This window comes from Drosophila subobscura, chromosome A, assembly GCF_008121235.1.
Source record: "Drosophila subobscura isolate 14011-0131.10 chromosome A, UCBerk_Dsub_1.0, whole genome shotgun sequence".
Lineage (NCBI taxonomy): Eukaryota > Metazoa > Arthropoda > Insecta > Diptera > Drosophilidae > Drosophila > Drosophila subobscura.
The window spans coordinates 3523691-3662386 of NC_048530.1; the positions used below are offsets into that span (position 1 = coordinate 3523691).

Sequence of the window (138696 nt, forward strand, 5' to 3'; positions counted from 1 at the left end):
GTCCGGCCCGGTCCGCAATTATATAATTAATTATTAACAGCAGAATGTGGCAGTAGATGGAGAAAATTGTCTGTGGCATGCAAGCTTGATTCGATGTGGCATGGCCACTCTGCCTCAGAAATGTGTCTGCATATCCATCTGTTCCCCAGACAGCAGGAGACACTGGCAATTGATTGTTTCGACTTGAATGAAATTTGGGGCAACAACGACAAAAAGGTTTTTAGAGTCATTTCTAAACATGTTTGGCCAGACACCAGTCAGAAATAGCCCACAAAAAAGCTAGCGCACTTTCATTGCATTAAATAAGAGGCTTAGAGGCCTTGGATACATATGTATTTTCGAGTATTTTAATATTTAGCTCAACCTTTTTTCTAAGAAAATATGGTTCAAACATTTTCGGACAAGATTATATTGCAGATTTGTGTACAACAATCCCGTTGCTTCTTCGAAATTCTTATCGATATTTTTGGACATTTTTGAAGCTCTCCAAATAATTCACTTTGTTGCCAGCCAAACTCACTGCCAGTGCGCTTGGTATCGAAAATGTACAAAAATTATAAATTATATTTGCAGTTTTAAATACTGCAAAACAGGTGCAAAAATGCCCCAAAAGTGTAGCCAATGAAACTACTTGAATTTCCTTAGACTTAAGCATTCATTTTGATGTTTTTGCACTCCGTTTGGGATGTTGTTTAATTCTTGATTATATTTTCTGCCGCTGCTTGTTTTCGGTGCGAGAAGTTAAGAGAAAACTTTTGCAGATCGTAAATTATTTTCACCAGAAAGGGATGATGTCAGGGCGTGGAGGGGTGAAGGCAAAACAACGCACTTTGCCTGTTGGAACAAAAAACTCGTAAATTTTCATAATTGCATTGGACACAACATCTCTCTGACCCCCGAGGGGGGAGGCCACTACCCCACTACTCCACCACCGACCCTCCGCCGGTGTACATTTTCGTGGTGTAGAGTGGGAGGGGGGGGGCTGCGGGAGGTTTTGGGGGAGTCTCTTGGCTTAAGACTAAACACGATTTCCGGCTGCTCCTCCCCACCGCCGCTGTGGAAGTGGCACAAAGCACCGTGTCGTATGAGCAATGTCTCAGTGCTAAACTTGTGGCGGATGTGTAATCATTTTATCATATTACCCGTGTAACCCCCCCCTCGTATGTACATATGTGGTATACCTGCTGCAGTACTCTCTCTCTCTCTCTCTCTCTCTGCCTGTACGTAACCCTAACCGTCACCGTAGATGAGGTCTTCTCCACTTGGCCAACATTTTGTTGCTTTTTCTTGTGTTGGTCGGTGCCACGTTTCCCTCGTTAAGTTCCGACATCGTCGTCGTTGGTCGTTGGTCGTTGGTCGTTGATGGCGGCGCAAATTCAATTAAATTAAATACATGGCAACAGCCATAGAAAGAGAGGCAACATGATAAGCACAAGAAGGGAAGTTTCGTGTATGAAGATTTTTCGCACAGCAGCCCCCAGCCCACAGCCCACAGCTCTGAGCCAGAGCCAGCACCAAATGAGCAGCGACCGGACCGAACCGGACCGCTTGTCTTTGCATTTAAATTTCCGCTGAATTGCGTTCGTTTGTCGGCCTCCGCTTATAAATCTTAATTAATTAAAGTACACACAACAATAAGCAGGCAAAAGACAAAACACAACATGCAAAAAAAAGCGAAAAACAAAAGAACAAGCGGGAAATTTCACTCGTCTTCGACAAGATGGAAAGTTCTTCATACTCTTGGGAGGCTGCCACTGTACGAAACACAGCTAAACATGCCTCAAGTGCTCAGCAGAACAGATTCCTGGCAAGCCCCCGCACAACCACCTTCCCCTCTTGGCGCCACAAGTGAATGAATTCGAATTTGGCAGAATTTAGTTTGGTTTAAACAAATGTGTGCAATAAATGTATTCGCAGCTGGCAGATGGCAACATTTTGCTTTGGTTTTGGCCTTTCCTGCAATTAAATTTATTTATTCAAAAGTTAACAATTCAAAGGAAATAAATAGAAGATTGCAGAAAAACAAAACAAAGCGTAGAATTGTTCGATTTATAAAAATTGCAAGGCGAAAATTGTACCAAAAATTGGTACGAAAAAAAAGGAAATTATTTATAAACTAGAACTAACCCAAAAATGGTAATTATTTATTTGCACTCATTAATTATTATTATAATTATTTATTAATTCTTGTTTTTCGAAAATCTGGGATTTTGATGCCTTATTATTAAGACATCAAATGCCAAAAGAATTGCTGCAAAGACTGCATAAAAATGCAATAATTTTTGAGGAGATAATTACTGTTCTTTTTTTGATTTTCTTTTATATACGAATCTGAAAAGCTTCCCATCTGTGGCCATATTTATTACAGGAACTACTTAAGTTGTGCTGCCTAATAAAGTGATGCCTCAAAAGTTAACAGCAATTACGGGGCACAGCTACAGCACTTAATACACTTCCTCTACACACACACTTGCACACACACACAGCACAACCTCCGTTCCATTCAACAACTGTGGGCATCTGTCAACGCTGTGGGTTGCGAGTATTTTCCCGTGGTCATCCATCGGCTCATCATCAAAAGCTTCAGAGAACAGTTAGCCCGCGAGACGGCAGCTTCTTCATCATCTTCCAGCCTTTGCCTTTATCTTTTGTTTTTTCTTCGTTGGTTTTTATGTGCCCTGCGAAGGTGGGTATAATGAGTAAGACTAGAAGAAAGAGTTTGAGGCAGTATGCAGAAGTTATCAATTTTATAGCTACCAAAAATAATTGTACAACTAAAATTGTTTAACCAGCAACTGTTTTGACTTGCAAACATTCAGCACAGGGTATCAATGGCTGCGACCCAAGCAGCTAAACTTCCTTTTCTTGCTTCTCTTCTCTCTTTTCTGTTCTAATCGAAATGATTTTGCTTAATTCATCTTAATTAGAAGCGCCTGACCCGAGAGAGGAAAACAGCAGAAGACACCGACACAGTAAAAGTTTACTGACCGTCAGAGGCAGATCGCAGGCTGGGGGGCAGATGGCAGATGGAAAGTGAATATAAAAGAAGAAGCGAAAAAGTATATTTGAGAGGGCTCATCTTTTGCCATTGCCATTTATTTTGATTTTAATTTGCGCTGCCAACTGACAAAACAAGAAATCTAAATCTCCCAACCCAAAGCTCCAACTGCCGTTAGTTCTCACCGTGAACGGCTTCAACGCCAGCTCTTCAGCTCCTGAGTTCTGGCGAAAAGCGCAAAGTCAGTGGAGAAGGAGTGGCAGGCAGTCGCAGAAGAAGTAAACACAACAAATAATAATCATAAAGATGAGCTTTTGGGTCGCTCTGACATCGAATGAAAGTTTCTTTGCCCAACTTCGCTGAGAGAGGGATCCAATGGTGGGGCAAAATGCGTATATAAAAACGGAAGTTTCTGCTTAAAATGAAACTAAATTAACTTGATTCGGTCGACATTTGGTTTACTTTACGCTGGCGGCTTAATTCTTTTCCACGAATTCAAATGTCTCAAACGTTTCGGGCGTTGGGATGGTCTGAGAATCCAACTCATTTGGCATGAAACTCCACAATAAATAAAATGTGTCGAGTTTCCCTGTCCCATATTTAATCATATAGTCCTAACGTCAATGATCTCCATTGTCCGCTATTTGCACTGCTCACTGTACATGCATAAGCACAGTTTTAGCATCTGCTTTCGCGCTGAAGCGGCCGTTCTTTCGTCTATCTCCCCCACCTTCTTCCCGCATCGCATGCACTGTTCTCGCGCTCTCCTCGCTTACGTGAGTGCAGCAGCCGCTACCTGCTCCAACGCTCTCTTTGGATCTCCAAACCATGGCTAGATTATTTAATTATTTGTCTCTTAAAGGAAATATATGATCGAGCCGACCCACAACTTGCGCTTTGGGACACTCGTAATAATTGCCGGAAAGCAGCAATTCGTAAGAGTCAATTATCATTTGCTGAATTTTTAGATTTTTAATTCTGTTGTCCTTCACAGTCAATAATAGAGACGATTCTTGGTAATAATGGTCACAGTTCCGTTAAGTTATTTAACTATCGTTATCAAACCAAGTAAATTGCAATAAACCAAATTTAATAAAATCGTGTTACCCAGCCCAATGTTACCCAACCAATTCTTTGCATTCTAATTGTTGGCTATCCGCGGTACTCACTGTATACAAGCACAGTTTTAGCATTCGCTTTCGCGCTGCAGCGACTGTTTTTTCGTCTATCTCTCCCACCTTCTTCCCGCATGCACTGTTCTCGCGCTCCCCCAGCTTGCGTGAGTGCACAGCTCTGCAGCAGCCGCTACCTGCTCCAACGCTCTCTTTCGATCGCTTTCTCTCGCTCGCTACCATAAGCTTTTGCACAGTGAACGAGCAGTGCGGCCCGTCGGCCCTGCAGGTAGTCAATCTGAGATCAATCTCTTGTACGTGTGAATGCAGAATCAATAGATTAGCTTTATGTGTAATTTATGTCTTGCACAGTTCACGAGTGCAACCGCACAATGTCTGCACATAAAATATGTCTTATCTAAGCAAAAGTGAACTAAATCTAGTCGTCAGCTGTCTTCTCGTCGTCTGCGTTGTGCCATCAGGCCAAAGTGGTTCAACTTCAAGTTAGCCCCCGGGACAAAGTCTAACCACTTGAGGTAGTCGAAAATGCAGTGCCAACGAAATATTTTGAGATACGCAACTGCCAGACGTTCGGTTCCCCCCCCTCTCAAACTGTCCAACTGACAGCCATAAACTGGCGCCAAATCATTTGCAACTCTCAATGACACCTGCGAATTGTCGTGTAACACTTTGGTTTTATTTCTGCTTGTGCTTTTTTTTTCACCCATAGATATACATAAATATTTATATGTACATATGTATGTACATATGTACATGTGTTCCTACTTATGTATTCGTGTGTACACACGAGTAGCTGCTGCTACTTTTGATTTTCTGTTTTTTTTTATATTTATTTATTTATGTGCCAGCAAGACCACGCGACAGAAAAACAAAACAAAAATAATATGAATAAATAGCGAGTTGAGACAAGACTGGCTCGAGCTCGAGACTCGAGACTCGACGGTTGGGTAGCCCGGAGACATGGAAAAAATGTTGGTCGCGTGGGCGTCGCGTCTTCGGCGCCGGCGACACAAGCAAAACAAAACAAAACAAAACAAAAGGTACAACAAAATCACATGAAATAAAATGAAAATCAAAATCGAAAACGAAAACCTGCCCCACAACTCTTGGTCATAACTTTGCATTCGATTTTATTCGACAAAACATCAAATGACAGAGAAAAATGTTAATATCAAAACAAGTTTGCGTGTCGCCCCTCCACACACACACACACACACACACAACAGAATATTGCAATAGGGTTAAGACGACTGAGCCAACGGCTTCGAGTACCCTCGATTTAGATACCTATCAAAACTGAATCTTTCGGGCATCATTTGGCAGTGTATTCCAACGTCGAGTTGCTGCTGCTTCGCCCCAGAATTATTATCGAGTAGTGCGCCGCTGTTTGGTCGAACTTTGAAGTCATTTCTGGCCAGAGCATTGTTCAAAATGCTTAATATTAATCTCAAAATTATAAACACATTTTATTGTGTTACCCTCGAATCAAGTCAAGCTTCATCTATGCTTTTCGGTCTCACTTTTGTTCGCTTGCTTACTGTTTCCATTTATTGTTTATTGTTCATTGCTTATTCTTTTTGCGCATTTAAGTCGTGGCTCTGCTCGGCTGCCACTTAGCTGCCTGATTTTTATTGCACTTTTGGCATGATTTGGCTCGAGCCAAACACATTTTTGCTGCCGTTTTTGGTCAGTGGTCGATCGTCTGACATTGAATTTCAATGGCCAGCAAATTGAAAATTCTAATAAATAATTTTTGGCTGTGTAGTTTTGAGGAGGAGGCAGACATCACACAATTTGTTTGCTTAAATCAATTATACAAATTGTTAGCGAATGTGAAGGCGTTACAGCAGATTCATCTTGAGTAAAAATATTTATTGATTTTTGGAAATAAACTCAATTTGTTGCCCTAGGAATGATCTCTATAAAAAACCTCCAACCTCCGACCAGCGCTCGTCTTTCGTCTTTCGTCTTTCGATATTCGCTTCATTTGCTTATCTTTGGGAAATCAATCTTCTGTCAGCAAAATCTTCATGTAAGTTGATTAAAAATTAGTTTGGAAATTTTTTCTAATTTGCATGCAAATACTCGACAACAAAAATCAGAGTGGATTTCTGTCTCTGCCGATAAGAAGGGATACAAAAAATGTTAACACAATTTATTAATCAGAGCCGCACACTAAAGTCGGCCTCCCAACAATTTGTTATACTTCTCGAGGCCCAAGATCAAAGGCTGAAGAAGGAGGGGGGCGGGCAGCCGTGCCAAATGGAATTTGTCAATGTTTGAATTTGGCAAACGGATCGTAAATCATTCCCCAGACCCCCAGACACTGCCTCAGATTCCGGAATGCAAATTTTGTTGTTCGGTTTCATGATTCAGATTTCGTCATAATCATCGTCACCCATCTCTATCATAATGATCTTCGTTTCTGGGGCAATATATTAATGGCAGGGGAATGGGGAATGGGGAATACGGAATGGAGGGGGCCTTAAGCTGATATTAAAGACATATTTTATATGGCAACTTAAGATGACTTTAAGATATATTTTACTGAGCCATTTAAAGTAGCACAGCGATTTGTTACATCTCACCATCTCGCCATGCCATGCCGCGACTTGTGTGGGAATCACTGACGGAACTCGAAAAGTTATTATTTTGATTATATCAAGGGGCTGCGGCTCATTCTCAGCGGGCGGTCTGTGCATTTTGCAATGTGTTTGAAGCCAAGGTCGCTTGGAAAACCATTTGAATAATTTTCAGCAGCGAGAACTTCAGTTTGGGCAGTGTGAAGCTGATGAAAAGTTTTTAAAAAAGGAAATAACATTCTGTCCAATATTTTGAGTTATTCCCGCACTGCTTGCCTGTCCATTCCACATGCTCCACACCCAAAAGTTACCTTCGCTTCATGTCCATTTTCAGATAATTTGTTAAATCTTATCAGAAGACAGGCCCCCGCCAGAAAACCCAGAAAATAACAAACAGCAAACTGAAACTGAAACCGAAGCTGAAAACGCGCCAAATTTCGAGGGAACGGGCCAACCCAGCCCAGAAACCCGCTCTTATCAGCGTCTGAGGCTGAGGCACTGGCGGCCCGTAAGCGTAACCAAAGCGAAGCTGCAGCCCCGAGTCCAGTGCCCCTCCTGAGAGACATCCAACTGGTGGCCCCCATTGTCTCTCGGCTTTGGAGTCTCTCGCTCACATTTAACCTTTTTTCTCTGTGTGTTTTTGTTTTCGGTGGCGGTGGCTCGAAATTGAAAGTGTTTTTGGCTAGCTGGCGGTGCTGAAACTGGTTTGCAAACTGCAACTGCGCACAGTGGTGCAGAGTGGGCCAAAAGTGAGGGAATTATTTGAATTTTTTGCATTTTCATTGCTTAAGTAGCATTTTTTGCTGCTCCCAGCTTAAGCCATCGAATGGCCCATTTTGGCTCACTTTTTGCTGCGTGTTTGAAGCACAGTGCCGCGGACGCGTCGCGACATCGCGTTGCATTCATGGGCCCAACCTCAATTTTCCAACATTTTGCGATCTTTTCGGCCGACTTGAGAGGATGACAGTTACGATTGGACGTAAGGAGCGGACTTTGGCTTTATTTGTTGTGGTTTCGATTTCGTTTTCAGCTTCTCTCTTTGCGGTTGTGCCTTGGCTGGTGGCTGCTGCTTGGCGGACACTTTCTGCTGCTTGCTGGCGCTGCTTGGCGCTGCTTGACGCTGCTTGCTGGCTGCTGCTTCTGCTGCTGCTTGGTGGCTGCTGCTGCCCTGCCACAACTAATTTGTGTGCACCTCTCCTGTCAAAGGCGATGGCGGCCAGCAACGGCGACGTGTAATTGCCATGGCAGTTGGCCGTCGAGGGCGTGTTGCCACTCCCAATTACCCAGTTTCACTCTTTACGAGTGCCGGGCCGGGCCGGGCCGTGCCTGCCGCCCCCGTCTGGGTCTGGGTCTGGTTTTGGGTGCCTCCTTGGGGGCTTCAGCTTCTGCTCCAATGCACGTTTGATATTTGGAGGCTCAGGTTGTTTGGGCAACTTTTTCGACCCAAAAAAGTCGACAAACCCGAAATTATTTACAACTTTTTGGTGGGTCGGCTGCCTGCCTGCCTGCCTGTCCGTTTGCTTGTTGCCTGTTTCTGGTTGTTGCCTGCTTCTGGTTGTTGCGCACACTTTGGCCTTTACACAACAATGATGACGCATGCACCTGCCAGACAACTTGGTACGGTCCAGTTAAATCCAGTTCCCCTGCCTGCTGCCTCCTGCCTCCTGCCTCCTGGTTGCATCCTTCAAGATTTCTATTTGGGTTTTCCGTTTTTTTGGCCAAAAGTTTTTTGATATTTTTGTTGTCTGTTTTTTGCTGTTGTTTGTTTTGACAACAGAAGAGGTTTCGCCTCAAAGTCTGGTGCACAATATTTGCAACATTCTTTGGATTTGCGTTTGCCTCAGCCAGGTCCTTCCTCGTCCCGCCTGCCGCTACGTGCACTTCTTCTAACAGAATCAAAGAACTTGCCGAGTGAGTCCGGGAGGAGCGGCAGGCTGGCAGAGCGGCAGAGCGGCAGAAGCTGCTGTGAGGTGCTATAAATAATTACAAACAACTGGCAAAAGTTTACCCTCAGAACTATGAACCCAGAACTGTACCCTCTCCATCTCTCCCCCCCCCTCTCTCTCTCACAGGAGTGGATTCTGCCAAAGAAGAGCTCAAGGCAGCTGGTCAAATGTTTGCGGTCAACATCTGGGCTGAAAATTTGTCTCTGGTTTTCGTTTCAACTTAACTGGGAAATTGGCAGAAAGAAGTTTTCACCCGTACAGCACGAAATTAATTGAGGTTGGGCTTTGGCCCTAAGTGAGGTTAGACACGATTGGGTTTGAGCAGTGCTAGGGGGTGGGGGGTGGGAGCGAAACCTTACACTCAATTAATGATTGAGTTATGAAAAGAGAGAAAAGTGCACTTAAGCTGCAGCAAAAATATTCCTTTTTCTTCTTATATTTTTATTGAGAGTTGAGTTTAATGAGTTGTTTTTTAATTTTTTAACTATTTAAAAACATTTTCATTTTTTTTTAAGTTTGTTTTATATTTTCAAAGCATGTTAATAATTGTTTTTAAACTTAAACTATTTTTTAAGTTTTTATTCTTTATTGCTTAGCTATTTGTACTGCTTTTTATTTTTAGCACCTTTTGAAAGTTGTTTTTATTTTTATTATTTTTGAAACTTGTTTTTTTTTGTTTTTTAACTATTTTTTTAAATTAATAATATATATTTTTTCCCTTTTTAAGCCTTTTTAGCATGCTTTTGCAAAGCTTAAACTTTCCTTTACAATCTTCAATTGTTGTCTGATCGAGTTATACATAAAAAATATAAAAAAATCGAACGATCTTTTGACATTCAAAATAGATTTAAGGTTTTCTTTACTGCCATTTAACATTGCATTTCTGTGGCTGAACATTTGTTTTTTTCACAGTATTTTCGAATTACAATTTCTAGATGTGTTACAGATCTGTCAATGCTCTGCTGCTCCATCTGGGAATATTTTATTGATGACCTGCTTGGTTTTTGGGGCACTTGTCGTTGGCGACGCCAAACTCTCTTCAGAGTGCAGCTTTCCTTTGTTTCCCGCGCCATCCTTTGCCCATCTTTTTCCCTCCATTTCTACTTGCTGGTTTTATCTCCATTTCCATTTGCTGCTTGAGCTCATCTCCAGTTGACCTCATCTCTTTAGCTCTGCATCTTTTATCATTGCTTGAGTGCGTTCAGCTGTCCGTCTGTCTGTCCGTTCGTCCGTCTGTCCGTCTCACTGTGTTTAATTGCGCTTTAATTAACTTGCATTGTTTCTAGCGACGTGTCGCCAACTGTCCCTCCCCCTCCCTCCCCACACTCCACTCGCCTTCACTCGTCTTTCGTGAATGGAGAATGGGAAGGGAAAGGGAGGAAAGTGCGGTAGCTGTCAGTTTGTTTTTGTTTGTATTTGTTTAAAAAGTGTTGCAGCAGTTGGGCTGAGCTGCAGCGTTGCATCTGTATTTGTACCTTTATCTCTGTGTGTGTGTGTGTGAGTTGTTTTGAATGCCAACTCAAACAGTCAAGTGTCGTGCAGTGAACTGTCAATAGAGTGTACCAACATTTCGCTCTGGCAAATAGAAAAAAGAGAACTTGTTTTTGTCGTAGATGAAGCAGACAGAACAAAAAATAAAGCACACACACACAAAAAAGAGGAAATGTAAATGGAAAAGGAGTAAAATAAAGACAAACAGAAGGTGGACATTGGGGATACACTGCCTGGCAGGTCCTTAGCGACTTTGTACAGCGGATTGCACTCCACTTTGAAGTTAGGTTTCAAAAATACAAAAAGATTTATATTTCTACATGGTGAAACATGGTGAAAAATAATGCTAAGTATTTATTTATTTTGCATAATTTATTACATAATTTATCACTTATTTATATGGCATTCGAGTTAAGATAATGAATTAATGAATCGGAGGAAAAAGTGTGGCAAATTTGTATGTTTATTTCAGCTACTTTTCAGCTTCCATTTACTTAATATTATTTAATGAAATTAAAAGATTAAAATATTTAATTATATTTGTTCAGAAGGAGGCTAGAAATTTGGCAGGCAACTCAATTTTTTGTTTATTTTTAAGAAAGGCCTTAAACCATTTTGAAGCTGGGGGGAATTTGCTGAAAAGAGTTCTTGGATCTTTCCATCCACGTCACAAATGGAACCCAAAAGCCAAAGGATTCTCCCTTATCGGGGGGGAGATCTCTCTCCAATTTGTTCGCTCTCTCTCCACGCTCTACTTCAGGCACTCGAAGCTCCAAGCTCGAAGGCAGTCTGGGCTGGGCCAAACGCTAATGAGACCACGTCTTGGTCTTGGTCCTTATTGTCGTTGCTGGCAGCAGCTTCCTGCTTTACTCTTCGCTTTTGTTCTGCCCCTCCGCACACTCTATCTCTCTCTCTCTCTCTGTCGCTCTTTCTATTTGCTGACTAATCCATTTCATTGAGAGAGCGAGAATTTTCTTTTACTCACAGCTCGCGCGCTCGCTGCTGCGATTAATTTTATGAATGAAGTCTCAGCATTTCATTCATTCCTTCGCTTGCAGCTAAATACTACGACTAAAAAAACACAGAGTGAGAGGGAAAAATAATGCCAGAGTGCATGTGTGTGGGTGTTTGTTTGTGTGAGTGGGGGAAATAATCCCAGGGCGGGAGGACTGTGCGAAGGATGTGCTGTGCGCGCTTCCGTCTTTGGGTATTCCTCACGACGACGATGTTGTCGTCATCCTGTGTTGCCAATTAAAATGCCACCGCCAGGCACATGCACAGGCACAGGCAGAGGCGGAGGCACATATGAGTGCCACCCTCAACACAAAAACTCCGTCGTCTAGCCCCCCAATTTGCCAAAGCAGCCGCCCCCAATGGCAGCAGGCGGCAGTCAGCAGGCAGCAGGCAGCAGGCATAACCAGGATGAAGATGATGAGCTACGTTGTACGTTGCAGCTGTGGAGGTGCAACAGACCCCGTTTTAATGACTGTAAATCAAGCGTACTTTGCAATTTTCCGTGCAACAACACCAGCCACATGGAGCAGCAGGAGCCACAGCAACGGCAGCCCCAAATGCCACATCCGCCATGTTCTGGCATCCTTCAGGCATCCTGCGGCTGGCGCTGCCTGTTGGACATTTTCTTCACAACTCAACACTGTTCTACATGTATTGGGGTTATGCAACTCAGATATGATTTTTGCATCATTTAAATGTGTCCAAAACTTTTCATTTTGGTTGAGAAAGTGGAAAAGTTCTTGCTTAAAAATCTCACTCAAATATTTTCAAAGCAAAATCAAATTCAATTCAATTATTTATGCATGCAGTTAGCCACGGAGCAGCGGGACTGTACCAAACTCTACATGGAATGGCACTTATTAAGGGAATTGTTGGTAGTTTTTGATTACTTTTTGTTCGAATTTACCCGCTGGCTCTGAAAGTTTCTTCCTCTATTGATTTGAGGAATCTTTGAAGTGTTGTTCAACACTAGGAATTCTGTTTCCTGTGTTGTTCAGTGCCCGTTAGCATTGGGGCAACAAACCCGTGTGACATGTGGCTCGAACTTTCAAGAGCCTTGACTGACTTCCAGACTTACAGCCCGCAACCCGCCACCCGTCAACCGGTCCTAGCTGCTGGCTGGGTCATAAGCTTATGGGCGTGGCCAATTAGCATTTGGACATTAGACAGGAGCAGTGGAAAAAAGTGAATGGTGGTAAGCGACGGGGGTTTCCCCCAGGTTTGCCCGTCGTGACTCACGTTGCAGCCACGAACCGGAAGTGAATGATGCAGAAAAAAGGCAACAACACAAAGCAATCCTTGGAAGGGACAGTCTACGGTCTACCCCCCACGCCCTGACATGACGTTGACAAATGCCTCAGAAGGGATCTCCCTCTCCCTCTCTCTCACTCTCTCTGTCTCTGTGTGGACAAGGACACAGGGTAGGGTGGTGGCTATGAGTCAGAGCGGCTCGTAATCAGTGCACCTGCGTCTGGGCACGCGACTGGGCCCTGGGCCCTGGGCCCTGGGCCTGAGTCAGTCAACCGAAAATGTGTCCTTTCCCGGCAGACTGCAGGCCAAAGTTGCTGTTGTTGTGCCTTTTCCACCACTCTTTTTTCCTTTCTTTTTTGGCTGGTTGTTGTTTGGTTAGTGTTTGATAAGCACAAAATTATGCAAGCAACAACAGAGCACTCAGACAGACAGAGAGACAGAGAGACAGATAGACCAGCCAGCAGGCAGATAGGAACAGCAGCAGCAGAAAACTGTCTATCGGTGAGCCTGTCGTTCGTTCGTTCATTCAAACTATCAGCCCGACTGCGTGCCCTGCCTGTCTCCTACCTTAATTGCCCGAGCACGTGACAGTAATGAGGTACGGTAGCGGGGAGGGGGCGTTCGTCCAACCTAATCGTCACCAGCCAAAGAAATGCGAAGCTAATTGAATGCCCAACTTGGCTGACAGTTTGCTGAGAGACGCCACACACAAAGTATCCTTTGCCACATGGGCACTTTGAAGGATGGATCTGATCCAATAAGTGCTGCAAATTGATTCAATAATGGAGGGGAAATCCATGGTGTATAAATAGGTGCAGTGATTAATTCATTAGCGCATTAAAATAAGCCACATGTAACCATTGGCATCTCTTTTTTTCACCTCTCTCTATGCAAATTCTCTCTAGATTCAATTTGAAACCTGACCTAATTGATTATGGAGAATCAGTACGAAAATTATTTCACATTACAAGCCCTCAAATTGCAGAAATTATTGACCAAATGTGGCGAAAATGTAGCCGGAAAATGTATACATAAAATTGGCAATTTTACACAAATCATCGACCACCGCCGCCCCGCCCCCATAATTCTCTCATTCCGAACGCCAAGGCTAACCTCATTGTCACATTACAAGGTACTTTGCATAAAAGTTGCCTGTTTTTCGGGGCTTTTCGAATGATTAAGCAGAAATAGAGCAAAAAACAATTAATTAAAAGCCTGATAAATATTTTGCGTGTGTGTGCGAATTCATTAACGCAGAGAAAGCCACTAAAAGTATTTGATTAAATATCAAACCGAAAATGTGACAAATATTTGGCGAAATATTTTCAATTGCAAAACTAATTTATTGTATTTATGCGGATTCGAGTATCTCGAACGAGAAATGAATGCAGAGGCTGTTCGAAATTATGCAAGTGGCTGGAAATGCATGGCCAACCCAAAAGTGTCATCCAGTTAGGCAGTCAGTCCCCTCCCCCACTCGCAGCACAAACACAAAAACAGAAAATGGAAGCAATGTGGTACCAGGTGGAGGTGGGGCGCGGCCAAAGCTAATCGAAATAAATGTGTGGCTTGATTGCAGAATTATTATTGTGCACAAAGAGAACTTCTGTCGCCCATGGCCCAAAGAAAAGAGAATCAAAAAACATAAACAAAATATGCTTTCGGTAGCTACACTTTTCATGCATAAATAAAGTAAATGTTTACTTTTGATTTAGGTACAAATGATGTACACCACTTTTCTTTGACATTTTGTAATTTGTTAAATTGCTTCCCTTAACGCATTCGACCCCCATCCCCATATCCAACCCCCGAACAGCTGCTAACCCACTTCAGCTGCATTTTTGTTGGGGTCGGCATAAATCTCTTTGATTTTTAATTTGTGATTTCTGATTTGTTGTTTTTGCGGCTTGTTTTCAATAATGAGGCGCACAGAGCTGAGGCGAGCTGAGGTGAGAATTATGAAAATGTAGCAGCCAACAGTTGCGTCAGGTAGAGGCTGGGGCAACTCCTCCAAGAAGTGGACACATTAATTGCTAACACAGAGAGGGAGAGGGAGAGGGAGAGAAGGTCGCACACACGCAAAGCACTTTGCACCGCTCCTGGATCTGATGTCTCGCCTCGTTCACAAATTATAGATTAAGGCAAATTATGATTCCGATTGTCTGTCCCTGGCAGTTGCTGCAGTTCGTATCCGAGTGCGCCTGCATCTGTGCATCTTGGTGTGTGTGTGTGTGTGTGTGTGTGTGTGTGTTTGCTCATGGGAACCTGACAATGACATGCTAAAGATGCCAAAGATTCTGAGCGGGCACGTCTAGTACATCTAATCCAAAACGGCAGCCTCATTTCTGTTTGTTAATTACACTTTAGTGTGTGTAATTTTCACAGGATCAGACGCAGACGCAGACGCAGAAGCAGACCGAGGCTCACAGGAAGCCGTCGCCAGGGTCCAAAACAGAAACGAAAATATTTTCAAAGACAACAGGGGGCCACAGGTACCGACACAGGTACATGCACACACATACATACATATGTATGCGTGCGTGCGTGCGTATGGGGCACTGGGCCTGCAGGTACAAAATGACTTCACACAAAACTAGATAAGCAGCGACAGAAGCAAAAGTAAAAGGGAAAGGCAATGAGCGACGCAGTCATACCCAGCACGTACGAAACTTTGCTGCTGCATATACGCTAGATCCACCTTAACGGCGCACCCATTAGCAAAAACTTTTCTCAAATCTGTAATGTTAACTAAAACATAAACTAAAATAGTAAATATGTTAACATAATTGGGCTTCTGTTTTCGATCGTGCCAAGCATCAGCTCCAACGTGTCATACCCTCCGCTTAGTGGGTAGCGCATGGAGAGTGCCGCAAATGTTGTGCGCAGAACAAAAGGGAGGAGAAAAAATGCAGCGAAATCAATTGCAGAGACCAAACGGCACGTCTGCGTTGAAAAGGGATGGCGATATGTGTGTGGCTGTGTGAATGGAATGGGGGAAGGAATGGAATATTGCTCTTGGTCAGCGGGGATCGGGTGCGATGCAATGCGATGAGACACACGCACAAGCGTAAGACACGCACAGAGTTTGAGTCGGACTATTGTTGCTGTTGCTGTTGTTGTTGTTGTTGTCGCTGTCGATCCTGTTGCAGCTACCGGAAATGCAGCACATTGCACCAGAGAGAAAAAGAAGAGCGGCAGAGTGGCGGCGCAGAGGGAACGGGCACGGGAACGGGAACGAGAACGGGCTCGGGATCGAGTAAAGATGATGAAAAAGAAATCCAGCCACGAATGCAGTTCGTGCGTTTGCACTCATTTCAATCTCCACACACTCTCCCTCTCCCAAACTCCGGGAGCGACACGCAGCAGCTGTCTCAGGTTCCTCTTGCTGTTCGGGCTCTCTCTCCCCATCGAAACGAGACCCGGGACCCGGGGACAGGCCTCGCCATAAGAAGAAATTAAGCGATTGCAGATCTACCCTCCGCTCCTACAGCGAATATCGGATTCGTTTTTGCAAGAATTTTATTTTTAGACCGTCAAACTCTTTGAATGAACTTTGAGCTCTTTATTTCAGGAAATTGCACTTATCGAAGTGTCGAATAGGAAGCTTTGAGGAGTTTTATTTCACCTTTTTCAACAAAGTATCATGCGTTGTGTGGAAAACGATTCTTCTGCAATAATTATTTAGCAGAATTAAAATCTATATTAAACCAGAGAACATTTCTTAATGCAATAAACGATATTTTCCGGTGAAATTCCCTCATAAAGACCCTGTCCAGTGTGTGCCGCAGCCTCTGTGACTCTTCTGCTGCACTGCTTGCCGAGAGCCGAAACTTAATCAGCCGCATTAATCGCATTACGAATTGTCGCTAGTCTGCATTTTTTCCCATCGCCGTTGAATGAGAAACTCAAAGCAGAACTGCAAATATTTCAACGAGTAGTAAGGAAAATGTTGTAATGGAAAACTAAATGGAATAAAGTGCATTGATGGGATGCCATCGCTGTTGCCATCGCAGTGTGCACTTGTTCGCGTTCATAAATGAGACACAGCCACAGCCACTCCCTCTCTGTCGCTGTCGCTGTCGCTGTCCCTGGGCCAGACTGACCTTTGTGGCCCCTTCCCAGGCAGAACGAACGAGCCTCTGGCTGGGGATGTGCTGGTGGATGTGACAGGCAGCTGCACTGCACATGTGGCTGCTGCACCTACTCGTAGTGCATTTAATTGACACCCCGCCGATGGGCAAAAATCTGCGACTACAATTAGTTGTAGCTCCCACAGAGTCACGTACATACACGAAGATAGAGATACAGATACACAGTTTTGTATCGGTCGGATGGTTCCCACATGCCACTGACTTCGTTTCGGCCAAGGTTAGAGCCGATCCGATTGGCTACCAGTTCTTGCTCCACTTGAGTCCCACTTTTTCTGGCCTACAAATTATGCAAAAGTCTTACAACTTTTACTACACTCCAAACGGGGGCGTGCACAACAAAGAAATGCTTTGGGGGAGTGGCACCTGTGCGGCTCAAGACTGTAACAATTCTCAAGCGGGACAAGGTTGCCAATTGACTGTGAACAGAGTCGAGGAATGCGGCGACTGGCAGTCGAGGCGGCGACCAGATTATGATGGATGGGGCTCGCTTTGGGATGACTTCCAGATTGTAGATAGCATGGAAAGATGCCTTAAACAGAAACATTTTCAACAGCAGCAAATGCAGCTGACTAATTTCTAAAAATATTTGAGCAGAAATCGCTGGAATTTCAATTAAGAAAATGCTAGAGCTGTACAGCTGTTCCGAGTCCATTCTGGCATATTTTCCTGTAATACAATTCCCTTCGAACTAGGCCCATAGATCACTCTGGAGTGCTGCTGTTATATGATCTAAAAAACATTTAGGAATTACGCTCAAGTGTACTTGAAGTGTTTTACCCATTCAAGTCTTGGATCATCCAGCCCAAGAGTTGCATCTTTCAATATATTTTGAAGTAATATTTCAAGTAAAATTATGCCCAAGCAGATCCGCACCCCGCCCACTGCCGACGCCTCTTCCTCTTCCTCTTGCTTTATGCTGGAGATTTTCCAAGATTTCATTTGTCATTATTTTTAACTGGTGCGGAAGCTGGAGGAGGAGAGCGGCCAGAGCGAGAGACTCGAACCAGAAATGGGATTTCAAATGTTTATTGTGTGAATTCAACCATCTACCTGTCTCTTTCTAGCTGTGTGTGTGTGTGTGTGTGCTGTAATAACAATAAGCGGAGAAAGAACAACTATTAGGGGAGGTGGGGACACTCGGACAAGATAGAATTTAATAGCCCCCCGGAGACCAGCGACAAGAGTTAAGCGTGTGAGAAAACCCAAAGAGCGAGAGAGAGGTGTGCCAGAAATTATTGTAAATTTTATTTAATTACTAATGAAAATATCAAGGATGGAATTTTTGTCGAATGGCAGTGGAAAAACAAACCCAAAAGAGCACACACAGAACAGGGGAAAGAGAGAGACAGAGAGAGAGGGAGAGGGAGAGACAATAAAGCTGGAAACGAGAACAAGAAAGGGGCGATCGTAAAAATGTCAAGCTGGGGCCGGAAGATCCGAATAGCCCAAACTGATGGCGGTAGAGGTCAAAGATGATCAGAGCAAACCAAAGAGAGAGAGAGAGAGAGACACTGAGGAAGGTAGCCTTTGGTGTTCGCTTCCACCCACACACACAGCACACACAGCACGGACACTGCACTGTACCCTCTGTAGGAGTGATTGGAAAAACAAGCCTCAAAGATCTAATCGTAGCCCATTCGATCATCATTCAAATTTCGGAACTTTCCAAGCCAATTGACATATCTATGAAAATAAAAGACGAAGAGGGAAAAGGAGAAGGAGAAGGAGAAGGAAACCCCGGATGATCTGTGGGGCTGCGGCTGGTGAGAACACTTTCGATCAAAGTCAAACACAGCCTCCACAGCTGGTACATAAAATTAACAGAAAATTTGTTTCCCAAACGAAAAAGAAGCAAAAGGGCAACCAGATACATAGATCCTTTGCCGTCTTGCCTTTCCCTGGCTCACGAACACGTCTCCTCGACCTTTTTCAGTTCATTACAAACAAATCTTATCGTCTGCCTTGGACCCACACTGCTCTTGTGTCCGTGGTAGATACAACACATAGATATGGCCCAACACACACACACACACAAACTAATGATGCTCATTAGATGTCTTTAATGCTCATCAAAGCAGGGAAAACCATTTCCCAGACACAGTCAGACATAGAAGATCATTCGTAGAATTACTCAACGGGCGAGTAGAAATTTTCTGGTTTCCCTTTTCAGAATGTGAGTGTCCGTCCCTCTGTCTTGTCTGTCTGTCTGTCTGTCTGTCTGTCTGTCTGTCTGTCTGTTTGTTGTAAATTCTAGACAATTTGCAGTTATTTTTAGGACCAGGGAGTGAGTTAGAGTGCGGGAAAGAGAGAGCCGGAAAATGTTGAGGGAGTGAGACGCGATCCTCATTGAGGACTGAGAGTTGTTAAGAGTTCTCCATGTACATATGTATGTACATATTTACATATGTACGAGTATGTACAAATGTATGTGGATATGTACATAACTAAACAACAAGCTGGGCTTGCTGGCGTTCGTTTTATATTTAGACAAAAGCACTTAAGATTTCCCTCTCTCTCTCTCTCTTTTCCCACTCTACCTCTATCTGTGCGTGTGGCATTGGGGGTTGTGTGGGGGATCTCTGTGGTTGATTATTTCCAACATTTCTTTCACAGATTTTGTGCGGTTAGCATATGTTGAGTTATCTCGGCTTAAGTGGGATTTATATCTCTCAAAATTGATGACAACTTTGACTTGTTATCTACATTCTAAATGCTCGTTCTGCGCTCTGTGGCTGGCAAACGATCTGGAGCAGCGCAGTCGGCGCATGCAAAAGCTGCAAAGCTTCGTGTGGCCTCGGCCCATGCACTGAGAACTGATGCAGCGGCCGAGAAGCACCTTCGTTTGTGGCCCATTCACAATTGCTCGCTGCCCGCAGCGGCAGAGAAGCAAGAAACGTTTTTGGGCTTCGCTTCCGTTATCTTTGCAGGCAAATGCACTACCTGGAGCTTTCTTTAAGCTCTTAATCTCTTTACAAAATGCATCTCTTACACTGATTGAAGTGTAAGCAAAATCGAATAAAAATAATCTTGGATTCTGTTGGCTTCGAATATGATTTCCCAACACTTTCGATGCTTCCTTTCAACTCCAACTAAACACAAACTTTGTCATGTGAACAAAAGTTATGAAAAAAACAAAAACAGCGTTAAAACTGAGACCCAACTAACGGTATAATTACCCCCCACCTCTATGCTGTTGTTGCTGTAGGTCTTCCAGCGCCTTTGCTTTGATAATTTGTAGTTGTTGTTGTTGTTGTTGTTGTTTGTGCTGCGGAAGCGGCAACACCGCCCCACCACACTGCCACTTTTTTGTCTCAGTTAATTTGTTGTTTTCATTGAAAGTTGCGCAAAGTGCACACGGAATTTCCCAGGCCAAAAGTAAAAGCTGCGCTTAGGTGTTGTACGTACTCGCAGCCCGTTTGTGGCATGCCGCGCCTAATTAAGTTACCAGCTAAGCCAAGTGCTGTACTAAAAGTTAACTGCAGCAGCAGTCGCATCATCAGCAACAGCAACAACAGCAAAAAGTTATAAAATTATCAACAAACAACACTGATTCAGTTGCAGATTCAGTTGCAGATTCAGATTCAGCTGAAGATGGAGCGATGGATGCCGAACTAACGAGGCCAAAATAAATTGAATTGCAAACGTATTAAATCAAATGAAAATAAAAGTTCATATGAAACATGTCCAACAATTTTTCATTCATCCAATTTGTCGCGTTCTTTTGCTATTATGCAAAAATAGCTGATGGACAAAGACACGCATCGAAATCATCATTTACATATATGTACATACATATGTACATATGTAGATACATTACATACATTTGTACATATGTACATATATTTTCGATATAGCACAAGGTACAGTCCTGACACACACAGAACTCACTCAATTTGCATTGGCAGCTGCTTTAAAAATTGTTTGCCTCAGGTTCCTTTTACCCAACAGATTTGTATGTTGTTTTTTTATTTTATTGGTTTTTTGGTTTCCATTATTTTGCTATGTATAAATCTGAAATAAATCGTTGTCATTTAAAATTCAGTCAGTGGCGTCGCAAATAAATCAAAAATTTATTGTAACGCATTTAAATACATGCATATTTCATCTACGTATAAAACAAAAGTTGGTGGGTGGCTGGCTGCCCTGCTGCTCCTCCTTTGCACACACACACACACACACACACAGACACACACAGACAGACACACAGAAATATGCTGACAGATCGGTGCAGTCAGCGCAGCAAGCAGCTAAGCTGCGCCATCAAGCTGGTTCAACAATTTCTCTAAAATGATACAAAAGAAATGCACAAAATAAATATGCAACAAAAAAGCAGCCTGGTGTAATGAGCTTATGCATGCGATTTATGGGGATTTCCATACATGACAGAATTTTTGCGTTTTGCGGTAGCAGAGAGCCAGGCTCTGAACCACAACGAAAAAACAGGAGGACAAACTTCAATGGAAACTTAAAGAATCATTGCAAATTGAACGAATAGTCGGCAAACAAGAGAGCAAAGCAAAACATCCTCCGATAAACTGGTTGCTTTCCTTTTGGGTGGGGAAAGTAGGATAAAAACTATTTAAGCTAATTTATAAACTTGATCTGTGTGGGTTGGAGCATCTAATAAAGTTGTCAGTCGCCAGATTAGATCCCCCCACACCACTTCCCCCTTGTGGCCATGGAAAACTTAATTGAAAATTGAGTGAGGAAAGCAAAAAAAAAAATGAAAGAGAGAAAAAAAGTGAAGAAGAGAAAAATGAGAAAAAACCGCAAGACAAAGTCCACGCGCAACGTCATGGTGGCCCCTTAAGCGCTTTTCCACATTTTCAAGTTCATTGTCACTTGCACAGATAGAGATGGAGAGACGGGGAGGGGGATGGGACACTAAAAAAAAGAGAGAGGTGAAGTTTGGAGATTGAAGATTGGAGATTGGAGACCCCCTCAAAGGCAACGACCGACCGCTAACCAAAGAGCTCCCAGCAAATGCCATAATCCAATTATGAATTTTCACATAAATTTGTACACAGCAAACGAAATGTATATATTTTTGGACCCCTCTCTCCGTGGCTGTATCAATCGCCCCTTTGGCTCTGTCGCCTAATAATAACAATAAATATCCCGAGCATGAAGCAATTCAATGAAACGAGAAGAAAAAATAAAAAAAAACTTCCACACTGAACACTGAAGTTGGTTGACAATTTCGAAGGGGTTGGACGTGGCTGGGGGAGAGATTACTTGTACTTTATTTTTATCAGTCAGCAATGATAATGCCGGGCAATAATTACAAACCAACAAAAAAAGCAGCTGTAGAAGGAGTTGGAGTTGGAGAGGGAGTTGGAGTTGGAGTTGGAGCTGGAGGAGGCTTTTGCTCGATTCAGATTGAACAGAGATTTTTCTCGGAAAAGACGGGGGGGAACTCTCTGGGAAGGCTTTGAGTTGACTCATTGAAACTCATCAGTGCGACAACGTCAACGTCATTGTCAGCTTGCAGCCTGCAGCAAGCATCCCATACACTCAGGCTCTCAGCGCCCCAGCATCAGCCTCAGACCCAACCCCAGCCCCAACTCCAACTCCAACTCCAACACCATTACATCCACAGCTGCAGCGACCCAGCCCCAGCCCCAACTCCAACTCCAACCCCAACTCTGTTGGTGTCTGGCTCTGTGTCTGTCCCTGCATCTTCATCGTTGTCGTTGTCGTTGTCGTCGTCTTGGTCGTCACTTTGAGTTCCCCATTTGGCTTTTCTGCTGCCATCACACCCATCGAGTATGACAATTTCATTTATTTAACATGATTTTTACGCAGCGAGTGTCACAATGGTTGAATACATACAATATTCATTCCTCAAGACGACAGACACACTGCAACTGCAGAACTGCAACACACACACACACACACACACACACACACACACACACACACGAGACGCTGAAGAACTCTGGATGGAAGATGGAAATTGTTGCTGGCTGTTTTCGTTTAATGAATGTCTGATTGAGTTATCTATTAATATGATCAATCATTCATTTCCACTCGCTGCTCACACAGAGAGAGCAAGAGAGAGGGAGAGGGAGAGACGCATTCGAAAACAAATGATTGCATTGGAGTTCAGTGGAGTTTTCATAGCAAAAATGATTCATTTGGAAAAGGATTTCTCGTGGAGGTTGTCCGGGAGTACAAGTTTTTTCTTTCGTGATTTTCATTTTACTTTTCGTTGGGTCTCTGTCTTAGGCACTGAATTTATTATTCCATTATTTATTTATTGCAAATATTTGTTGTATTCATTATTATTCTGTGCATCGTTTCAGATACCCTTAGTATAATAATAATTTTAATAATATTTAAAATGCAATTTAAATACTGCGCCTTCCATTGGCATCTTCCTGGAATTTTTGCAGCATTGTTTCCCCCACGGAATACATTTCAAAAATTGATTGATTCCAGAATATGTCTGCATGCGCGCGCGAATTGTTATTGTTTTGATCAGTTTGTTGTTGTTATTCCAACAATAATAATCCAAATCGATTCAATTTCCCTCAATCAACCATCAACCGTTCGCACGCCCAGAATTTGTTGGCGTTTTCCCATTCATTCACTCCGTTCCGTTCTGTTTCGATTACGATTTCGATTTCGATTTCTTTTCTTTTCATTTTTTATTGGGTTTTCCTCGCCTTTCTCCCTCGCCGCTTGCATTAATATTATTATTATGATATATATTTGTTGTGTGTGTTTTTTACTCTGGTTTTCCATTCATTATTATTATTATTATTTGGAGTTCGAGGGAGAAGAGGCTGCAAAATCGCCGAAAAGGCACGTAGCTCATTGATGGAATGGAAAACTGGGAACTGGGAACTGGGATCTGAGTGCCTGCCACTGGGACTGTTACTGGGTTGGGGGAGGCTGCACTGGGGGGTTGGGGAGCTGAGACACTGCCAGGCCACTTCACCACGTTGCCGCCTGCCACTTTGCTTTCATTTCAGAATTTTTGTATTTGGATTTTTTTTGTTTTTTGTGCTGCGTGTTGTACTCATCTTTTTTTCCTTCTTCCACTTCGATTTTCCATTTCTTTATGAAAATTTCTGATAATCACAGCGCAGTCCCCCGCCACCCCATCACCACTCTCATTCTCATTACCCAAAGTGCGAGGAGAGCAGAACAGGCACTTGCCGCAGATCTCATTCGTATGGGGGGGGGCCACAATCAGAGTGGGTCTGATAGGGTCTGGGTATGGTGTGTGGGACAATTGCTGATGCAAAGTGCGAGGCTGTGTGGGAGCTATAAGTACACAGAATGTTGTAGGCTTTTGTTTTAATTTAGAAAAGATTAGAGAGTCCATTCGACGGCCGTCGTTTCGTGTTACAAATGCACAGGACAAAATGCTGCCAATTTTAATTACTTACATTTCACTTTTGTCAAACGAACGAACGAGCGAGCGAACGAGCGAACGAACGAACGAGCGGCGGGGTAGGCAGCCGGTCAAGTGCACACCACATACCACACCCCACCATTAACAGGTCCAACTCGAACTCCGTTGGGGGGGTGTCTCCCAAACGTGCTATAAACCGGTGCACGCACCGCAGGAGCTACCCACTCCGCACACACCCATGGCCAATCCTCGACAGACGTCGGCCGGGCAACCAGTCAGCCAGTCACGACTCATCGAGTCGCAGGCAGCTGCTTTTTAACTAATTACCGTTGCGCCATTCACCTTGAGCCGCCGCTCGTCCGTACCACACAAAACCGTACGTACACGTATTTTTGCTCTCTCTACCATTTGATACCCTCGAGGGTGAGCTATGACATTGCAGAAGGACGCTACGGGCAGAAAGGTGAAAACAGTTTTAGAATTTGCTCGATCAGCGCTGGGCAGGCACATTGCACTTGTGGGCGCAGGCGACAGACGCGAAGCTCGAAAACGTTTCTTGCTTCGCTGCTGCTGCGGGCAGACGCGCAATTGTGAATGGGCCACAAACGAAGGTGCTTCGCGGCCGCTGCATCAGTTCTCAGTGCATGGGCCGAGGCCACACGAAGGTTTGAAGCTTTCGCATGCGCCGACTGCGCTGCTCCAGATCTTTTTCTATGCACGCGGCCGACTCATAATTTAACCATCCACTCCGACGATCGCTGCACCAGGGTACTGTAAGCGTCGAGCCGCGTGTGGCTTATTTTCCTTTCTCTCTGTTTTCTTTGCTCTTATTTTTTGTGCAAATTATTTAGACAGCGAAAGTAATCGTCAAGAGTTGGCTGGACAGCTCGGACAGGAATGGGGCAAAAATTCAAATGAACTTGGCCAGGGGGGAGGAGGCCAAAGAAAAAACACCAACACGTACGCGAGGCCAATGTCCCCCACCCGAACTTGCCCGCTCCAGCTCTTGCTCTCTCTCTCTGGAAACGGTTGCGGGGGAAGCACTAAGACTGGGCCTCTGACTTCATTAACAAACAATTCCGTTTGGGGGGCAATGGCTGTGGGGGCAGAGTGCCAGCCACTCCACCAGCAGCTGCGGCCAGGAATCGAAGCTGCTTTCCATTTGGGCTTATTAAGCCCTTTGCCCAGAGTGGGCTGGGGAAAGTCGTCTGAGAGCGACGACGAAAATTCTACTCGGGTTACAAGTCACAAGCTTAAGCAGTGACTGCAGGGATGTATTCGAGGCAAAGAATGATTGAAATATCCTTTAAAGGATTCTGAAAATCAGCTGACTGTGACTCCTGTGAACCATTCACGCTTAACGTTGCTTCAATCACGTTTTAGCCTGCTTTTCGTCTTCTTTTTCTGCCCTTCTTGGCTCTTTTTGTGCACTCTCTTCTCGCCTTTTCTTCATCTAACTCTTTGGCAATTTTATCCATCAATTCACTGTGATTCCAAGTCACTGTTTGACCTAACGGCTGTTTACTTTTGTCACTCTTCTCTTTGCCAACCCTTTTTGCACTTTCTTTTCGCTCTCTCTCTTCCTCTCTCTCTCTCCTTTTGGTGTTCCCGTTTGAACGATAATTACATGTCGTCTTAGGCGAGCACACAACCCATTGAGCTGGGTGTCTTTTGGGGGTTGGCTCTCTGTAGTTGGGGGGACTTCTGTGTGTGACGGGGGAGAGGTGACTGGCAAAGTGTTAGTTACATGGGACGCCATTCTCCGCCGCCTGGCACGTAATTTGCTGATTTTGAATTTCGTCTGCGACGGCGGCAAATGAAATGCTTCTGCATTTTAATGCTCCCCAGACTGACAGCTGCCTGCCTGCCTGCCTGCCTGCCTGCAGCACGTTGCAGGGCGGAGGGAGTGCGGCGAGGGGTGCTGCCTGCTCTGGGGTCGTCTCTCCGAGTTGATCTCTTTCGCTTTGCATTTCGTTATATTTTTATTTCATTTTATATACCACGTATGTGGGGATACCCTTGGGGAGGGTACATCGAATCTTCTTATCAAAGGAGAAGAAAGTTTTCAGTGGGTTCAGAGTGGAATATATCCCGGATCAGCAGCCTCAAACTCTGTGTAAAAACCAGTTTAAAACCGAAAGATTTTGTACATTTTCCATAGAAATATTTCTGGTTGTTAAACAAATCTTTTGGAATCCTTTGGCTAATTTTCGCATCGAATCAGTCTGTGTGAGAGCATCAAAATCTTCGCAGCTAACTGGCTGCTCCTTCTCGTTATTTTTCTGTTCTGGTTTTTTTTTTGGGAGGCAGAAAAACTATTTGTTGCTGCCGCCGCCGCTGTCAACTGCAGGGGGAGGCTGGGGATTTTGTGGCTGTGCCTGCAACTGGGGGCTAGCAGCCCCGCCGTTTGGTGTGCGACCATCCCTGGAACATATTTGCACTGTCTGGCAATTTTTAAGCAATTTCATCTCCAGCTTGGGCATGACTTGGCGCTCGCTTTGGGTGGGACAAACTCTGGCAGCGTCCCGCAACGTTCCGCCCCGCCCCGCACCATTTCCCGACGGCACTGCATCCTGTTTAAATGTTTTCCCTTTCCTTTTCCATTTTGTTCTTGTTTCTTGTTGTTTTTTTTGTACAGTTACTTTGGCAGCAAGGCGCCCAGGGGTACCAAGAGGTGGAGGTGGGGGGGAGGCACAGCGCGTCGTCGAAATTAAAAATAAATTTCACAGTAAACACACATAAAAAGAGACGCTGCCATGGATGATGGCACTGGCACTGGAACCAGGGGTGTCAGGGGTGTCAGGGTTGTCAGGGTTGTCAGGTTTGTTTGTGAAGCGACAGGGGCTGTGGGGGAGGGGGCGCTATGCATCCGATTAGATTGATCGAATCTCGACCGGAGATATCCTCTGCCAAGGCAAGCGACGAGCATAAAAATTAAATGGGAATCCCAGTAAAAATCAGCTGTTCAATTACGAATTTTGTATTAATTAAAGCAAAGTTCGCTGTGCAAGAAAAATCGCTGACTTTGTCCTGGATATCCCTTCGAAAGTACAAGGAGTACGAGGAGTGTGCACAAAAAACTTCCAGGGGGAAGCAGCAGCAACGTGGTGCCAAAAGCCGGACGTTCAAAAATAGTTCGAGGAGACTGGGGACTGGGGACTGGCAATGGATTCTGCAGATTGGCGGTGTCTGCCCTTGAATACCATTTTGGTGGGGGGTTGGAGCACGGAGTGCGGGGAATCGAGAGTGGATATAGCGGAGAAGCGTGCCAAGAGCCGGCCGACGTACAGCTGTCCGGGAGGGGGACTGGGGGGACCCTGGACTTTGGATCGGAATGGTTCGGATGGCTGTGCTCTGCTGCCTGGGTGGGGGCAGATCAGGGAGTGTAACTTGCACGTCTGGTGCTTATATTTAGCAGCCAGGCAACAATGATGGAAAATCCAAAACCGGCAGGCTAGCAACAGCGAAAAGCGAAGGAAAACGTAAAGCAAAGAAAAGCGACACGACAGATGAAACGCAGAGACTGGGCCCCGGGAGAGGAAGTGACGTCTCTCGACAATGCAGTTGCCATGGCGAGTGGCGAGTGGAGAGTGGGGCCGGGTGCTCTACGGCGTAACCCTCGTATTCATTCGAAAAACCCCCCTTAATGAGCGGCAAAAACTGTCAACTAAATGATGGGGAGCGAATGGGGGACAGGGGACTCTGACGGAAAGGATTCCGATTTGATTTGATGGAATTGAAATTGACTTCGAGTGGGCAGGGGACCGTTAAGGACCGTTTGCGTGCTCTAACAATAGATTAAAGAGCGCCAGTGACAGCTGCGGACAAAGGAAATCACTTGAGAAAGTTCATGGGGAATTCAGCGCCCCGAGATGGGAACTCCAAGAAACAAATTCCCAAGAAATCTGCCGGGAAAAGTACGAAGCTTCAGCTTCAACACAGGCGGGAAATATTCTCTCAAGCGAAAAGGGAAGTCCGTGAATGCTGCCAGCAAAGGGAAATTTCTGTGCCGGCGAAGGAGAGTTTTTTCCATCAATTACAGCAAATAGTTCCCGTTCGAAAAGAGTATTTAATTTTATTTATGTATTTATTTCTAACTGGAAATATTTCCATTCTTCGGTGGAACTCTATCTGGTAGTAGGTCCCAAATTTATGAGATCTCTGCTGCTCCTTGCTATCGGTTTTGGCTCTTCTTTATGATACATGGCGCTGAGATTGTTTATAAACAATAAATGGAAATGGAAATGGAAATGCAAATGGAAAACTGGTAGCCAGGCCGCGATTGGAAATGGATTTTCTTATCCGCAAGCAGATAAGGGAGCGAGAGGCACACACACATGTGCATCCATCTCGCTCTGTCGCTTTTTATTCTTTTTTGTTTGGGTAAATTTAGAGCTAAGTGAGTGAAGGAGAGGAGAGCACAGAAACGCATTGATATTCCCATGCGGCGGCAATAAATTACGGGATAATTACCCATCGAGAACGAAGCAGGCGAACGGCGGAGAAAAATATCCCCGAAAGAAAGCAACGCCAAGAGACGAACCGAAATAAGCAGAAAATTGGAAAAGAGCGCAACGCTGCGGCCCCCCGACACTTCATCACGACGCCGCCACCGCCACCGCCCCCGCCTCCGCAGCCGCTAAGAATTCTGTCTCCCGCTCCCGCTCTCTCGCACTCACGCCCGCCCTCACACGCGTAGTTTAAATTGCGCTCACAGCAATCGTGCCATAAATTTCACCCCCCCGCCACTCCTCCACAAACGAAAAAGTTGTTTATTTTCGGGTCTACGAAAATGTCTCTGCCGATGCTGCTGCTGCTGCTGCAATCTCACATCTCCCCCCGCCGGCAGAGTCTCTCTCTCTCTGCCTTTGTGTATCGATTCAATTATGGAGCATTTCCGAATCGACTCATCATGCAGTCGATTGATTAACAAGTACGCCAGGCATAGGAAACCTTCTTTGGCTCCCACAGCGCCAGATCGAATGGGATATGGTCCAAGTCCGATCGATCGTTGATCAAAGCTCCACTTCCCACAAAGCTCTACTTCCCATAATATTCAAAAAGGTGCACCATATGTTGCTGTCCAGAGGTTAGGCCAGAGGCAGAGCACACTGCTTACCTGAGTGGATGCTGAGAAGGAGCACTGCTTAAATGAGAGAAGGGGAAGGGGGAGCACTGCTTACCTGAGCGGAGCCACGCTGATTGCCAAAGAGCAAGGGGCAGGGTAGGGTCGGGTAGAGTGATGTGGGTGATTTGCCAAAAAGGAGAACAGCTGCTGCTGCTGCTGCTGCTGCTGCTGCCGCAGTGGAGGTGTCATGACAGCATTGACCTCTGCAGCTCCGCCAGTTGTTGGTGGTCCACACTTCGCTGCGGCGCGGAAAGTGGCGCATCTAACAGCAAATCAGTTGGCAATTAAGGTCCACAACCCCTGCCAGATGGCCAGCGAAAGCAGAGAGCGATAGCAAGAGCAAAAACCATCACTTAAGTTTCATCCACTGCTCCTTCCTCCCCACCAATTCCTTATCAATTTCTTATCGTTTGCACAAGAAACCAAAAACCGCCACTAACAGCGTTCTAACAGTGGTCTTACAGTGGCCCAACAGCTGTCCAACCGATCTGCCATGCAACATGTGTTTTGAATCAGGCACGTTGGCATCGAACCTGAAGCATAGAAACTCGCTCGCTTAACGCAAAAATGAGCTCAGACGAACTCAAACCTCGAACCTACGGGCCATGCCAAGGTATGGGCAGCGAGCAAAAGAAGCCGCAGCAACATTTCAAAGTCTCACGCAGCCCACCTCAACGTGTTCGATCACGGGGGATGAAAATCGCAGGGTGTAATTTACATTGCAAGCCTGAATTTTGTGTGACGTACTTACCCGTTGTCGACACCTTATTTTCCATCCTCTGTTTCCGTCCCTTCCCATGATAAGGGAATAACGCATTCATTCGTCGCCGTATCGTACCGCATCCACAATAATTTTTGGTTCAAAACAAAACCGACAATCGACGAGAACACAACGCAGTGTCGGGCAGAAGTTTCTTTTCCCACAATAATCTCGAAAATTATTTGCAAAAAATAAATAAAATAAAAACCCCACCAATTTAAAGAAATAAATAAATAAAAATAATATAAGTCTCTGGCTTGGCAACAGGTCAGTGACATGGTCGAGACACGTCCATTCACGTTACGGGCTGCGGGTGCATTCGAAGCATTTTCGTCGTGTTTATCGTGAAGCTTATGGAAAACATTCGTGAATGAAGATTTCATTTTCTAAACCAACAAAATAAAAACTTGCAAATCAAGAGAAAACTATTGCCAAAAGTGAATCTGCATGTCTGGATAATTGTGTGAAATTTGAGAGAGCTTCAAATCTCAGCGAAAAGTGGAAAGATTTCAACCAAAGAACGAACCTCGGCATTCAAAAATAAACAAATGCCAGTGCGGTGCAGCATTGGTGTAATTTTTTTATAATTTTGTTTTGTTGCTGCAAAGATTCCAAATAATTGCCAGAAAGGTAAATACAAATAAACATCAGTGCAAAAACCCAAAAAAAAGAAATACACTTTTTTTTTTTTGGTGTGGATTACCAGTGAAGGAAAAAGTGAAGTTAAATGGATTAAAAATAACACAAATAGAGGAAGAAAAGGAGAGAGAGAGAGAGAGAGGGAGATATATTATGCAGTGCCCGAGTGCACGCAATTGTCCCGGCATAAAGATCTACAAAGTCCTCCACGCAGACTGATAAATCGGCAACGAAAAGATATAAAAAAACTTCAAATATTACAGCGACTGTGAGTAGCCTTTGTGTTGTTTTTATTACTGTTAAAAATATATGTATATTAGCCACACAATTGTTGGATATTTTATTATAGTTTATTCGTATTTTTGTTTGTGTTTTCAAAACCAAACCGCAGAGCAGCTGCTGCACTTTTTGCTCAACTTTGACATTTTCTTTGGCTTTGTGCAGTTTTTGCTTTTGTTTATTAAATACAGTTAGCGGCCACACGCCTTCCGGCAAAGGTTCAGCCGCAGTCTTGGGCCTCTGACATTTTGCTGAGGATTAATTGGTGCAGATTTCTGTCTCTCATTGGTCGCAGATTCCCCCACAGAACATTGAACAATGCAGTTTGGTTCTTCAAGCAGTTTTAAACCACACAAATTATGGCAGATTAACGTGCGAGAATCTTCCATTTATTTGCAGAATTGTTGAGAATTTCGAAGCTACTTTTCGTTGTCTTCGAAATATTCCGCCATAAATGTGAAAGCAAACAAAAACGAAATGCATTTAGAGGCTTTTCCTGGTAAATGTTTTGCCACAGTTGATTGACTTTCGTAACAGTCCATCAAACCGATATTCCAGTTCACCTTTTTGTTTGTTTGAAGAGTCTCTGCCTCTGCCTCTGCCTCTGCCCCTCGCTCTGCCCATCGTTTCGCTCTTCTTACTTCTGCATGATTTATGGATTACCTCAAGAAACGATTAGCCGCCGTCGCAGGCCATTTAGTAACAAACAAAGAAGCACGGAAGAGAATTGTATAAATATATGAACAAGTTTTTGTCCGCCTCACTCAGCGTTTGCGAGTATTTGTGGCTTCGATCTGCCCCTGCGGCTGCAGTGTCAATGATGATGCCACACGGACACTGCCACTGCCACTGGGCACCAGAAGCTGCACAGCTGCGCGGAGGCTGGGTATCTGTAGCTCACAGATGCAGCGAAGAGCACGCACCTGTCCCTTGTCATTGAAAGAGGGAGACCAAGAAGGGGCTCAGAGAAAAGTTTTAGCTCGGGGCTCGAGGCTGCTGGCTGCTGGCCCAACCTCAAGCCTGCCAGCAGCCATTCTGCAGCACCTGCTTGTACCCTGTACGTCTGGGCGCTGCCTTTCGTCATGTATATTTTCGCAGAGTATTCAAAGGGTATCCCCGCAGTCGTTGCATTCCTTGCTCCGTGTGTGCTGGCTGCTTTTTTGGATTTTACAATTTGGCCCAATTTGCTGGCACTGCAAATTGCTGCAAATGTCTGAACCAATCGACAGGCGCTCAGCGGGGGGCAGGGGGCAGGGGCAGGGAGCGGAAGTGCAACATGCTCGTGTCGCAAGTTTGCTGTTGTGGCTCCCAGTTGTTGCAGATATTGAGTGCCGTGGCACGGCCTCCGCCCGCTTTTGGCTCGTTTTGACGCGTCCTCGTCAGCATGTCGAAACTTATTTCTCCTTTTTGTTCTTTTCCTTTTGCTTTTCAATTTTAGTTTCGGTTTCTTGCTTTGTTTTTTGCTGCTGTCGCTCTGTTAGTTCTTTGCATGCCACAAATTATGTTTCGGGGCCGCTGCCTCACCTTGAGAGTCCTGTCAGTCCTTTTTGACAGTTTGCCACTGATTTGACTGGCGACGGCTCCCCATGGCGAGGCATGCCGCAGCCCCCTGGCACCCTTTGGGGCTTGCTCTTCTCTTTTTAACAAATACCAAACACGATTTTCGCATTAACTTTCAGAGGGAAAAGAGTTTGTGGCAAGCAGCGGCCACATTTTCATTCGATTTTTAAATATTTTTTACCTTAAAACATCTAAAAATATTCCTCGTGGTGCCAGAGGGGCTTTCCCCCTCAGCTAATTGGTTCAGACAGTGCGGGGGGGAAGGGAAAACAATTTATCCCTTGGTTAATTTGGTTAATTGAAGACAATTGAAAGCCGCTTTGCAGTTCATTAAGCCTCATCAGTCGTCTCCAGTCTGCAGCCTCAGCATCAGCCCCAGCCTCCCCCCCCCGGCCACCCGTCTAAGCTGCCATCCAGCCATCAGCTGCCGCCTGCCTGCCGCTTCGTTCCTTTCTTTTCCAGCATGACCTCCGTCGCTGCGCCCCTGCCCATGGCTTGTTGTCTTGTCGCCAGACTAATTAAAATATTTGCACTCAAATGCTTAAGCAATAAATATTTGTCAAGCCATCATCATTAGGCGGGCAGGCGGGCGACTGGGGGGGCGACTGTGGCCTGACCCCAAAAGAAACAAAAAGAGGAATAAGTGAAGCCAAAAGCAGCAGCGAGGCAGCAGCGAGGCAGCGGCAGCAGCACTTTGCTCTTTGCAAATGGAAAATGAAAATCTATGAGAGCGGCATTTTTAAAGTGCCCTCCCCCCACGCCACCCCCCCCCACTCCACCCCCTCGGCTTGGCCTGCATTTCTGATGAGCTTTAATGGCGCCGCCTTAATGCAAGTGAAGCAGGCCGCAGCCACCCGGCGAGAGATCCCATCGAGAATGCCAATTAATAGTCATTGATGGGAAAAGTTGTGCCAGGGCCAGGAGCAGCAGCAGCAGCAGCAGCCGATCGAAGTGTGCCTGCCCCTCCTCAAGTCAATAGCAGAGCAGGGAGGCAGGGGGAAGAGCAGGGTGGGGGGGGACGGGCCATGTGTGATGCCGTTTTTGGGCCACCCCCTTGCAGCCGGTTGGCAGGCGGCCCAAAAATCAGACAAATAAAACAAAAACAGGCCACGCGGAATGGGGACAAACATCAAATTAGTCCACAAAACTGGGCTCAAGGGGGAGCGGGGGGGAGCGAGGGGAGGCGAGCCAAGACTGAACTCAAATGGGCATAAAATTTCCTTATTGTCGATCCATTGAGTGGCCGCACAAAGCGAAATGTGTGCCACATGGCAGGAAACTGGCAAAGGAAAGAAGGGCACCAGCGGACCAGTCGATAAGGCAGTGCAAGCGCACAAAGGGGAAGATGAGAGCTGCCCCCAAATGCGTGCTACAGAATGGTGCACAAAATGTTAATTGCTGCAGAACTGACCCCAGCTGTGGGCCGGAAGCTCGAGCGGAGCTCCACCCTTGATTGCCGTTCCCTTGAATGTTTTTCGCGCCTGAAGTCGAGGTCGACGTCGAAGTCGAAGGCAAAGCCAAAGAAATTGCAAGGAACTTATGAAAATGTTTTACAATATCCTTTTCATGTTATTACAAGTGTATGTCCTTGTCGTCAGCTTTGTCAAAATGTCTGGCAACGCTTCCACTTCCTGTTAGCCCTCCCTGCCACCCTGCCACCCGCAAGCAGCTTCTTGGCTGTGGCACAGCCACACTCCGCACCCCGCACCCCGCACACTCCTTTGGGGCGTCGTCAAGTTTTGCGCTGCGCTTGAATATGTCATTATACACTGCCCCCAGGGGAGGGCACCATCGATGCCATGAGCAGCTGGAGCAGCCGGAGCTGCCTGGGAACACTTCTCTTTCGGTCTGCAAATGCAGCAAATAAATTGTATAACAAATGTCCGCTGTGAGCTGAGCAGAGTATCAGCAGCTTCGAGTTCGAGTTGGCCAAACTCCTCCTCGATGTTGACGCGTTGTCGCTGCTGTTGCTGCCGCCCGCGTGCAACCCTTCGCTCCTTGCCGTTGCCAGTGCCTCCTGCTTGTGGTGTGAGCGGCAACCCCACCCCGCCTCACGGAAGTGACAGTTGAACATTCATTCATTCATTCAGCAACCACTCCACACACACACACACACACACACACACACACACACACACACACGCACACCCGCGCATTCGGAAAGGGGAAAAATCAAGCCGAAAGCAGCGACCGAACAGGAACCATAAAGGAAGAGCTTGACGTTCCAGCAGCAAAGTGAAGCAGGCAGCAAAAAAAAACTGAAAATATCTGAACCAAAAGCGAGGAAAGGAGAGAAAATATCCACCAAAAAAATGTCTACGGCAATTTGGTTACCGAATTTCAAGCAGCGGGAAGGGAGAGAGTGGAGAGATGAGATTGAACTACATTTCAATTGAATACAAAAATACATATACATATGTATAGCAAAACAAACGAAAGCTGTAGACAAGGCAGCGAACTATCCAATAAAATAGCATTTATGCTCGTGACTTTGGTCCCTTTTGCCATCTCTAAGCTCAGCTCCAAGGAGCAGCAGCAGCGAGGAGTAAACCATGTGCGATGTCTTCGCCCTCGTCCGCGACAGGAAACACAACGCAATGACTGAACGGAAGTTTTTTGGAAGCGCATAAAATTATTATGGAGTCGACTTTCCTTACATTTTTTGTGCTGCCGCTGCCGCTGCCGCTGCTGCTGCTGCTGCTGCTGCTCCCGCTCTGCCCTCGCGGACGTGGACGCGTCAATTGCGGCGGATTCGGATTCGGGTTCGGGTGCGAGTGCGAGCTTCGGGCGGGAGCTTCGTTACGGCGCTGCTGGCACTTCATCGTCTCTGCCGCAGTCAGCTTTTTATGGCTCGACGAGCTCATGTCCGCCGCTCCCTCTGCCCTGCTTGTCTCCTCTTCCTCTCCTTCCGCCCGTTCGTGAGACCTTTGTGAGAATTCACTTTAGTTTTCGGCAGTTACTGGGCGATTGGTTTAGTTTGTCCATCGGCCTGCCGTCTCCTACCAACCCGTCTCCACTCTCTGTCCCTCCGCTCATGCTATTATTTTGATGCGCAAATTTAATATTTACATTTAGCCAAAGTGGATTTTGGGCTTCCACTTCCACTTGGCCATCGTTGACTCTATTTCCTTCGTCTCTCCCTCTCCCTCTCCGACTCCCTCTCTCCCCTGCAGCATTTTTATCAACTGACAACTTCTGACCGCAGAATGTTCCCCCCAAAGATGTATCTGCAAGATAAACAAGAACAAGCACAGAAGCAGCAGAAGCAGCAGCAGCAAAGAAATAAAATGGCATTTAGATAAGCCGGAAAAGTTTTCCTAGAATAGGGAGGGAGGAGCACGAGGCAGGGAGTGGGGGGCTGCCTCCTGCATATGAAATATTTTTGTGGTCGGACATGAAAGATCTCAGGCAGAATCCCATTGAGTTGCGCACAGCAAAATCTTTCAATCAGATGGCAACGGGAACTCCCACATTGATTAGAGGCTGAAAATCATTTCTCCATCAAACAAACAAAAAGGTGAAAATGTTCGTACCTGGAACCCAGAAATATAATGGCAAAGATTATGTTTAGGCTCAGACAATCAATCAATCAATGAAAGCACAAATTATGCTCAGCAGCTCGTCGATATTTTCATTTGTAATTTCCACAAATTCGCAGCTCGCAAATTATTATTTTTTTCAGCAAAAAATGTATCAAAAACCAACTCCAACAGTTAGAAGTTTTTTGCCAACAAAAGTTGATGTTAAAATAAATTTATTAAAATTTAATTCTTATAAATTAATAAATGTCTTCCATTTGTGCTAAAAGCTAACATGTTGGTGCTCCAATTGAAATGGAATTGAATCTAAATTTATGTTTATATTTTATTTTTTATTATAATTATAATTTTTATTCCTTTTTTTTTGGTATTTATTTTTTCTTTAACTTTTTTTATCTGTTTGCACTGCCCTGAGGCTTTGGTAAAATATTTCTAATAAATAATTCAGCTTTTGCTTTTTTTTTGGGCTATGACTCATTATGCAGCCACCCCTGCAGCACCCCCTGCCTGCCTTCTGCCCCTTCCTTCCGCCTTTATGCTCTAGTTCAAGTTTCGATTTTGTTTTGTTTGTTGTTTAGTTTTTATGAGCGCTCTCGGACAACACCCCCACCAGCCCATGGCCACCCTCGCTTGGCGCATGAGTCATGCAATTGTCTGACATCTGGAGGAACTCCCCCTCACCCCTGGGATATGCCATCCCTCGTTGCTGCGTGAATCGTTAAATTAGCGCACTTTCGACAGCAGCTGACTCTCGGGGGCTGAAAACAGCTGACGCGGCAGCTGGTGGGTGGGTTGTGGGTGGAGGTTGGGTTTGGGTTTGGGGGTGGGGGTGGCACGACTGAGTTCCGAGTAGATTTCGATATTTGTATTTATTCCTTGCCCTCGTCTGGCCCGCGTTGCATTTGTAAAACATTTCCAAGTACACGAGCGACAAACAGGCAACCACTTAACGCTCGTTGCCACCACGCTCATCCATTTTGTAGACCGTGTCCTGCCACGTCCTGGAGTGCGTTTTGCCACCGCCTGCCCCCCACCCCCCTCCGGCACCAGTGGCAGCTGGCAACAAGGAGAGACAATCGCCTGATTCGGCTTTGCCTTTCCGTGCCGCACACGTTTTGTATTTTCCCTTTTTATTTTCCTTTTTTCCATTCATTCATTCAGTTGCTCCTGCTGCCGTCTGTGTATTTATTTTTTATTGTGTTGCATGTTGTGTTCCTGTCCCTGTGTCACACACACACACACACACACACACACACACACACGTGCAGCTGTATCTTTTGTAGCCCTCGCACTGGCACTCCGCCCCCTGCTTCATGCAAAGGAAATAAACGCAGAGAATCATTCCCTGAATCATGGCCCTGCAGTCGCCGGCTTCCACGCGCAGGTGTGAGTGTAGCCAGGGGGTGGCAGAGTGGGTGTATTAGGGGGGGAGGGGAGGAGGGGTACTACCAACATATCTGTGGTTACACTTATGGAGCTCCGCACGGACAGCCCTCAACGCTTCAATCAATTTTTGAATTTGTGGCAGGCCTCCGCTTGCCCCTTTGGCAGCTACATAAAAGCGTACATAGTGATGTACGGATGTATGTACTGATGTAAACATGTTTTATGATTCGATTCCTCTTGCCATGGCCCAAACAAATGAAGGCGAATTCCAGCGCCAGAAGCACTCGCCGCACACAGGTCCCGCAGCCATTTGCTCATAATATACTTTCATGGCTGCAATTACCAAAGATCATAATAGAAAATTAAGTAGAGTAAAGGACACAGGACACAGCACACAGGACACAGGACACACGATAGACGCCGGAAAAGTTGCATAAAAATGTCGATTGTTGACTCTTTTTATGCGAAATATGCGTGATGCCCGACAAGTTGTGGTTTTTTGTTCGTTCCTTCGTTAGAGTAGGAGGGGGGGAAGGGGCCTGTGTGTGGGTACATTATGTCTAATAAACATTTTGTGCCCTATAAAAGAGCAATGAATGCGGAAGCCCATCGCTGCCAAACACGGCCTGTGCGTGTTTATGGCCAAGGGAAAAAATGATGAACACAAGAGAGCCGAGCGCCGAGCGCCGAGCGCCGAGAGCCGGAACAACAGCAAAAACATAGCCAAAAGAACAAGAAACATTATGAACAACAATTAATATTGTGCAAACAAAACACACACAAACACACACACAGAAGAGAAAATTAACACACACACAGCAGGGCATCGGGGATATAAAAATAAAAACACAAATACAAATAATAATCTGACTTTTCCCCGTTCTTTTCCTTGCAGCTGCCACAGCAACGAGAACCCGAGAAACTTTCGCTCTAAAAGGTAAGTCTAGCCATAAGTTTCAGCATTCAGCAGAGCTGAGAAAACATTCTTGAAAAAATGCATTAAAGGCAATAAACAAAAGTGCAAAAGTGCAACCAGAAAATTGATTAACACAAAAGAACTTCCTGAAAGAAAATGAGTCAGAATTGTGGCAGAAAGTCAGTAAGCAAATAAATATTCAGTTTACATTTTTACATTTACTATAAATATGAAGCTCCCTAAATTCAATTAAATATGTTAAATATTTTTAGTTTATTTGAATGAAACATAAAATCAAAGCTTAAGTGTAGGAAGAGGCACCCCTCTCGATGTCTGACTGAATTCCACCCTGCAACGCGACTGAAAAATCAATTGCTATAATTCCGATTGTCAGCGCTCCATAGCCATGGAGGTATTCCCTTCCCTCCTACAATGGGTACTCTTTGCTCTGTTTAAATCTTGCACAATTCTGCTTGTGGCAGATTTCTCACTCACATCGTGTTGTGGGTGACGGGGGGCTCAGAGCATTGCTTGTTACGGTCATACGAGTGGCATTACACAATGTCCACGAAGAAAACCCCCAACTCGAATAGGAATAAAGAAAAATACGACGAAAAAAATGTGTAAAAACAAACGGCGAGCCGAGCAAATAGAGACACAAAGAGTGGCCCACGCCAAGCCCTTGGCGCTGCAGCGACTCAAGTTTTGCGTCCATAATAATTAGTTATAATCGGATTTAGGCGACACAGAGACTGAGGCTGGGGCTGGGGCTGAAGGTGTCGCCAGTGGAGGCAGCAGCAGCAGCCACACAGAGAGATACACAGAGAGAGAGAGTGAGAGCAGGGGCTAGACCTACGCCCACACAACCCACCAATATAACGGTCGACCACAAAGCAATCAAACGACAGAAGGAAAAACCTGACAACTCTGAGTGGGTCGCTGCTAGCCCCAAATCGGATTCGTATTCGTATTCGTATTCGAAATCGGAATCAGCGGGAAAAACTGTATTTGGATCTCAGACATCGGTGCATCGGGTGGGTCTGCCTCTGCACCTTTTCGCTGTCGCTGTCGCTGTCGCTGTCACAGGTACTGTCGCCGCCTGCACTGTCTCCGGCTCTGTCCGTTGCTCTCGCTCTTGCGCTGCCTTTGCCTCTGCCTCCGTCGCTTGCTCTTGCGCTGCCTCTGCCTCTGCCTCCGTCGCTTGCTCTTGCGCTGCCTCTGCCTCTGCCTCCGTCGCTTGCTCTTGCGCTGCCTCTGCCTCTGCCTCTGTCGCTTGCGCCGTCTCTGCTTCTAGCTTCTGTTGCTTGCGCCGTCTCTGCCTCCCTCTCTCACTTCTCCACCTCGCCGCTGCATCTGTCGCTGTGTTCATTATTATTGCTCTTTTCTAACACGTTTCAATACGCTGCGATTCGACTCGAATTGGGCAGAGTCTCGCGTCCCATCGCATCGCATTGCATCGCCTCTAACTGAATGCACTAACTAAACCCGAACCCAAACCCAAACCCAAACCCCAACCAAAGCCGCGACGAAGTCTGTTTTTTTGTGTGGCCCCACACAGCAGAGTGGAGTGCAGAGTGGAGTGGTGGTGGTGGGGGGCCCCACCTGTGTTCCATACCTGTCTCTGTTTGGTGGAAAACCAACACAAAAAAAGGTCTCTTTCTTTTCGCATCTGCTGGCTCTTATTTATTGAATTGATTTGTATTTTTGTGGATATTTCTGGTTGTCGATTTAAAATAGGTTTCCTCTTTCTCTCTCTCCCTCTCTCTCTCCCTCCTTTTTCCCTGTTCCGGATCCCTGCCTGCACTTGCTGCAGTGTCATGTGGTTGGGGCTTGGGGCACAGAATCGTATAACTCAATTAGCCGCATGAAGGCAGGGCACCCCAGAAAAAAAAAACGGACAAAGGAATAACCCATTGAGAGAGCCACACAGAGCTGAGGTAGCAGCCGGCCAAGATTGTTTATTCTTCTCGTTACGTTGCCGTTCCCCTTGTTCGTTCTTTCGGTCTTTTGTGCTGCCAGTCCCCCACCCCACTCCAACCAGGTATCAGGGTGCCCAAAAAACACGACCAGCGACAGCTGTCAAGTGAAGATTTTACAGATTCTCTGGTCAGGCAATTGTCGTTTTGGCTGGCTGCTAATTCGAAAAGAAAACACTACAAAAAAACACTAAATATGGGAACTAGCGGAAATATGTCCATGAAATTTGTAGATAAAGATTGGGTAGGAGCTGGAGTAATTAATTAATAATTCAATTAATAATTGTTGCCAAAAATATATATTGTATTTGAAAGCCGTAGAACTGCTTTACCATCGCAGCTAAGTTCATCCGCCAGCAACACCTCTCGAGCTGCTGCTGCTGCTGCTGCTGCTGCTGTTCTCTTACGACATCGACAATCGCATGGCTTCATCTCCAAGCTCTGCGACTGCGGCTTCGTCTATGACTGCGACTGCGGCTGCGGCTGCGACTCAAGCTGCTTGCTGTGCTTCGGCTTCGGCTTCGGCTTGGATCGATCTATGTCAAAGCGTCGGCCCACACGCTCTCCGCGCTGCTGGGGCAGGGGGCAGCAACGCAACGGAATGAAGTGAAATAATAAAAAGACAACAAAAAATGCTTGGATATGTGTGTGGGCGAACTTGGACTTGGAATGGAACTCGAATGGAGCATAAAATATGTTAATAAGGCTTAAAGTTATACAAATCTCGGACTCTCTTGGCTGAAAGTCGCCGGGCACGGGCACAGAGATCGCTTGTAATACAAAACCATAAACATGAATTGGAAAAAAATGCTAAAGTAAAGTGGAGAAGCTGAAGTCAAACGGGGGAACCCAAAACCACAACCAAAAACAAAACCAAAACCCAAACCTCGAACCCCGAACCTGTAGTCGAACCCAATCAGCAGACTGAGACCCCAAAATGCTGTTCGAGAGGCGACAGCTGCTGGCCCGGACTGCCCCAACCAGCCCGCCAGCCAGCCAGCCAGCCAGCCAGCCAGCGGCTTCTTCTTGTCATTGTTGCAGTGACAGAGCCGAGTATCTCAGAGCCGAAGTATCTTTTCTTGGCCTGGCTTAATTTCCTGCTGCTGCTGCTGCTGCTGCTGCTGCTGCTCCGACCTCAACTTGTTCTGCCCTTGCCTTTTGTTGCTGTCGCGGGGCGAAGAAGAACAACGGCCACAGCAACAGAAGAAGGGAGACGAAGAAAAAGAAACCAACCACGAAATCAGTTAAGTTCAGGTGTTCAATTTACTGATTGAAATTCAGCTTCGATGTGGCCAAGCAACTTTCATTGTGGCTCTCCCCAAACCTCGAAAACCCAAAGCCCCAAAGCCCAATCCACAATACCACAAGACCAGAGACAAGAGACAAGAGACCAGAGACCCCCCCGCTCTCCAGTCGAGTGTGTGTGTGTGTGTGTAGCACATACACCTCTTCCTGCTCGTCTGCTCGTCTGTCATCATTTTCTCTTATGATTTTATTTGGAGTTTTGGGCTGCTGCTGGGCACCGGCGGCTCGTTGGCTGTCTGCCTGCCTCTCTCGTCCGCACATCTATGGGTTTGTTTCATAATTTTATGCCCGGGCATGTCAGGAATTATGTTAGAATTATGCTAATGAGAGTCAGATCGATTCCAGATGCTTTAATTATACACGGTTAACAAGTTTTTCTTAGTTTTTCTACAGCCATTCGCCTCCTCCCTCCTCCTCCCTCCTCCCTCCTGCCACCCTGCCAGTCGGAGCGGAGCTGAAGCTGCAGAGAATTGATGAATAACTTAACTGGCCCGGTCGCTGGCTCGGTCATGATATGCTAAGCCATGCGAAGCGTGTTAGCCAACACTGGTCGGGGACTCGGTGGGGGGTTCGGTTCGCTGTCTCGAATTGATTCGAAATTAAATTGATTAAAATTATGAAATCCGAGCTGCGATCGATCGAGTTGTGTGTTTGGCATCTCATTAATCTTTTTTGGTGGCTTCCCGACAGACTTTCATTGTGCTGAACAGTGCTGTAAAATAGTGTCAAACAATTACAAAAGAAAACACAGTTCGATGTTTTGCTGCAAGTCTAACTTAAATTCTAATAAATGCCTTAAACATTTTTAGTGTTGATTAAGGTATAACTTTTAAGCGGAGTTACCCAACACTGGAAACAGAACTCCTTCAACAAAATACTCTTCGCACTCCTTGAAGCAAATATTGATGTATTATTTCTGTTATTTTTTTTCAAAGGTAATTCCTACATTAACCAACACTGTACTGCAGTGGATTCGTGCTTTGCTCCTTCAACTGTTTATCTGTAGATTGAGTTTTTCCCCTGAAAGGATGAGAGAGAGAGGAATGACCTTTTTAACTGGCGTTTACTGTTGTGTTAACTTTTGCTGACTTTGTAGTCCTGCCAAGGACTTGGTCCTGAGTGTGTCTGTGTGTTTGTGTGTGTGGGCCATTAATAGGCGATTTAAGTTTATTTTTTGGCCGTTGCCTTTTTATTGACACTGGACCCGGACCCGGACTGGGGCTCCGGCTCCGGCTCGAGCCTCTGGCTAGGGGCTCTCTGTGATCCCGGTACTCCATTTAGCCAGGCTTTTGCCTTGAGGGCCCCCCCCACACACACACATACAAACACACACACACACAGGGATATTTGTCTTGGGCTCCTTTGGCCTCTTAATCAGACGGAGAGGGAGGGGCATGCCGCTGCCGATGTGCCCCAAATTGAATCCCTGGAAGCCATCATTGTTCGGCCTCATCCTCTTTGGCTCCCACTTCGCTGCCCTCTTCTGCGCTGGCTCTTGCCTTTGACTCTGGCTGTGGATCTGCCTTTGGCTTTGGCTCTGGCTTCGGCTTTCTCCTTTTGCCACTTAGCCGTTGCCTTTTAGTTGATTTGTTCGAGCAAACAAATTGTCAACAGAATCACCCAAAAGGAGATACGGTCAAGAAGCGAACGAGAGGAGGAGAGTCAGATGCAGGGCAGAGGCACACACCAACACACAAATTGATTTTAATTGTTAAGCATTCCCTTTTTTAATTGTCCTAATCTCTGCCGAACTCTGGGCTCCCGGCCCGACCAATATGCCTTTGTGCCGTTTCCTCTTTCTCACTCTTTTGGCCTGGCTCTTCCGTTTTGTTGCCATTTTCGTTTTGCCAGCAAAAGTCCTTTAAGTAGCCTTACTCGTACTTCTCCCCCAGTTTTTTGAGCTCCGCTTTTTTGCTGCTGTTTCGTAAAGGGTTAACCGGTCCCCGAAGGGCAGGCAGACGGCTGTTGCATGTGTGTCAGAGAGAGAGAGAGAGAGAGAGAGAGAGAGGGAAAGGCTGTCAGGAGTAAGACGGGTTGAGGCATCCTTGTTGCGGCTTTCAAGTACAGTCGACACTTTTGCTGACAGTTAATGTTGAGGCCTGGCAGTCTCAGAATTAAGATGATGCAGGGAATGTAGGTACATACATAATTACATATGTAAATACATATTTACATATGTAAATACATATTTACATGCACAGCTATGTTTGTGCTGATTACAAGCAGTTCGATTTGTTCTTGGACTCAATTAAACAATTGCCAGAGTTGTCAGAATTGTTATTAATAAATGCGTCAAATAATTTGTCAGCTATTTGGTGCATTTCTATGTACATAATATGTATGTTTGTATGTATGTATGTATGTATGTATATGTATGTATGCATGTACGAGGAATTACACACAAACTTTTGCACTGCTTTATGCTGCACTGCTTGTCGTCAATCGTCAATAAAGTTTGATCGCTATCCCCCGCCGGCAAGCAACTGTTTTGCAGACAAAAGCTGATTGCTTCGCCTTTTCCCAAGATAATACCCGCTTGATGCCGCAATCCGGCACTTTAGGAGGCGCCCGTCCCGCCGCACCGCCGTCCCGCCCCCCGCTTCCTCTCTCAACGAGCAGCCGCCAAATGCCAATCACTGGGAAAACAAAAACGAGCGAAGAAATATTTCTATGAAGAAGGAAAAAAACATTTCCGTTCCATGCGCTTTCCGCTCCAGTTTTCAATTTTCGCTGGTGCTCGCCCGTCGCTCGTTGCTGGATGCCAGACCAGACCAGACCCAGATACAGATACAGATACACAGATACAGTAATTATTTTCAGGCGACGCTTATCACACATAAATCTCGGGCCCGTGGCTCTGTGGCTGTGGCTCCAATCGATGCGGCAGCCCCAGCAGGGGGACCGGGCACAGGCAGAGGCTGAGGCAGAGGCTGAGGCAGAGGGGCATAGTTGGAGCGGCTACAGGAGATTGTTGCCTGTTTGTCAGGCAACTTCCCTCGGACAGTGGGCTTCCTTTTTGCCAGCATGCAACTCTTGGCAGCTGCCTCTCTCTCCCTCTCGCTCGCTCTCTCTCTAGCTCTGTCCAGCGCCGACCACAAGATGCTATGGGGCAGCAGCTGCAGCTGCAGCATGCGTGGCCTGGCAGCATCCTTTAATGCCCAGCATCTGTTGTGATATTTATAGTTGCAAGTTGCAACTGGAACTGGAACTGGTAACTGGGGAACAGGTGCTAAGGCAACGCCCGACAGCACTCCTACCATAGCGAGGAGTTGCCTGGCCCAAGCAGTGCAGTGCAGCGATCGTGTCACGCAGCGCAGTCGCTGCACTGCAGCAGAATCTCTGCCGTCGCCGTCGCCGTCGCTGTCGATCGCTGCGACTAATTACGATATTTCCCCTCCCTTTTGCACGCGAAACCCGTTTGCACGTTCGTTCGTTCCTCCGTCCGTCAAGACTCTCTCCGCTGCTGCTGCTGCGCGCTCTCTTCTGCTTCCACACTTCGGCTGCAGCTTGGGCGCTCACTTCGCTTCGTTTCATTTCGCTTCGTTTCGTTTCGTTTCGTTTATTAGATGCAAGCTGCGGCGGATGTGCAGCTTCCTTCGCCAGCCAGCAGAGACTTTTGTCATTTACAGTTTATCTTGTGCTTTCGCCGCCTCTCCCTGTCCCTCTCCCTCTCCCCCTCCAACACACGCTTTGTGGCTCTACCTACGCCTCACTCTCTCGCTCCACTCCACTCCACGGCTAGGCACGTCGAGAGTGGCTCTCATAAATCAATAAAGAAAGGCCCACCTGGTACAAATAACTTTGAAAAATTTATATTGAACACTCGCCTCCCCTCGCCGTCCCCCGCCTGGCCACGACTTGGTCTTGGACTTGGGCAAAAGTTTTCGGCATACGCCGACCACTCCCCAGGCCCAGGCCCAGTCCCAGCAGGTGGGCCTCGGCTCCCCCCTCACTCAAACTTGAGTTTTAGTTTTTTGTTTGAGTTTAGAGAGTGTAAGAGGGGCAGCGGGAGGGGGAGAGGCCAATTGCAGCTGCTACTGCCATGGCTTCCAGGGGTTACAGGAGGCAACGGTTCCCCACAGCTACCGTGCACGGACATGGCCAATGAGTGGAGCGATTTGTATTGTTGGACCAGCGCCCACCCACCATTCTCGTTCGCTTTTACATAGGTGAAAAGATGTTGCACTTTTCCAGCTTAAATAAAGAAAACTCCTTCGTAGAACTCTTCAGATTGTGCCTCAAATCAGACTGGCTTCAATCAACATTCCGTCGGGGGAGTTCCATCGAAAAAAGATAATCAATTACCCCCCGCACCACCGCAGAGCGGATAGTTGGAATCGCTCGGAAGAGTTGATGAAACCGAATCTTTATCGCCCATAAAGCAAATAGAGAGAGGGAGCGAGAGAGAGAGAGAGAGAGCAGCAGCGAAAAGAAAACTCACCAATGCTGGAGCTAGCGTGTCTATAATCGCCTTTAATTACCTAACCAAACGCAGCGTCATCAGAGTCCGAGCCCCCAGTCCACCAGTCACCCAATTCCAATTCCAATTCCAAATCCCAGCTTCTGGGCCCCTTCTGTGCTCATCATCGTCATCATCTTCTGCAGTTTGGGTCTGCGCTCCCACAGCCTCATGTGGATTTGGATTTCAACTTTAATTTCGAGTCATTTCCAGGGGCACTGCCCCTCTCCGTCCCTCGCCCGCTTCAGGTTCCGTTTTGTGGACTCCATGCCGGAACGGAAGCTTCGCTAATCTTTTGCCTCCGCTTGCATCTTTTAGGTGTTTTTTTTTTGCTTTTGGTTTTGGTTTATTTCTTACGGACCTTCGCTGTGCACCTTCTGTGCTGCTCTTCGGCGCTTCTATTTTTTATTTTCTGTTATAATTTCGTTTAATTTGTGTGTGCATATGTGTGTGTGTGTGTGTGTGTGTGTGTGCGTGTGACGGGGCGCCAATTTCCGCATAAATGCAATAAAAACGAAATAATAGCGTACAAGAAAACGAAATTAGTCGAAAGGCCCAGCCAGCCAGCCAGCCAGTCTCTGGCGGAAGCGAACCACAAAGAAGAGAAATAGAAATAGAAACAACAACAACAACAAAGAACCCAAACGCCATACAGAATATACAGAAAGAAGAAGTAGCCCCCCAAACCAGCAGAAATAGTAAAATTCTAGTTACAGGAAAACCAAAAACAAAACCAAAAACAAAGCAACAAAAAATGCGTGAGAAAATGCCAGTGGAGCCGGCACCTGTACATCGAAGCAGCAGCAGAGACTGCGACGACAGCCACAGCAAAAGGGAAGCACTTGTGCACTGAGCGAAAAAAGGGGGAAAAGCTTGCAAATAGTTCTACAAATCCAAGAAATATTCACACTAAAAAGTCTTTCCAATGCGGCGAATATTGCATAAATACGTAAATACATAAAAATAAATGTAAACCATCAACTTGGTGGCAAATCCAAGTGCAAAAATATGAAATATATTCTATATAAACATACAATTCTCCCCGTGTACTGTGAGGTGTGCGGAGGTTGGAGCTGTGCTACTCGGGCTTAAATAAATACGTTGTGGGGCAGTGCCGGTTGATTGGTTGAGATTGTGCTTCATGCGATATATTGTAGCTGCAATTTATTAAGCAAATCTCCCAAATGGCACTCGAGCTGGAGCTGGCGCAGGAGCTGGAGCTGGAGCTGGAGCTGAAGCTGAAAATGTGGAGCCAAGCGAGTGAGTGGCAGTGGCAGTGGCAGTGCATGGTGAGAACAAGCCCCTCAGATTGAGTTACGCAAAAGAATGATGGCATAGATGTTCCATCGAGATTATTGATAAATATTGTATGTGCCTGCCCCACAGATTGTCAGCTGAATATTTAGTTGAAGCTGCCGTGGAAATTCTTTACTTTGCTTTCGCCTTTTCCCCCACCGGTTCAAAGGAAGTCCTCAGACATCAACTCAAAGACCTCCTTCCCAGCCACTTGCTGTCTCGTTAGAATATTTTCATAGCTCTGCGTTCGTTGTTGGTTTTTGTGTGTGTTTTACATGCGAATATTTGCGTGAATATTTACCAAGATTTTTACACATCGTAAACCCGTTCGAGTCTTCTCTTTTTTTTGTGTTTTGCCCACTTGCAGTGCCACTTCCCCCATCACTTCCACTCCCCCTCGAGCAGCTGCTTTGACTAATTTGAATGTAATTCGCTTTGGCGCTCACGTACTCCGGGGCCCGGGACCGGGCACCACGAATAAAACCAAATAAAACGCGAATAAAAATAAAAATGAGTATTAACGAGGAGGAACGTTGTGAGACGCGTCTTAAGCCGCGTCACAACTCTTATACCCGGTACTCAGTACTACATCTGCACCTTAGCGGTTATTTGTCAAATTTTACATTTTCTCTTCATCTGTCATCTACATCAACAACACTACTCACGCCAACACGCTCCTTTAGCTCGCCACCCTCCCCTAGAGACACACACTGCAGAGTCAGGGCAGAGGCAGCGGCAGAGTCGTGGCAGAGGATGAGTCAGAGACGTGTCAGGGGAAGAGGCCTCTGCCACTGCGCGAAGCAGAGTGTGAATGAGAGAATGTGTAAAAGCAACAAAAGCTGCTGGACAGGGTGGGTTTAGCCACTGCAACTTAATTTCTTCATTGTGGCCATAATAATGATCCAATCGGATCCCAATTTGGTGATCTGATAGATATGGTCATTCCCTACGGAATGGCGTTTTTAGTTTTCTTTTATCTTTAAAATTGTAGATTTGGGAGGTTTTCGCCCTTTTGCGGGGGCGGAAGAGGGCGTGGCTCATTTTTGAAATACACTTGTAACAGTGTGAGCATACAGAAGTCTGGATGCAAAATTTGGTGGCTCTAGCTTTTATGGTCTCTGAGATCCAGGCGCTCAACAAGACGGACGGACAGACGGACAGACGGACAGACGGACGGACAGACAGACATGGCTCAATCGACTCGGCTATTGATGCTGATCAAGAATATATATACTTTATGGGGTCGGAGACGTTTCCTTCTGTGCGTTACATACATTCACTTTGTGCACAAATACAATATACCCTATTTACTCTTCGAGTACCGGGTATAAAAATACACGAGCGCTAACAGCGAACCGAAAACATAAACAGAAACACACAGCAAACGGCGCACAATAAACGCAATAATAAGTAATAAGACCCTGAAGCAATTGTTCCGCTGGTGCCCCGCTCCCCACCATCAAATTTGTACAACAAAATGCGCGAAACCTAGAGCCGACCCCGGACAAAAGGGGCATAAAAAAGAGGTACAACAAACCCCACAAAAAAAACACCAAACAAACAAACGAATAAATAAACAAATAAATAGATTCGTGAACAAGAAGAAAAGACAACTTTTGGCGTGGCTGGCGCCTGGCTCAAGGCTTGAGCTAAGTGGGCTCCGCTTTAAATCACAATAATAATTATAATCGCTTGTTGATTGCCAAAAAATGCAGCCAAAAATCAAAAACACTTTAATTAAGTTGCAAGAGCCACAAGCCATCAATCAAGGCTAAATGAATGCCAAAGATTTTTCGGCATTTAAGTGCCGAAATGCTGCCACAAGTTCCAGAGAATAATGCAGCTAAATTGTTAATCATTTTTAACGAATTTTAGTGCTAATTGCGTGGCCAATAAGTGGCAAAAAAATACCCAAAAAGGAGAATCTATCGCTTAGATTTATTTTTCAATAAACAATTAAATATTGTGTCTTCACTTTCCTAGAAGAAAATTTGCATTTGCCTTTAATAAAATTCTTAAAAATATTTAAAGTTAATTGAAAAAGTTTCTGTACTTTTGTTTTAAATAGTTGCTTATATAAGCAAGTTTTTGTGCAAAATGTTTGGCAGGAATTTACCTCCTTAAAGTAGAAAATATTAAAAAAAAAAATGTTCTTTGCTGTCTGCAATTTTGTTACCCCTAAAGTTAGTCAATTAATTAGCTAAGTTTCAACTAAATTAGATGCAAATATCGTTAGCGAGCTTTAGACATGAATATCTGTTTTTTTTTGTACAATTTTTAATGTTTTCATTTAGGTTTGAGGCGCAAAATCCCAGACAGAGTCAAAGCAACTCAACCGCAAAATATTTCTGTTTCGTTTCTTCCCGCCAGTGTCTGTTGCAGCCACACGGATGACGCAGCCGCCCACGATGCAGCGACAGGCGATGGTGAGGCTGATGCGCCCCCTGCTCCCCCTGCTGCTGCTGACGTCAGTGGCCGACGCCTCACCCTTTACGAGCTATCAGAACCAGCGCTTCGCGATGGAGCCGCAGGACCAAACGGCCGTCGTGGGTGCCCGCGTCACACTGCCCTGCCGCGTCATCAACAAGCAGGGCACCCTGCAGTGGACCAAGGATGACTTTGGGCTGGGCACGTCCCGAGACCTGAGCGGCTTCGAGCGCTATGCGATGGTCGGCAGCGATGAGGAGGGCGACTACTCGCTGGACATTTACCCCGTGATGCTCGACGACGATGCGCGCTACCAGTGCCAAGTGAGTCCCGGGCCCGAGGCCCAGCCAGCCATACGGTCGACATTTGCGGGGCTCACGGTGCTCGTGCCGCCAGAGGCGCCAAAAATAACCCAAGGGGAGGTCATCTACGCGACGGAGGATCGCAAGGTGGAAATCGAATGCATCTCGGTGGGCGGCAAGCCGGCGGCTGAGGTGAGTTCAACGTCGAGTCAAGACCTGCCACATGCAACGAACAATCTGTATTCTTTTTGTGTGTGCGCAGATTACGTGGATCGATGGCTTGGGCAACGTGCTGACGGATAACATTGAGTACACGGTGATGCCGCTGCCCGATCTGCGACGCTACACGGCCAAGTCGGTGCTGCGGCTGACACCCAGAAAGGAGCACCACAACACGAACTTCACATGCCAGGCCCAAAACACGGCAGACCGCACATATCGTTCGGTGAAAATACGTGTCGAGGTAAGCCCCAAGCGTCAGGCCAGGACAGGACCCACTGAGCCTACCATCAAAACGTTACGTGATGCCAATGAAAGGGGCAGCCTGACGAGCTAATTCATGCCACAGAGTGTCCCTTCAGCGTGTGGCAGAGCCCTGATGCAGTTGTCAAGCGACACAATTGATTGACGCCCAAAACTCTCTCTTTTCCCAGGTGAAGTATGCGCCCAAAGTCAAGGTGAATGTGTTGCCAGCAGGAGCAGGAGCAGGAGGAGGAGCGGGAGGAGGAGCGGGAGCTGTCGGATCAATCAACCAACGCATTGTGGAGCATTCTCAAGTGCGACTCGAGTGCCGGGCCGATGCCAATCCCAGCGATGTCCGCTATCGTTGGTACATCAACGACGAACCAATTATTGGCGGTCAAAAAACTGAGATGGTAAGTGGCAGCGCAGTTGAACATTCCAGCAGCAGCATAATTAGAGCAACTATTGCGATAAAAATGTTGCTGCCACAAGTGCCACAAGTTGTTGTATAATGCTACCCCGAGACCAGCAATTATCGGAACCAGTTCAGGCGCTGCACGGGGACTGGCGACCGGAAAGGCCTAACGTTCCCACCATTTTAGCTAGCTATTAAACAGATCTCTTACCCCTCTCTCTCTCTCTCTCCCTCTCTCTCTCTGTGTCTTTGCTCCCCCTCAGATCATACGCAATGTGACGCGCAAGTTCCACGATGCCATTGTCAAGTGTGAGGTGCAGAACTCTGTGGGCAAGAGCGAGGACAGCGAAACTCTGGACATAAGCTGTAAGTAGAGACACACACAAGCTGAGACACAAATCGAAGCAGCTAGCAATCCGGGACTCCCCTCCCTTCCATATAGATGCCCCCAGTTTCCGGCAACGTCCGCAATCCTTGGAGGCAGACATTGGCAGCGTGGTCTCGCTCAGCTGCGAGGTGGACAGCAATCCACAGCCGGACATTGTCTGGATCCAGCACCCAAGCGACCGAGTGGTCGGCACCAGCACAAACCTCACGTTCAGCGTGAGCAACGAGACGGCCGGACGCTACTATTGCAAGGTGAATGTGCCGGGCTATGCGGAGATCACAGCGGATGCCTACGTCTACCTGAAGGGTTCTCCGGCCATCGGCTCGCCGCGCACTCAATACGGACTGGTGGGGGACACGGCGCGGATCGAGTGCTTTGCCAGCAGTGTGCCGCGGGCACGTCACGTCTCCTGGACATTCAATGGGCAGGAGATAAGCTCCGAGTCGGGGCACGACTACTCCATTCTGGTGGACGCAGTGCCCGGCGGTGTGAAGAGCACGCTGATCATACGGGACAGCCAGGCGTATCACTACGGCAGGTACAACTGCACGGTGGTCAATGACTATGGCAACGATGTGGCGGAGATCCAACTGCAAGCGAAGAGTAAGTACAACGATTCATTGTTCGACTTTCCAGAGATCACCGTCCCTCCCTCCCCGCGTGTAGAGAGCGTCTCCCTGCTGGTCACCATTGTGGGTGGCACTTCGGTGCTGGCGTTTCTGCTGCTGCTCACCATCGTTGTGATCGTTTACTTGCGCTGCAAGAAGCGCACCAAGCTGCCACCAGCGGATGTCATCAGCGAGCATCAAATCACGAAGAATGGCGGCGTCAGCTGCAAGCTGGAGCCCGGGGATCGCACCTCCAACTACAGTGATCTCAAGGTGGATATTTCGGGCGGCTATGTGCCCTACGGGGACTACAGCACACACTACAGCCCACCGCCTCAATACTTGACCACTTGCTCCACCAAGTCCAACGGCAGCTCCACCATCCTGCAGAACAATCATCAGAACCAGCTGCAACTGCAGCAGCAGCAGCAGCAGCAGCAGCAGCAGCAGCAGCAGCATCAGGGTCACCAGAGTCATCATCATCATCAGACCGCTCCAGGTCAGAGTTTGCCCATGACTTTCCTCACCAACAGCAGCGGTGGCAGCCTCACGGGCAGCATCATTGGCTCCAGGGAGATACGACAGGAGAACGGTCTGCCCAGTCTGCAGTCCACGACGGCCTCGGTGGTTAGCTCCTCGCCAAATGGCAGCTGCAGCAATCAGAGCACCGCCACAGCCACTGCCACCGCCACCGCCACCGCCACCACACATGTGGTGGTGCCCAGTTCCATGGCCTTGAGTGTGGATCCGCGCTACAGCGCCATCTACGGTAATCCATACTTGCGCTCATCCAACTCATCGCTGCTGCCGCCACCCACAGCGGTCTAAGCGGCAGAGGCGGAATGGAAGCCACAGCCCACTCGAAGACTGATCTCAAGGGACACGGCATCCTGGATCGTTCAATGGGGTAAGGACTTAGGGGCTGTACGACGCGCCCATTGGAAGATTTCTTTTCTTTTTCAGCAACCAAAAATTTGAATCAATTAACTTAAAGATATTGCTTAGGGACAGACAGAGAGAGAGAGAGAGAGAGAGAGAGAGAGAGGTAGAGAGAGAGAGCGAGCGCTCTCCTAGGTAAGACACACACATCCTTGGCTTGCATTTTGCACTTCAATTTCCTGCCGTTGCTGGGATCCCCCAACCCTAGGCTAAGCGCAGTTCTAACTAAACAGAGACTAAGCTTCAAAGCAAAACAGTGTTAGGCAGCAACAGAGAGACAGTGTTGGGAAATGACTTTAAGAAAGAGAAAATACGCGGCAGAGCGCGGGCATTTGTTGCGGGGCTTTCAATTTGTATAATTTAAATGGAGGAATACTCGACAAAAAACACACAATCCAAGCTCTCATTTTAAACTTTTTTATAAATATTTTATATGTTGTTTATATTGTTAAATGAATTCTCTAGGTGTGAGCTACTTTTTGCCACAATTTCTACGTTCGGTTTTTGCATCTTAAATGCTCCCAAATATCCTTTAATAAGTCCAACTAATATCTTTCAGAAAGTGCTCAGAACAAGTTGCTCCTCCAAACAAATGCCCAAGAAATGCGCAAAAAAAAAGAATGAAAGAATGAAAGAAAAATGTAGAGTAGCCGCCGCAGCATAAATGTATGCTATGAAAATGTGCGGAACATAAAAGTATGGACAGAGAGACAGCAAATGCAGTAGCCATTAAGCAAAAACATAAAAAAAGTAAAAATGCCAAAGTACCTGATAGTATTTAAGTAGAGTGAAAGCCAGCGACACTCAACAATTACATTTTGAAAAAATTAATTCTATTACATAAATAAATAAATTTCTTTTTTTTTTTTGAAGACTAAGCCTAGAGGTTAAGTTTAAAGTATACAAAAAAGTGTTAGTTGTTAGTAACTTGAGAGTCGCCTTAACTTATGACACGCCCATATGCCCCTGCAGCTAAGCAACTAAGAGATAGAGAGACAGAGAGAGAGAGAGAGCGAGAGAGAGAGCGAAAAGTGTATTCAATTTGTCAGTTCAATTGTGGCTAAGTGGCCAAGTGGCTAAGTGTACTTCTAAGTGTATTAACGGTCTAATTATCCTAGTTGTAGCCACACACAAACACACACATCTCTACATATAACTATGCTATATACACATACAATTATATACATAAATACATATACATACATACATTACAGCTCGCTACATACATTTACATAAATAAAATATACTTACCATAAATATCTAGAGTTAGGTTTTTTTTTGTCTGCCTAGAACTGTAAGCATTATATTTTGATAAACGAAACAAAAAGAAACGTTCAGTGTTTAAGTCTTCGGTGTAGTTATTTTTGTAGCAACTGTACCCATCCCCCTGTAATACCCTTTCCCAGCGTACAGTTTAGTTACAACAAATACAGAAATACAGCAAATTATAAACAACAAATAAGCTACAAAAAACAGCAACAAACACAGCAAGTTGAACACGCGAACGAAAATTAAATAAAATGTATTGAAAAAATAACGAGCGAAAAATGTGTAAAAATCATTCGGAACTTGACATCAAAGCGCTGAGCAAAGACAAATAAGCGTTGAGGCGAGGAGAAACATTTTTAATTTGAGCCAGGACATGGACATGGACAGGACAGGACGCAGACCGAACCGGAAAAGGGAGTTGAGTCCGGGCAGGGGCCATGGCCAACTGTCGGGCAAACTGCAAAAAGCCAAAAATCAAACAAACAAAAGTGAAATTAAAATGTTGGCAGGCCACCAAAGCCAGCAGCCACCACCAGCCAGCCAGCCAGCCAGCCAGCAGCAGCAACAGTGGTCATGTGTGTGTGTGTGTGTGTGTGTGTGTTAATTTATGACCAGTTGGAGTCAGTCTCTCGCACTCGGAGTGCCCAGAGTTCGCAGAGTTGGAGGTCAGAGTTGACAATGCAAACAAACGGCTCGCTAAGCTCGACTAAAAATGCTTAATGAGAGTGCGTAAGGGTAGCTGCCACCCACCCACACACACACACACACACACACACACACACACACACACACACTCACTCGGGTCCGAGTGTTGGCCACAAGAAATTCTGCGGCTGTGGCAACAAAGTCGCGCACGACGCCCATTAAACTAAATTAGTTGCCCTTTGTCACAGAGCGACCCTCGAAGCTGTCACACATGTTGGGCGCTGCTGCTGCCGCTGCTGCTGCCGCTGCTGCTGCTGATGTGGGGGGTGGCTGGAAATTGAGTGCCATGGCATGGATGGAGGGTGCTGGCAAGGGGGGTGGGGGCTGTCATACGTGCGCTTAGTCGAAAGGAAGTTGCAATTGCGGTTAGTTGTGTTAATTAGCATTTCTTTGTTGCCGGCCGCGATGCTTTCGGGCAGAACTCACGTGAGACACCGCACGCAGCAGAAGGAGCGAAAAGGGTTTGGGAGAGCACAATGGAAGCTGCGCAGGTGGGAGGCGAATGCAGAAAACACACCAAAAGAAGAAACGGTGCTTGCTTCTCTGTCGCACTTGCATTTACTTCTAAAAGAGAGTTGCACAGCGGGAGAGTAAGCTAAAGAGAGCGCTTGCACGCAGCCACACGAAGCTCAAAAACGTTTCTTGCTTCTCTGCCGCTGCGCGCAGCCGAGCAAAAGTGCATGCGAAGATCCATCTCTGCCGCTGCAGCGGTGCAGCCACACGAAGCTTTTATGGCGACTGCGCTGCCCGTGATCTCCTCCCATGCACAGTGCATGCGAATTAGATGAAGGAGCAAAGATCGTTTGAGCTGAGATTAAATATTATTCGAGTAATAAAAGAAAGATCTGACATTATATTTGAATAATGGGCAAACATTTGTTTGTTTATTTGCAAATAAACTAAAAGATTACCATCGAAAATAGCCTAAAAGGGAAGAGCAATCAATCGTTCCACCTTCAGAGTGTTTACTGTTCGAGTTGTTGACACTTTGGCAAATGTTGTGGCACCTCAGCCACCTATCTGCTCAGCAGCTTTTGCACGGCAAGAGACTTCTCTGCTGAAACCGTCCAATCTCAGACCCATTGTCCGGCGTATTCGTGCGCATTTCTTTCACCGTGCACTGCGATCTGTGGGGACATCCTCTGCGGCGACACCTCAGACGCGTTTTCTTTTTGTCTCTTTTTAGGGGGGTGTCTCTTGTTGGGTGAAGGGGAGGGGGGTGGCATCAAGCGTGGCAGCAGCGACAAAAAAGCGGACACGAGGCGCCCGAAGAGTTACGATTTCATTAACGTGAGATATGGCAAGTGCCAAGGCAGTGGGCATGAAGTGGATTGGGCGTCGGGGCTTGGGTCTGCTCCTGGTCTTGGCTGGCTTTCGCTCTGTTCTGTGTGCGTGTGTGTGTGTGTGTTTGTGGGGTGGAAGGCTTTATGGGTCGTTGCTGGGGTCGTGTGGGGAGCTGGTTTACGGCTCAAGTGTTGGCTTGTCGTCGCTGCTTGTGTCGCACTGCGTTGTTAATTGCTGGAGAGAGAGAGAGAGAGAGGAAGAGAAAGGTAGAGGTAGAGTGAGCGTTGAAGGCTTTGCCCTCCCCCTCTTCATATGATTAGCAAATGTTTTGTTTTTCACTATGCACTAAAAACGAAGCAGGGAAACGGGAAACGGGAAACGCACCAGAAAGCCATTGAGGGGAGTTCGGGTGGCCTGGCGGCTGTGTCGGGCTCTTGCCTGCTGTGTTGGGCTGCGGGGGAAGGGGGGAGGGGGTGGCGCCCATAACCCCAAATGCCTGGCAAGTTTTCTGTGGTTGGAGGTTGCTTAATGTTGGGTTGCCGCTGTAATTGCTACTCCACGCGTGTGTCTATGTGTGCGTCCATGTGCATGTCAATGTGTGTGCGGAAGGGTGTGGGTTGGGTTGAATTTCTTGTATTAATAAAATGTCTTCATTATTTAAATTGCACGCACGACCACAGACCAGGAGCAGCAGCAGCAGCAGCAGCAGCAGCTATGCGACCCCTCATCACTCACCCACCCCCACCCCGCACACACACACCCCCGTCAACATATGCGTCGGTTGACAGCCTTGTCTCTCTCTCCCTGTGTTTGTGTACACTTTCCGACTGAGTTAATTAGCAGCTGGGGAATTGTGAAATATATTAATATTGTACATTTCGGTGGTTCCCCCCCCACAGCACCGCAAAAGGAGCCCCGTGCCACCCCAATGACCACAACAAGCCGTGTCACACATTCCATTTGCCACATCGATGGTCCTTTTGTGGTTGAATGGTCGCTGGGTCGCCGGTTCAGTTCGGGGTCGGGTCGGGTCGCGCTTTTCGATGCACAGGGGCCGCTCGAGACAATCGAGGTGGGTTCAAGGCGCCCACAGACAGCAGGGAGACAGGGAGAGAGAAAGTTGGGCTTTTAGAATATTATTTCCATGTGGCCTAAAAGTATGCAAAATGCACGAAAAAAATGCACCAACCCGAAAATATTTATTTGTAATATTAACTATATTTAATTTAAATAATTTCCTAATTTTACATAAATCTAAAAATAAGTTTTAAATATTAAATCTACAGTTGAAGCTCAGATATAGGAACCGCCAAAGATGGATCTCAAATGTTAAGCAGTCAAACATTTAACAGTGCACTTCACTGTTGCCTAACAGACCTGTTAGCATGCTCTCTGTTAAGCTGCCTTTGGAAGCTTCAGCAATAAAAGTACAGAAGTTAGCCCATAGATGGCGATGCAACGATCACCCCCCACACCTCGTGCTCGTTTCAATTAGAGCAGAGCAGCAACAGCAACAGGTGGCAGCTGCTGCTCAGGTTCATTTCATGGGTTTGTGGAAACTCTGCGATTAAAAGATAACTCCAGAGATTAGATCATCACAAGGTCAGTTCTATTCAATTTGTAAATGCAAAATTCTAGCTCTACGCCTCGCCAGCTGCCCAGCTGGAAGGGATCACTTGAGGCCGCCAGTGACCTCAATGGCAGCGCCATTCACATAGGCCGCCTTGTGGGAGGCGAGGAAGGCAATCACCTCGGCGATCTCCTCGGGCTTGCCCAGGCGGCCGACTGGACAGCGCTGCACCACCTGCTGCCTGACGGCCTCCGGCACCACGGCCACCATGGGCGTGTCAATGTAGCCGGGCAGAATGCAGTTGACGCGAATGCCGAACTTGCCGAACTCGTTGGCGGCCACCTCCGTGAAGGAGATCACACCGGCCTTGGTGGCCGCATAGTTCGCCTGTCCCATGTTGTTCATGCGCGCCACAATGCTCGAGAGATTGACAATGCTGCCGCCCTGCAGCTGCTGCTCGATCATCGCCTTGGCAAAGTACTGCGTCACCAGATACGTGCCCTTCAGGTTGACGCTGTACACTTCGTCGAAGTCCCGCTCGGGCATCTTCAGCAGGTAGCCGTCGCGCGTTATGCCCGCTGAGTTGACCACAATGCTGGGTGCCTGCTTGAACTTTAGCAGCGCCTCCGCCACGGCTGCCTGCACACTCGTCGCCGAGGAGACATCCACCTGCAGGGCAGCGGAACGCTCCGCGCCCAGCTCCTGGGCCGTCTCCTTGGCCGACTCCAAGTTGCGATCGGCGGCAATTACCTTGGCTCCATCGCGCGCCAGCAGACGGCAGGTGGCACGCCCTATGCCAGATCCAGCACCTGCAATATTCAGTGGGGGTTAGAGCAACGAAGCATACTGCTGCCGCCAGACGCACCTGTGACCAAGGCCACCTTGCCCGCAAGTATTCCGCCGGTCATTATGCCAGTTAAATTACAAAAATGCTCAGAACACAAAGAGAAAACAACACGCCACTCTGATTTCTGGCTGAATGTGACTCTGGTTATCGTTTCGGGCAGCGCTGATCAGCTGTTGGGCTGTTAGATAAGAGAGCGAGAGCTTGCTGAGCTTTTGGCTAAGCTTTCAATTACTACAGCAAAGTTTTTGCGCAAGCTAGTCGTAAACGTGCAAAGAAAGAAGATCTCGGGCAGCGCAGTCGGCCCACGCAACAGCGCAAAAGCTTCGTGTGGTTGAAACAACTTCGTGTCGGCGCTGCGCGCAGCGGCAGAGAAGCAAGAAACGTTTTTGTTGGCTTTGTGTTTGCTGTTTGCGCAGGCAAATGCACTGAACGAAGACGAGAGCATAAGGAGAAAAGAGAGCAAAGCTACACACGGAACAGAATGGCTGCAGAACTTGATTCATTTAATTGCCTCAATTTATTCCAACGGTATTAGATAGTACTCCTGCGGCTGCGGCGGCAATTCCACTGCCCGTACATTGCTCACACCGAGGTCTCGCGCCAAGCCAAACTGCCGCAGCAGCTTCTTCAGGTAACGCTTTGGAATGCGCACCAGCTGGCGACGTATGATGCGCTGTAATCTGTTCCAGGGTCGACTGCTGCCCCGATGATCGTCCTCGTACTGCTGCAGGTCCTCCAAGTTCTGAGACTCCAATTCCGGATCGTCCAACGGCTGATCCTCCGCGTTCTCATTCTCCGCCTTCTGTTTGTGCTGTAGAGCGGCCAACTGCTTTACCAACAGCTGCAACTGCTTTGCGCTCAGTTGGCTGAGGTCGATCTGGGCCTCTGAGGCTCGGAGTCGCAGTCTGTCAGTGCAGCCGGCGGCAGCGACTGTGCTGCTGCCATCGAACAAGCCAACGACGAGGCACGAGAAGATCAGCAATTGGCAGAACGACAGGCAATCCATGTTTGATTGAGGCCCCCGGCGTGCCACTGTCTTAAATACGAAACGTAACGCCTGCGGGGGCACGCACTGCCTCGTACTGCCCCATCATGCTGCGATCCAACAAAATGTGTGTCAAGTGCGTGAAGTACTTTTCAAAAGAGAATTCATTTATTTGTTCCAAAAGAAAGCAGAGCATGGAGGAGGCTTCAACTTCAAAGATTAGCTACAATAAATTAGACAAAAAAAAAACTAAAATATAAAATGATGTTCATGTTGCTGGGGAAGTGGGAGTGGCCATTGGCAAGTGGCAAGTGGGAATGATCGCGCTTAGACGGCGGTGATGCGTGTGCGCTTGTTGCCTTTGTTCTTGTTCCTGTTCTTCCTGTTGTTCTTCTTGTTGGCCCCGTTGACACGGCGACGGTTCTGCTGCTTCTTGTTCTGGACACGCTTCCGCACCACGCGACGCTTGTTGGGGCGACGGTTGGTGTTGAGCATCACCTTCTGGCCGTTCTTGAAGTAGCGACGGTAGCGTGGCGGAATTCGCACGCTAATCTGCTGGCCGCGACGGGCTCCCTTGCGACGCAGGTTGATCATGTTGTTCTGGGTGGCCTTGCTCTCGGTGGCACCGGTGCCCTGCACCTCGGCATCGGTCACCACTTCGTACTCCTGGGCGCCGGCAGCGAGTGCCGCCTCGAGGGCCTGTTCGTCCAGCAGCTCGGCATTGGCGGCCATTGCGCCGGGATAGGCCTGTTCCTGGGGCTCATCAGCCTCTGCGGCCTCATCCTCCTCCACGTCGGCACCGTAGGCGAGGGCATCACCCTGGCGACGGCCTGTCGTCGTGCCTGTGGTCGTGGGCGAGGTGGTGATGGTGCCCGTGGCCGAGGGTATGGTGCCCGTGGATGTGACTGTCACCGTGGGACTGGCGGTGGCGGTGGCCGTGCCGGTGCCAGCGCCCGTAATGATGATGGGAATCACGGGCTGGCTGCTGCTGCTGAACATGTTCTTGAACATGAGGAACTTCTTCAGGAAGAGGCGGCCACTGGAGGCGTCCTTGGTGCCAGTGGAGCTGCCGCCGCTGCCGCCGCTGCTGCCCTGAGCCGCTGCACCGCCCAGCATGAGCTTGTCCTGGTCGGCCTTTTGGTCCAGGGCCACGGCAATGTCGGCATCGTTGGACCTGAACTTGGCCAGGGCCGGTTCATTGAAGTACGAGCTACGGCGCGCCGCCTTCAGCAGCTGCGCCGTTGACTTGGGGCGCTCCTGGCCAGCGCTGGCAGCCAGCAGGCAGCAGCCCAGCAGGACCAAAGCGGACACTTGATGCTTCATCGTGGACTTGTCGTGGCGAAGTCGGTGACTGGGAGAAACTACTCTGTGGCAGAGAACTTTTCTAACAGGCCGTTAACGGAGGTGGCGCAGTGGACTCGGTGTGTGCTCGCCCGGATGGGTAATCAATGTTTGATACATTACCGCCCCAACGTTGAGCCTTTTATACCCAAAAAATTACCAAGAAATGCAAATGACTTTAAAGTACCTCAGCAAACGGTACATTTTGCCATGTGTGTGCGCGTGTGTGTGTGTGTGTGTGTGTACATAGGCCAAAGTACACACAGGCAGAGCGCGCGAGACGCACAGAAACCCTAAGACCCCAACATTCTCGCAGATTCATTCAATTCACAATTGAATTGAATTGAAATTTGTGTCTTTGCCTGCAGCTATTTGAAGTTCTTCATCGTCATCGTCATCGTCGTCAACCACTGCTTGGCGCTGCTTGCCTCAGCCATGTCCAGCAAGCAGTCCACAGCAGTCCGCAGCTGCGTGAATTTTTTTTCTATTTTTTTGGGAGGCTCGCTTTCTAAACACAGCCACGGAAAAAGTGAAAACATACAACATACACCGAACATTTCCAATTGGAATACAAAAACAATCGGCTCAAAGGGTTCAGACAACAAAATAATCCACAGAATGTGTGTGGCAATCGGTTGAAATCTTTGATCAAGTTTGCTTTCATTCAAAACTCACTTTCGACTGGGATTTGCTTTCTTGTGTTGGCGTGTGGCAAGCAAAAATGATGAAGCTAATAAAAGCTGCACTCGCCTCTGGCTGGCTCATGTAAGTTGTAGGAGAAAAAGAACTCTCAACACTCAGCCCACTGCCCGTGGTTATCCCTCAGTTTTGTGCAATTTCTGCTCGCTGGCGTGCGTTGGTCTCGTCTCAATGAAGTTGTCCAACATTCTCCCGCTTTGTAAGTTGAACCAGAAACGACAAGGAATATTCTCTAATCAAACTGCTTGCTTGCAGGCAGAAGCTATTCAATGTGCGACCCATAGGGCGGCGCAGAAGGAAAGTCGAGCCCATGCCGAAGACTGGCTTTGTGGTCGTCTTCAACGTACCGCAGTGCATGTCGGATGTAAAGCCAAACTTGATGTGCTGCAGCTTCTGCAGGGTTCAGGGCTTGAGAATGCAAATTGAAGCGGCCCGGGTGGCCATCGATGTGGCGCTGCTATCGATAAGCATACCCGAACTGGATCGTGCCATCAAGGCTGCCCATGATCGTGGCATACAGTTGCGCATCATCACCAGCACGCCGAGGATTCCATATTATGGTTCGTTGATTGTTCAGCTTTGGCTCTCCGGTGTCCCAGTGCGTCACACCAACATCGGCATGGATTGCCATTACAATTTTGCCATTGTGGATGGCGAGGAGCGCGTTGAGGAGCTGCAACCCAAACAGCCGGAGCCCAAAATAGACCAAAGCCCAGTGGCGCGTTTATTTAACTGGTCCAAAAAGGCTGCAAAAGGGGAGGTAAAAGTGGAGGAAAAAGAGGAAAAAACAGAACTTCGTCTCTACAAAATATTCTTTGATCAGTGGAGTCAGCTGACACCCGTTGAACCACCAGACGGGGTCCATCTGCAACCACAAGTTCCCCCATGAAACACTCAACAAAATGTTTGCTAAATTTGTGGTTTACAAAATTCGGATTGAAAAATAAAATGTGCTGCAAATGGATCGAAACTCGAGTGCTAATCATTCGTGCCGAGGATCTTCGTGGGATCAGTGGATCGATTGGGGTTCTGCACCACTAAAAATGATTCAAAAAGGAGTATTTGTTGTCGTTATTTATTCGCTTTATTTCGGGGGTTCTACAGGGGGCTCAGAATTGTGTGGATCTATGCGCGGCGTCTGCGATTGCGGATGCGGCGCAGGCGACGCTGGCTGTTGCGACGCTGGCGGCGGCGAGCGGCACGCTGGCGACGGCTGGCCTTGCTGCGATTGCGACGGCTGCGGCGGGACTGGGAACGGCGCTTCTGGTTGAGGCGGCGACGCATGCGGCGACGCTTGGCCTGGGCGCGGCGACGGCTCATGGAGTTCTGACGGCGCATTGACTCCAGACGCTTGCGCAGTTCCTTGTTCTCGTCCTGCTGGCGACGGAACTCGAACTCCTTGAGAACGGCGCTGTTGGATACCTGGGAGCCAGAGCCGGAGCCAGAGCCGGGACGGCTGTTGCTGCCGCGACGCAAGCCAGAATCGGCGCGATTGTGCTGATGGCCGACCAGGCCGTAGCTGTCATCCTCCTCGTTGTCCTCGTCATCGTCATCGTCGGCATTGGCCCTGTAGGCGCCCACATACTTCTCGTCCTCGCTGTCATCGTCGTCGTCGTTGTCATCGTCCAGCTCCTGGGCATTGCCGTAGGGCGAATCATCAATGGAGCGCCTGGAGGGCGCTGCCCCTGTGGTTGTCGGCGATGTTGTGGGCCCTGTGGTTGTGGTTGTGGTGGCTGTCGGGGGCGTAATCGTTGTTGTGGTGCCTGGCGGGGTGGTGGGGGTGGTTGTTGGTGAGGGGCATGGCGGTGTGCCGTTCTTCAGCGCCAGCAGCTGCGTAAGACTGCGTCCTTCCAGCTGATTTGGCTGCCTCAACAGGCGATATCTCAGCTGGGCAACATTCTCATCATCGCTGCGTTTCACTAGAAGAAGGCGAGAAGGCAAGGAGGCAAGAGGGAAGACGACTCAGTCAGGGCTAATGTCGATCGGCTGGGCGTGTGCCAGGTTTTGGGTCACTCACCGGCTGCCTGGGCCAGGCATGCTGTGGCTACCAGCAGCAAGGCGCAACAAAAGAACTTCATGGCTCGACTTTGGGTTGGTGTTGGTGTGGAATTATCCTTTTCCTTTTCCTCTGTGGCGGGGCGGCTGCTCTGTGTTGCCCTGAGGGAAGGTCGCTGGTTGACTGTGACATTGCCAGCGGCCACTCGGGATTATATACCCAACGCTCCACTTATCGCTCCGCTCCACTATCCACTATCCACTCTCCACCATCCACTATCCAGTGTCAATCGAAATATTCTCTCATTATCATTTCTTTTGCTAAAATTTGCAAATTTCTTGGCGAAAAAGTTGTATGCATAAATTTCGGTGACAACATCGCCCCACGCCCCACATCGTCGCTCTTTTGTGGTTGAACTAGTTTGACCCTCGATGCCGGTAGCTGGCAACAGAGACTAAGACTGGCCCCTGCCAGACAGTGCTCAGGGGGTTCTATGCAGATCCATCATGGATGTGCAGTTCCATGCAAAAATCTTGCAGCACTAAGGGCTGGGAATGCATTGAGTTGAATGAATTCTCTCATCATTTATGTCTTATAATTTCTGTTCTTTATTTCCACTCATTACCGTTGCTTACATATCCCGTTAGGCTTCTCAGTTGCGCACACGAATGCGTCGGTTCCTGTTGGGTGTGGCCTGGCGGAAGCGTTTCATTAGGCGCTGGTTGGTGCGACGATTGCGACGCTGACGCTGACGGTTCTGCTGCTGGCGGCGACGACGCTGCTGCTGCTGCTGGCGACGCTTCTGGCGACGACGCTGCTGACGCTGCTGCTGGCGACGACGGCGCTGGTTGGCCTGGCGACGCTGCTTGCGACGCTGACTGCGCAGACGATTCTGGCGACGGCGGCTCGAGTTGTTGCGGGTGGCGCGCGCTGCGGATGCAGCCACGGCCTGGGAATCATCCTGCTCCTCGTCATCGTTCAGCTCGAAGCCGGCCAGCTGATGGTGCTCATCCTCCTCCTCATCCTCCAGCTCCTCGTCAACGTTGTTGTTGTCCAGCTGGCGGCCAGTGGAAGTGCCAGTGCCAGTTGCAGTGCCAGTGCCGGTCGCAGTGCCCGTGGATGAGGTGGGCACGGTGGCGGTCGTGCTGGTACCCGAGGAGGTGGTGGGTTCGGGCGTAATGGTGGTGGTCGTGGTGCCCGTGGCGGTGGTCGTTGGCGCCACTGTGGTGCTTGTCGTCGTTCCCTTCAGGCTGTTGATGATGTCCGTCAGCTGAGTGGCGCTCAGGCGCCCCTGGGCGGCGGGCTCATCGCGGCTGCGTCCAAACAGCTGATAATTCTGACCGCTCTTGGCCTGGTGGGGCTTGGCTGTAAGTGTGGGGACGATGTGTTACCACGAACCAGAGGGATCAGCATTCGTATCACTACTTACCGCTGGCAATGGCTGCCAGGCAGACCACGATGAGTAATCCCTTGAGCATGTGCATGTCCTCGACTCCTGGATTCTACTTGGGGTTTTGGTGGCGAAACTGTCTCGATTGCTGAGCTCGCTGTGACTGACTTGGAAGGGCACAGCCTGGCATATTTATATGTCACCAACTTACAACGCCAGTGCCCTTTACAACGGGCCCTTCGTGGCCCACAACAGATGTAACTCTTTACAGCATTGGCCCACGCGGGAGCGAAAGAGACGGCACTGCCCCTGGCGTAGGGCCACAGAAAGGGCCCCACCAAGAAAGCAGCCCAGCAGTCCAAGTTGTAAGTTTATTTTGCATAAAGCCATAAATAATCCAGCAAGCCGCTGACCCCACCGCCAGAACCTCACACAACTCGTAACCTCAGCGGAGCGCCGATCGCCCGAGCTCCCCTTATTAGCATAGCTCGCGAATCGATCCAGCGATTAGCATTTGCATATTCATCGGGTCGAGAGCGGGCCGAGAATTTCTTCAGACTCTGAACCACCTAAGGGCGAAAGTGTAGTCGATGTCAATGAACCGCTAACTGACCCCCAAGACAGCGAAGAACCAACATTGAAGCCGAATTAGTTCCTGGAATTTGTTGTTACCTCAAAAGGAACTCAATTTCAGTTCCTGCTGGCGAATGATCAGACCTAACCCAAGACACGCTAAATACTGAAAGCAAAAACCACTCAGCCACGCGCGCGCACAAACGCACACAGAAACGCATTTGCATTTGCAAACGGCACTTTCGGCTCGAGTGCACGAATGCATAAAGAGAGCGACAAAACGCTCTCTCGTGGGTTGTGCTGCGCAAAGAGCGCGCAAAAGCGCAGCGAAAAGGGAGCCGCTGCTCCGCTGCGCTGCTGCTCCGCTGCGCTGCTGCTCCGCTGCGCTGCTGCTCCGCTGCTCTTCTTCTCTGCTTCTCTTCTTTGGCTTCTCTCCGCCCGCTACATCAGCGACATATCTTGCATTCAAGTAGAAAAAAAAAAATTGGCTTTGCCCTGCATACAAATGTCATTTAATTTCAGGCGTTGGGTGGGTCAAAGTGGGTTTGGGGCTATCGGTTCCTAAGCACGGACGAGGCTACGACCGCCACGACGACGACGCATCAGCTGGCGCAGACGGCGACGCTGGTTCAGGCGCTGACGGCGACGCTGACGCTGGCTCTGCTGACGGCGACGACGGCTCTGGTTGTTGCGACGGCGACGCTGGCGCTGGGCCTTGCTGCGGTTGCGATTGAGACGATTGCGACGCGTGTTGCGGCGACGGTTCTGCTGCTGTACGCGGCGCAGTCGCTGCGAGTTGCGACGATCGGCCTGACGCTGGCGGCGCAGTAGGGCGCGCAGCCGCTGGTTATGCTCCCGCTGCAGGCGCTGCACACGGCGACGATTGCGCTGATCCATCTGGAACTGACGCCACTGCAGCTCGGTGGGACGCTCCACGGCAGCCGCTGGGGAGTTGCCACCCTGCTGTACAGCATTGCTGCCGCCTCCGGCGGCCAGCACATAGAACTCGTCATCGTCGTCGTCGTCGTCGTGGTCGTCAACGTCGACCTCCATGCTGCCGCTGCCCGACTGCTCATCATCGTCCTCGTCGTCATCGTAGGCGCGTGGCAGTTCCTCATCGGAGCTTTCCTCGAAGCCTTCGACATCGCCAAAAGCACGACTGCCAGTGGCAGTGGGCGTTGTCGTTGAAGACGTTGTGCCCGACGCTGTGGGCGGGGTCGTAGTGGCCGTGGGCGTAGTGGGCGTGGTCGTAGTGGTCGTGGTGGTGGGGGCCACTGTGGTGGTCGTCGTTGTGGTGCCCTTCAGTGTGCTGAACTTGTTGGCTATGGACGAGGTGAATCTGCCCTCCGGCTGGCCGCTGGAACGCACACCCAAGCGATAGCTGGGACGACGATCAGCTGCAAATTGAGTTGGAGGAGAGAGATTGTAGCACACATCAGGACCCATCAGTGTTCGTCCCGTTGGGGCACTTACCAATGGTTGCCGATGGGGCAAGCAGGGCGCACAGCGCCACCGCCAAGCTCAGCTGTAGCAAGCAGTGCATTCTGGGTAGGATGATTCTGGGATTCTGTGGAATCTTTTTTGGGCTGAAAGGACTTGGCTGTTGCTTTCCCGTCTACTTGTTGTCTCTGAGCTTGCACTCCGCAACTGACTGACAACTGATGGGATTTCTGCCGATTATATAGCCCGTCGAAGTATCCGTCAAAGTTCTATCCAGAATCATTGATCGATGGCCGTCACTCTGCTCCTCGTCCTCTTTCCCCTTTCCCCTTTCCACTTTTCGCTGGTCTATTAGCAGTGGGACCGAGGAGCGCCCCAGGCGGGTCACGGGGCCATGGTTCAGCGGTAGCTCTAGCCTTATGCTAATTTTCCCCACACATTTCTCTTGCCAACAAAAAAACATTCTCTCCAGTTCAGGCCAATGATTGATTAACGTCAGATTTGAGAACTCAAAACTTGGCCAAGAGAACTCTGGAGAATGGCAAGCGACCAAAAGAAGAGCGTGACCTCTAGCCAGCTGGTCGTCTGGTCAATAAACATTTCACACTCGACTCTGCAGCTCTGAATCAAAACTCAGTTGATTTAATCGCTTCGTACACCACGGACACCTGCCAATGTCCGCGGACACCTGCTCCACTCGATCCTTTTCATTGCAATTATTTGTTAATACTTTTATGTTTCGTCTTCGGATGTAACAGACTGAATGGTCGAAGCTTTGACCCTGATTGGTCGCTTAAAGGAACAATTTTAAATCAATAAACAGTCGAGTGATCAAGAAGGGTAATTCACCCTGATTCATGCTTAGTTTATGTACCTTTAAAGTACACCCAAGAGTATTTATTTTGACAAAGGTTGACCCACCAGATTGAACTTCTCAGATGATATTTATTTTACCAACAACTCACTGATGACTGTGGATTAACTTCAAAGAAAATATAGCAGAGAAAATACTTAATTGGAGAATAGTTTCACAAACTTGATGAACGATGTCAGCTACAAATTAAAAGCCACAGCTTTAAGCATTATTTGAGAATCTTATAAACAGAAATATTATTTCATATCAGTTGTGCGTTTTTTTCTCGTTTGACTCCTACTTAGCCAAAAGGTTTAAGTGCGCTTCTTCGATTCCACTTTTATGGCTACTGCGAACTTACTTTTAAGCGAGATTTATTTCTTACCTTTGAGCTTGTTAAGTTTTTAAAATAATTTGCACTTTAGATGCAGCATAAATTGTGCTTACAATTGGCGTACACTTCGTTAACCCAGTGTAAGATAAGGCTGTAAGAAAGATTCCATTGCTTAAAGTCCATCTGAACTTTATCTACAATATTTTTGAACAGTTGAAATGTTGCCCACATATCTTCAAAGATCAAAGACTTTGTTGGCTTAGATATCAATCAATGAGTACAAAATGTATTAGGTAAAGTTTTCACCTGTAAAGGGATTGAATAGATCTACAAAAATGAATCAAAAACGTTGACAATGCTGCACCACTTTTGGGGTACACAAAAACGTTTCATAATAGCTTTTAAAAATAAATAATAGATGGGCTGATGAATATAAGAAACTTCCTAAAGTCTATTCGAAGCTGAAACTGTATTTATCTATCCTTAAAGAGTGTGCAAATGCTACAGCTAAGATGAAAGGTACAATCTGCCAGCGGTGAGCCATTCAAAATAAATGCAGCGTTCCACCCATTAAAACTCTTTGCCCCAAGCCCCAGGCCCAAATCGAAGCATTCAAAAAACAAGCATAAATAATTTTTCATATCACATTTTATTTCGTTATCCAAAAATTGTCGCTGATTTCTTTTGCTGTCGTCGGGTGGTCTTGTCTTGGCTTAGCTCTTAATTATAATACTATTGAGAGACGGTGATCGTTGGGGGTGTGGGAATGGGCTTAGCCCTGCAGGACGACCTGACCGCCGCGACGTCGCTGTCCGGCGCGCCGCCGATTGCCAGTGGGACGAATGACCCGAACGTTGGGGCGACGATTGCCACCGACGCGACGCCTGCGGTTGCCGCCACGACGACGACGACGCCCGTTGGAGCCGCGACGGCGCACATTGCGGCGTCCGTTATTCTTGCGGCGACGCACAACGACCCGATTGGCGCGCTCCTCCTCGATGGCATCGGCATCGGCCTCGGCGGCGCCAGCCGAGCGCTCCATGAGGGCAACGACAGCGCCGTCGGGGATGGCATCGAGGGCGGCACGTGGCACGAGCAGCGCCGCCTTGCCGGTCTTCTCATCGATGACGCTCTGGCCCTCGATCTCAATGATGCCATCGGGCACCATAATGGCACCAGCCTGGTCCCTGGGTATAACCATTTGGGTGGCCTTCGCATTCTTCAGCAGCTGCTGGCCATTGGGCTGCCCATTCGCCTGATTAAGGTTCAAGCTGAGATTTGGTGTCTTGCGGAGATTTACCAAAGCTGGCAGAGACTCGTCATCGTCGTCTTCATTGTCATCGTCCACGAGATCTTCGTCCTGCTGGAAGTTGTTCTTGCGCGAGTTCGGATTGTTGAGCAACACCAACTGTCCGTGACGGGCAAAGTTGAGGCCCAACTGATGCTCCAGCTCATCCTCATCGTCGTCATCATCGTGGAGTTGCTCGTCATCGTCGATGTCTTCGTCATCGTCCTGTGGCTGCTGCAACATCTCATTGTCCTGATCGGCATCGTCGTCATCGGCCTCCTCGACAATCTCAAAGCCCTTAACAACGACGCCGGCATTGGGCAGACCTCTGGGTATGGACAGGAAGAGATAAGGATGCTGCTGCTGGGACTGCTGGGACTGCCGCAGGAGTTGGCGCTGCTGAAGCCGCGGCTCGGCGAGGGCCAAGGCCAGCAAGCAGCTCAATGCACAAAAGACAACAAGACACTTGGACATGTTGTGGGCGTGGGCTGTGCCTGGTTCTGGGTCCTAATTGTAAGCAAAGTTCCAGAGAACTGTACAGCTCGCTGCGATGGCATTAGGTTTTTATGCGAAAAAGTTCGGCCGTGGCCGCAAAAGAACTCTTCTGGAGGGAGAAGAGAGAGATGAAATCAAGAATATATATTCAAGAATTGGGCATAATTGCGGTCGATGTCGGCATAATTTCAAGTGGCAAAAAACCAACCGCAAGCATGGCTTAGAGAAAAAGAAATTCGATGGGCATAAATGTGGTTCAGTGACCCCCAAAAAAGCCGAAAGAAAGAGCTCAAGAGTTGAATATCAAATAAGCAAAAGTTGAGTTCCAAAAGAAATGACCAGAGGGAGGGACCAACACACACAAAAATGAACCCACAGGGCAACGGACAACGGACAGCGGACAGCGGACAGCGGACAACGCGGCACAACTTCAGCGTCATGCTAATGACAAAACAATCAGCAGAGACACGCAACGTTGGAGATCAGCAATAGATCCACCATCCAGCGTCCACCATCCAGCATCCACCATCCAGCAACATCCAAGAGACAAGAATAGAAGTGGAGAAGCTGCCTGCCTTCGACACAATCAATGGGCTGGGGAGTCATGGACCTGCTGCCCAAGTCAGCGACGCATGTGAAACTGTTGGGCCGACAGACCATTCCAGCGATCATATACTGCTTCAAGAGTGAGACTCAGCTGCCCCTTGCACCCCTCCCCACACACTTGGAGTTGGCCAAAAGAGTGTTTTGTGGGGCCAAGTGTTCGCACGCTGCTCGCTGCTCGCTGATCGCTGCCCGTGTGGCTGGCTTCCGTGACCCCCTTCCGACTGGCCACGCACAACTCTTTCGGCCACTGATTGATGGCACAAAATGTGGGGATGGGTAGAGGTTCAGCCATTGCTTTAGGTACAAAGCCCTTCTCATTATATTTTTCAGGAGGCAGACCCCTCCAATCATGGCGCATAGAAAAAGAGAAAATGATGTGCCAAATGTCTGGCTTTAATTGCTGTTCCAGATGAACATCGAGCCACAACTGGCAGCCATTGTGGACAGTTGAAAATGGGTTTCAGCCAAAGATAGGGCAGCCTCTAGGCAGCACTCTGATCAAGGAAAATAGCAGGAAGCTTGCAGGTTTTTCCTGAATTCCTATCAGAATTGTTTGTATAAACTGTAGAGGGAATGTCGCGATGCAGCGACAGTTTTCAAACAGCAAAAATGCAAAAGAATTTGAATCAGAATTGACTCACATCGGAAATGTTTTCTTTTCTTTCTTCTCTTCAAATCTTTTCATTTTCTTGCTTCTGTTTCTATTTTTTCTTTGCCAAATTCTTGTCTTTTCCTCATCAAAACGTTCGAAACTTTGAGGCACACAAATATATTTATAAATCTCTAAACTTTTGGAGTGGCAAACAGTTTGAGAAAGTAAAATGTCATTAAGGTAATTGGTGCATTTTGGTTGAATTTTATTTATGGAAGCAACAATTTTAGGCTGTAACTTAGGTGGAATTTAGGCTGCCAGCCACTGACCCAATACATCCAATAAATAAGCAAATTATCTATATAAATCAGCCAATTTGTCTATTAATTTAAGACTCACTGCACCTGGAATATGTGCAAATATTTGCAAGTTTTGAATAGCATTTAAATATCACAAAACCCTTGTGGCAGATGCCTGGCAATTATAATTTGATTTCGCACAATTTTGATCATTTATTTTGGCATTTATTTTTGCTTAAAGAGATTAAAGTACAAAATATTTTGAGCAGAAGTGGAAAAGCTTACAAAATAAGACTTAGATGACAATAATTTCCGGGCAAGTCCATCTGAAAATTCTGTGCATTAAAATTACAAGATGCTCCCACAATTACACCTCGATCTGGGAGTCATCATCATCGTTGCCATCGATGCCAACGCAAAGGCCTCTAGGTTGGATCTTCAGATGCCGTGTGGAATGCTGCCAAAAATGCTGCTAGATAATCGAGAAACGTTTGGATTGCCCCACTGCGCTTTATTTCTGGCACAAAGATGTACAGACTTCGGCAGCGACTTCTCCGGCAATTTCAGCTGTCTGAGAATGAACTTCCATCATTTTGTTGGCATATTTTTTGCACCACCCAACCAAGTCGGAAGGGAGTTGCAGCAGCCACACCATCGCCACAGGTCAAAAGTTTTAAACATTTATTTCATTTTTTGTATTTCAATTGCTTATTTCATTGAATCTGGCATTGGGCACACTCTCTCTGCTGGACACTTTCTTCTGATGAAGCTTCAAATTGCTCTGTGAAAGTGTATTAAAAATATTCACTTGTTGTTGGATTTGGTAAGCTAATCCCAAGTATCCCAGAAAAATCGGAATCTTTAATTCGAAACATATTTTATTTATTATTAAAATTAAAATTGTTCCCAAATGGCATCCAAAATCCGCCTGGCAACAGCCTGGCAGAGGGAGGGAACTACCAATACAAATTTCTAAAACGCAAAATGGCAGATGGCAGATGGCAAATGGCAAAGAGTTGAGTTGGAGTTCATTTCCATAAGAATGTCTATGTGGGGGTCAAGAAGCGAGGAGCCTCGAAACGAGGCGCAAAGAGAAACGGCACAAAGAAAGCGGCTGCCAAACGGTTAATAAATTGATTAAAGCCTTAGTTATGGGCCAGAGAGAATACACAAGCGAAATGCTCGCGCAGAAAGTTGAAAGTTCAATGGACGTGGAGGCAGGGCAGAGCCCGAACAGTGGGAATTAATTATGGAAAAAAAAGAATTCTATTTGGAATGCCCGTTGGCCGGTGACCTCTCTTCTCGATAGATTTCTGCACATGCCTCGAGTCTGTATCTGAATATGAATTGGAATTCCTTGCGAAGATTTCGAGCGATCGAGCGATCGATCGACCACTTGCCTGATCGTTCACCTCTCTGTGTATTTTTTGTTCTGTTTATTTTTTCTTTGCTGAATTATTAATTTACGGCGTTAATGAGCGCCTCTGCCTCCGCCTCCGCCTCTGCCTCTCTGTGTGACGAATTGTCAACCCTTTTTTGTGGATCTCCTCTGGTGTCTGTTCAAGTGGTCGCTGGGCACTTGGCCTAGTACTTTCCATGGAGCAATGATTATGCAAATTCCAAAGCAAACTCCGCCGCTCCCGAGTCTCTGCCATGCCCTCGGGCTGGTGAATGAATTTTGCTAGCTGTAAGAGAATTTCCATTGGGTTTTCGTTGTTGTTTTGTAGTTGTTGCCTGTGTGTTGTGTTCGTTATAGCCATTATTCCCTGTCTTCCCTGCTGCTGCCTAGCAATCAACTTTTGTCTGCAAAATGTTTCAAAGGGAAAGCTCTTTGGGCGCTCGCGATCTTCATGGGCTAAAAGCTCATCCTGCAGTCCTGCGCTCACAGCTGAAAGCTGTCAGCTATGGCACTCCAGCGGGAGCTGCAGAGTTGCACTTGGACTTGGAGTTGCTGCTGAAACGCAGAGTTGCAACTGGTCTTAGAGCTGCTGCTGCCAAATCTCAGCGAGCATAACTGTACCTAGAACTGTCCCTGAGTTAACGGCTCTCAACTCCATCGCGAATTAATTATGCATAACCCAAAGGGCCGAACGGCTTTCTTTCTATTAATTATGGCATTAATTTAGCCACAAGAAAGAATGAAATTCAAATCTAGAAATCGGTCAAAGCGCACGAGCTGGAGATCGCTTTTTGGGGTTCTTTCTTTTTCTTTTGCTTTTTTTTTTAGCCTTTGTCTGGGGTCAATGCTCACTCCAACGGAATTCATTAGCGCGCAGATTTTTGTGGAGATTTTTGGCCCGATTTTGGCTTTGAACTTTCAACTGGCAAAAAGAGACCCGAAATTATGCAAATCAATTTCTTTGTCTCTTCTGCAGGCAACAAACGAACAACAAAAAAATAACAAAAAAAATGTATTTTGCTTCGGTTTCACGTGAATTGAAAATCGCAAATGTTGGTTTTTTTGGGGGATTTGATTCATTCATTATTCATTATTCATTATTCATTCTTGGGTATTTTTTACTCGTAACTCTGTAACTCTACAATTAGGCGGAGATTTGATCGGAGGGGAGTTCGGTTTGCTCCTTGCTGGGTTCTGCCTTGATGGGTTCTGCCTTGATGGGTTCTGCCTTGATGGGTTCTGCCTTGATGGGCTCCTCCTTGATGGGTTCCTCCTTGATGGGTTCCTCCTTGATGGGTTCTGCCTTGATGGGCTCCTCCTTGATGGGTTCCTCCTTGATGGGTTCCTCTTTGGCAGTTTCCTTGATGGGTTCCTCCTTCGTGTGCTCCTTCTCTCCCTCCTTGATCTCCTCTCCCTCTGCGGTGTGTGGCTCCAGGGCGCGTCCGCTCTTGCGCAGTGCAAAGCGTCGATTCTGATGCAGCAGATCAAAGTAGGGATGGAAGTCGCCGTAGGACACATAGCGAGCATCGCCATAGGCGGGCTGCACATGCCGCGACAGTCCGGGCTCATCGTCGTCGCCCACAAGAATGAATTCCTGATCCTGATTGTTGGCCTGCGGCAGCTCCGTGGACACAGCCAGTGGCATCTTCATTTCCTGCTCCTTCTGCTCGCTGGCTTCCTGCGGCTTCAGCTCGGAGTCGCCGGGCATGGCGGGTGCCTTCTCAACGATGGTGCCCGGCCGGATGCGGGTGGGCAGAAGAGCGGCGCCCGAGTTGCTGCCAGCCTTCACGGGCTTGGCGGCAATGAGGACGGGCTGGTTGCCGCTGGGCTTGTTCGCGGATCCTGTGCGGGAGGGTGGAATCTGGGGCGGCTGGAAGATGTCCATTAGCGAGGCCTCAGCCAGCAGTGGCACCGCCGATGCCGTCAACTGTGGACGCTTCTTTTTCTTCTGCTGCTGATGCTGCTGCTGCTGCACGGGATTGATGGCGCTTTGGGGAATGTTGAGGATCAGCGGCTGGGCCTGAATGCCCTCGGCCAGGGACACCATCGACTGCTGGTCGGGCGGGGAAAGACCCAGTTGGCTCCATGGGATGGTAATGTACTGCGTGGGACGTCCCTGCCGGCGGATGGGCACGGTCAGCGGTGGCTGCGGGTAGGCGCTCACGGGCACACGCTGCTTCTTGGCCTGGCTGGGCACATAGGCGTAGGGATAGGCGGGGCCGAGATTCAGCAACTCTGGGGCCACGTACAAGGTCTGTCCGTTGCGATTAACCAGAAGAGTCGTCTGCTGTGGGCGGCGTGCCTTGAGGGAAGACGAGGAGGAGCCTCCTGACTGTGAGGTGCGACGCAGCTTGGTGCCCAGCTCGGCGGGGCTTTGGCCGCGCGTAAACTGGCGAATTTGGCTGATCAAACTCTGCTGGCCACGTTGAATGAAGTTCGGCTGGTTCTGGGAGCGACGCGTGCCCGATTGCCCAAAGAATGCTGGCTCTGGCTGTGCCGCAAACTGATGCTGCTGCTGCTGCTGCTGCTGCTCCTCCTCATCGCTGTCATCATCGATGCTGTCCTCCTCCTCATCATCATCATCCTCGATATCCTCATCGTCATCATCCTCCTGCTGCTGCTGCTGCTGCTTCTGTGGCTTGCTCTGTGCCTGCTGCTGGCGACGCTTCGTGGGCGCTGGAGACGCCACCGCTGCTGGTGCTGCTGCTGCTGCCTCCTGCACCTTCTTCCGCTGCGAGGAGCTGCCTGCCGCCTGCTGCGACTTGCGACGCTTCTGCTGCTGCTGCGGGCGACGCTTTTGCTGCTGCTGCTCCACGGACTGCTGCTCGTCGTCTTCCTCATCGAATTGCTCCAGCGACTGCTCGTCGTTCAGGGCCAAGTCGTCGGCCTCCTCATCGTCGAACTCCTCATCGAAGCGATTGCCCTGGAAGTAGTCATCCTCGTCGTAGTAATCATCCTCAAAGGAATCATCCAGCCGATTGTTGTTGTTGTTGTTGTTGCTGTTGTTGGGGCGATCGTTGAAGCGATTTGGACGCTGGCGACGATTGCCATTGCCATTTCGATTGCCATTTGCTGGACGCTGTCCACGCTGGGGACGCTGCTGTACGCGCACCACAATGTCGGGGCGCTGTGTCGTGGTGGAGCTGGTGGTGCTGCTGGTCGTTGTGGACTCCCTGACGGGTGTGTCCACCAAGCCAGGCAGCTGCTGTCCGGCAGCAGCCAGGCGATCATTGAACCAACCCGACACGGAGCCCGCCAGTGTGGAGAAGGACGAGCCCAGACCCTGGGCGGGATTCATGCCGAAGAGCCAGGTGCCGGGCGAGGCGGGCGATGGACTGGCGCCAGCATTGCCCGCCTGCTTGCCCTGCAGCTCATCGAACGCCGCCTGCCGCGGCTTGAACGCAATCAGTGGGTGGATGATGAAGTCCGCCACTGTATGCGGCTGGGCGGCGGCCTTTGGCTCCTCCGCCTTGGGCTGCTCCATGGCCTCCACCACCACCACTGGCGGCTTCTCCGTGGGGCTCTTGGGCGCCATCGGTGCATCCTCTGTGCCAGTCACGAAATTTTCATTAACACAGCAAAAAAAAGTAAAAAAAAAAACAATCACAGGATTTGTTTCGGGCACATGAAAAAAATGTGGAAGAAAAAAAAGAGCACAAAGGGGAGGAGAGAACAAACAAAAAAATTAGTTGGTTGTTGGCTGTTGGTCTTGGGTCTGTGGTTCCTCATTGCCTACCAATCAGGGCCATATCCGCTATGGGGGATTCGGTGGACTGCTCCGCCATGATGGGCGATTCGGTGACGGCAGCCTGCGGCTGGGCCTGGGACACAGCCAGGGCCAAAGCCAGGCACAGGCACAGCACAAACTTGGCCATGTCTTGGTCTTGGTCTTGGTCTTGGTCTACGTCTCTGTCTCTGTCTTTGTTGTGGTTGCTGTTGCGTTTGTTCTTGTCTCAGTCACAGACGCACACACACACACTCGCACGCACACACACACACACACACACTGAAGATAAATTGATTTTCGGTTTCGGTTCGTTTTGGTTCGCTCGCCTCGTTTGGGGTCCACAGACAGACGTCTCGTTTGCTGAACTGTTTGAGCGTGCGCGCCGACCCGAGCTTTTTATGTGCCGTCTAGAATCACTTTTTGCTTTGCCCAAAGAGTCGAAAAAGCGCCGAAAGCCAGGAACGAGCCGGGCGAGCAACAGAGTGGGAGAGCGGCAGCGCGGGAGAGCGAACGGCAGAGGCAGCGCGGGAGAGCGGCAGAGGCTGATCAGTCCGCGGCGTGTGGGAGAGCCGAACCAAAGCTCGCTCTCTCTCTCTTCGCGTGCCGGCTGGAGGCTGTAAATCAATTTGTGGTTTGTTGACCGCACGATCGGTGCCGGGAAGACCCCCGGGTCGCAGGTCGCAGGTGGCAGGTCGATCACGCCATTAGCCAAGCTGCCGATGAGCGTCTGATTGGATTCAGCAAAAATTCTACGGAACTAGTTCAGATTGGGAGCGAAGGGAATGCCAAAACTTTGCAATTAATAAACTACATTTCGGTTTTGTGCAAGCTTCGCTCAATTTTAAGCCATATATTATTGTTATTAATATTATATTTATAAAAAAACTACATTAAGCTATGAAACTGTTTTTTTGCCGTTCTTTTTTCATTTAAAGTGTTTGAATCTTTTTATACCCGGTACTCGAAGAGTAAATAGGGTATATTGTATTTGTGCGGATAACGGTTGTATGTAACGCACAGAAGGAAACGTTTCCGACCCCATAAAGTATATATATTCTTGATCAGCATCAATAGCCGAGTCGATTGAGCCATGTCTGTCTGTCCGTCTGTCCGTCCGTCCGTCCGTCTTGTTTGTCGGCTAGTTCGCAGAGACTATAAGAGCTAGAGCCACCAAATTTTGCATCCAGACTTCTGTATGCTCACACTGTTACAAGTGTATTTAAAAAATGAGCCACGCCCCCTTCCGCCCCCGCAAAAGGGCGAAAACCTCCCAAATCTACAATTTTGAAGATAACAGAAAACTAAAAACGCCATTCCGTAGGGAATGACCATATCTATCAGATCACCAAATTGGGATCCGATTGGATCATTATTATAGCCGCAATGAAGAAATTTTCAGTGGCTAAACCCACCCCGTCCCGCAGCTTATATTTGTTTTTTGAAAGTTCTCTCATTCACACTCTGCTTCGCGCAGTGGCCGCACACTGGCCGTGTGCCGCTGGCTCTGCCTCTGCAGTGTGTGGGTCTAGGGAAGGGGGGCGAGCTAAAGGAGCGTGTTGGTGTGAGAAGTGTTGTAGATGTAGATGGCAGATGAAGAAAAAATTTAAAATTTGACAAATAACCGCTAATGTACAGATGTAGTACTGAGTGCCGGGTATAAAAGTTGTGACGCGTAAGAAGCGTCTCACACGTCCCATCTCGTTAATTTTAGCAAGGGAGCTGAGTCAAAAAGAGAGCAAAGTTAGCCAAGAAACATTCTTGAACATGAGACATTAATATTGGATGTAAGCTACATAATATTTAAACTTTTTTTCATATATTCATTGTGTGTTCGAAATCAATGTTAATAATATTTTTATGAATATTAAACGGTTTTAATGGATTTATATCGAAATGATTTTTTGCATTAGATATTTTCAGCAGCGAAAAAGTAAATGCTGATTTGAAGAGCCGCTAATTATATAAATAAAAATAATAAATATAAATATAAATTTAATATTATACAAAAAAAATTAAAGAACTAGTTCATTGTACTCTCTCCGTCGTGAGGGAATAGAACTGGTTCTGGCGAAACTTTTGTCAGCCCCTTCTGGCAATTGCATTTCTCGGCGATTTCTATTTTGGATCATTGTGCCAATTTTCTCCAGTAATACGAAGAACTTTCCCTAATAACTTTCTAATAGATTGACCCCGTGGAGGTGAGAGATGAGTTAAGTTGAGTTGACCTCGGGCATGTCGCAGGGCAGCAGCTTTCTTCCAGACTCCACACACACACACACACACACTGCCCTAATGAGTATTTATGTATTTTTTATGCATTTCCATTAACATGAAATGAGCAGGGGGCCCCCACGCTCGCCGCAATTTGTTGCTGTTGGGTTCTTTTTCGCGCCGTCCTCCGCTGACTTCGCCTGCGCCTCCTCGAGCCGCCTCCACAGTGCTAATGAATACATTGGGCCGTTCTTGCTGCTCTTTGCATAATTTGGTTATTAAAACATTTGTTTATGTCGCACATAATGGGCCGCAAATATGTTGGACCACATCTGAAATGCTGAACCACGTAGCCGCGATGGATGCGGCTGAATGTTTTGAGGCCTCGCGCCTTGGGAATTTTACATTGCGGCACTACGGAACGGTAGCTGCGGCAAATTTAAATAATTGACGCAAAAATACAACATAAATTAGATTAGCCAGCCAGCCAGCCAGCAGAGAGAGAGTAAGAACAAAATAATAGTAGAAAAAATAAATGAATCACTTGGCCCTCTGGGCAGTGGAAGGAAGTCAGTGAAAGCGTCCATGCCACCGCCACATGAAAGCCGATTAGGATTGAGGCTGCTAATGCAATTTGAATAACATTTTTCTACACCATGAAACAACTCCTTGAGACTTTCTATCAAGTTATATATAATAAATAGACAACAAAGAATTTTGAGTAATTTTTTTTATTGTTAAATTTATGTTAGAAATATTTTTAAAGTCTTTTTTGCGAGGGGAATACTTTTTGTATACTTTGCAACTATTATTCAGATAAGGATTCCAATTTTCAATCAAAACAAAGCTTCAATTTAATAATCGAAGTTTTTCAAATATTCTGGAGCGATGTTTTCGTCGTATACTTAATATTTGCAGCAAAGACTTGCCTAGAAATTGGTATTTTTGTGGCATTGTCACCCAAACCTTTGCTGACTTTTGTTCTGCATTCTTTTTGAGACTCCAACAAAGACCATTTTAGAGCTAATCAAAGAGCTGAGCCACAAGACCGTGTATAATCAGCGTAGCCAGCTTCAATGGAGCCTAATAATGGCGAAGAAGAGAATAAAAGTTTCCATGGAACTTAATCCAATTGATTGATTTAAATACCCGTTGTCCAGCGATGCCACGATGTGTGTGGCTCTGTGGCTGCTCTGCGAATTGGGAACACAAGCTGTCTGCGAGTGCGATGCTTGGACCATATTTGGAAAAAGTTTCTTTTTGAACTCTGACTTGGCTATGGGTAAGGGCCTCGCCCCGGTCCTCGCCCTCATTGGACATTGACAAATGTGTTCCACAAGGGCCCACCCATTAGGGATCTCGCTTGACTTATTGAAAATCTCACTTTTGACCCCAAAAATTGGCTCCAAGAATTGTACAAAAATTTGGACAGACAACGACCCAAAATGCAAATTTCAATCTTAGATTTTGGCTGGACCCAAAATTAAACCACAAAATTGGAGGTTTACTGCAACTGGAATTGGAATTGGAATGGGAATGGGAATGGGAAAGGGGAATGAAAGAGTCGCCGAGACGGTCAACGACTTGTGAGGGAACTTGTCCGAGAGGGGGAACTGCCTAGACATGGCCAAGATACATACATAAATCAAGTGACTTGGGTCTGGGTGCTACATTTGCATAGTTTAATAATTTGCCAATCGGTGGCCCTGTTGCCCCTTTCTTCTCATTCTTTCCAAATAGAATTTCGCATCGTTAGGCGGTTCTTTTTTTTAGTTTTTGGTTTTTGGTTTTTGCTAATGTTTCTTTTGTTTCGAAAAACTTTATACGAGCGATTTTTATGTGTCTCTCTCTCTTCGGGTCTCTGTCTGGGAGTCCATTCTGACGTTCCACCCAATATAAAATGTCTTTGCTGGGGCACTTGCTGAACCATTTAATAGAGCCGCTCGCCCAGCGACACACCAGAGAAAGCAGCCACCAAATCCACAGAGCATTATGGCAATTAAGTTGGTAGCACTATTGGCCATTGGCCTGGCTGTCTTAGCCATCAGCGAAGGTACGTCTCGAGGGCGGGGAAAATGCTCCAAAAGGACACGCTAATCCAGATCATTTTCCCATCTTCCCATCTCTCCTGCAGCTCGTCATGTGCCCGGTCATCGCTATCATCATCGTCAGCAGTTTGAGCAGCGTGCTTTGATCTCGAAGCCACATGGTGGTCCGCAGAGTCGCGTCTTCCCAGGCGCTGTGGCCATCAAGAAGTTGGTGCTGCTGAAATTCAAGAAGATCGTGCCCATCTCCCTGATCCTGCTCAAGTCCAGCAACGAGAATGAGGCCGAGCTGGTGCCCGTCTATCCCACCGATCAGATACCCGAAAATGTGCAGTTCATTCCCACACCGAATGGCATCTCGGGCCACAAGGATGTCCAAGCCATTGCCATACCCAGCGAGCTGCACGATCAACTGCAGATCAATGGCCTGTCCAATCTGGAGAACATTGAGGCGCTGCTGCAGAGCAGCTCCATCTCGTCCGCGGACAGCGAGGGTGAATCTGCTGCCGTGGGCAACAGCATTGCCGTTGCACAGCCCGAGGATCTGGTGCTCGACCAGCCCGAGAACGATGAGGATCAGCTGCTTGATGGTGCGGCAGCGGCAGCACCAGCATCCGTTGCCCCCGTGGCAGCGTCTGCCCCCGGCCTGCGTCGCCTGTCCGCCGATGAGCTGCTACGCTCCGGTGTCCGTAACTCGGCCCATCTGCAGCAGACCAGCGTGGAGGAGATTCCCCTGCTGCTATACTCGGCCAACGATGGCTCCAGCTCGGGCTCGGGCTCCTCCTCCAGCCAGGGACGCCGCTATGTGGCTGCCACTCCAGCGCGTCGTCGTCAGCAGCAGTTCTACAACTAAGCAGAAGCTTCTGCTTCGCCTGCTGCCTGCTGGCTGCTGGCTGCCTCCTTCCTCCTTCCTCCCATAGGCTTAAGCACTTTCCCCGGGCTTGGATCCTCCGCCTCTCCTCACTGGCTGTCACATGGGTTTCATTGTACTACTACTGGCATAATTTTTTTTTTAGACTGAACTGAATATAAATTAACGTTATGAGCGAAATGACAAAGGGAGGCGCGATGTGCCCGGGCTCTGCTTCCGGGTTTTTGGCTGGTTCCTGTCTCGGTCCCCTCTCCCTCTCCCTGTCCCTATCCCTGTCCCACCCTGTTGTTGGCCTTGTTTTCGTGGCGCTTATCAGGCGAGTGCAGTTATCAGGGCTTTGTGCTGTGCTTTGTGCCGCTGACGTGACATGTCCTGTCGTGTCTGGGCCTAAGAGTGTCCTCGTATGTGGCAGCCTGCCAAGCTGCCAGCGCACCCAAGACTGAGACCTCCCTCCTCCTCATCCTCCTCCTCCTCCTAGACTGTGTGCCTCTGGCTTGGGTCTGCTGCCTGTTATAAATTTTCAGCCACAAACACAAAGCAGCAGCAGCAACAACAACAAAAATGCATGCACACACACACACACATAAACACATGGCACAAGTCAACGGCACAGCGCACAGGCCGAAGCAGAGGCTCAAAGAAAGGAAGCCCCACAACAAAAGGCGACAAAGATAGGCCAAGTTAACCCCCCCTAAAAGTAAGCGCACAACGACTAGGGAATATTCTTACGACACTCTACGTAAAGTTATAATCAAGCAGCAGAAGTAAGTTTCGATCGTAAACCATAAGTGCTAACATTTTACGCCTGGTGTCGGCACGCAGGTAGACAGACACTCGCATGCTTTACTGCATTTGCTTCTTCTTCCTGCTTCTCTGTCGTACGTGAATAGCGGATCTTCACTATGCATTTACTGCTCAGACAAATGCACAGCGGGAGAGTGAGCAAGAGAGAGCGCTTGCACGCAGCCACACGAAGCTCAAAAACGTTTCTTGCTTCTCTGCCGCTGCGCGCAGCCGAGCAAAAGTGCATGCGAAGTTCTTTCGCTGCCGCTGCTGCAGATCTCAATGCGTGGGCCGAGGCCACTCGAAGCTTTTGTGCTGCGCTGCCCGCGATCTGCCCGGTCTCTGCTTTACTCCGATCAGAGCAAACTTTTAGTGTGCAAATTTGCAACTGCTTTTGTGTTGTTTGTTGGTTCGAAGGGCACCTTTGGCAGTGTACTACAATTTCATGGCTTTGCCTAGGTGCAGTCAACTCCCGTGTTCCCCCCGCTCGGTTCCTGCTACTCGTTTGTCTTGTCGTATGTCTTATTTGCCGCATTTTTGACAGCCACACCAGCCCAACCATAGCCCGCGCTCTCTCTCTCTCTCTCTCTTTCTTTGCTGGAGATTATGCAAGCGTTTTTGGAATTAGCAAAGCCGAAAGAGAGGCAGAGCGATAGAGAGAGAGGCGGAGAGCGGGAGAGAGAACAAACAAAGACACAAAGTGGGTAGATAGGTAGCTGCATGCATATATTGTGTGTTGTGTGTTGTGTTTTGTGTTTTGTGTGCCTGGCGTGGTGGCATCGCTAGCGGCCGTAGTAGGGCGGTGGCACATAGATGACCCGCTTGCCATCCCCCCCGCTGCCGCTGCTGTTGTAGCGACCGCATGGCGGCGGTCCGTAGTAGGTGTAGGTGCAGACGGTGCAGCAATTGATGGGCGTGGCCACCACCACAACGGGCGTCTTCTTGCTGGGCGGATAGGGCAGCGGGTAGCCAGGTGCATAGGGTGGCGGATACCAGGGACGCTGCGGCGGTGGAGGCAGCTGAGGCTGCGGCGGAGGCAGCGGATATGGCCGTGGTGGCGGTCCCACTGGCGCACAGCAGCTCTGCGGCGGCTGTGGAGGGTATGGGGAGGGTCCACCCACAACATAAGTATCGCAGCAGCGCTGCTCCTGAAACGCCTCCAGCGTGCAGGGCGACACACACGAGTTGAAGAGTCCACTGATCCAGTCATAAATGACGCCAAAGGTGCGTCCCTGCCGCTGTGTGACATCGAACGGTCCGAAGGCTTCCACTGAGGTGTTTAACGGCGGAGCAACACTTGGCTGCAGCTCTGTCTGCATATCCTCCATGCGCGATGAGTGATTGATGTAGACATACTCAAAGTTGTCATTGATGCGGGTGGAGGAGCTGCTGGTGGAGGAGCTGCTGGAGGAGCTGCTGCCATTAATGCTGGGCGGATGCCAGCGCTGTAGTCGCACCTGTTGCTGTGCGCTGTGTCTTCTCACTGGCGGCATGAAGAGAGAGGAAAGCAAATGGATTTGTTTTACTTGCAAGCCTAAAAGCAGGCAACCAAAAAGTGCGTGCCAGTGTTGCAAAACGAACATCGAAAAGTGTAAACGAAAGTGCCGCGTGCGGTGGTGAGTTTTGGTGAGTTTAAAATTAAACATTAAATGCAGCTTTTATTACAGTGACACACACAAAAAAAAAAGTTTAAATAAGAACAAAAAAAACACATGAAAAATACACAAAGAAAAATGGGGACGACTCCCTGCATGGAGAGATCATCTGCCTACTAACGGCCAAAGAAGCCAAAGCCGCCATAGACATTGCTATTGGCATTCGCGCCACCGCCGAAGCCACTGAATGCACCACCATTGGCGCCGGCATTCGCACCGTTGCCACCGGCACCGCCGGCATTCGCATTCGCATTGGCATTGGCCGATTGTCCATTTTGGCTGGTGGCCGAGGCGCTGCTCGACGCTGAATTGCTGACATAACCATTGGGGCCCGTCTGGGAGCTGGTCTGGGCATTGGTGTTGGCAGCGGCATTGCCTGGATTCTGGCCGGTGCCCTGGAATATCGACTGGCTGCTGGCATCGCTGGTCGCATCCTGACGATTGCCCTCGCGCACCACTTGGCTGTTCGTCTGCGCCGTGTTCGTGGAGGAACCAAACTGATTATTGTTGGTGGCCGTGGAGCCACTGTTGGAGCCGACAGTCTCGCGGTTGCCCTCCTGCGTGTGCTGAGTATTGGCATTCGCACTGGATGCCTGCTGCTCCCCAGCATTGAAGTTCAACGCTTGACTCTGCGAGTTCTGAGTATTGTCGAAGCCGCCCGCCGTTTGGGTGTTCATTTGATTGGTATTCGCGGAGCTCACCTGCCCGCTGCTGCCATCCTGTGCAAGGTTCGAGCCAATGCTGCTGGAGCCAGTGTTGCCATTGCTCGCATGATTATTGGTCGATGCTTGCTGATCGAATCCAGGTCCACCCTGGGCATTGGCATTGCCTTGAGCCTGCTGCTGTTGGTTTTTGTTGTTCTTCTGTTTCTTGTTTTGCTGCTGCTGCTGCTGCTGCTGCGGCTGTCCAAAGTTCTCGTAGCCACCGCCAAATTGTGGTCCACCAAACTGCTGTCCACCGAACTGCTGTCCACCAAAGCCGCCACCAAATTGTGGGCCACCAAAGCCGCCGCCGAACTGCCGACGCGGACGATCGAAGCCCAAAGGTCCGCCAAAGCCGCCGCCGGGATAGCCAAAGGGCACGAACTGTGCCCGACGCTTGGGACGCCGCACGGCAAACTGTTGCTGGGGCTGTCGCACCACACGCTGCTGGAAGGGACCGCCGTAGGTCTGGCCATTGGTCGCCGCATTGCCACCGAATCCGCCAGTGGTCGCCGAAGTCTGTCCACGTCGCGCCTTGCCCACGGCATTCGAATTGGCGCGTGTGTCCGTGACGGTAACGCCGCCATATTGCTGAGTGTTGGTCAACGCATTGCTGTTCGACTTGACGCGCGCTCCCTTGCCCTGGGCATTCACCTGGGCCTGCGTCAACGCATTCGAGTTGGGCACATTGCGATCCAGATCCAGGCTGAGCACACCCAAGCCCAAACGCAGATCTCCATCCGCGCCACGCTGCAGGCCGAGTCCCTGCTGCAAGTTCGTTGGCGACAGCGAGGCGCCCAGACCCAGATTTCCGATCCTAAACTGATTGGCAATGCCCTGGGACACAGCTCCGTTGGCATTGGTCTTGGTGCGTGTCAGCGTGTTGCCAATCTGCAGGCCACCAATATCCACGTCACGATTCTGCGCCTGACTGTTCGTCACCGTTCGCTGTCCGTTCTGGCGGGTCACGGCCCGCGAGTTCGACAATCCCTGGGTGTACTCCACATTGTTGCCAAAGTCCACCTGCCGCTCATAGGCATTGGTGTTGGCCTTGGACACGGACCCAGGACGTTGGCGCGGCTGCTGCTGGTACACCTGCTGCTGCTGGGGCTGATAGAATTGCTGCTGTTGCTGGGGCTGCTGTTGGTACACCTGCTGGCGGGGCTGCTGTTGGTAGACCAACTGCTGCTGGGGCTGATAGAATTGCTGCTGCTGGGGCTGATAGAACTGCTGCTGCTGTGGCTGAAAGCCAAAACCCGCAAACTGCGCCTCCGCTGTGAAAGCGAAAGAAAATTTGTAATATCAGCGGAAAGTTTCATAATCTCCTGTGACAGATTTCTGAGCTCTATGCATTCGTAATACCCAAGCAACCCCCACCCCGAAAAGCGACACAAAAACTTGTTCCACACGCGTCATATTTCTTTTGGGTTTCTGGTTTTTAATGTTTCTAATTTGAATATCATTTGGGTCTGGGCTCTGGGTTTTGTTTGATTTTTGCTCAGATTGTTATTCCAGTTTGGGTCGGGGAGGGGCTTCTGGCTTGGGGGATGGACGCCAACTGAGAATCTACAAACTGGTTGCCTTTCTGTGTTTTTTTTTTGCCAAATAATTGATGGACAAAGGGAGCCACACGGAGTCGTCTTTCAGAAGTTCTTCCCATAATATTTGGAATCTATTTTCAAAGATAATTTCTCGTTTATCATTCTTTATGTTGTTATTTGTTTCTAGCCTCCAAAGATCTTTTACAATACCAATTTATGCGTTGACCAACACTCTGCAGCCTTCAGGGCAACTGTTACTCTGTGTCCTCAGTGTCCTCTCATCTTAATTATATCTCATAATGAGCTGCCACAAAACATTGGCCAACAATTAAGCCTTTTGCTAACCCTTCTATTCCCTCTCTCTCTCCCTCTCTCTCTTTTTTTTGTTGTTGTACAACTCTGGCCGCACTTTCCTCTGTTGCCTGTTGACAATGCATTGCACGTACGCGCAAAATCCAGCGATAATTTTGCAATTATTGCTGTAATAACACAGCCCAGGGCCCCGAGAGCCTGTCTCTCTGTCCGCCTGTCAGCTCGACAATTTGTCCATCACTCTGTGCGTGTGTGTGTTTGTGTGTTTGTGTGTGCGTATCCTGTCATTATCCTGTCTATGCCTGCCTGGCTGCCTGCCTTTTTGCCAAAAAATATTTACCTTGCGGTTGACAAACTGCCAGCCAGCACACAATTAATCCAACAAATGCGTGTCGCATCCTCATCCTGGTCATGGAGCTCGTCTCGCTCGTAACGTATTCCGTATGCTGTGTGTTTGTGTGTGTGGGTGTGTGTGTATGCACTATCCAACACTGGCCTGGCTAATTTTTTTCCCGTTTCCCGTTGTTTTGCCGCGTCTCCGTTGCCGTTGCAAAAACAGCGCACGCAATGAGCGCGTTTTTGGCCGCTGGCCGACTTTTATTGTCTCTGCTTGTCGCTGTTTTTGCGGTCTTCTCCGTCACTCCGGCTACCCACTATTCTTCTCTCTCTCTCTCTCTCTCTATGTGTGTCTCTGTGTGTGTTGTTTTTATTCGGGGGATTTTTTCCGCCCGGCTTGCTGCTGCTTGTCGTTGAGCGTTTGATGGCGTTCTAAACCAGCAGCGGCTGGGTTGATAATCGCGCTTAAAACTAATCAACAATTAGCGCCAACGCCAAAGCCCCACCTGCCAGCTTATACATACATATTTGAACATATATATACATCTCTTATGTACGTCAATATGTGCCTTCAAATTCACGTTTAACCCGTTTACCTCTTAGACAACCAAAAAGACATCGCGGGGGACATAACAAACACTTTTTCATGCTCATTTGTTCTGTGCTCTGTTTTGTTTTTTTTTTTGCTCACTAAAAGTTTCGTTCATGTGTTTAGAACACTGGAAATTTTCTTTGTTTTGCCCGGAATTTTTGGGCTCAAGAGAAAGGCTTTTTTCGGCATACATTTGAATCACTTAAGCGTGGAATAATAAATAAAATGTGGACAGAGAAAGTCGAGAACTCCAGTCAGTCTTGTGTGGAATCAATGTACGTTTTCATCTATAAAGATTGCCCTTCAAAGAAATTGAATAAAATATCATTGAGGAAGAGCATTGAGAGCATCATTTGGGTAGTTCCCACATGAACATCACACGCCTGAGATTTCATTTCTGGTCTAAGGTGCCACTCCATGGCCAAGTTTTTGGTCAGTTTTTTTCTCTACTTTTGAAGCTCTTGCTATTGGCGCTGCCCTTGAAGCCTGCACAAGCGTCAATGTACGCCCTGTAGGTCATGTTGAGGTCCAAGCCCGAAAACCAAACCCCTTGCCAATCTTGGCTTAGACACCCAAACAAATAGACAAAAAAAACACACACAAAAAAAAAACCTGCTCCATCTTGGCTCGCTCGAAACTTTTATTTTCTTCTATTGACAATAGTGATTAGCGGGTTTATTTTTTTTTGTAGCGTTAGCCAGCAAACCTGAAGCCAGAACAATTTCTAATGAACGAATCAACTTTGTGGCTACTTGGATACTTTTGTATCTTTTGTGGCGTGGGGCAGATGTGTGGATTCCCTTCACGAATTCATAAAAACCAAACATGAATTTTCAGTCATTATTGCTAATGATGTGCCCCACGCCCCGCCGCAGCCCCTCCCTTACGCTGAGAATTTTGGGGTGTGCAAATCGACAAGTTTTTTGTTTTGGGCTTACACTGCAAGAAACTGGCGGGCAGCCTGTCAGCCAGTCAGCCAGTCAGCCAACGGTAACAGCAGCAAGGCCAACAAATTGGGTCACACACACAGACACACTCGGGGGCACTCGGGAAAAACTTTCGCCAGCGACTGAGAGAGAGAAAGAGAGCGCGAGACAGACGGGTGGGGAGGGAGTGAGGTTTGGATTCAGTTTGGTGTTCGATATAAAAAATTGCTTTTTATTGTTATTTCATTTCTACCGTTTATCGGTCTGGCGGCATCTTTACGCTGACGATTCTCTCTCGCTCTCGCTCTCGCTCTCCCTCCGCTTTGCTCTCTTTTTGTGTTGCTCCTTTACCCCTGAGTGATTTTTCCCCTACCCCCCTTCGAATACGGTTGGCGCTGCTGCCTTGAACGCGTGAAATGGAGTAGAAAAATTGTTTTTCTATCAAAGGCAAAATATCGCAGCAAACTCTTCAGCATTTTCCCCCGCCCACCCGTAGCTCCCCTCCCCCCTGGGTGTAGCAACAATCGTTGCGGCATTTTTGTATATTTTTTTTGGGACATAGTAGCGACTTTTCTCTATCAATTTAATGCCCACACAACTTTGCTGGACACGCGGCTTTAACTTTTTTGTGAAGTTTTTTTTTGTTGCTGCTGCAGGATGAAGAGGTCACTGCAGTGGTGTGCGGCGGTGCAGCGGTGTAGCGGTGCGGGGGTGCGGGGGTGCGGGGAATAGAGGTGAAGTGGTGCTGGTTTGGTTTTTGGTTTCTGGCTGAGATTCAGGAGATTTCTGCCACTGACGCCACTTGTCGTCCTCTGCTGCCCCGACTTTGATTTGTGCTGCTAATTGGACTTTCATTTTGCTTCAGAGAGCCAACAGTGGGAGTCGCTGAGGAGTACGAGTGTGTGTGTGTGTTTGTGTGTGTGTGGAGGAAGAAAGGGTATGGAGAAGAGAACGCAACTGTAGTGTAGTGCAACTTTGGTTGGCGATACTTATGCCAATTCCTTTTTAATTGCATCTCTATTGCTTGCTTTAAAGTTGAAACGGAGAAGCGACGAACGATGCAGAAGAGAGCAAGCGATCGAAGGAGAGCTTTGGAGCAGGTAGGGGCGGAGGCTGGAGAGCGCGAGCAAAGTGCAGCAACGAAGAAGGCGGGAGAGATAGACGAAAGAACGGCCGCTGGCGCGCAAGCTAGAACTGTGCATGGGAATGGGCTCTGCCGCTGCGCTGCCGCTTAATTGCTATAGTAGTACAGTGGTGGGTCCCAATATTGGGACGGGGTGTGCCTACCAATTGCATTGCATTGTTCCTTGGGTCTGGCGTCTGTCTTCGCCTCACAAGCGCACTGCCACCCATCTGAGTAATTTTAATTTTAATTGTAATCTTTTGCGCTTCCAATCTAGCATCTAGAAAGTTTCAACACTGAACTGTTATGACATATGTAATCCTGAAATATCCCCAAAATTCTTTGGTTCGCAGACTCCTGGACTCCTTGGCAGTTGCCCCTTTTGGCAGCTCCATATCTCAGCTCATTGTTTTGTTCAGCAAAAGTATCGCTCAGATGCTTTCCTTTCTCTCCCGCGCTTCTTTGCTTGATGAACATTTTATGATAATTTGTTGTGACAAATTTTTTAAGTTGTAAATTTTGTTTGCCAAGGGGAAGAGCAGAGAAGAGAAGCTGCTCCGTACAATTACACATTGCAGAGGCAGAGAAAGAGAAGATACAGAGATACATTGTGCATTCAGTGAGCCATATGTTTGTCTAGAGTTGCCACACTTGCAGCACACACACAGACTCACACATATGCTTCCGCTCAGTGTGTGTTTCCTTGTTCTTCGGCTGGGGAGTGGGGCTGTGAGTGTGTTTGTTTTCAGTTTACTTTTGCCGCGTCTGCATTGCGTCTTTTGTTATTATTACATTTTCATAAATGCAAAAGATACAGCTACAAACACACACCCAAACACACATGCAGACACACAGAGAGCGTAGAACTCGTTGATAAATTTTGTAAAGTTTTGTCTGCCATGCGGCTCGTTAGCTGCCTCTGTCTCACCGTCGCTCCGTCTCTGTGTCTGTGTCTGTGTCTGTCCCTCTGGAGCTGGAGCAGCTCCACCCCTGGGTGTCCTTTCTGTGGCTTCACTTGTCCCTCTAGCCGTATGCTTGGTTACACAATCACCCCGCCCCAACCCCCCTTCCAGCCCGAGACCCCAACCAACGGCTCTGTCTCTGTTTTATACGCATGAAAAATTGCTTCTTCCCAGTTGCAACGTCGAAATAAGATATTTCAATTTTGTATTGTAATTTCAGAACTTAAAATGTAATTTTTGAACACATAAGGGAGAGAGTCCATTGTGTGTAACCCTTATCCTACTTTTTGTAAGCGCTTCCTGACTGCCTTCCCGGCTGTCCTTCCCTTTTCCCCGTTTCCCCTTTTTCTGCTGCCTGCCATTTTCTTTCACCGTTTTCCAACTTGTTCTTCTAACTTCTTCTTTGCAGGAGAACCTGGCAACCCTTGCGCAATTGTGTCTGCCCTGTGCGGCGGATAGACGGTTCAATATATACGGAGTATAAGCCAGACAGAGACACATCCAACCAACCACCCGAGGGTCTCTCCCTCCCCCCATTCAATTGTTGCTTCTCTTTGGGAAATTATGCAAACAGACTACAAAAAAAGAGCCGAAGAAACGTTCGGTCGGGTCTTGACAGGAATGAGATGTCTTCCGCTTGGCTCAGTTTTTGCTTGTAATAAAGTAGCAAACTGCACCACCAACAGACACCACCACCACCACCAACACCAACACCACCCCACCTGCCCGACTCACCTCGTTATAACTGCATAGGCGGCACTTTTTATGAGCGCATACCCTGGAATATAGCAATGAATATTCGCAGATAGCAAGAGACGCAATGAAACTGCATGGGCGGTGGACAGAAAGCTTAGCAAAGATTGCTTTCACGTGTTGCCCGTGCAAAAGCTCTTGGCAGCGAGCGATGGAGAGAGCAAGCGAAAGAGAGCGAGCGAAGGAGAGAGCAAGCGAAAGAGAGCGAGCGAAGGAGAGAGCAAGCGAAAGAGAGCGAGCGAAGGAGAGAGCAAGCGAAAGAGAGCGATCGAAGGAAAGCTTTGGAGCAGCAAGCGGCAGCCCGCTAAGTGCCGCAAGTCTTGTCTCAGTGAGTAACCCCGCTGTCGACTCTTTTTGACTCGCTTACACTTTAACTATTTTATGTGTGCCTGTGTGTGTGTGTGTGTGTCTGTGTGTGTGTGTGTGCGTGTGCGTCCCAAGCATTTGTGGGGTTGCCGCCTCAGGGCTGCCTGCCTGCCTGCCTGCTTCGGCTCAAGTTTTTGGCAGCGCTTAAGAACTTAACACACAATGCCAAAATGTGCAAGCGGCGAAGGGGAGTAGCAGCAGCAGTGGCAACAGCAGCAGCAGCAGCAACTTGCCACGCCCCCTGGCACAGCACACGCAAAAGTTTTAGTAGTCAAGCGGGGCCCACCCCCCACTCCTGCAGCACACTCGATGCCACAACAGTAGCACCCCAAAAGCCAACCGCCTGCATCTCCAATTCCAATTTCGGTGAACGTTGCCCCCCGTCCCCCATCCCCTGCCCCTCCGCCCCCTTGCTGTGTGCCCCGACAAGTGACAAAGCTGGCAACGTCGTGTGTTGTAGGAAATGAGCCAAATTATGGCAAATTGTTGGCAAAAGTATTTAAAATGAGTTTATTTTCGAAATAAAAACTTCTGGTTGAGAACTTCCATCTGTCCTCCCCCCCCACCACCCTGCAACACACCCTCTCTGGGGGTATGATGTGTGTGTGTGTGTGTATTTGTTGTGGCAACCCACCGCATACGCTGCATACGATGTCAATGCCGACGATGATGATGACGATGACGATGAGACACAATAATGACAGAAATATTACCCACAACTCGCAAGAGACAATTAAAATGCCATTAGACAGGCAACCAAACGAGAGTTGAGTCGCGTGAATGTCTGTCTGAATGTGAGTGAATCAGCAGCTCAGGTGAGATTTCGAGTGGAGTGCAGTTCGAGCGAGTAAAGGGATCAAAGTTCACCAGAAATTAGGATTAGCTTCCGGGAATAGCAAACATAAACACATCGGAAAGCGCCACAAAACTTCAATTCAAACTATAAATAACTGTCCATAATAGTTTATAAACTTATGAAGACTTTAGACTTTTTTTTATAAATATTGCAAATAAATTGTGCGCCAAAAGTATGCTCTAAATATTTTGAGAGGCTTGCAAAAATATTCACCTCTTGATAGCCGCTGAGCATCCGTTTCGGGAACTTCATTACGCAGCTTTCATTTTTTTGCAGCTCAAATTGATAGCAACTTAATGCTGAGGCTGATGCACAAAAAAAACTTGCACTGCTTGTGGTAAGTGCTGTAAAAATATGAAAAGAAACTTGCACTGCTTGTGGCAAGTGCTGTGTAAATATACAAAAATATTTGAATGCATCTTCGTGTGCTGCTGTCATCGGTAACGCAGTAACTACAAGGCCATCAATCATTCAAGTGCCCAATTATGGACACACACACCGAGCACACAGGAACGCAGAGCCACACACGCGTTGACAAGTGACTCGCCAACTGTGATCCGAAACACACCAGACTGAGCCACACAATTATGACTTGTCCTGGCTGTGTGTGTGTGTGTCGCTCCCCCTCTTGGAGGACAAGCGACCTTAAGTGTAAAACAAAAATGTTGAGAACCCAACAACAAAATGTAAATCCTTTCAATTGAAATGTAACATCCAGGACACAGCCAGAACAGCAGCAGCAAGGGGAACTTTGGCTCGTCAGCAGCTTTTGCTTGTTTGCGCTTCTAAGTTATTGTTACTGGTGCCAACTGGCTTAGCGACTCCGACTCCGACTCGACTCAGCCACCCCTCTGGCTTGTGTAGAGATGGTCGTTGGTTAGTCCTTTGTCGAGTGCGTATGCTTCATATTTCCATTTGTGTGTGTGTGTGTCTCCCTCTTGCTCTTGGCCCTGTGCGTGTGTCAACTGGCTTAAAGTTGCGCGTGGATTTGCTTGCTAATTCCATGGCAAGCCATTAGCATAAAATTGTGCACATAAAACGCCACTTCTGGGCTCATCTTTTCCCATTCAAGAACCCTCAAGCTACGACGCTTATTTTTTGGTCTAGCATTGCCAGCACTGCTTGGCACTGCTTGGCAAAGAACTGCGCTGCACTGCTTGGCGAGCAACGGCAACAGGTGCAGCGTCCAGCAGCCGAAATCGGTGCACAAAACACAAGAGGAAATGTTTAAAAATATATGAAAAATGTCTGCTAAAATGAATAATTTCTCGTTGCTTAAATTGTTGCATTTGCCGCAATTTATTTTGATTTTTTTGAATTTAGCAAACGAAAAATAGAGTTTGAATTTTTGAGTGGCGAAAGTGAGGCGCAACCCAGCGACGGAAAGTCGTCGCCCATCAGCCATCAACCATCCATCGGTTACCAATTGGAACGTGGAACATCTATTTTGGTGTCCTCCTGGACAAGCACAAACACAAAGCGAAGGTCTTGGGTCTGCCTGCAAGCAATATTATTAGAGGATTCAACAGCGGGAGATTGTCTTCCGGAATACTCACAATATTCAATCCAATGTTATTGATGCCTCATCTCTGTTCGGCTGTTGTGGGGTTGCGGCCTGTTGTGGTTGTTGTTGCAAATTTCGATTCCAAAACAATGTTAAAATTTCAATAAAACAATAAAATTTTTTTTTGGTTGTGTGTCGGTTGACTAGACGTCGCGAGCATCTGACGGAGGGTCAATGCTGGAGTCCCACTCCTTGGGATTGATGTAAATCTTCGAGGCAGTGCCGCGGAGCGAGTCGAAGCCCTGGTTGAAGGGCACGGGCTTGGGGCGGGTGTGTACGTTCTCCATCCAGCGGGAAAAGGCGCCATCGGCCAACTGACGGCGCGCCAGAATGCGCTGCTCCTTCTCCTCTTGCTCGCGTGCCAGGCGCTGCTCTCTGGCGGCCCTGCTGCGCTCAAACACCTGAAGGCGCTGCCTGCGCTCCTCTGGGGTCTCTCTGGGACGGCTCGCATTGGTGGGCACCGAGGTGGTGCTGGACTTCTTGGGGATGGTCAAAGGTTTCTTGTTTCGCTGCTCCTGGAGGAGTTGCGCCTTCTTAAGGTTCCACTCTCTGACCTTCTGCTCGGACTGCTCCATGCGCTCCTTGTTCAGTCTCTCGAGTCTTTCACTCGCACGCTTCTTGGCCAACAGATCCTCTTTCTTCTGTTCATTCTTGCGCTGCACCCACTCCTCATAGCGCAGCTTTCTCTCGCACTCCTTTTGCTCGCTGCTCTTGCAGCTGGCAGAGACGTTCGGCTTGGCGCTCTCTGGCTTGCCGCTCGGCAGTCTGCCGGTCTGCAGCCTGCTGCTCTCCAGGTTCAGTGATGGCAAAAAGCGGTCACCACCCTTCGATGGCTCAAGAACATCGGCATAGGCATTGGTCCAGCTGAACATGGACTGCGAAGACACCGAAGCGGAAGCAGTGGGTGAAGAATCTCCCTGATAGTCGCCGAGGTCGCTGCAGTCGCCGATGGAATCGGCATGCACAAGGGTGGGGCTCTCGCTGAGCCAATCCTCCTCGATGGGCGACTCATTGCCATCGATGTGGAGTCCAGTCAATGCATCAGCGGCCTCATCCTCCTCCAACTCCTGGCAGAAGTTCTTCAGGGTTTCAGCGTCGCTCTCCAGATACTCACCAACATCCCCGCGATCCCCCACCAGAGTGCAGGATGAGGTATCGGTGTCGGTATCGGTATCGGCTTCAGCCACAAGCGTACGATCGGTTAGTCCCGCATCGGACTCATCATTATCACTTTGGGCTCCCCAGTTGGGCATTGGACTGTCGCGTCCAGCTGCAGCTCTGCCAGACAGCAGGTTCTGCTCCACACGTTTCCCCTTGTCATTGCGTCGTGCAATAAATGCCATTGCGTTGCCCTTGAATTAAATTAGCACAGGCGAAAGAAAGTAAAATTATTTTTCTGTTTCACAGAATTTTTGTTGTGTGTTTCTACAGGTCGTCTGTTTGAGACTAAGGAATTGAGTGACGAGTTTGCTTTGTGTGCACCTACAGAGGATTCAAATGGTGCTAGATGTTGGGATTTTTTGATTCGTGTCATTACAGTTTTTGCCGTACTCGTAGCCTCTGAGATTTATGCCAAAGCCCGGCAGCATACGAAAAGATCTCGAGCAGCGCAGTCGGAAAAAGCTTCGCTGCAGTGGCAGAGCAAGAACTTCGTATGTGGCCTACGCACAATTGCTCTGCTGCCCGCAGCGGCAGAGAAGCAAGAAACGTTTTTGGGCTTCGTTTGCGTGCAAAGGTGCCAAAGGTGCCAAAGGTGCTCTCTCTCCCTCGCTTACTCTCCCGCTGCGCAACTCTCTCGGAAGTAAGTGCATGGCAAAGATCCGTTACTACGTATGGACAGAGAAGCAAGAAACGTTTTTCGTTCCGTGTCTGTTGTCGGTGCACACAAATGCAGCCAAACATACATATTTATGTGTGTCAGACAGACATACCAAAATATATGTATATCTACTTCATGCAGTTGAAAGCTCTCTGAGTAGCGGTAATAATTATTTCACTCTGAACATAAGCAGCTTCAATGATATACGATTAGTGTGGGGCTTTGGTTGTTTGGGGGTGGGGCAGGGGTGGCAGCAGCTGAAGGTGCCACCATTATTGTGATGCCTGCTGACTGACAGCTCTGTTGACTGTTTCTTCTCGCCCCTTTTCCGACAGCCGCTTTGTCTTGTTTCGTTTCGTTTCTTTTCTTTTCGCTTTTTTGCTCTTCTTCTTTTGGTTAGGGTAATGCTGAATCAACAAAGTTGTCAACTTGGACAATCCTTGGAGCCTTTTTGTCGAGTGTTTGCTTGAGCCTAGCGATTGCTTCTCCTTTGTCTGCTGCTTTGCTTCCTACACTTTTGCCCATTCCTCATCTCCTACCCTCCCCTCCCGCCTATTGCCCGCTCCTGTGCCCGCTCTCTGCTGCAGAGCAACAAAAACTCAGCGTGAGATAGTTAATTTGTTTTCACTTTAGCAACAAGAATATCATCGTCATCCTACGTACTCTTGCCCCACACCCAGGCTCACACCCACTCCCACTGCCTTTCCCTTACACTTTCTCTCTGTGTTTCTCCTCTGCCCATCACTTTCGCTGTGTCTCCCCCACTTTTGGCTCATTTATTTTCAGTTTGACGCCTGAGCGCTGCTTATTTGCACAACAATAGACAGCAGGAGAGAGAGAGAGAGAGAGAGCGAGCGCGAGAGTGGAGCAGGAGAATGGCGAAAAGTGGAATGAAAGGGATGAGGTGTCTGCTGGTCTGCGGACAAAGCGAGGGAGCAGCCATACTGCTGGCGCGCTGGCCAGAGGGTTGTGTGAGAAGTAGCCGCTGTCAAACTTATCAAATGGCGACGCGAAGCAGAAAGAAAAGATTGCACAAATGAAGACAACACAAGGGTGTTGCCAGCAGAGACTCGTGCTGATTGTCAGTGGCGGGTGGCTGTTGTGGGTGCTGCTAAAGGCAGTTGACAACTGCGAAAAAATAAAGTAAATGGCAACGGGTATTTGCAATGGCTGGGTGAGGGTGGGCTGGGGGTTGGGTAGGTAAATGGTCACAAAGCAAAATTAAAAACGCAAAAACAAAAGACAAACCAAGGCAGCAGCGGCAGCAAGCGACAGAGTGGGACGAACAGTGGGAGAAACCTCCAAGGGGCTGGCAATGGCTAGTGCCACTGAAACTGCTACTGTGGGCAACATCAACTCAAAATGTGGAGCAAGTGGCAAGCAAACGACTGCGAGAGTCCTGTCCTGTCCTGTCCTGTCCCATCCAATCCTGTCTAGCGGCAGGAGAACACCCAAAAAGTTGTCACCCGCTTGCCTGTCACGGCTGCAAAATATTTCAATTTGGCATTTTATCCCAGCAACAATTGTTGTTCGCTCTTTTGCCACTGTGGATGGTGGCTGGCACCGCGTGGTGGGCGGGTGTTGCGGGTGTTGCGGGTGTTGCGGGTGTCGTAGGCTGACATATTTTAATTAAATTGTTTGCGGAGCCACTTGGCCTGAGCTACGGCTGCGGGCAAGTGCCGTCGGCTGTGGGACGATCCCCCCAGAATCATCAACACTTTATGAAATGGATTTATTATCCAGAAAACGCTCCTCAAGGGCGATAGAACTACTTACAAGAAAGGTGTGCCGCCCACTCAGGGGTAGCTAGGGAAACGTGGCCCAAGATCAAGCGGGGTCAAAGTGTGTGCTATCAGGGACTGCAACTAATTATGTTTATTTTTAATAACTTACTTGGGTTGCGTAAACGCTTTTAAGGCTGACTTGCGACCAAAATATATTGCTGCTGAAATGGATGCTCGAATGTCTCCTCGAAGCTCTCTTTGGGCAGCTCTCTGCTTTGTGTGTTTCCAGCTCTGTGTGGAGCTGTGTTCCGTCTCAATATGTTTTTAGTTATGCTGAAATGTTTAGTTGTTGATGCTTAAGTATACTGCTACTTGGTTCCATATAAAAATTCGCATACACAAATATTTGGAAGTCTGTGGGAATCTATTTTATCTAATCTGTTCTGTACTTTACGTCAAAGTGAAAAGTGACGTTCGAAAATGACAAACGTTCCACAAGAAGCAAACAGGATCTTGGCAAGGCTAGACCGTGGGTAAGCCCCAACCCCAGCGACTCGCTCTCGCTTTCTTTTCTTAATACAAATTAGCTGTTTATTCGTTGCAATTTTCGCGCTCTCCTCCTTCACTTCCCTCTCAGTTGTATGCCATTTCCCTTGCTATCCCATTGAGTGGTAATTCTTCTCTCCATGAACTTTTCTGCCTGCATGCCCATTGTGCCCGTCATGGCACAAGGACCGAGCTCAATGTTATCATCACATCTGTCTCGTTTTCGCATTTACACTTCTCGCACTTGCACACTTGTTCCACTCTCGTTTAACATTTCTCTGCGCTCACCTTCGCTCTCCCCGCTCTTGCGGTTTGCTCTCCCACGCTCGCTCTGCTCGCTGCTGCCCGCTCTCTGCTCGCTGCTGTCCGCTCTCTGCTCGCTGCTGTCCGCTCTCTGCTCGCTGCTGCCCGCTCTCTGCTCGCTGCTGCCCGCTCTGCTTGCTGCTGCCCTCTCCTCGTTGTGTGCTTTTCGCACTTGCTAACCTTTCTGCTGCCTCACCTACAGCTATGCCCATTGTGTGTGTGTGTGTGTGGTAATAGATCAATGAGATAACATATGTATATGTATGTATTTTATTATGCACACAACAAAACAAAAGCCGCACGGCGCAAACCAACATCCGACCAAATATTATGAGAGAATTATGAGAGGTCCTCCTAGTCCGTCCCTCCTCCGCTACTGCTCTCAATTTTAATTATGCACTCGCAGTCAGTGCTGAATTCGGGACTATTCAAACATTTTGCCGCTGGCCAGCGAACAATTAAAAAGCGACGCGTGCTGCGCCCTGGAGGCCGGGGTCTGGGCTGTGTGGGTGTTGAATTTGTTGGCTTTTGCGATTATTTGATGGGCAAAAATGTAATAAACAGCTGAAAGCAGCGAGAAATTCCCTCCATTGCACTTGCCAATTTTCGTACAATCCACTGCCCACGTGCCCTAAGCCTGATTAGTTGCAATTGAATAAAATTCAAATTTTCAAACAGATTAAATCAGCTGCCAGCGAAAGTAGTGCAGCAGCGGCACTGACAGTGGCAACGATTTGTTAGCTGCCTGCAGCTTGCACCTACACATAATCTCCTTATAGAGATCCCCAATGGAGTTTTAAGTATTTTCAACATTTTTGCCATTTTTTTAATGCAAAATTTGAGTCACAAACTTGAGTCTCAAATTAATTGGTTCCTCAAAGACACAACTTTGGCAGCAGCTGAATCGGGGGGAAGCAGTGAAGATAAATAAACAATACACAAAACACAGCAAAATATAAAAAAAAAATTAAATTAAAAAAAAACGACTGAAAAAGAGACCGAAAAGCTGAAGCGAAATGATTTTCTAAGTAAGTGCAAATTGCGTTTTAATTAAAATGTAAAAATAAAATACACACAGAACCAGGGACGGGCACAAAGACAGTGCCAGGGGGGGTGGAGTGGGGTGTAGGGGGTATGAAGATGGACAACCCATGGGGGGTTTTGGCAACACTCACAAATATAAAATAAATAAAACAAAAGCACAAAAAAAAGCGAACAAGAAAAATAATTAAAATTTCCAAAAAGTAAGTTGGAAAATGTTTTCTCGCCTCTCTCGTCCTCATCCTTGTCCTGTGACATCTGCGCGACAGTCGCTAACTGTTTGAGGAGAGACTGTACCCGGTACCTCTTGCCCTGTGGCAACTGGAACTGCCATTCGCTCTCCCCCAATTTTACAGCTCCTCTGCCCTCCCGGTTACGTGCCAAAGTATTAACACTCTCTAAGCTAGCAAAAAGCGTAAATGTCACAATTCCATTTATTTTTCGTATTTATATTTTCTTCGACTGGCCATGCCCACTTAATGGCTGTCCTGCCCCCCACCGTCTGGTGCTCCTCCCTCTATCATTTGGCTGGCCTTATCAGCATATCGCACATTCCCCAGCCAAAGTCCCGTCCCCAGTGCCATCCCTTCGTGCTCTCAACTGGCTGTCTCTCTATTGCCTTGTGAAAAATTATTTGACAAACAGTTTTCCGCACGCGTTTTCTCCGTCCCCTCCTGCGCCGCCGCTTTGGGTTCGACATCTTTTTCTTCTACTTATTTTTCTTTTTCTTTCCTTTTTTTTCGTGGCTTGGCATAAAAATGCAAACTTTTTAATTGGGTTTTTGTGTGATCGCATTTGGGGCGAAGCTATCGCCCAAGAGGAAGTCTGCTAACCTGAAGCAGGATAGGGGGCCACAGGGATTGAACTGGTAAGTCGCGGGTCCGGTGCCGCCGAAAAATCCGCGTTGATGGCAGCCATTTGACGTCGCCGACTGGCTGTGCGCCAAACAATTTTAAGCCGCTTAGCTTGACCAAAAACTTCCTCGCACTAAACAAGATCCAGCCCACACCCCGACACCCCAGCCAGCCCCATTCTAATGAATTCATGAACCAAACAAAGCAAAAAACGAACACTGTGCTCGCGGCACAAATTAGGCAGGCTCAGCAAATTTTTTGACAGCTTCACAGCAGCATGACGGAGGGGGCGGATAATCCTGGGTCAGGTGTTGGTGGGTGTTGGCGCGGGGCTTATTCCGGGAATAATCCGGCAGTAAACTGCAGCCAATTGTAGAGCCAAACGTATCGAATTTTGAAGGTGAGTATTTGGTCAGGATTATTTGTATGGAATGTTGCTGGGGAGAACTCTCCCCTTTGCTGCCCCTCAGGTGTGGGTGTGGAGTAAAAGAAGCCCAGCTCCTGGCTGATGGCCGGCTCATAAAAGTAATTGAACTTTGTGTGTTTATTGATTAAGCAATTAGTTGAAATTACACTAAGCACACAAAAGATACATGGATAGTACATCTCCACGCAGCTCTCAACTGCCGTCGTGTGTGTGTGTACACAATTCGAGTAACTGTGCCAGTGGCAAAGCTGCAACTGTAACTGTAACTGTAACCGTAACTCCACTCCCAGCCCAACTATCAACATCATTGGGCTCCACTTTACCGTTCCATTTGCCACGCTCCGCTCTCTCTGCCACGCTCTCTCGCCCTCGCCCTCGTCCTCTCTTTGCTTTTTGCGTGGCTCCCTGTGTAAATATCGCACGCCACCTACGCAATATCTACACAGGGAGATGGCCGTAGACATAGTCGTGGCTATAGCCATGGGTCTGACTGTGACTATGGCTATCGGTTTGCCTCTGACTCTGTCTATGGTTCTGGTTCTGCCTCTGCCTCTGCCTCCGACTCCGACTATGGCCATGTGCTATTTATGCCTGGCACACATCGCAAACAGCAGACAGACTAACAAACTAAACCAGACCAGACTCGAGCAGACCATGCCAAAGCCTCAATGCCAGCGGGGGTGTCAAGTAACTTACTCAGAGTCCACATATTTTGCCGGAAAGCGCATAACGAATGGCTTACGAGTCAAACTTGGGATATCCGCAAAGTAGAAGAGACCCCATGATGTTTTAATGGAATACATACAGCCATTAATGTACTCTAATATGCACAAATATACTCACAAACAGACCCATTCAAGTAAAATTATCTATTATCCCAGTGTTGGGATATTTACATCCACTAAAACACGAGAATGCGAAGCATAAACGAGCGAGGGCGAATTCGCTCCAAAGCAAATTCCAATTCACGACTGCAGCGCCGCTAAGCAAAAGCGAGCGTGAGCGAATTCGCTCCAAAGCAAATTCCAATTCACGGCAGCAGCGCCGCAAAGCAAAAGCGAGCGTGGGCGAATTCGCTCCAATGCAATTACCAATTCACGGCAGCAGCGCCGCTAAGTAAAAGTGAGCGTGGGCGAATTCGCTCCAGTGCAATTACCAATTCACGGCAGCAGCGCCGCTAAGCAATAGTGAGCGTGGGCGAATTCGTTCCAATGCAATGACCAACTCCCAATAGCAAGATCGTGCGTGGGCTTCAATTCGCTTTAAAGCGACAGCAGCGCGCAAAGCAAGAACGGACAAAAGCGAATTGAGAAGAGAGTAGTCCCAGACGCAGAGAGAACGTTGCGATATTCAAATTGTATTTCTTGTGCAATTTATTTCGTGTTTCATGTATCTACTCAAGTGTAGAGTGATCAGCTCCCAATCCTAAGAAATCTTCAAATTATACCCCCAATTCACGCAGAGTATCCGCAATTCGCGCTTGTGGCTCCATCTCCTCGCTTTGCATTCGCTGCTGTCGGCTTTAACGGGCGACGCTTTAATTGCAGCCCCTGGCAGTGGGGCAGAGCAGCGGGTGGCCACCACTAAAACCGGTCAAAAGTAAAGTCAAGCCAAGGCAGAGAGTCCTGTGTACTGTGTCCTGTGATGGCATAGCTCGCTCCTGTAGTAGTACCTCTCCTGGAGCTTGGGCTTTGGCTTTGGCTCGCATGTGTTGCCATCGATTTGGCCGTTTAACATTTATCGCCTCGTGCTCTGCAAATGACTGCAAAAAGCGGATGAGGGAGGGAGCGAGGGGAGGTGTGAGGCAGGCGGAGATCAATATATATGTCCAGCAATTTTGCACATTTTCCACTGCGTGTCACCTGCGCAGCGCAGATAAATGGCCAAAGACTATGGCGAGCAGGGGGCAATGGCGCAAAGTGTTGCCAGTTGAGAAGGATACTTAGGGCTTAGAGGTTGAGGGTGGTTATGGGTGTGGGATGGGTGTGGGGGTGCCGCAAAAGTTTGTCCCCAGCCAACGGCAACGATTTGTCGATTTATGTGCTGTGAATTGAAATGCAGCCAAGAAAATTTCTCATTCAACGAGCTAATGCAAAACAAATCGCTTAAAGGGACACGAGGCAGGGGAGGCGGGATGGCGTGTCACCTGTGTGCAGAAGGTCTCGTTCAATGTGTGTGTGTGTGTGTGTGCTAAGCCAGTGTCTCTCTTCGGTTATTAGAGCGCACCACTCCCCAGCGCTTGGCCATCGATCTCAGCTGCTTGTTTTATTATCTCAAAGTGAAACAAAACCAAAAAAGAGAAAGAGAATAACAAAAACAAAAGACAACGGGGAAAATGGCGTAGCGAAGCGCTGAAGCGTTAGCGACATTGTTGACCGTTAGCCAAGAGAGTATCAGCGAGCAGCCAACAACAAAAACAACAAGGGGAGAGGGAAGGGGGACAACAACTACCATCCAAAGAGGAACAGTGTTTGACCCCAGCTGGTCCGTTGGCTGTCCAACTTGTCGCTGCGATGATTAATGGCCACCAAACTGATAAATCAACTTTGTCGCTGTTGCTGTCACTGCACAAACACGCCGCAAAATGCTGCGCCCCACACACACACACACACACACAGGCATAGACACAGTGGAGGTTCCTTGTGGCACATTCCTTTCCCCTTCGTTCAAGGCCTGGGCTAGAAATTCGATTCGTTTCAATTCGTTGCGGCTCACTTGAGTTTTAGCTAATGTTCAATATGCCACGCCCATCCACGGCATGCAACCAAAACCAGACACCTCTCACCCCGCACACACACACCTCAGCCCATCCACTTCCCCCCACAGCCCACAGCCCACAGCCAGCCAGCCAGCCAGGAACACCAGCAACATATGCAAACATGACCATTTTGGCCCCCAACCCTTTGTCGCCTCTCTTGCTGCTCCGAAAGTATTCGCTACGATTCTCCATTGTCCACTGTCCGGTTTACCGGAAATTATTTTGCAGCTGAAGCCTAGTACTCAGATCGAAACGAGAAGGGACGTGTGAGACGCTTCTTACGCGTCACAACTTTATACCCGGTACTCAGTACACAACATCTGTACTGCAGGGTCCAGGCAGAGGCAGAGACAGAGGAACGCGAGAGGCAGAGGTCGCACTCTGCAGAAGCAGTGTGTGAATGAGAGAATGTGAAAAAAAACAAATATAAGCTGCGGGACGGGGTGGGTTTAGCCACTGCAAATTAATTTCTTCATTGTGGCCATAATAATGATCCAATCGGATCCCAATTTGGTGAACAGGCCGAAATAATCTAGAAAGTCAGACGATAGTATTTTGTGGTATCTATAGTATTTGTGTGGCATTGATAGTATTTGTGTGCTATTCGTTGGTATGTTGCTAGCAGCTTGACAAATATAGATATGTTCTATATTCCAAAAGGGGACCTAGCAAACACATGGTAAAGTCTCAATCAAACGGAGGCAACAATGCCGCTGAAGTTGAAAGATAAATGGCCACCGTGCTTCTAAACGAGCTTAAGGCCAACAAAGGGCAAAAAAGGAAACAATTATAATAGATTAATGAGATTATATTGAATTTATTTGCATTTTTAATTTGTTAAACTTATTGGACTGTTCTTCATGTTGCCAATACACAGACCCGGCTGGGCTGTTAACAAAATGTTTGAAGTTGTTTTCCATTTGGGACCAAGTACTGCTCCACAGGGTCGTGCCGAGGGGCGATGGCGACAATCTGGGCTCGAAACTATCCAATGTTGAATGTACATTTATGGAAACCCATGAAACGATACCCTTTGCATATTCCGCAGTTTGAAAATATGACAGAGAATTTGCATATGGCTGGGAATAACATCCGCAGACTAAAATATTTGTAGATATTATTTTCAAATGAGTGTTTCCTGGTAGCAAAGAGACGGATGAATTTGTATAAAGCTATCATCTATACTATTTTTACGATTTCTTTCAGATCGAAGTGGCTTTTTTAAAATACTGTTTAGTATTTTTGAGTATTTTCGCAAATGAAAGGCCATACTTTGTAATTATTTTGGCGCATTTTCTGCTTGATGTTTGCCGAAAACTGCGAAGTAAAATAACACTAAAAAGCAAATATGTCGACGCTGGAATTGTGCGAGAAGTACTTTGAGACACGAGATGTGTACAAGCTAATGAGTCTCCAGAAGGATGCCAAAGAGAAGGAGATTAAGAAGGCAAACCACAAGCTGTCACTGCTGGTGCACCCAGACCGTGTGCCGGAGGACCAAAAGAAGGAGTCGACGCAAAAGTTCAAGGTGCTGTCGAAGATCTACCAAGTGCTTACAGACACTCAGAAGAAGGCATTGTACGACGAACAAGGTATCATCGATGACGATGACGACTCGGACGGCAAGCTGTCCTCATCGCTGGACTTGTGGAGCAAAATATTCAAACCAATCACCGTGGAAGTTATCAACAAGATTGAGAAAGAGTATGTCGGCTCGGAGCTGGAGCGCACGGACGTCAAGAAGGCCTACCTGGGTGGCTGTTTGAACTACCTCATGAGTCATGTCCCCTTCATGATGGTGGAGGACGAGCCGCGCATCAAAGTAATGGTGGAGGCCATGATTGCTGCCGAGGAGGTTCCAGAATACAAGGCCTTCACGGAGGAGCCAGCTGCCAAGCGCAAGCAGCGCCACAACAAGTATGCGCGTGAGTTCGAAGAGGCCCAGGTCATCCAGGAGCGCATTCGGCAGCGCCAGCTGAAAAAAGACGAAGAAGATCTGGAGGCCTCCGGTGGAAATTCTGAACGCTAATCCAACTTCAATTCTCTCATGGATCGTCTGCTGGAGAAATACGGCGATGAGGATGATTCCCAGACTGTGGATTTCAGCTCCTTTGAGAAGAAAAAGAAGTCCAAGGCAAAGGCCAAAACGTAAGCCGTAATTTTTCATATAAATATTTTTGATAAACACATACATATAATCGTATTACGCATTGTTTTTTGTATAATGTAGCTTAAGTTTATATACAGGCAGACAAATGGATAAGTATATTTCCATGTTGAAAGGTCGAAAATTGTTTTGTTTAAACAATTAAAAAATGTGCATTTTTAATTGGTTATGAAGTAAATCAAAGCAAATGAATAAAATAATTAAGTTAATGTCCGAAATTGTTTTTTTTCCAATTACAACAAGAAGGGACGTGTGAGACGTTTCTTACACGTGTGCGGCTCTAGGGGAGGGGGGCGAGCGAAAATAGCGTGTTGACGTGAGAAGTTATGTTGATGTAGATGTGAGGTGTAGAAAGTATGTACAATGTCAAATGTAAAATTCAAAACAAAAACAATATGGTACAAGTACACTGACTGAGTGCCGGGTATACAAGTCGTGACGCGTAAGATGCGTCTCACTCGTCCCTTCTCGTTTCTTCTCAAGTCTGATCCGTAATTTCATGTGTGCGGTGACACACACAAATTATTACGTTTCTCTAAGCTACCGGGGCCTCGGCCAACGGCAGTGAGAGACGATTTTAATGTTCAGATATTCCACCGCGTCAGCTCCACGTGCAGACGTTCTCGGCGGATGTTTATGCAACGGACGAAATATGATGCCAGTTCAACTCGATGCCCGATGCTCGATCTACTCCAGCGCTGTATCAGCATTCTTGCAAAGTATGAACATTGCCGATACATTTTCGATCTGATTACTAGGCTTTAAGCAAAGAACAAAGCGGAGCCAACGGATCAAAAGGACCGACTTTAAAGGACATGGCATTGTGTATGCTTTTGTGTGTGGAACGAACAAAGTGAAGCAAATGGAGCTTGAATGAGTTGAATAGATTTTGGGTCAGGCCAAATGGAGCTTGCTGATAGATAGAACGAAATTTTGGATGGAAAATGTTGCTGAATAACGAAAAGAGAAATTAATTTAAATATATTTGAAGCTTATAGCCAGTGGTGCAGCGTTAAAGTAAAATTATTATTGTTTTTGCTTGCACTGCCCACTGTACCACCTGCACCTGCACGACCGGCGGCCTATGCAGCTTTCCGTTCTCTCGCGTCTTTCGTTCTTGCTTTTGCTTTGTTGCGCTCACCAGATCAGTCGCGCTCTCACTTGCAGTGCGAAACGGCGCTGCTGAAAAAGCTCAGCTTAAAGAGAGCAAGAAATGCAATCCCAAAGAGAGTGCAATAGAGATGCCAAATGGCATTTTGATCAGCTTCAGTGTTTGCAAATGCAAATATGTATGTAAATGGCATACCTGTGCATAGATAAATATGTGCACACATATTTGCATCTCTCTCTCTCTCTCTCTCTCTGTGTGTGCGTGTAATCCTTTGTGCCATTCGAGTGCTTCGCATTGCCATTCATTGCATTTTGCCATTTGGCTCATTAGACACATTTCGTTGGCAATTAAGTAAATAATTTGCAAGCCGCAGAACGTTGCAGTGGCTGCCGCGGCGGTTCGTCTGCGGTGCCACCACCGCCACCAGCACCAGCACCACCCACTAGCCCCGACCGCCGAACGGCGACCACCGCATGGACGACTGCTTCTGCTGATGCTGCTGCTGCTGCTGCTGCTGCCCTTCCTTCTGGTCATGACCTGTCCACCGTTTATTATGTTGTGCGAGTGTGAGTGCCTCTGTGGTCGCTGTCTGTGGTAATTTATGTTACTGCACCAAGTAAATGCCGCCAAAGCACAACTCACAGAACACACACACACACACACACTGACGCTGTGTGTGTGTGTGTGTGTGTGTGTTTGCGCTTTTGTTGTTCTGCTTGCCAATTGATTTGAAAATCGCAGCAGCAATAGCACAAAAACGTTGCCGGCTAATGCCAAAAACATTGCGTACCTGCAGGACACCCTCCCCTCTTCTGCCCACCATCCTTGCTCTGGCCATTCACTGCTGGCACGCACTGTATGCAGCGCGCATATTTAAATTTTCGCAAGCACTCGAATCGTTTGGATTCCAGTCTCCTCCCCGGCTCCCCGGCTCGCTGTCTCTGCGCTTAGAAATTTTTGGCAGCGGAGGGACAGAGGCGGAGTTCTCCCAAAGTTCTGATTGAATTTCATGCGAGTCGAAGGACTCTTCCTGTCCTGTCCCGCACTGTCCAACTTGCGTGCGTGAATTGAAAGTTTTTTCTGCGCCCTGCAATGACGAGTTGAGTGCTGCAAGAGAATTGAATGGCACTGGCACTGGCACTGGGATTGGGTGGCAGACAATGAGCTGGCAGAGTGGCGGGAGAAGTGGAGGGGCTGGCCAAAGACGAGACGTGCAAGCCGCTCTCAGTAACGCAGAATAGTAAATATGAGCAACGAGTGTGGGAGTGTTCATTCGAATAATGAAAGCCCAAAAGTTACCATTTCGTGGAATAAAAACTGAAAAATGAATTCAATCGATGACTCTCCCTCTGCGAGTAGCTGCCTGCTGCCCCCAGGCAGTCGCACAGCAGGAATCATGTGCCCAGCCGCCATCATTCATGCAGCTAATCGTGGCCTGGGCTGATGCGCAGGTGGGCAGGGCAGGTGGGCACCATCTGATAGGGCCCAAGGCAAATCTATGGCCGGTCCATGAATGCTCGTTAAGGCCATCAGAGATGCGTCAACCACAGGCCTGAAACTGTGATACTGTAATCCAGGGGCAGCGTCACTCACAAAAGTGAGCTTCTTGCTTCCCTGTCTCACGCGTGCATGGGCCATAACGGATCTTCACCATGCGTTTACCTCTCAGAGAGCTTGCACAGAGGCAGCATAAGCGCGAGCGAGAGCGAGAGAGCTTTGCACGCGCAGACAGCAGACAGCAGACAGGTAGCTGGAAACGTTTCTTGCTTCGCTGCCGCGACGCTCAGCCGATCCACAGTGGACACGAAGTTGCTTCTCTGCCGACTGCGCTGTTGCGAAGTTGCGAAGGCAGCACAAAGAGAGATGCAATAAATAGTCGGATAAATAAAGCGCTGTGTTTCTCGGTTACACGATTTTTGTAGCTTGAATATTTGCACATTCCTCAGCAAAGACTGACTATCGGATGGTGTTGCTGCTGTGCCTTTGCCATCTCCAAGCATCTGTCAGTCGCTGTGATGGCACGGCAGGCACACACAAAAAACTGCCGTAGGCGTGACCAGCACCCCTGCCCCTCCCCCCGCTTCACTCGCCCATTCCTGGCTGTCTGGCCGCAAGGACAATGGTCGAAATGCAGTGCAGACGGTGCCCTGCCCTCTGCCTCTCTCCTCTGGCGTGTCCGAGCGTGGCTCCTGCGTTATGACGATGTCGCCATCATCATCACAAGCGTCAATGTTGGCTTTGAATGTGTCGCTGCCGCTGCCGCTGCCTCAGTCTCTGCCGCTGCCGCTGCCGCTGCCTATCCTGACTGCTGTTGCTGTTGTTTTGGGGGCTACTTGTTTATGCATGTCATTGTTTGCATGCAAATTTTGAGCAGCCTACAACCTGGTCCGTCGCCACACCTGAACCTGAACCAGATTCCACCCCCAACCCACAGCGGCTCCACTTGGCTCCCTCCTACAAATTCTTTAAGGCCTTTAAAGCCACAGAGCGTCTGGAGGCGAAACAATGTACTCGGGAGTCGGGAGTCCTCCTCGCTGACGTGGTCTGGGGATCGCTGCTCGGTCGACGGCTGCCATTTTAATTGAATTATGGCGCTGGGCAGAGCAGAGGCGACTTCAAAGGAGAGGCAACGCCGCCTCGCTGCCTGCCCGCCTGCCCAGGCTGATAAGAACAAAAGTATGTTTGCCGCATGGAATTTCCCTGGGTGCGGGAGCTTCAGGGCGAGGGTCTCGCAAATTAGAAAATGTGCACACAGTGGAGCGGAGAGAGCGCAGAGCAGAGAGAGGAGAGAGCTTTCAGCCGAAAGCTCTGGAAATGTGCTGCTAAAACGCGGAAATGTTGAGTTGATCGCGGATAAAAACTATTCCCTTGTTCAGATTATCCAACTCCAAGTTCAAACATAATTTTGCGCCTGCTGCCTGCCACTGCCACTGCCGCATTCTTGGCAACATTTTTGCAGCGTCTTGGCGCCACTGTGGCAGCAGCAGGCAGGACCTTTTTTGTGTGCTGGCCTCGCATTTCAGGCGTGTTTGGCTACGTGAGCGGCGGTCTGCTGGCTCCGGACCTGTTGCAGGCACTGCCCCCACCCCACCCCGCCCACCACGTGGCCGCGCGCCCTGTGTAGTGCAGCGAAGGAAGTAGATGAGAAGCACCGCAAATTATGCCAAGAAACTTGTTAAACTTATTAAAAGGAAACCTCGGCGCTAAGTTGCCAAGTGCGAATACACATGTCGGCAGGGGGGGAGAGAGTGGGAGAGAGCGGGTGTGGCCCTGTGGACCGAACAAAGATGAGAACGAAGCGGCAACAGGCAGGAAGGGGCTGCCAAGGCGACGCACAGCGAGCGGTAAACAAGTGGGCGGTTCTATGTGTGTGTGTGTGTGTGTGTGTGAGTGTGTGACAATTAAAACAAAAGCGAAGACAGCGACAGGCGGAGGCAGCGACTGAGACTGTGAGCGGAGCGCGCGGGCGGCTGTGCGTGGCTGAGCGACAACTTGCGGCTTGGCGGCTGCATTGCTGCTTGTTGCAGCAGCTATCATTTACTTTGTAGCCGCAACAAAAACAGCAGCAACAGCAACAACAACAACAACAAATGGCAGCCACAGCCACCAGGCAACAATTGGTGCACAGAAGTTTTGTGGGAAAGTTTTCCAGCTCAAGTTGAAATCTCAGCCATGTCGTAAATATCGAGGGAGACACGACAGAAGGGGAGAGAGAAGGAGAGAGAGACTCTCCCCCCCGCCCACCACCAAGTCTATCCATCTTGGGCTGGCAGCTGGGAGTTTGCAATTTTATGAGAGACCCAAACAGAAATGCGAAAACAAACGAAATTTGTTAGAGCCTGAATGGAGCTCCGAGAGCGTCCATCTCCCTCCTTATCTGCTCTTTGCCTTTTGCCCTTTGCCCTCTCCTCTTGCTGCACTGCCTGCCACTTGACGAAGTTCATTTGCTGCAAGCCAAAGCAGCGGCATAATTAGCCATGAGATAAAAGCGAAGCACAAATTAAATGCCAGCCCCACTCCAGAGAGATCTGTCCGGAGCGCAGTGAACGATGGTTGGAAGTCTTCCAAGAGAGGGAGAGCGGGGGAGAGCGTTCCTCTTCGCTTTGCCAATGCAGTTCTCAGCACCTTTTGGCCACAAACAAAACGAAACGAAACGAAAAGGTTGAACATTTCCATAAAAATTGAAATGGCAGCAACAATTTATCATCGGCAGCAGAGGGGAGTGGGCCACGAAATGATTTGCCAACTCATCGAGTGGCTGCCCCCTGCTGCAGCATCTTCGTGATGCCTTGGCCAAAAATTGCATTACGCATACGCCACGTGACCCGCCGCTCGTCACGTGCCAGAGGCCACAGCAAGATTTGTTGCACAATGTCCCTGTGCTGTGCTTGGCGTCTAATGGGGTGGATTCCACTCCCATTCGCTTCGTTCCACGCAAAGTGTTGCAAATAATTGCCAGACGAAATGAATGTCCACATGCAGACAGAGGAGAGCACCAGCACCAGCACCAGATGGAGTGCGGCAGCCGAGTCAAGTGGCAGAGGGGCAGGGCAGAACCTGAGCAGCAGATGTCATTGTGTTTGCCCGCCGTTCGACTTTTCTGTGCCCCTTTCCTTGTGGCTTTTTTTTGTCAGATTACGTAAAACCGCAGACCGGTCGGGGAGTCCCAGGAATCGATGTCAGCGGCTGGCTGTCGCCACACTCATTAATCAACTGGCAACTGGCAAGTGGAATGAGCCCGAGTGGTTCTCCGACTGTCTGTGGGTGTCATCATCATCAACAGCGTCGTCGTCGTCGTCGTCGTCGTGGACTATCCATGGCAAAACAAATGAATGTTGGACATTGATGGTGACAGCTTCGTGTTTATAATTACGAGAAAAGCCCACCAGCCGACCGAATGCCAGCAAACGGAATGCCAAAAACTTTGATTCTAATGAGCAGCCCGCAAAAGTATGCTTGAAGTGCCGGACATTCCGTGGCTGCTCTTTGGCTGCGTAATTAATATGCCCACGAAGTCACGAAGCAGCCCTCAGCCCACCGCAGCCCCCGTATGCCTGAAGGAGAGTAAAAGTGTGGACACTCATACGCCCCGCCCCGCCCCGTTGACGCCCGCTGCACGGCCCAAAACGGAAATTCGCATCACGCCTCTTAGCCCATGCAGCAACTGCCGAACTGCAACCGAAATAATGACAGGCAGAATGCACTTTTGAGACCTCTCCCACTCGCGTGACTCACGAAACGAGTCCCGAACGGACACAGAAGCAACTCCAAAGCGAAGCGCCAAATCGTACAGAAATGCTCAAGCCAAAGATGCATTTTCGAGTATTATTACAGTGAGAATTCCAATGCAATTATGCGCCGTGGGGGGGAACTGTGACTCTTGGGCTGAAAAATTGATTTCAGTTTGAAGTTTTCTCTCTTTCGATGAGCACTTTTGGCGGCAAAACTATTAAACTCTTTGTATTTTTTATGCCCAGCCCAGGCTCAAGCTCAGGCCATCAGGTGGAACGAATTTGCACAAGGAAAACAAAGAAGAAGTGGCAAAAAGGCAACCCGAGACCCTAACAACGAAAGCAAAATAACAACAAAAAGCGGCAGCAGCGGCGGCAGCCAGAAGGAAACACGACAGAAGCCGACAAAAAGTTAAAGTTGAAGCTTGAACACCAAAAACCAAAAGAGTGAAGCAATGGCAGGGGGCGGAGTGTGGGTGTGGGAGTGCCGCCCCGAAGCGTCTGAGGCGTGGGTTTCGGGTAGCCCAAGCCCAAGTTGTAGGACTACAACTTTGCACTAAACATCCGGCAGCCAAAGACGAAAGGCCACGGAAGCTCCCTGACGTTGGCAGGCATTTTCATGGCATTAAACACAGCAACAACAGCATGGAAGGCTCTGAAATGGATTCCAAACGGTGATCGAAGTGGGGGGAGCATGGCTGCGCTTTGAGGTGCGAGCAGTGCCTCAATAATAGAAAAATATTCAACGAGAGTTTACAATGTTGCGGTGATGTACGGGTGATGTATGGGCAGGCACAGGCCTGCGGAAAGGCTCTACAAAATGCTTCAGCACGCACAGCCCAGGGAGGACGGGCAGTGCGGAGAGTGGGGTGGAGGCGCGCCCCCTTTAAAGGCAAAGTTTCCCGCATCGGGCTGACATTTTGCAGCAAAAGCTGCAGCAGGGTTCTGGTGTGCTCATGGCGATCCCTAGAGCAACGCAAAAATGAGCAAGCGGCTCTCGCGAGCGAACAAGCGGATCAATGCAGCGGCGGACGTAAGAGCTTCTAAGAGAGAGAGACCAGAAAGGTGGAGCTGCGAGCATTCAACAGTTTGTTCAAGAAATTTAATATTTAAATCGAAATGCATTAAAATTAATTCCCGACTTTGCTGTTTCCTTTTTGTTGTGCTGCCCAACGACGCAGACATTTGTCATCACATTTGTGTAGTTCTCTGGCTGTGTCCTGGGCCACCGACGATGTGAAGGCCAGCAACTGGAACAGGGCGAGGCAGGGAACGCACATTTGTTTTTTCTTTCATATTTTTTTTGTTATTGCTGAGAGCTTTACATGCGTGTGTGTGTGTGTGTGTGTTCCTAACCCGCTTCTGTGGCAAGTTGTTAAATGGCACTGACACTCGACCCGCCCCCTAACACATTTATAAATATTTATATGCTCCGTGTACGAGTGTGTGAGACCGAGTGCTGGCTCTGCTCTCTCTCTCTCTGCTTTTTTCGGGTGTTGTCCTTCAGCTCATAATCCTTTTTTATTGCAAATGACCACGCTAACTCGACATAGCGCGAGGGCGGCGCAGGGGGTGTGGCACTTTGCTCAGCTCATAAGGCTCATCAACAAGTTCATTTTACGGTCAATTCATTAAAAAAAAACACACACACACAGGGAAGGAAGGAGAGAACAAGCTTTTTCACTTGTTATATGCTTTTCTCTGCTCATTATGCCCTTCACACCCTGGGGTATGCAGATGTTTAGGGTTATGCCATCAAAAGTCGTTGGGGGGGGATCGGAATGGGGCTGTTTGCATCTGTTGGATGTGTTCATGTGGCTGGGGTAGACTTCGTGGCCAGAATAAATGTGCATGTTCCTAGTACTGAATATTTGTCCATTTGTATTTCGCATTTAAATGCAGATCAATGGCAAAGAAGTGAAAGATTTACACATTGGTCCATTACTTGCTCTACTCACTGTACGCAAGCACAGTTCTAGCATAAGCTTACGCGCAGCAGCGGCAGTGGCAGCGGCAGCAGCAGCGGCCGTTCTTTCGTCTTTCTCTCCCACCCTCTTCGTGCCTGCACTGCTCGCGCGCTCTCCCGCTGCCGCTGCTGCTGCACCCGCTGCAACGCTCTCTCGCTCTAGCTTTCACGGCTGCTGCTGCTGCCTGCTCCAAAGCTCTCTCTCGATCGCCTTGGTTCTGTGTTTCTTTGTTGTTTTGCTTCAGTTCAAACATTTATGTGGAATAATCAATTTATTGTGAATCAATGTTGGATCGATTCGGTGTGGTTATGATTTCATTTGCTGCTTTGAGGGTGTCGCTGGCTTCCATCACATGAGGCTGAAGCCTCTCCCTCGCATTGCTTACTTTTTATTACAATATTTAGTTGGGCTTAGAAAAGGTTGCTGCCTTGCTCGAGGCTGGAGTCGCGTGGGTGTGCCCACACGTGTGTGCTGACCCTGTGTGTCTGCGTGTGTCTGTGTGTGTTTTGACCCTCATTTGCTGACATTTAGTGGCAGTTTTCAGAGAAAAATGTCAACATTTCTCCCCTCAGTGTGTGTGTGCGCGTCATGCTAAACATGTCAACCGCTCCAGGCCCCACCTCAAGAGAAAAGTTTTCTTTTTATTATTATTATTGTTTGTTTACCCTTACAGAGTCGGGTTCCATGATTCTTGCATCAAATATTTACACCATCTTTGGGTTAATTATTATAAAATATTGCCAACATTTTCTTATCTCTTCTCTTATTATTTTTTAGTTTTAGTTTTTTCTGTCTGCTTTTTTTTTTTATTTATTTATTTAATTTTCGCCATCTGCCTTTTGGCTTGGTTTTAATTTTATGATTATCGTTTTCCACCCACCCCTCCGCACTCTCTCTCTTTCTTTTGCTTGTGCCTCTTCGCTGCTCTTCTCTCCCCTCCCCCCCCTCCTCCCGCCGCTTCGCGCACACCTTTCTGGCCTTGTCTTTGTGGCTGTGGCTGGCTTTTGTTCATTTCTTAAGTGGCGCTTTATAATGTTGACAGTTTTATTGAGGCGCAAAATGTGTTGGTCATTTTTTTGCCTTTCTCTTGTTATTGCTTCTTCAATCTCCCCCCAAGGAGCCACCAAACAGCAACAGCAACAGCAACAAAATATATTCATTCGGCGCGCTATGACAGCGGAGAGAGGAGAGGGGTCGGGGGGCTGCCGGGGCTCAGGTTGGGCAGGGCGAGGCCCGTTTGGGTCTGCGGTGAAATGGTTTTATTTGCCCAAGCCCCAAATGATCTGGGGCAAGCCATAGCCCCGGCTTATATCCCTTCATTTGGCAAATAACAGATTTCATTGCATACTTTCGAGGCCAAATTGTTTGGTTAACAAGCTCCTGGCGTACGGCGTATGTCCTTCCTCCTAAGGACCTCTCAGGTATCAGCCAGCTGCGCATTTGTTTTTAGCTTATTCTTAAATATTTTTGAATGCCTTTTAATGTTTTCATTTCGGCTGCTTTTTGCTTGGTTTTTGTAAGTGGCGCACACGCGCGGCATTTCCGCTTATTAGCTCTGCCTCTCCCGCTCTCTCCCGCTCTCTCCCGCTCTCTCTCCCGCTCTCTCTTTGTTCTTGTCTGACAAAGTTTGCACATTAGCAAACGGAGAACTGTGTCATATATTTATTTGCTGCTGTTTGCCTTCATTATCCAACTTCCTTCCTCCCTGCCGATTATTATTGCCGTTGCTCGTTCGCCCTCCCACGCATTTTTTGTATGATTTTTCGGCTCATTTGGTTTTATGAAAATTTGCACGTTTTTCACGCTTATCGTAGCCCCTCCCCCGCACGCTCTTACAAGCTTTGATTGTGCCGAAAAGCCCCTCCAGATCCCAAGACACAGACACAGCCCCACGCACTCCTCCACTCAGCCTCTGTGTGGGTGTGGGGTGGGGGCTGGGTTAGGGGCTGGGGCAGACAGCATCCCTTGTGTGAGCTTTTGCTTTTATGCTAATTTCTAAAACTGAAATGAATAAATGTCTTTCGTTCGGTTCCCCCTCTCACTCGCTCGCTGCCTTTTTCCTTGCCTTTCGTATTGTTATGGAAATTTTTATAGTTTCCCCATCATTTAGTCGGTGAAAGTCCCTTCCCCCCCGCAACCCCGCAACCCCTTTTGGCCACACACACACACAGAGACACAGAGAGAGAGAAGAGCGAACAATGTCTAAACGCTTTTTCAATTCTCAAAAGTTGGCAACAATTTTTTGTGTATATTTTTTGTGTGCCTGTTCGGAGCCTTCTCCGTGGGCAGAGTTGAGCATTTAATTTTGATTGTGGCCGGGGCAGCGCGCTGCAAAGTTGAATATATTATGGGGTCTAGGGGGACAGAGGGAGGGGGTTGCAGCGGCATCCCTTGCTGTCATTTGTTCAGAGAGAATTGTGAGCAATAAATAAAAATTACACGTTCAACATTTTGTATCGCTGTGCTGCGATCTCTCTCTCTGCACCCAACGCCCTCTCCCTCTCCCTCTCCCTCACTCTCACTCTCTCTCCTTTCAGTCCAAACAATGGAGCATCCCCCTCCCCCCGTAACCTTTTTCACCCCCTTGTGGCTATCTCGTAGCCTTCTAATTGGATATGTTCGACGTCGTCTTTGACTTTGGCTTTTGGCTTGAGTTTACGGCAAACAACGAAGGAAAATTCCTTAAGCGAACGATAGCCATGGCCATGTAGGAGACCCCGATAGCCGGTGGGTGGGGGTGGGTGGTGGATACCGTAAGAAAAATGTCGCTGGCAACTCTTTTTTCTTTTCTTCCATTCTTTCTTCTGTGGCTGCCATCTGCCACCCATTGTTGCAGCCCTGCTGCTGCCGCTGCCGATGCCGCTGCCGCTGCTGCTGGGGCAATCAGAACTTATGTTTACCCCAATTAAGGTGAACACGAGACCGTTTTTGCGATCCAATGAGTTAGAAACAAGATAAAGGACCAAAAGCCTGAACAATAAACCCAAAGAGCTCCAGCCAAGCCCGGGCCCAGCACGGTCTCCGTCTCCGTCTCCGTCCCTTGGCTCCACATTCCCGCTGAGCCGTTACCCGCCTGCTGTCATGCATGTTTATGTGTCCTCATCCTCATCCTCATCCTCATGCTAACAACAATGCCGGCACCGAAGAGCAGAGACCCAGGCAGCAGCAGCAGCAGCAGCAGCAGCAGAAGGACCAGCCCTGAATGCCGAAGCAATGATTAAAAATTGTGCAAGCGTGTGGCGGCGGCCAGCGATGTCGATTGTGGTTCAACTTTCAGCTGGAAACTGTGGCATCTCACGGTGGGGCAGGGGCACGGATGGGCACGGGCACGGGCATGGGCAGAGAGAGAGCTGGTCCATGGCATGGCATGGCGCGTGGGCCAACAATTTTCGATGGCAGAAAGTCGCAAAATCCAAAAACCAAAGTCGTTCGCTTTTATTGTCATTTGTATGCGTGTAGGCCAGCCAGAGCCAGCACCAGAGCCAGAGCCAGACAGGCAGACAGCCCCATTGGGTTGCCCAGGAGTGGAGTTGAGTCGCCCCTCGAGATGCCAGCGTGAGGCGAGGTGAGGCGATCGTGTTTTGAGCGAAGAAAGCTGCACGAAAACCCACAAAGAAATTCGATTACAGTTAAGCGCACGATAGAGCAGCAAAAGCTTTAAAGCTCGCGATCCATGAGCAGTGCAAAAGGCGCAAGAGAGTGAATCTCAGAGAGCAAAGCTTTTGCCTCGTGCATCGCGTGAGCAAAGCGTTCTGCGTTCTGCGCTCTGCCTGCCATTGCTGCAGAGAGAGAGAGAGAGAGAGAGAGAGAGAGTTGCAGTGCGGTACATGAGCCGCTTCTGCCTCGAAATACTCATTAGCAATAACGACGCACAGCATTGGGGCTGCCATGCCATGGCCATGCCATGCCCTATCCTACCCTAGCTGTGCGTCGATGTCCAGGACGTTGTCGTTGTCGTTGTCGTTGTTTGTGTCGATGTCTATCTATTGTCAAGCATCAGCCACGCATGCAGCCCACAGATCAAAGCCCATCGAGTGGAATGGAGCTGAGGCATTTTCTCTGCTCCCGGCTCCCGGTGTGCAGTGTGGAGTCCGGGCTGGTGGCCCATCTGCGCCTTTCCACTATTTGCACAGCTCATTTTATCTAGTTCGATTGGCAATTTATCTGAAAATGTTTTGTCTACCCTTTCGCAGGTGCCTTGTTTGGCCCTATAATTGGGCCTGCTTTGAGCCGAGAGATTGACAGGGGAAAGTTGTGCCTGTGTGGGGGCAAATATCGGTTTTTGAATCTTAATTTCTTTGGGCGAACAAACGCAAAATCAAAGAGGCTGCCGTCAACCCAGCTAAAAGTTAACTAACAAAGCAAACCTCCTACCCTCTCCCTTTCCTCCTGCCGTTTTGGGTGGGCAACTCGCAACAAATGGAAATTTTGTGAAGCTCGAAATCCTTTTATAATGACAAAAGGTTTCCACCTCTAAGCCGATTACAGCAGAAGCAATAGGACCAGGCGGGGCTGGGCCGAGCCTACTCCAAGCAGCCAGAGGGACGGAGCACCTTGTGTCTCCCGCAGCAGGCGGCAAAAGGAGCCAAGGCTAAGGGGAAACTTACCCGGTTGCGGTGCCTACTTATGTAATTAGTTTGAGCGGGCCACAGGGTAGGTCTGCACCCACTCAAGCGGAAGAGCAACTCCGCCGGTGAAAATGAGAATGAGAATCTTTAATTGCAAGTGGCAGCTGGCGGGCGGGAGGCAGCTCCTCCATCTGCAGAAGTTTTAAGCGTCAAGCAGTGCACCATGCGATCGGGGGGAAAAGGGAACGACTGTCTGAATGCTAAAGCCGGAACAAGCAGCAAAGCAGAGAGGAATCATTGAGAGAGAGAGAGTGAGAGAGAGTTCTAGTCATAGACTTTCGTGCAAGCTTACGCGCAGCAGCGGCAGCAGCAGCGGCCGTTCTTTCGTCTTTCTCTCCCACCCTCTTCGTGCCTGCACTGCTCGCGCGCTCTCCCAGCTTACGCTGACGTTCGCTGCCGCTGCTGCTGCTACCTGCGCCAAAGCTCTCTCTCGATCGCTCGCTCTCGCTTCCATGAAGCTCTGCACAGGGCACGGGCAGTGCGTTTCCACTTTGTTATCTTTCGTTTTTAAGTGTGAGCAGCGTAAATGCATTTTTATTTGTGCGTAACAAAATGCTGAAGCTTCAGAGGGAAGTTTAAAATTTTAAACGTTGGAAATGAGCTTTTTAGGCATCATCCTCATCGCTGCTTTCATCGATGAAGCGCACCTGCTGGGCCAGCGGAGCCAGCGGAGTCAGCGGCGCCAGCGGCTGAGCCGTTGCATGGGCACAGTACGGACCCCAGAAGCTGGATGGCCCGGCAATGGCCGACACCTCGGTGCCAGCCTCCCGTGCATAGCGTCCGACATTGTCCAGCAGAGCGTCACGCAGCATGCTCGGGGTGCTGCGATGAAGGTTGCGGAAATGCTGCCAAATGTTGCGCAGCAGATCGGGATGGGCCGAGGGCACGGCCACGCACAAAGGACAAATGACGAGGCCGCTGAAGTCGCGATGCTCCTCGTCCACATGCTTCACCAGGTCCACCTCCGAGTGGCCCATAATGCCGCAGACGGGGCAGGTGAAGCTATCGGCGCTCAGCACCGGCATTGGCTCGCCGGCAAAGTGCAGTCGCTTGGCATCCTCGTCCAGCAAACACTGCATGGCATGCCCCCAGTGATGGTTCATTGTCACCACCTTCCCGTCATAGCAAGTCCGGCACAGATCATAGTCGGCGCACTTCAAGCACTTGAAGCGATAGCCGAGGAGGTTCTCATTGCCACAACCATCGCAGCAAATGGAAGCGTGAGATGCCATTGCAACAATTGAAAGTTCCTGGGAGATTGGAAGAAAAATGCAAAAGAAGAGAAAAGAAAAATCATTGTGAACAGTTGTTTGTCGTGTGCATGATTATTGTTGAATGATCAAAGCAGAGTTCCCGAAGAGCCGGAAAACCTTTTGCTAAACCAAAGTCTGGGGCACTCCAGTCCATTTGCCACTCATTTTGGTTTCGTTTGTTCGCGCTTTGTACATAAATTTCATGCAAATTGACTAATTAATTTCTGCGCAATGGATTCTTATCGTGGCCATGCCAGTGGCTCTGGCCCCACCACACACACTCGTCGTATTTGCATAATGCACGTGTATTGGCTCAGTTCAGCGGGGTTCAGCAGGACCCACGCACCTCTGCCCCGCCACGGCCCACGGCCCACGGCCCTTTTGGGCCTGCCCCAACGGCAAACAAAACAGCAAAAAAGGAGAGAAGCAAAAATTTTAATGACGGATATTAAGCATAACCACACAACTAAACGGGCGGGGGGAAAGGGAGAGAGTGGGCCATGGCTGGGCAAAAGTGTGCCATGCCTTCGTGCAGGACAGGGAGGCAGGTGGGAGGGAGGCAGACTGACTCGAAACAGGAGCTTCAAGCCTGCCAAATATGCTGATTGCAGCAATAATGATGATTATGTTTGCCTGGGGCTACTGGCCCTGCATGCGCAACGCAAATTTGTTGGCCAAAAGCGGAAGGAAGTCGAAAGCATTGACAATGCCAGCGACACGACAACGAACCCCTCAGCGAGAGCGAGAGAGCGAGAGAGCGGCGGTTGGGGTGCAGTGTGTCCCGGTTGCAAGTCCAAAGTGCAACGACAATGACGAGCTGCAAAAGCATTTAACGACTTGAAAATGCGACGTCCAAGCCTGACTGACACCAGGACTAACTGACTGACTGACATTCAACAAATGCGCAAAGGGAAACATTGCAATGGGCAGGCACTGTGCGGAGTGTGCGGAGTGTGCGGGGGTTGAACGGCAGCTTATGGAAATATTATAGCGACAAAAGCAAACAGCAGAAAGTCGCTGCGGAAAACACACTTCCAGGAAATACTCGAAGCAACTCCCAAGGAATCTTCTGCTCCAAACAAACTTCTGCTGGGCTTATGGGAACTATTTCCAGACTTAATTATAACAAAACATTTCTTGTACTTTTGCCCGAGACAAACATGAGCTGAGAGCAGTCGTTGGGGGGGGGACTCATCGGCGTTTGTTTATTCGCTTAGGAGTCTGCCGGGGCACCTCTCAAATATCACCAATAATAGCTCAAAGTTCTTGCAGCTGCTCGGGCAGTGTACCGAAATTATTGCATTGCGTGCAAAAAGTTTTGTGGCGTTTGTTCGTATTAGCCGAAAAGTGAATTGGTTTTTATGTGTGGCGGAAATGTGGGGACAATTATTTGTGCATGAGTCGCAGGTGACACACGGACAGACAGACAGACGGTGGCCGGGCAGGGACCCCCCGAAGCAGCTGTGGCTTAGCCTCCCACTCTCCATGAGTGCTCACAGCTGAAGGCTTAAGGAAGCAGCAGCCGCAGCAGCAGGACCCTGGAGCACCCACTGACACTTCTCCAAGCGCCGATCGCTCCCTCACTCTCACTCTCACTCTCCCCCACTAGACACTTCTGGAGCTCGGCTTTATCTCGAGTTTGTTTATGTCTCCCGCGAAGGGGGAACTCACTCTGGGAACACGATCACTTTTTGGGTTGGAGCTAAAGTTGCAACTGAAACCGAGAGTCGCTCATTAGCCTTGGGCTTTGGCTGCGATTTTTTGATTAGCTTCTTTTTTTGTGTCATTATTTAGGTGATTTCTGGCTGGTATTTTTTTGTTCGATGTTGATCTTTGAGGAGTTGCAGGCCCTGGCCTGCTGGCAGCACTTTGAGCCGTTGGTTTATTTATGCTGCGGACTCTGTGCTCTGTTGGCACTCAATTCAATTTATATTCGACTCGAGCTTGGCTCGAGGGAGTGGCTGCACTCCTTGCTGTTTGGTTTTGCGGCCATTAACTGGTGGCTCTGGTGGCCTCCGCTCCGATCTGTGAGGCAGGCAGGCAGCAGTCGCGGCCAGTCGATTGGCAAACATTTGTTGGGCCTTTCGACTTGCACTTTGCAGCCGTGGGGAAATCAGTTTAATGGAAATTATAGCATTCGATTGCATTCCAAGCCTAAACTCAAAGCCAGCTGCCCAGAAAGTATGCAACGAAAAAAGAAGACAGGGGGCACAGGCGTTGGCAGGGAGAGTTCTCCGCTCTCTCCTTCGTGGCCCCCTTCAAGTGACAAGCCAATGGACAGCAGGAAGTGTGCAGCACACCGGAGAGAACAGGGAGGAAGGGCAGGGGCCGCACTCCGCAGGCTCCTGCAGTTCTCTGCCCAAAAATTACATTATCTAATCAGAGGCTTGCTTCCCGCCGCCTGCACCGCTGATTAAAATGGACAAATGGCAGCAGGAGGCGGGGTGCGACGCTTCCTTCTGTGTGTGGCATAATTTGGGGCATTCTCTTTTCTTGCGGTGAGTTTATTGTGTGATTTTTTTGCCACTTTTTGTGGCTGTCTGCGTTCTACGTGCTGCTGCCTCCTGCATCCTCCAGTGCGTGTATTTGGGGGGAGCCCCTGCTCTCTCCCTCTCCCTCTGTGTGTGAAGGTCACGTGGCACGGCAGGTCAGGCCTGCCACTCGGTCCTCCTGCTGCTGCTGCTGCTGCTGTCGAATGTCGACATTGAGTTTAATGAAGTGCAACGAGAATTGGAAGCAATTGAAATGCATTTGCCATGTTGGATGTGGAATGGACAGGCGGGGGCTGGGGGTTGGTGGCATGCATGGGTGCAGCTGTGCCGCTGCTGCTGCTGTTGCATCATCAAGTGCCGTTAAACATGCCACACGCATCACCAAAGTGAAAATGCCGCAAAAATCCACCTACGAAAAAGGTGAAATGAAAGAAAAGCAACGAAAGTTGGAGCGGGCCTCGGCCTCGGCCCCTGCCTCTCGCTTAACCCCTGCGGCCTTTGGCCAAAAACTGTTCCCACTCTGCCCAGCTGCTGCTGGTGCGCTGTTACGCCGCTGCTGGGCTGCTGCTCGGCCACTGTTAACGGCGCTGCCGCTGCCCGCTCCCAGCGCCTGCGCCTGCGCCCGCACAACCGAGCCACTTCGGCTGCCGCTCGTCTGCGCTCGGCACACGGCAGCCTCGTCAGTGTCTAAAGTTTAGCACAGGCTCGGCTCGGGCTTTTAGCACAGTCGCGTTTTAGCTCACTTGGTGGCCATTCAACGAGTCGCACTGCCCAGCAGCGGTGCTGCGACGCGACGCCAGTCCCTGGCTCCAAGCCACAATTTTACGACAATTTTTCGGCGAGAACTGCGCTGCTGCCGCGTCTCTCCTCTTGTGCTGCTTGAAATATTATCTTTATGAAAATGCACTTGTCAGCGAAAAGTATTCCTCGAGGAAACACCAAGGAGGGGGGTGGGGAAGGGATAAGATGGAAATGCACTCGAAGTGAAGTTGACTGGGAGTCGGTTTCGGTTCGTTTGTGCCCGTGTCAACTTTCCTCTTTTGGCCATCAGCGCCCGTTTGGAAAGTTCCTTCGCCGCTCATTACCGTGCCGCTTATGATGATAATTTGTGTGGCCAGAGAGAGGGGGGGTGGAGTGGAGTTCTGACATGAAACTGTAGTTTTTGGCCATTGTAAACATTCAACAAGGCCGCAGAGCCACGAAGTTTTCCGCCCATTGCCACCCAAATTTAAATGGCGAACATTTGGGGGGAGCAAAGCTGCCACAAGCAAGGGGCAAGACATGGAAGTGCCCCACCAAAAAAAGAGTTCCAAAACGTCTTTCAGTTTGAGTTGATTTATTAAGCTTTAAATGGGCGAAATTCGATGCCACAGAAACCCGTTTTGGGATCTACAAATTGAATAAAATAAAAGTCAATTAATTACAAAATGAATGTGGCAGACTCAGGCATAGATGTGGCAAAGAGAAACTGTTTTAGGGAGGGGGAAAGAGCAAGCACCTGAAAATTAACAACATAATTCCTGCAACAAATTGTAAGCCACAAAATGCAGCAGAAAATAAATAAATAGATAATAAAAATGCAACAAAATGCATCTTGTATTTAAAGTTCATTTATTGGGCAGCAGAATTTCAATTTGAATTGGATGAATCCTTTTGGAGGGCAAAGCTACGCCGCCTGAGACTTTGTTGGGGTCTGCTCCTTCTGCTCCTTCTGCTCCTCCTGTCTGAAGCTGAACAATGTCGCTGCAGATTCTCGCTGCGTTCTGCAGGACGTTGGTCACTTGCTCTTGCAGCGTCCTTGGTGGCTGGCACACAATGTGTCCACCGTCCGCTGATGTGGTGCAGTTGGCCTTGAAGTGTGGCTCCTCCTCCAAATATTAAACTGGCAATTTGTACACATTTTTGCCATCAAAATGGCGGAGAGACTTTGAGTGCGGGAACGCAAAATGAAATGCAAACTAGATGGGAAACGTTTTCTTTGCACAAATTATAATTATAATAAGTGATAAATAAGTGTAAATATCGAGGACTGGCTGCAGCGGTTTCGCACGCAATTAACGGATTCCCAGTGCGGCGCTGGAAATGTTTCGCATATGGATTACGTGGGTGGCATGCCACGCACTGCCTGCCACTGGAGTGCCGCGTTCTTTTGTCCTTTTTGCGCTTTTTAATTACTCGTTTTTCTTGTTTTCTGTGGCACGTTTTTTTGTATTCAATTACTTGTACAAATGGCCAACAGACAACATACGCAAAGAAAGGCAAGAAAAAAGTATTTATAAAATATAAAAAAGTTATCGTGAGTGTCGTGTGTGGGTCCCATCTGGCAGATTCTGTTTAAATGCGGCAATTTGTATGATATTCCAGGCACACTCGTCCCCCAGCTCTGCCGCGTCGAATTAAACAATTAACAAGTGTAATTGATAAACAATTAGCGGCATTATGAGCAGCCGAAACAAAATACGCAGAAACAAAAACAACGAAAAATGATACCCCGGCATTGTCAGGAGTGTGAAGCAAAAGAAAACTGAACAAAGTGCAGCCAAGAGCCGCTGATGGCAGCTCTGGCTTCTCAGTCGTAACTCAACTCAAACTAAATTAGTTGCTTGCCAAATTGTAGTCATATTTATCGCCTGAAAAGAACTCTGAAAGTATTTGAATTTATTTTCTGCGCGGTGGCATTTTTAGAAATTTTCAACAAAATAAACCAATAATAAATAATTCATGCATGAACATAAATCGTACAGAAATATGTCCACAAAACAGCTTTACATTTGTTTGCAATTTGTGTGGCATTATTTCTCTTAAATATTAATCAAAAGCTGAGTGAACAAATTCGCTGAAACTGTAATTTATTTTCACTCGAAAGTTGTGATCAATCGGAGTCCAGCGGCAAGTGTTGCCTTTGCTGTTGGGGTACTTGTTATTAACAAAAAAATAAACATGGAAATCGCTGATGCTGGGCTAGAGGCACCCTCAGCAGTGTTGTTTCGCCAGACAAACAATTCGCAGAGGCGCTAATGATCGGCACAAACAGGCGACGAGGCGGAACTCACATAAATGCGAATGTCTAGCTGATGTATTGACATTATTTTATATCCGATATGTGCTGGGGTGGGGCTGGGGCATAGGCGACAGGCAGGGCCATGGGTTGGAGCTTCTTCGAAACTCTTTCCTGAGCTGCCCATGGACTCGACTGCGGCGGCTGTAGGGTGCGAAAAATCCCCGAAATCGAACAACAAATTATTTATGAAAATTTCAATGTCTAATGACAATTTATAGACGTAGCCGAAAACCAGTCTGTCCGCGGCAGGGGGGCAGACCCGCTAAGTGCCGCCTATATAAGCAAATGCCTAGACTTGATCTCCATTTAGTTGTGGGCTTTGTGGCCGCGAGCAGTACGAGTTTTCAGTTGGCTGATAGAGGAAATAATGCGTGCGGCAATTTGGATTTCGTTTGGCCTGCTGCTGGTCGGCTGCTGTCTGGCGCGTCCACAGGAGAGCACCACGGTGGCCACGACAAGCAGCACAAGCAGTCCAAGCATTGCAAGCAGTACAAGCACCACGAGTACCACTGCCAAGCCCAAGGAGGATAAGTCGGGCTCCACCACAACGACAACAACGACAACAACGACAACGACAACGACAACGCCGAAGCCCAAAGAGCAGAAAGCTGAGTCGACAACAGCAGCTGCCAGCAGCAGCACCACCACGACTTCCTCCACCACAACCACCCCCAAGCCCCAGAACGATGACGAGGAGGCGGCCAGGCTGCTGCAGCAGTGCGCCGAGGTCAGTCGTCGCAAGAAGCGCGGCGGCTCCTCCTCCTCCGAGGAGGACAGCGGCGAAAAGACCAAGTCCAAGTCGGCCAAGAAGGAGCGCAAGCAGTTGAAGAAGCTGTGCAAGCAGTTGAGGAAGCAGCAGGAACGCAAGCAGGACAGGGCACAAAAGGGATCGCTCACCGAGCTGGCCGCGGCGCTGCGCTCCTACAACCAGCGACAGAGTCAAACCCCGAACGAGGGACAGAGCCGCAGGCACAGGAACTAAGAAATCAAATAAAAAACTTTATTTTTTTTGTAATTTCTAATTTTTATTTGTGTTGTAAACGTTTTTTTTTGTATTTGAAAATAAAAGAGAGGAAAAATGTATCATCGTGGCTTTGATGTTTGTTGTAGAAAGTGCAAATATCATTTGGGTTTGGACCAGCAATTGCACTGCTTATGTGATAATTGGAGTAGCAGAGAGCAAACGGAAAGTTTTTCAAGTCAACAAAGGAAATTGGTGCACTGGAAATAGTCGGGAGTTACTTTGAGGCCAGAAATATTCATGATCCAAGTGTTGTACTGCTTGTGTTTGCGCATTTATTAATGTATGTTCGCTGTCCCTCTCGGCCATGATTTACAGCCACTCCAAAGTTTACATTTTCCATAAATAAAGTCAAGAATTGCAAACCAGTTCTTGGCTTGCTGTCCAGCAAGTAAAAGTTAATAATAAATGTGTAAACAATGGCGAATATTTATCCCAATAATATAATATTGTTAGCAGACTCTTAGTAGAGACGCGCACACATGATGAATCCCAGCGACTGCTGCCAGAAACTATCAAGCAGTTTGCTGCCACTTTTGAGTTGGATTTTTGGAAGAGGTTGGCCGCAGGTCAGCGCTGGAAAGCAATTTGCATAATCAAAATGTGAGAAAATGAGGCGAAAGAGAGGAGCAGCAGGGCTAGAAATTTGTGTGCGTATATCGGAGAAATATGAATGTTAATGAGGCGAGTGTGCAGAGTTCGTGGCTGAGCCATTGAACTCTGCCTGCCCGCCCGCCTGCCTGCCTGCCCGCCTGCCTGCCTGCTGTGCGGAGTGGAAAGAGGAGATGGAGGTAAATGGGTCGCCCCTTGGGTCGCCGTTCTTCCGCTGATCTTCTCTTCTTGCCTCTCAGCCACGACAGTTAATTATGCTAGATCTGTGGTCTCGAAAATTGGCCAAAAGAAATGCCGTTAGTGGGAATGATTTATGCGCAAATCCGCGAGTGTTCGATCGCTGGAGAAGTTGATATAAGTTGAAGTTCTCGGAGGGAACGCGACTCAGTTGAGTGTGAGTTGCGGCAAGCGAAACAGTTGCAACATGCCAGGCAATAAGGGACTCTGGACGATGATCCTGGCGCTGGTCTGGGCGATGGCCCTTTCCAGTGACCTCTCGCTGGTGAGCGGTAAATTTTTTTGAATCCTTTACGGCACCTCGCCACGAATCCGATAATGAATGTGCATCTCATTTTATCGTTTCTGCCCCGCTCGCAACCAAGGCCAAACGGTGGCGCCGCTGACCAGCTCCACGGTGCGGCCCACAAGTGCGCCCAAGCTGGAGGCGCGACCCACCAAGCCCATGATGATTGTGAATGCACCGCCCAGCAAGCAGAAGCATCTCGTGCCGGTGCCGGTGCCGATGCCAGAGGCTGTGCCCGTTCAGGTGGAGAAGTCGAGCGTGCAGGTGAAGGATGCCAAGCCGCTGCAGGTGACGGGTTTCATTACCAAGGCGGGGAACATCTACGAGATCGAGGACAAGCGCGGCATGGGCTCGATTGAGGGGCGGCAGGCGACGGACGACGGCGAGGGACAGATTGTGTGCAACTACGGCAACGTCGTCATCTACAGCGATGTGCCCTGCGATCAGGTGACCAACGTGCGCGTGGGCGAGATCAAGCCCATCAAGTCGGGAAACAGTGCGGCCGAGCAGCCCGCTGAGGTCAGCAGCACCGAGAAGCCGCAGTCGCAGTCGCAGGAGGAGGAGCTGGAGCAGCAGGCGCCCGAGAAGCAGCAGCCGCAGCAGCAGGAGCTCCAGAATGGTGAGCAGGAGCTGGAGGAAGAGCAGCAGCAGGACAGCAATCACCCGCGTGGACAGCAGAATCAGGGCGCAAATCGTCGTCGCCGCCGTCGTCCCCAGCAGAAGCAGAAGCAGCAGCAGAAGCGTCGCCGCGGCCAAAATGGCAATGTGGTGCGACGCCGACGCATACGCAACGGCAACGGAAATGGCAGCCAGAACACGCGTCGCGGCGTGCAGCCGCAGCGCCGTCGTCGGCCCAACCAGCGTCGTGGCAACGGCAACGGCAACGGCAACAAGCAGAGACAGCAGCAGCAGCAGAAGCGCCGTCGTCAGCAGCAGCGTCGTCGCCAGCAGCAGCAGAAGCAGAAGCAGCAGCAGCAGCGTCGACGTCGCCAGCAGCCCCAAAGGCAGCGCCAGCAGCAGCAGCGTTTACGCATACGCGAGGACAACAACGAGGTGTAAGGGGGGGAGGGAAGCAGAAGCAGAAACAGATCTTAACCACTGACACAGTAAACGAATAAAGAGAAAGAAAAAGAGAAAGAGAAAGAGAAGTGCAAATAAACCGAACGAAACGTCGACAAGTACGAGGACTTGCAGTTCGAAATCGAGTAAGGCAAGGGGAGTGCGGTGCGGTGCGGTGCGGTGGGGTGCGACCTGTGTCCAGTTGGTTGTGCCGGCAAAAATTGTAAATTCACTTTATGTCGGTCTCTTTTTTGATGCTGGGGAATCAACACGGAACAGTAATTAAAACAAGTGCAGGCCACGGCAGACACGACGGAGCGAGCGAGAGGGAGCAGAAGAGAGCAAAAGCTCGCAGTTAAAGCTTAAACGACAGCTGAATGCCCTGAAGCTGAAGCTGAGTGGGTCGACAGCAACTTACAGGCAATATTTGACTGCCTCACAGTGCCGTTACTTGAGTTGGAAAACTTGAATATAAATGAAAGTTTGTTGGATATAAATGTAGATAGATATTTGTGATAGGAGTTGATGTCATTTCCCATCGACCTGTGCAGCGCACACCTTAGTTTGCATCACCATAACTGAATCTATTTGTGCTTGAAGACTGAGAGTTCACCTAGCCATAGCCATGCTGTAGCATTCCTGGCAACCCATCCATCCATCCATCCATCTATTGTGCACTTTTTTAATCACTCCAAAGTGTGCGCTGGCCATTCTTATCTGGCAAGAAAAGCAGAAAAGTTCGCTCGGAACAAAAGAAAGGATCAAAGGGAATGCAATTTCTATGATGTTGGGTCTCTGGACTCGGCGCTGGACTCTGCGACTCGCTGGGAGTCTCGCTGTCTGTTGCCAGACTGTCACTTTAATTGTAACTAGATTTTCGACTCGACTCGTACTTCTGCTGGTACATTTTTGTGTGTATGAAGAGGGGACAGGGGGAGGTCGCTTGGGGGTGCGATGTCAACGTCAGCATCAGTTACAAGAAGAAATTTGCGCGCTTGGGCCCAGCGCACTTAACACATAAAACAAACAACAGCAGACCGGAGCAGAGCGGGGGGTGGGGTTGGGGTTGAGACAGAGTTGGGGTTGCGGGTTGGGGGGTGGGGGTTGGGGCAACTGCTTGAGGCCGAAGGGTGGGCCAAGCGAGCGAGCGCGCGCCAAGAAAGTCATTCAAAAGTCAACCAACTTTTCTTTTGAAACACGTTAAAGAGCTGCAAGCAGCAGCAGCAGCAGCAGCAACAACACAAAAAATACGTATGTATACGTATGGATGCTGCAGGGGGACAGTGGAGGCCCGGCACAGGGGAGGACACAGTACATAAGGGACCACGGAGGACTATGACATCGCCCCCAACCAAAGACGCGCTGCTGATTTTCCTTTGTTGTTTGCATGCACACAACGAGCAGCAAGCGGATGGCTGCACTTCCTCCTCCCTCCCCAGCCCAATCCGCAGTGGGAGTGGCTATGGTTGCTGGTTGCTGGTTGCTGGTTGCTGGATGTTGGATGGTGACCCCAACCAGGGGGAGGGGGGTCTGCTCTCCAAGGAGCCATCAAAATGTGACGTAGTCGTTGTCGTCGTCGTCGTCGTCGTCGTCGTCGTCGTCGTTGTTGGGTATCGTTGTCATGCGTTGAGCCTGCAAGTTTATCACCTCATTGTTCTTGCACGCCAAGATTCTCCCTGTCGTCGCTGCAGCTACAGCTACAGCTCCAGCTCCACATCCTGCTCCCACTCCCACTCCCACTCCCCACTGCTGCTACTTCTACCACTTTTGCCATTGCCGTTGCTGTTGCTGTTTTGTGGTTTTATCGCTGACGAGGGCACCGCAGCTGCAACTGCAGCATTAACTGCAAGAACATCAGCAGTAGGATTTCACCGCCACAGGATTCCACGGGACCCATCAAAGCCACTCTCTCTCTCCCTCGCTTACTGCGTGCAGTCAGTGCAGAGGAAATGCTTGCGGTGGCCCCAGCACAATGGCCAAGTCATAAACCGTCGCAGCTGAATCAACCAGAACGACAGGCGTGTGCGAGCCACAAGGAAACTGACGAACAGCGCAACAATTTTGGCTCAATTAAGATTGATCAGTGGCAGGGTAGACCCGCGAGACTTTCATCGAGCTTTTGATTGAAGTTTCTGCCGCACACGCCGGACAGCGTCGTTTGCTCTACGCATAGAAACAGATCCCGGGCAGCGCAGTCGGCACACGCAGCAAAAGCTTCGTGTGGATCCGCAGCAGCGGCAGAGCGGCTAAGCTTCGGATGGCCCGCAGCGGCAGAGAAGCTAGAAACGTTTTTAGCTAACCAGAGAGCAAAGGTGCCAAAGAAAGCTCTCCCTCCCTCCCTCTCTCTCTCTAGTTCGCTCGTTCGCTTGCTCCCCCTGTGTGCAACTCTCTGAGCGTAAATGCTTTGTGATGATCCGTTGCTCTCATGCGTTCCATGTTTTACATGTGATTCCCATTAACAAAACGTAGACCTTTATGACTCTATAAATGTATCGGCCCAAGGAACAAGCTAAACGTACATCAGAAAACATAAATATTTAGCATTATTTGCTATTAAATATACAAATGCATTCCCCCGCCTGCACACATGCAAGTGCAAAATGGAATGTGCAGAGCAAATGCCTCTGCCCAAACACTTGGGGCATTAATAAATTGACAGCACTTACGAGCAATCTCTCTCTCTCTCTCTCTCCGTCTCTCTCTAGGGCATCTCTCCATCTGCATGTTTGAGTGCATTTCTTTTACTTAACATTCATGTAACTGGCATTTCTCATTAGCCAATGCAGCAGCAGCAGCAGCAGCAGCAGCAGCAGCGTCTCTCCCTGAACCTTGCACTTCTCCCTCTTCGACTGCCTCGACAGTTGGGCACTTGCTACCCACTGACCCTCATCTACTTTCGGCGGCTAAGGCAAAGTGAGTTGCAACTAATTTCAGTTTAATTTGTGTCAGTCTGCGTCTCCTTGCCTCCACTGCTTGCCTGCTGCTGCTGCTGCTTGCCTCCACTGCTTGCCTCCACTGCTTGTCTCTACTGCCTGCTTCTGGGCTTCTTTTCACACTTTCCTCCGTTACTTATTATCCTTGAGCGACGTGTAAATGCTGCTAATGACGACGTCAAAAGAAGCCACCATAAGCAGCAGCAGCAGCAGCATCAGCAGCAGCAGCAGATACAAAAGACTTCCTTGAGCCCGCGCACCACATCCAAGCAGTGGGAGGGAAGTATCTTTAACGAGTTCCGTGTTTAATTTGGCGGATTTATTATTTTAATTTGCGCACATTTCGCATTTCTTTTTGTTCTCTTCCCTTTTTGTGTTGTATCTTTGAGAGCCGGATGAGTTTCGATTTCGATGCCATAATTAGAGAGGCGCCCAGCGACCTTCGACCTTGGAGCACATTTTAAGTTGAAAGTTGAAAGTTGCCACTGGCAACTGGCCGGTGGCAGGAGACTCTGCCTTGCCGACCCTCTTGGCATTCATGACATTAATGCGCTTATTTTCATGTTAATTACCAGCAGACAGACACAGAGACCCCGAGCAGACCCCGAGCAGAACCAGCAAGGTGTGTACATGTATATTTTGCTTATATACAGCAGGTATATAATGTCCATAATGTGTATATAATTTTTATTTTTAAGCGGCGCCACCCGTTGAGCTGCCTGCGGGTGCTTTGGCTTGGGACCTGGCTAAGATTTTGGCGCGGCGATTTAAATAATTGACAGATTCTTGCGTGGGGCGTCCTCCCCCCTCGGCAGGGGGTCAATTGAATGATACTCCTCCTCGGTGCCAGATGTGCCCCCCGTTCCTGACCCCTTGCCAAAAACCATCAGCCACAAGTTTCCTTTTGTTCATTGCGACTGTTAAACAGTTTTATCTTTATGCGATTATGTCTGCTGTTGTCCCGACGCCCACTCCCCCTTCCCCTCCCCACTCCCTTTTGGAATCTAATGCGTGCTCGTGCCCCAGCGAGGGGCAACGACCGAATGGACCAACTCTTTGCCCAAAGGATTTGTGTTTAACAAAGTTAAGTAGAAGACGTGCTCAGGCACGTTCCACACCCAACGAGTAGTCGTAGTCATAGTCCTCGGTCCCATGCCCAGTCCACGTGCCAACACTCCCACTCGTGCCCAGTGCTCTACATTTGTGCGCTGTCAATATTGGTGGGGGCTGGGCTGACACTCGAAACTTTACACAATGGACTGCTGGCTGGGGGTTGGGCTGGGGTTGATATTTGAAAACTGACAGATTCATTGGATGGAGCAGCGGGCTGGCTGCGAGATGAGTTATTCAAGTTGACCCATGGCAATGCAGAGACTGCTTGCAAGAGGTTCACTTTAGACATTTACACATGTATGAGTGTGTAGTGGGTGTGGGAATGTAACGCAGAATGTAAAAAGTCTGCTGTCCGGCATGTGTTTTGTGGCTTCGAATTGAATTCGAATGCTTCTTGGACTGCAGCTGCTTAGAATTTACTGCAGATGCAGCATTCGAGGTTATTTATTGCATTAATTTAATTGCATTTTTGTTTTTTAATTTACTTATGTATTTATTTACACGTTTGTTCATTTTTTATTATTTTTTTTTTTTTCTTTTATTTAAAATTTATTTTAATTTTTTTGTTTGTTGAAATTAATCTATTATTTATTTTTTATATTTCCTTAGCACGATTTTTTTTATATTTTATTTTTTATATATTTATTTTATTTATTAAAGTTAATAAAGGTTAAAGGTAATTTAATTAAATTTTTTTTTTTTTTTACTTATGTATGTATTTATTTACATGTTTGTTATTTTTTTTTAAATTTGTTTTTATTTTTGCTCTTATTTAAAATTTATTTTGTTATTTTTTGTTTGTTGAAATTAATCTTTTATTTATTTTTTATATTTCATTAGCACGATTTTTTTATATTTTATTTTTTATATATTTATTTTATTTATTAAAGTTATTTATTACTATTTTTTTATAAATAAATTTTCTGATATTTTTTGCATTTTGTTTATAATATTTTTATTTCTATTAACTTGTTTGAGCTTTGTTTTTATATCATTTTTTAATTATATTATTTTTATACCCGGTACTCGAAGAGTAAATAGGGTATATTGTATTTGTGCACATAACGGTTGTATGTAACGCACAGAAGGAAACGTCTCCGACCCCATAAAGTATATATATTCTTGATCAGCATCAATAGCCGAGTCGATTGAGCCATGTCTGTCTGTCCGTCCGTCTGTCCGTCTGTCCGTCTGTCCGTCCGTCTTGTTGAGCGCCTGGATCTCAGAGACCATAAAAGCTAGAGCCACCAAATTTTGCATCCAGACTTCTGTATGCTCACACTGTTACAAGTGTATTTCAAAAATCAGCCACGCCCTCTTCCGCCCCCGCAAAAGGGCGAAAACCTCCCAAATCTACAATTTTAAAGATAAAAGAAAACTAAAAACGCCATTCCGTAGGGAATGACCATATCTATCTGATCACCAAATTGGGATCCGATTGGATCATTATTATGGCCACAATGAAGAAATTAAGTTGCAGTGGCTAAACCCACCCTGTCCAGCAGCTTTTGTTGCTTTTACACATTCTCTCATTCACACTCTGCTTCGCGCAGTGGCAGAGGCCTCTTCCCCTGACACGACTCTGACTCATCCTCTGCCACGACTCTGCCGCTGCCTCTGCCCTGACTCTGCAGTGTGTGTCTCTAGGGGAGGGTGGCGAGCTAAAGGAGCGTGTTGGCGTGAGTAGTGTTGTTGATGTAGATGACAGATGAAGAGAAAATGTAAAATTTGACAAATAACCGCTAAGGTGCAGATGTAGTACTGAGTACCGGGTATAAGAGTTGTGACGCGGCTTAAGACGCGTCTCACAACGTTCCTCCTCGTTCTATTACCATTCTTGTTTACTTAATTTATTGACATCCATTAACTATAATTGTTTGTTATTTATATCATTTATTTATTTCCCTTAATTTATTTATTACTTTATTTAATTTATTTTATTCACATTCACTCACAACTCTCCCAGCCGTCACAATCCTTCACCCTCTATTAGCATTCCCACCCACGTGCATCCTCCACCCTCTACACCTGCCCATGTCCATGGTTACCCAACCTCCCCGCACCCCTCCCAGGTGAAGCCTTCAATCTTCCATCTCATTGTTTGGGTCTTGTCAAGCCCTAAAATAGGTTTTCGGAGTCTGCCTGGAGATCGAGAGAGAGGGTCATGGTCGAGGGGACCTGCCTGAGTACCGGAAATAAAATATCTTGTGCTAATTTTGTCACGACCTCTCCTCGACCCGGCCCACCCCACCCCACAGCCCTTTTGGATACATGATTCCAGCTGCTCCCGCCCTGCTCCTGCTCCTGCCACTGGGAGGAGGCAGCCAACTTTTTGTCAGTTGTTTTAACATGGCCGTGGGGCAGACAGCATCAGTCGATGTGGCAGCAAGGGTGAGGAGGGGAGGGGAGGGGCGGATTCTTGTTTTATCAGAAGTCAGTTAGTAGCGAAAAACTTTTTAAACGTTTTCGAAACAAGTTGAAATTTAAATAAACCTTTCCAATTTTTTGATGATGCCATTAGCCCGTTGACTGTTCCCTTCTTCCCTTCCTCTCCTCCCCGTGCTGCAGCATAAAAGCCAAGTTTAGACAACAAAATCGCCAGAGAAAACGGAAACTTTTCCGGCTCCATCGCTCGTTTTTCTGGCCTCGAGAACTGTAAGAAAGTCGCTCTGAGAGACTGCAGCCAGCAAAAAAAATATGGAGCAATCTGCCACTTCTTGAAGCCACCCCCGAAGCACACCCACACACACACACCCACAATCATCCACCCATCCATCCCTTTGGCCCCATAAAATCGACTTAAATTTTTATTGCGACAAAAAAGTCTTTGGGCGAAAAGTGAAAAGAAAATCGTCAGGGCCAAAGTGCAGTCAGTGCAAGGAGCTGAGAAGCTGGGGACGGGCGGGGTTGAGGCAAACTGCAGGGGGGAAGGGTGTGGTGGGGGCTCAGCGGTTTCCAAGTGCAGTCACAGGGCGAAGAAAATCGCATTATGGCATCACATATTTTCCGCCAAATTCGCTATTTCCGCTCGCACTCTCAATTCGGGCCCCGACAGTCATTGCTACAAACATTTTTGGTCTACACTATCAAAAAATATTTGAAATAGATTTTTAAAACCATCCAAAACTACAGCTAGAAGCGCTTCCGAATAGTTCCAACTTCCAGGCTCACCTCAACAATATTTGCCCCTAAAGCTAAGCCACTCGAGGGCAGCACTCTAAGATCTTTATTTCCCATGGCTATCCATAGGGTATCCATCGATGATTGTTTCGCTTTTTGTTTTGTGTCAACGCCTGGAAGTATGCAGCGCTCAACCTTTTGCTCCATTCCAAAAGATGGAAGAATAAAGTAAGAAAAGAGACAGAATCAAAGGCAGGAATGGATAGATACACACGAATACGTGTGGCAGAGGCCAAAAGCGGGCAACAAAGCAATACAAAAAATGTAAGAAGAAAAAAAAACAAAGCCAACTTTTTGCCAAGAGTTGACTTTGACACATTGGGCCAACACAAACGGCCAGCACGGGAGAGGGGCCAAGACAGCCACAAGCAGACTGACAGAGAGGGAGCCAGGAGACAGGATACGGCGGATGGAGCTGGAACGGGGAGACAGAGACAGAGAGACAGAGACAAAGCCTGGCATAACAAGAAGTGCAACAAAATACTTATTTGTCTTGCACGAAATGGAAATGGAAATGAAATGCAACGCAAAAAATAAAAGGAATATCTTCAAGAATTCATAGAAATATGTGCAGAGTTTGCATATTGCTTAGACGAGCATTGCCTCCGATTTAGGCCAAGAACTCAGCCCAAAGAAAACATTTGCCGGAGTGAGAAATATTTGAAGTATTTTACAAGTGGCAAAAAGTCACAGAAAAAAAAGTGTGTGCGATTTTCGTCTCCATATTTGAGGCATTTTCAAGTGCAAATTTTGTTGGCAATTTCTGCATTAAATCTGCACTAAATGTTGCTTGTTTAATTGATTTATCTGACAAATATTGAACCGTTTAAAGCTTGGCAAAATATATTTTTATGTGAGCACTTTTCAGCATAGATTTCGGGAATAGTTTCTGGCATTTATGCTGAGAGCATTCATACATTTATTTACTTAAGCAGCGAATAAAATTTCAGAAAAACACACACAAAATCTGCTCGAAAACTGAAGCCATTAATTTGGCTTATCCGCGGCGCGTGTAATTAACATCAGCTCGAGCCAAAGCCGAAGCCAAAGCCCAGGCAGCAGTCCAAGGAAACACACAACCCAAACGAAATAATTCCAAGAACAATCCGAGCACTATCCGAGCAAAATTCGCGAACAAGTCGAGAGGCAAAAGCAAAAGCGAACCGAGATTAATGCTTTTAATCGCGATGAAAGCGTGAAATTCTTTTTTTCTGCAAAATTCTGTGATAAGCGTCAGCGATAAGCGATGGATAAATTGCGGCTCATTAGGGCCGGGCTGGGCTGGGTTCGGTTCCAATTGGAGCAGAGGTCAAGCACAAAAATGAGCTATAAAAGCGGCAAACTCTACACCGAGAGAGCACAGTCCAAGTCAGAGACAAAGACAACTCCAACGAACAATGAACAACCAAAAGAAGATTCTATTGCTGCTGCTGCTGGTGGCTGTGTTGCACAACATTTCAGCGAGGAGTAGCTTCGGAGTGCCGCTGTGGCAGTTGCAGTTTCCCGAGCAACCACAGAGCCAGCAACAGGAAGAGCCACAGCCACGGCTCCTTGCCAGTGTGAATGCTGGCGGCTATGAGGACGAACTGCAACAGCTGCTGCTGCTCTCCTCTGGCCTCAGTCCGGCCCAGCTGCTGCAGCGCTATCAGCCGCGCACTCAGGACGATAGCCATGGCCGCTTCTTGGGACACTTTCCCGGCAAATCTGGCAACGGCGGCACCACACTCTTGGTTGTGACTGCACCCCTCAGTCCACCGGCGAACGTCACGAATGTCAACAACAATATAAACAGCCTGAACAATACGAGCAGCACTCCGGCAGCGGCAGCTGCGGCAGGCACTCGCTTTGGGGAGTTCATACGCAGTCCGATCGGGTATCCCGCATCCAGTCTGCCAATGCAGTACTTCCGCACGCGCCAGGACGAGGCCTCCTCCCAGCTGCCATACGCAGGCTATGGCTGGAATGAGGCAGCGCTCTATGGCGCCGGCTTGGACGGAGGATTGGCTGGAGGCTTATCCCCGCATGTCTTCGGTGCTGGCATGCCCCTGGTGCCCATTACCATTGGCAACGAGGTGCGCTACGTGCCCCTGAATCTGCGCATGTTCCGGCAGCTTGCCAGCATGCCGCTGCCTCTGCCCGTTCGGGAGAGCGATGAGGAGCGTCCCACCAACGACGAGCAGCTGTCCCTGGCCATGACTGACGAGGCGGAGGAGCCCGAGGATCCCATTGAGACCCTGACCGCTGGACAAACCCCCACGGAGGGCTTTGCTCGCTTGGGACAACGTCTGAGGCAGCGTCCCCTGATGCGGCGCAATCCGCTGCAGAACTTCGCCCAGAACCTCCGACGAGTGCAGTATCTGTGAGGTGGAACTCTCGACCCCAATGACAACTACGAAATGGCAAATGAATTCTAACATTTAAGCAAACTTTTTTTTTATAAATTTAAAAGCAAATTTAAGAAGCGGTAAAAATATTTAGGAAGCAAATTTTAAAGCAAAAATAAAGCGCAAATTTAAGAGCGAAGCATCAAATTTAAGAGCAGATTTGGTTGTAAATTTAGAAGCAAGAAAGCAAATTTAAAAAGCAAAATTAGAAAGCAAATTTAAGAAGAAAGAATAAAATTTAAAAGCAAATTCAAGAGAAAATAAAGCAAATTTGAAATCAAATATTTGGAGAAAATTAAGGTTTGAGGGAAAGTTTAAAAATAAATTTAAAAGCAAATTTGAAAGAAAGAATTTCGAGCAAAAAGTCAAATTTAAATGCAAATTAAAAAGTAAAATTTCAACAGCGAAATGGAGACCAAGAAATGTTAAATTTAACAGCAAATGAAATTAATCGAAATGAAACTTAAAATAAAAGCAAAAATATTAT

At 48.2% G+C, this 138696-nt stretch overlaps 15 protein-coding genes and 1 pseudogene across 16 annotated transcripts; 6 read left to right on the forward strand and 10 right to left on the reverse strand.

The window, feature by feature from the left end:
• The first annotated feature begins 21569 nt into the window (after window positions 1-21569).
• LOC117893158 lies at window positions 21570-105626 on the forward strand (annotated as a pseudogene).
• LOC117889658 (irregular chiasm C-roughest protein) lies at window positions 49548-53616 on the forward strand. The gene is made up of 6 exons (XM_034794113.1): window positions 49548-50093; window positions 50164-50364; window positions 50555-50776; window positions 51042-51144; window positions 51221-51769; window positions 51833-53616. Exons 1-6 carry the CDS (start codon window positions 49563-49565, stop codon window positions 52600-52602), a joined length of 2376 nt encoding a protein of 791 aa, XP_034650004.1. The 5' UTR covers window positions 49548-49562; the 3' UTR covers window positions 52603-53616.
• On the reverse strand, window positions 57559-58544 carry LOC117889739 (estradiol 17-beta-dehydrogenase 8). Its single transcript, XM_034794166.1, has 2 exons — window positions 58407-58544; window positions 57559-58350 (listed from the first exon to the last, which is right to left on the reverse strand). Exons 1-2 carry the CDS (start codon window positions 58447-58449, stop codon window positions 57644-57646), a joined length of 750 nt encoding a protein of 249 aa, XP_034650057.1. The 5' UTR covers window positions 58450-58544; the 3' UTR covers window positions 57559-57643.
• On the reverse strand, window positions 58906-59394 carry LOC117893126. Its single transcript, XM_034799578.1, has one exon. The coding sequence runs from the start codon at window positions 59392-59394 to the stop codon at window positions 58906-58908; it is 489 nt and encodes a 162-aa protein (XP_034655469.1).
• LOC117889699 lies at window positions 59658-60799 on the reverse strand. The gene has a single exon (XM_034794120.1). It carries the CDS (start codon window positions 60694-60696, stop codon window positions 59701-59703), a length of 996 nt encoding a protein of 331 aa, XP_034650011.1. The 5' UTR covers window positions 60697-60799; the 3' UTR covers window positions 59658-59700.
• LOC117893141 (MAP7 domain-containing protein 1) lies at window positions 62539-63491 on the reverse strand. The gene is made up of 3 exons (XM_034799603.1): window positions 63431-63491; window positions 63172-63332; window positions 62539-62910 (listed from the first exon to the last, which is right to left on the reverse strand). The coding sequence occupies exons 1-3, from the start codon at window positions 63489-63491 to the stop codon at window positions 62539-62541; spliced, it is 594 nt and encodes a 197-aa protein (XP_034655494.1).
• Window positions 63999-64951, reverse strand: LOC117889729 (vicilin-like seed storage protein At2g18540). Its single transcript, XM_034794154.1, has 2 exons — window positions 64839-64951; window positions 63999-64774 (listed from the first exon to the last, which is right to left on the reverse strand). Exons 1-2 carry the CDS (start codon window positions 64891-64893, stop codon window positions 64062-64064), a joined length of 768 nt encoding a protein of 255 aa, XP_034650045.1. The 5' UTR covers window positions 64894-64951; the 3' UTR covers window positions 63999-64061.
• LOC117893150 (mitogen-activated protein kinase kinase kinase kinase 4) lies at window positions 65934-67005 on the reverse strand. Its single transcript, XM_034799615.1, has 2 exons — window positions 66846-67005; window positions 65934-66769 (listed from the first exon to the last, which is right to left on the reverse strand). The coding sequence occupies exons 1-2, from the start codon at window positions 66913-66915 to the stop codon at window positions 65934-65936; spliced, it is 906 nt and encodes a 301-aa protein (XP_034655506.1). The 5' UTR covers window positions 66916-67005.
• Window positions 68708-69769, reverse strand: LOC117889708. Its single transcript, XM_034794133.1, has one exon. The coding sequence runs from the start codon at window positions 69759-69761 to the stop codon at window positions 68772-68774; it is 990 nt and encodes a 329-aa protein (XP_034650024.1). The 5' UTR covers window positions 69762-69769; the 3' UTR covers window positions 68708-68771.
• LOC117889644 (RNA polymerase II degradation factor 1) lies at window positions 73721-76563 on the reverse strand. Its single transcript, XM_034794112.1, has 2 exons — window positions 76415-76563; window positions 73721-76224 (listed from the first exon to the last, which is right to left on the reverse strand). Exons 1-2 carry the CDS (start codon window positions 76551-76553, stop codon window positions 73823-73825), a joined length of 2541 nt encoding a protein of 846 aa, XP_034650003.1. The 5' UTR covers window positions 76554-76563; the 3' UTR covers window positions 73721-73822.
• LOC117889719 lies at window positions 80321-81626 on the forward strand. The gene is made up of 2 exons (XM_034794143.1): window positions 80321-80669; window positions 80751-81626. The coding sequence occupies exons 1-2, from the start codon at window positions 80609-80611 to the stop codon at window positions 81512-81514; spliced, it is 825 nt and encodes a 274-aa protein (XP_034650034.1). The 5' UTR covers window positions 80321-80608; the 3' UTR covers window positions 81515-81626.
• On the reverse strand, window positions 84005-86922 carry LOC117889743 (glycine, alanine and asparagine-rich protein). The gene is made up of 3 exons (XM_034794182.1): window positions 86865-86922; window positions 85851-85945; window positions 84005-85754 (listed from the first exon to the last, which is right to left on the reverse strand). Exons 1-3 carry the CDS (start codon window positions 86920-86922, stop codon window positions 84087-84089), a joined length of 1821 nt encoding a protein of 606 aa, XP_034650073.1. The 3' UTR covers window positions 84005-84086.
• Window positions 93714-97893, reverse strand: LOC117889675. 2 transcript variants are annotated; one of them, XM_034794114.1, is made up of 3 exons: window positions 97715-97893; window positions 93995-95354; window positions 93714-93936 (listed from the first exon to the last, which is right to left on the reverse strand). In XM_034794114.1, the coding sequence occupies exon 2, from the start codon at window positions 95343-95345 to the stop codon at window positions 94146-94148; it is 1200 nt and encodes a 399-aa protein (XP_034650005.1). In that variant the 5' UTR covers window positions 95346-95354; window positions 97715-97893; the 3' UTR covers window positions 93714-93936; window positions 93995-94145. The 2 variants fall into 2 exon arrangements, with proteins under 2 accessions (XP_034650005.1, XP_034650006.1); XM_034794115.1 differs by lacking the exon at window positions 97715-97893 and having other exon boundaries at window positions 93995-95438.
• Window positions 105627-125684: 20058 nt separating the features above from the next.
• LOC117891408 (zinc metalloproteinase nas-14) lies at window positions 125685-126389 on the forward strand. Its single transcript, XM_034796858.1, has one exon. The coding sequence runs from the start codon at window positions 125752-125754 to the stop codon at window positions 126364-126366; it is 615 nt and encodes a 204-aa protein (XP_034652749.1). The 5' UTR covers window positions 125685-125751; the 3' UTR covers window positions 126367-126389.
• A 1052-nt stretch (window positions 126390-127441) lies between these two features.
• Window positions 127442-128599, forward strand: LOC117893162 (transcription factor SPT20 homolog). The gene is made up of 2 exons (XM_034799641.1): window positions 127442-127526; window positions 127620-128599. The coding sequence occupies exons 1-2, from the start codon at window positions 127442-127444 to the stop codon at window positions 128597-128599; spliced, it is 1065 nt and encodes a 354-aa protein (XP_034655532.1).
• Window positions 128600-137222: 8623 nt separating this feature from the next.
• On the forward strand, window positions 137223-138188 carry LOC117893172. Its single transcript, XM_034799649.1, has one exon. The coding sequence runs from the start codon at window positions 137223-137225 to the stop codon at window positions 138186-138188; it is 966 nt and encodes a 321-aa protein (XP_034655540.1).
• Window positions 138189-138696: the final 508 nt, after the last annotated feature.

Coding starts and splice junctions, on each gene's coding strand:
- LOC117889658 (XM_034794113.1), top strand. CDS start 49,563: ATGACGCAGCCGCCCACGATGCAGCGACAGGCGATGGTGAGGCTGATG. Junction 50,777..51,041: donor GCGGTCAAAAAACTGAGATG/GTAAGTGGCAGC, acceptor GCTCCCCCTCAG/ATCATACGCAATGTGACGCG. Junction 51,770..51,832: donor GATCCAACTGCAAGCGAAGA/GTAAGTACAACG, acceptor CCCCGCGTGTAG/AGAGCGTCTCCCTGCTGGTC.
- LOC117889739 (XM_034794166.1), bottom strand. CDS start 58,449: ATGACCGGCGGAATACTTGCGGGCAAGGTGGCCTTGGTCACAG. Junction 58,351..58,406: donor CAAGGTGGCCTTGGTCACAG/GTGCGTCTGGCG, acceptor TGAATATTGCAG/GTGCTGGATCTGGCATAGGG.
- LOC117893126 (XM_034799578.1), bottom strand. CDS start 59,394: ATGGATTGCCTGTCGTTCTGCCAATTGCTGATCTTCTCGTGCCTCGTC.
- LOC117889699 (XM_034794120.1), bottom strand. CDS start 60,696: ATGAAGCATCAAGTGTCCGCTTTGGTCCTGCTGGGCTGCTGCCTGCTG.
- LOC117893141 (XM_034799603.1), bottom strand. CDS start 63,491: ATGAAGTTCTTTTGTTGCGCCTTGCTGCTGGTAGCCACAGCATGCCTG. Junction 63,333..63,430: donor ATGCCTGGCCCAGGCAGCCG/GTGAGTGACCCA, acceptor GCCTTCTTCTAG/TGAAACGCAGCGATGATGAG. Junction 62,911..63,171: donor CCACCACCCCGCCAGGCACC/ACAACAACGATT, acceptor GTCGGCCATCAG/CACAATCGCGCCGATTCTGG.
- LOC117889729 (XM_034794154.1), bottom strand. CDS start 64,893: ATGCACATGCTCAAGGGATTACTCATCGTGGTCTGCCTGGCAGCCATT. Junction 64,775..64,838: donor CCTGGCAGCCATTGCCAGCG/GTAAGTAGTGAT, acceptor CCACACTTACAG/CCAAGCCCCACCAGGCCAAG.
- LOC117893150 (XM_034799615.1), bottom strand. CDS start 66,915: ATGCACTGCTTGCTACAGCTGAGCTTGGCGGTGGCGCTGTGCGCCCTG. Junction 66,770..66,845: donor TGCCCCATCGGCAACCATTG/GTAAGTGCCCCA, acceptor CTCAATTTGCAG/CTGATCGTCGTCCCAGCTAT.
- LOC117889708 (XM_034794133.1), bottom strand. CDS start 69,761: ATGTCCAAGTGTCTTGTTGTCTTTTGTGCATTGAGCTGCTTGCTGGCC.
- LOC117889644 (XM_034794112.1), bottom strand. CDS start 76,553: ATGGCCAAGTTTGTGCTGTGCCTGTGCCTGGCTTTGGCCCTGGCTGTG. Junction 76,225..76,414: donor AGCGGATATGGCCCTGATTG/GTAGGCAATGAG, acceptor TGACTGGCACAG/AGGATGCACCGATGGCGCCC.
- LOC117889719 (XM_034794143.1), top strand. CDS start 80,609: ATGGCAATTAAGTTGGTAGCACTATTGGCCATTGGCCTGGCTGTCTTA. Junction 80,670..80,750: donor TGTCTTAGCCATCAGCGAAG/GTACGTCTCGAG, acceptor TCTCTCCTGCAG/CTCGTCATGTGCCCGGTCAT.
- LOC117889743 (XM_034794182.1), bottom strand. CDS start 86,922: ATGCGACACGCATTTGTTGGATTAATTGTGTGCTGGCTGGCAGTTTGT. Junction 85,946..86,864: donor GGCAGTTTGTCAACCGCAAG/GTAAATATTTTT, acceptor TCGCTTTCACAG/CGGAGGCGCAGTTTGCGGGT. Junction 85,755..85,850: donor ATCAGCCCCAGCAGCAGTTG/GTCTACCAACAG, acceptor GTGTACCAGCAG/CAGCCGCGCCAACGTCCTGG.
- LOC117889675 (XM_034794114.1), bottom strand. CDS start 95,345: ATGGCATTTATTGCACGACGCAATGACAAGGGGAAACGTGTGGAGCAG.
- LOC117891408 (XM_034796858.1), top strand. CDS start 125,752: ATGCGTGCGGCAATTTGGATTTCGTTTGGCCTGCTGCTGGTCGGCTGC.
- LOC117893162 (XM_034799641.1), top strand. CDS start 127,442: ATGCCAGGCAATAAGGGACTCTGGACGATGATCCTGGCGCTGGTCTGG. Junction 127,527..127,619: donor TGACCTCTCGCTGGTGAGCG/GTAAATTTTTTT, acceptor CTCGCAACCAAG/GCCAAACGGTGGCGCCGCTG.
- LOC117893172 (XM_034799649.1), top strand. CDS start 137,223: ATGAACAACCAAAAGAAGATTCTATTGCTGCTGCTGCTGGTGGCTGTG.